Source organism: Rattus norvegicus, chromosome 2, assembly GCF_021556685.1.
Source record: "Rattus norvegicus strain SHRSP/BbbUtx chromosome 2, alternate assembly SHRSP_T2T, whole genome shotgun sequence".
In the NCBI taxonomy this organism is placed as follows: Eukaryota; Metazoa; Chordata; class Mammalia; order Rodentia; family Muridae; genus Rattus; species Rattus norvegicus.
In genome coordinates this window covers 87,079,784-87,204,079 of record NC_141535.1, presented here as the reverse complement: position 1 = coordinate 87,204,079, position 124,296 = coordinate 87,079,784, and the positions used below count along the sequence as shown (strand labels likewise).

General features: G+C 39.2%; 1 protein-coding gene across 2 annotated transcripts; it reads right to left on the bottom strand.

Moving 5' to 3' along the window:
- Positions 1 to 58,424: 58,424 nt before the first annotated feature.
- Positions 58,425 to 121,971, bottom strand: LOC148006665 (signal-regulatory protein beta-2-like). 2 transcript variants are annotated; one of them, XR_015674313.1, is made up of 6 exons: positions 121,865 to 121,971; positions 75,819 to 76,175; positions 74,100 to 74,456; positions 65,375 to 65,488; positions 64,068 to 64,199; positions 58,425 to 60,484 (listed from the first exon to the last, which is right to left on the bottom strand). XR_015674313.1 is itself a non-coding variant. In XM_087640145.1 (5 exons), coding segments are annotated over exons 1-5 (903 nt in total). In that variant the 5' UTR covers positions 121,938 to 121,971; the 3' UTR covers positions 64,004 to 64,197. The 2 variants fall into 2 exon arrangements, 1 of the variants encoding a protein (XP_087496271.1); XM_087640145.1 differs by lacking the exon at positions 58,425 to 60,484 and having other exon boundaries at positions 64,004 to 64,199.
- Between the last annotated feature and the right edge of the window lie 2,325 nt (positions 121,972 to 124,296).

Here is a 124,296-nt window from a genome sequence, read left to right as displayed (position 1 = left end):
TGAAATCTTTGCAATGATGAACTGTAATTTGGATTGTAAACCCAATAAGCACGGGATCTCTTAAATTGTTTTTGCCAGGGTATTCAGTCTTATCGTTTTGATTTCTTCTAGATAGCAAATGGGAAATCATTAGTAAGTATATGCATAATGGAGTATGAAAGTATATACTGCAACGAATATTGAATAGACTGCTTTTTGAGACAGGGAGGACATACTGACACAATGAAGTTATAGTCTGTTTTAGATAGAAATGAGATTTCAATTCTTACTACATGCCAACTGGAAGTAGGGAAAGAGAAGTATAAGTACCTTCATCAATATCAGATATGTGTGTAGGAAAATGAGCAGGAGAGCTAAGCCTCAATATCCAATTTCTTTCCTGAAATCCAGGTATAAGATTTATGTGCCAAATAAGACAATCCTCTGCTACATATCCAACTGGAGCCATTTATCCCCTCGTGTGTACCTTTTAGTTGGTGTTTTAGTCCCTGATTATCAGGCATCAATTACAGGGGAGTCACTTGGTCTGGTGGAGGTTCAATGACCTAGCATAAGAGAATGCTAGGGGACTGAATTGGGAGTAGGTAGGTGGGTGGTTGGGTAGGGGAGCTCCTCATAGAGGCAGGAGGAGTGAGGGTGGGATAGAGATTTTTTTGCAGAGGGGAAACTGAGTAGGGGGATAACCTTTGAAATGTAAATAAATAAAATGATCAAATAAAAATAAATAAATAAAAATAAATAAATACATAAATAAATAAATAATAGCTCTTTGCTTTGGTGTTTCAGTGTGTGCAAATGTTAATCTTGGCTTTGAAATTAACAGCTGAAAACAGGAACCTCAATTGAGCAATTTCTTACTCTATGCTGCCTCATGGGTGACACAACCATGACTAGTAAAATGTGGCAAGAGCCATGAAGCCAGCACATCTGTTTGACAAAGTCCAGCAAAGCTGAGCCAAATGCTTTTTTAGACACTGTGATTTTTTTCACCTTGAGTTTCTGAACTCTGTTTCATTTTTCCTAAGGTAAAATACTTCTAGTTGTATATAATGTTGTTGTGCTGAAAGCATATGAAAATTAACAGACATGCCAGAACTTTAAAAACATTTATTTAGACAAATTAGGAACTGTCCATGAATCTTTTTTTGCCTTACATTATTTCTTTTTTTTATATTTCTTTTTTTTTTAAATTTATTTAATACTTAATAATAATTCTTTGGTTTCCGGGCAAACATCCCCCTCCCCCTCCTCTTCCTTATGGGTGTTCCCCTCCCACTCCCCTAATTGCCCTTCTCCCCCCAACAGTCTACTTCACTGGAGGTTCAGTCTTAGCAGGACCCAGGGCTTCCACTTCCACTGGTGCTCTTACTAGGATATTCATTGCTACCTATGAGGTCAGAGTCCAGGGTCAGTCCATGTATAGTCTTTAGGTAGTGGCTTAGCCCCTGGAAGCTCTGGTTGCTTGACATTGTTGTACATATGGGGTCTCGAGCCCCTTCAAGCTCTTCCAGTTCTTTCTCTGATTCCTTGAACGGGGGTCCTATTCTCAGTTCAGTGGTTTGCTGCTGGCATTCGCCTCTGTATTTGCTGTATTCTGGCGGTGTCTCTCAGGAGCGATCTACATCCGGCTCCTGTCGGTCTGCACTTCTTTGCTTCATCCATCTTGTCTAATTGGGTGGCTGTATATGTATGGGCCACATGTGGGGCAGGCCCTGAACGGGTGTTCCTTCAGTCTCTGTTTTAATCTTTGCCTCTCTCTTCCCTGCCAAGGGTATTCTTGTTCCCCTTTTAGAGAAGGAGTGAAGCATTTACATTTTGATCATCCATCTTGAGTTTCATTTGTCCTAGGCATCTAGGGTAATTCAAGCATTTGGGCTAATAGCCACTTATCAGTGAGTGCATACCATGTATGTCTTTCTGTGATTGGGTTAGCTCACTCAGGATGATATTTTCCAGTTCCAACCATTTGCCTACGAATTTCATAAAGCCGTTGTTTTTGATAGCTGAGTAATATTACATTGTGTAGATGTACCACATTTTCTGTATCCATTCCTCTGTTGAAGGGCATCTGGGTTCTTTCCAGCTTCTGGCTATTATAAATAAGGCTGCGATGAACATAGTGGAGCACGTGACTTTTTTATATGTTGGGGCATCTTTTGGGTATATGCCCAAGAGAGGTATAGCTGGATCCTCAGGCAGTTCAATGTCCAATTTTCTGAGGAACCTCCAGACTGATTTCCAGAATGGTTGTACCAGTTTGCAATCCCACCAACAATGGAGGAGTGTTCCTCTTTCTCCACATCCTCGCCAGCATCTGCTGTCACCTGAGTTTTTGATCTTAGCCAATCGCACTGGTGTGAGGTGAAATCTCAGGGTTGTTTTGATTTGCATTTCCCTTATGACTAAAGATGTTGAACATTTCTTTAGGTGTTTCTCAGCCATTCGGCATTCCTCAGCTGTGAATTCTTTGTTTAGCTCTGAACCCCATTTTTTAATAGGGTTATTTGTTTCCCTGCGGTCTAACTTCTTGAGTTCTTTGTATATTTTGGAAATAAGGCCTCTATCTGTTGTAGGATTGGTAAAGATCTTTTCCCAATCTGTTGGTTGCCATTTTGTCCTAACCACAGTGTCCTTTGCCTTACAGAAGCTTTGCAGTTTTATGAGATCCCATTTGTCGATTCTTGATCTTAGAGCATAAGCCATTGGTGTTTTGTTCAGGAAATTTTTTCCAGTGCCCATGGGTTCCAGATGCTTCCCTAGTTTTTCTTCTATTAGTTTGAGTGTGTCTGGTTTGATGTGGAGGTCCTTGATCCACTTGGACTTAAGCTTTGTACAGGGTGATAAGGATGGATCGATCTGCATTCTTCTACATGTTGCCCTCCAGTTGAACCAGCACCATTTGCTGAAAATACTATCTTTTTTCCATTGGATGGTTTTGGCTCCTTTGTCAAAAATCAAGTGACCATAGGTGTGTGGGTTCATTTCTGGGTCTTCAATTCTATTCCATTGGTCTATCTGTCTGTCTCTGTACCAATACCATGCAGTTTTTATCACTATTGCTCTGTAATACTGCTTGAGTTCAGGGATAGTGATTCCCCCTGAAGTCCTTTTATTGTTGAGGATAGCTTTAGCTATCCTGGGTTTTTTGTTATTCCAGATGAATTTGCAAATTGTTCTGTCTAACTCTTTGAAGAATTGGATTGGTATTTTGATGGGGATTGCATTGAATCTGTAGATTGCTTTTGGTAAATGGCCATTTTTACCATATTACTCCTGCCAATCCATGAGCATGGGAGATCTTTCCATCTTCTGAGGTCTTCTTCAATTTCTTTCCTCAGTGTCTTGAAGTTCTTATTGTACAGATCTTTTACTTGCTTGGTTAAAGTCACACCGAGGTACTTTATATTATTTGGGTCTATTATGAAGGGTGTCGTTTCCCTAATTTCTTTCTCGGCTTGTTTCTCTTTTGTATAGAGGAAGGCAACTGATTTATTTGAGTTAATTTTATACCCAGCCACTTTGCTGAAGTTGTTTATCAGCTTTAGTAGTTCTCTGGTGGAACTTTTGGGATCACTTAAATATACTATCATGTCATCTGCAAATAGTGATATTTTGACCTCTTCTTTTCCGATCTGTATCCCTTTGATCTCCTTTTGTTGTCTGATTGCTCTGGCTAGAACTTCAAGAACTATATTGAATAAGTAGGGAGAGAGTGGGCAGCCTTGTCTAGTCCCTGATTTTAGTGGGATTGCTTCAAGTTTCTCTCCATTTAGTTTAATGTTAGCAACTGGTTTGCTGTATATGGCTTTTACTATGTTTAGGTATGGGCCTTGAATTCCTATTCTTTCCAGGACTTTTATCATGAAGGGGTGTTGAATTTTGTCAAATGCTTTCTCAGCATCTAATGAAATGATCATGTGGTTCTGTTCTTTCAGTTTGTTTATATAATGGATCACGTTGATGGTTTTCCGTATATTAAACCATCCCTGCATGCCTGGGATGAAGCCTACTTGATCATGGTGGATGATTGTTTTGATGTGCTCTTGAATTCGGTTTGCCAGAATTTTATTGAGTATTTTTGCGTAGATATTCATAAGGGAAATTGGTCTGAAGTTCTCTTTCTTTGTTGTGTCTTTGTGTGGTTTAGGTATAAGAGTAATTGTGGCTTCGTAGAAGGAATTCGGTAGGGCTCCATCTGTTTCAATTTTGTGGAATAGTTTGGATAATATTGGTATGAGGTCTTCTATGAAGGTTTGATAGAATTCTGCACTAAACCCGTCTGGACCTGGGCTCTTTTTGGTTGGGAGACCTTTAATGACTGCTTCTATTTCCTTAGGAGTTATGGGGTTGTTTAACTGGTTTATCTGTTCCTGATTTAACTTCGATACCTGGTATCTGTCTAGGAAATTGTCCATTTCCTGAAGATTTTCAAGTTTTGTTGAATATAGGTTTTTATAGTAAGATCTGATGATTTTTTGAATTTCCTCCGAATCTGTAGTTATGTCTCCCTTTTCATTTCTGATTTTGTTAATTTGGACACACTCTCTGTGTCCTCTCGTTAGTCTGGCTAAGGGTTTATCTATCTTGTTGATTTTCTCAAAGAACCAACTTTTGGTTCTGTTGATTCTTTCTATGGTCCTTTTTGTTTCTACTTGGTTGATTTCAGCTCTGAGTTTGATTATTTCCTGCCTTCTACTCCTCCTGGGTGTATTTGCTTCTTTTTGTTCTAGAGCTTTTAGGTGTGCTGTCAAGCTGCTGACATATGCTCTTTCCTGTTTCTTTCTGCATGCAGTCAGCGCTATGAGTTTTCCTCTTAGCACAGCTTTCATTGTGTCCCATAAGTTTGAGTATGTTGTATCTTCATTTTCATTAAATTCTAAAAAGTTTTTAATTTCTTTCTTTATTTCTTCCTTGACCAGGTTATCATTGAGTAGAGCATTGTTCAATTTCCACGTATATGTGGGCATTCTTCCCTTATTGTTATTGAAGACCAGTTTTAGGCCGTGGTGGTCCGATAGCACGCATGGGATTATTTCTATCTTTCTGTACCTGTTGAGGCCCGTTTTTTGACCAATTATATGGTCAATTTTGGAGAAAGTACCATGAGGAGCTGAGAAGAAGGTATATCCTTTTGCTTTAGGATAGAATGTTCTATAAATATCCGTTAAGTCCATTTGGCTCATGACTTCTCTTAGTCTGTCTACATCACTGTTTAATTTCTGTTTCCATGATCTGTCCATTGATGAGAGTGGGGTGTTGAAATCTCCCACTATTATTGTGTGAGGTGCAATGTGTGTTTTGAGCTTTAGTAAGGTTTCTTTTACATATGTAGGTGCCCTTGTATTTGGGGCATAGATATTTAGGATTGAGAGTTCATCTTGGTTGATTTTTCCTTTGATGAATATGAAGTGTCCTTCCTTATCTTTTTTGATGACTTTTAGTTGGAAATTGATTTTATTTGATATTAGAATGGCTACTCCAGCTTGCTTCTTCTGACCATTTGCTTGGAAAGTTGTTTTCCAGCCTTTCACTCTGAGGTAGTGTCTGTCTTTTTCTCTGAGGTGTGTTTCCTGTAGGCAGCAGAATGCAGGGTCCTCGTTGCGTATCCAGTTTGTTAATCTATGTCTTTTTATTGGGGAGTTGAGGCCATTGATATTGAGAGATATTAAGGAATAGTGATTATTGCTTCCCGTTATATTCATATTTGATGTGAGGTTATGTTTGTGTGCTTTCATTCTCTTTGTTTTGTTGCCAAGACGATTAGTTTCTTGCTTCTTCTAGGGTATAGCTTGCCTCCTTATGTTGGGCTTTACCATTTATTATCCTTTGTAGTGCTGGATTTGTAGAAAGATATTGTGTAAATTTGGTTTTGTCATGGAATATCTTGGTTTCTCCATCAATGTTAATTGAGAGTTTTGCTGGATACAGTAATCTGGGCTGGCATTTGTGTTCTCTTAGGGTCTGTATAACATCAGTCCAGGATCTTCTGGCCTTCATAGTTTCTGGCGAGAAGTCTGGTGTGATTCTGATAGGTCTCCCTTTATATGTTACTTGACCTTTTTCCCTTACTGCTTTTAATATTCTTTCTTTATTTTGTGCGTTTGGTGTTTTGACAATTATGTGACGGGAGGTGTTTCTTTTCTGGTCCAATCTATTTGGAGTTCTGTAGGCTTCCTGTATGTCTATGGGTATCTCTTTTTATAGGTTAGGGAAGTTTTCTTCTATGATTTTGTTGAAGATATTTACTGGTCCTTTGAGCTGGGAGTCTTCACTCTCTTCTATACCTATTATCCTTAGGTTTGATCTTCTCATTGAGTCCTGGATTTCCTGTATGTTTTGGACCAGTAGCTTTTTCTGCTTTACATTATCTTTGACAGTTGAGTCAATGATTTCTATGGAATCTTCTGCTCCTGAGATTCTCTCTTCCATCTCTTGTATTCTGTTGGTGAAGCTTGTATCTACAGCTCCTTGTCTCTTCTTTTGGTTTTCTATATCCAGGGTTGTTTCCATGTGTTCTTTCTTGATTGCTTCTATTTCCATTTTTAATTCCTTCAACTGTTTGATTGTGTTTTCGTGGAATTCTTTCAGGGATTTTTGCGATTCCTCTCTGTAGGCTTTTACTTGTTTATTAATGTTTTCCTGTGCTTCCCTAAGTGTGTTCAGGTCTTTCCTGAAGTCCTCCAGCATCATGATCAAATATGATTTTGAAACTAGATCTTGCTTTTCTGGTGTGTTTGGATATTCCATGTTTGTTTTGGTGGGAGAATTGGGCTCCGATGATGGCATGTAGTCTTGGTTTCTGTTGCTTGGGTTCCTGCGCTTGCCTCTCGCCATCAGATTATCTCTAGTGTTACTTTGTTCTGCTATTTCTGACAGTGGCTAGACTGTCCTATAAGCCTGTGTGTCAGGAGTGCTGTAGACCTGTTTTCCTCTCTTTCAGTCAGTTATGGGGATAGAGTGTTCTGCTTTCGGGCGTGTAGTTTTTCCTCTCTACAGGTCTTCAGCTGTTCCTGTGGGCCTGTGTCTTGAGTTCACCAGGCAGCTTTCTTGCAGCAGAAAATTTGGTCTTACCTGTGGTCCGGAGGCTCAGGTTTGCTCGTGGGGTGCTGTCCAGGGGCTCTCTGCAGCGGCAGCAACCAGGAAGACCTGTGCCGCCCCTTCCGGGAGCTTCAGTGCACCAGGGTTCCAGATGGTCTTTGGCTTTTTCCTCTGGCGTCCGAGATGTGTGTGCAGGGAGCAGTCTCTTCTGGTTTCCCAGGCCTGTCTGCCTCTCTGAAGGTTTAGCTCTCCCTCCCACGGGATTTGGGTGCAGAGAACTGTTTATCCGGTCTGTTCCTTCAGGTTCTGGCGGTGTCTCAGGCGCAGGGGTCCTGCCGCTCCTGGGCCCTCCCCCACGGGAGCCCAGAGGCCTTATACAGTTTCCTCTTGGGCCAGGGATGTGGGCAGGGGTGAGCAGTGTTGGTGGTCTCTTCCGCTCTGCAGCCTCAGGAGTGCCCACCTGACCAGGCGGTTGGGTCTCTCTCTCACCGGGTCTGGGAGCAGAGAGCTGCTGCGGGCCGGGATCCGCGGGTGTGGGACTTCCGGTAAACACAGAACGTGCCCGGTTCTAGAGAAATTCTGCTTCCGTGTGTCCCAAGCTCACCAGGCAGCTTTCTTGCAGCAGAAAATTTGGTCTTACCTGTGGTCCTGAGGCTCAAGTTCGCTCGTGGGGTGCTGCCCAGGGGCTCTCTGCAGCGGCAGCAACCAGGAAGACCTGTGCCGCCCCTTCCGGGAGCTTCAGTGCACCAGGGTTCCAGATGGTCTTTGGCTTTTTCCTCTGGCGTCCGAGATGTGTGTGCAGGGAGCAGTCTCTTCTGGTTTCCCAGGCCTGTCTGCCTCTCTGAAGGTTTAGCTCTCCCTCCTACGGGATTTGGGTGCAGAGAACTGTTTATCCGGTCTGTTTCCTTCAGGGTCCGGCGGTGTCTGTGGCAGGGGTCCTGCCGCTCCTGGGCCCTCCCCCACGGGAGCCCAGAGGCCTTATACAGTTTCCTCTTGGGCCAGGGATGTGGGCAGGGGTGAGCAGTGTTGGTGGTCTCTTCCGCTCTGCAGCCTCAGGAGTGCCCACCTGACCAGGCGGTTGGGTCTCTCTCTCACCGGGTCTGGGAGCAGAGAGCTGCTGCCTGCCTGATGCATTTATGTGTGCTACGGGCAGTCAGAAGATTTTTTTCGGAATACCTGGAACTGGAATTTCAGACAGTTTGAAGTGTTATATATATTGGGGAAAGAAACAAGGTGCTCCCAAAGAATCCCCAGTGTTCTTGAGGAGATATATTCCACCCAGATTTTCTAGTTTGAAATGGTTTCCATTCGGAAACAGTTTTAGCCACTACGGGGTAAGTAGTGACTTAAGGAATGGAATTTTTATCCAGTTGGTAGAATTAGCTTTAGGGAAAGATAAAATGGCTCTCCAATTCAAACTGATAAAGCTTGAGTCCATAGCCAAATAACCAACAGAACACAGATTGAGCAAGTTTTAGTCATATAATAGAACATATTCAATCATATATAAAATAGAAGTATGAAGTGAAGAATTTGAGAAGGCATCAAAGGAGAAAAAGGAAAGGGAATGTTGTTTACTATATTTTAATCAAAAATGTGTAAAACTAAACTTAAATTTAAAAAGGGAATAGATAGATGTGTCAGAAGTTAAAGCAGTGGGTGAGTTCCCTTTCCAGAACATGTATGGTATCTAAAAATCCAGTTGCTGGGATTTTCTGGCATCTTCTGGCCTATGTGGGTACTGTGCACAGAGATATGCAGACAAACATCCATATAACTTAAATAAAAATACAGTGTAAAATATGAAAAAGAATAAAATTCACTATAGTGATGAAAGGGTTCTGAGAGTAACAGCAGCCAGGACTAGTTAAAATGTATTCATTTTGGTCCCGCACAGAAGCAACTCTGGCCTTCCCCTGAGTCAGCCTGCTCAGAGGCAAAATATTCCTTATTCTGAGGATAGCTTAGCATTGTCAATCACCAACAAACAATGTCTACAATGCTAATAGGTGACTTTTCCTAGATGTTTTCTGTATATGTACTCTGTCTTTTGTACTGGTGAGAATTGTGGCACTGATACATCTATCTAAACACACTACTTTCACAGTGTCATTTACTTTTTAGGAATCTACCTGCCTGACTCCATTTTAAATACAAGAGTAATTATTCTTTATTTTAAAAAATAATTTTTCATTTACTATAAGAGCTGAGTTAATGTTTTGATATCAATTTCCTGGAGCCAGACTTGCACCAATTCTTGATTTTCACTCGTTTTGAGGGCATCCTGACCCTTCCTGATGCCCTCCCCAATTGCATAGATAATATAAGGTGGTATTTGTTGTTTCAGATTTTTCTGTAATTTCTTGTTGCTCCTTTTATGTCACTTTTGTTAACCTGCTTTGCAACTATTTGAAAGTTTACTCCTTACAGTGTGCCTAAGAAATGAATTTGGGGTTGTTCTCTTAAAAAAGAGAAGTTGTAAGGCAGTCACTGGATACTTTTTGACAGTACTTCAGTAAAATCATGCTGTCTTCAAATTTGAGTCAAAATTGTGGTAATAGACTCATTCTTCTTGGTGGGATTAACACTTCCTTTTCAAGTAAGATCTTCTAGTACAAGATAAACATGCCAGAGACATTTATTTCTATCCTTTATCCTTTACATAACTGCCTAACAAAAGTGTCCATAAAAGACAGCCTCTCTGAGTATTCAAGTTACAAAGGAGCTTATACTTTCCATTATGATTCATTTTTCCAGAGACTGAGCTGAATTGCTTGAAGAAAACTTCTATAGGAATGAAGCCACGATCAACGCTTCTCCTGGGAAAAAGTTCTATCACTGTGTTTGTGGTCTTATCCATGCTTTCTGTCAGGATTGTTTGTACCCCTGCCTACCAGGATATTGTAGTTGAAGTTCAACTGATCTCAACATGAAGGTCAGAACAATTTTTTTTTCCTGAATTCTTTCTTTAATTGTGGGCTCTCTTCCACCCATGGGATAGCAGAATCACTCCATTGCAAACAGTGTAGCATGCAGTTCTAAGTCCTCTGCAGATCTGTGAAAGGTCTATGCCTGGGCCAAAAACCAGCCCCTGGAAAGAGTGTACAGGGTACTTTGAATATCCCTCAGCCCTAAGGGAAGATACTCTTGTCACTCAGTGCTTCCAGCCAGTCAGGACCTCAGGTAGACCACCAGGGAGAAGGTGAGGTGGGCTCTTCTGCAAGCCTTGCTTCAGGCCTGATTCAGAAGCTGAGTAGCTGATCAACTTCTGTGTCTGGTTCATTCATGGAGAAGCTTGGAAGCCTGGATTTGGTGAAATGGTGAGTGAGAGGCCATGATCTTGGGAAGAGTGGGTTGATCCTGAGCCCCTCCTGGGACTGAGTAGGAGGTGGTGGCCAGAAGTATCTTCCTGTGAGGTCTGTTGTGGTATTTACAACTTCTAGGCCCGAAGTGGTGGCCTCTGAATAACTTGACTCTGGGCTTTATGTCTACAGAGCATTTGAAACAGGGGCTATGTGTACAAAAAGGATCATTGTGGTCAGTTTCACCATGCGTTTTGTTCATCAGAGGACAGCAGTAGGCAAACGTAGAAAGTCCTAGTTTTTGTACCTCCATTAGATTTCTTGCATGTTGTATTGAGTGGTGTAGGAATAAGATCCATTTGGAATTCATTTGCTGGAGCTAGTACATAGAATCTCTAAGTTGGATTGCACTCCATGATTAAGCTGTGATTAAGAAGAGTAGAATAGTCTTTGCCAGTGCTTTGGAGATATTCAGTCACACAAAGAAAAATTTAGCTAATGGGGGGCTTCCTGTACAACATCTGCAAAATTCATAGTATGTTAACCAGACCTGTTAAATATTACATGCTAGGATACACATTTGTTCACTACAATTGTCTAGACATTTGGATCCATACCATAAGAAAGGAGACAACTCTACCAAATCCCATATTAAAAGGCAGGTGCCTAAGAAGTTGCTCAAAAAAAATATTATGGTCACAACCAAAATCAAGGCCTAGTGTGCCATAAAGGTCCAGTTTTTTTTTCCTTGAGAAAACCATAGTTCTGTCATATGGGTAGTAAGACCTCAGGTGACAAGAAGTAAAAAATGAAAAATATTTTTGGGTTGAGAGCTGTCCTGATCAAGCAAGGCCTTTCCCTGAAGTTCTCTGATATAGATGGAACCTAGCATTTTTCTCAACCCAGGAATTTGCTTGGCAGATCAAGTAATAGCCTAGATCTAGGGTAGAATTTGAGAGCATGCTTGATGACTCTGTGGTAGAAAATAAATGAAGCTCCTTCAAAACCAAGGATTTGCTTGATAGAGTTGGTCATGATCTGGTGCCAGGGCATTTGGAGAATATTTTATTTTGTTCCTGAGAGTCCAACTCTTCCTACCACATGGGGTTCAGGTTATCAGTTCCAATGCCACTGTGTGCTTCCTGATAATGTTCCCCTTAGGCAGCACTGTTTGTTTAGCCTCCTCCTGTGTTTATATTATTGTATGTTGGTTTGTGCTGTCTTCATATAAGGCACTCATTTCCATTCACATCCTCCCAGGAAGTAATATACAAGATGCTAGTCATATGAATCTTGTGTGACTTAGACATAGGCAGTGTAAGACTTCACCACCCCAGCTTTTTTATTTTTTTCCTTCTATTTTCCCAAACTTTCTCATCCCCTTCTGCAGGACACTGTCATTGAAAACTAATCTGCTCTTGAAGCATGCTTGTATACATAATAAATCCTCTGGAATTATCTTTATTGTATCCATCTTCCATCTGCCTAAGGAGTTAGACTTTTGGTCTCCTTTCCCTTTCCCTAGTGTTGAGTGTTTAACCTGGGGCCTCCCTCTGCTTAAATGGGATGCAAAATCTGATGTAGGCCAATTTTCCTCTTAGCAATAGCCAGAACTGGATGCGTGATATTCTTCAAGAATATTTTCTTGATTAATGTCTTAAGTTTTTGGAGTTCTTTTTCCCTGGGATTGCATAGTAATTCTAGAATAGGTATACCTCCAACCTTCTATACAATATTTCTGAGGCTATCTCTCTTAATGTTGCTTGAGGTGGCCTTGATACAAGTGTGTAACTGCACAGGATAATTGCCTAGCTTTCTACATGTTTAAAATTAAAATTACTAAATACTTAAAGGATTTAGTACAGTCATCATGTTTTAAAATCACCAATTTCAGTCAGACAGTTAACTGAAAATTGCAGTAACAGGAAAAGGATTTGTGTGTTGAGTGTGGCCGCTGCTTTCAGAGTGGAATATGTGAAACAATTATTGTGTGCACTGCACAGTGGAAGTGGCTACTCACTGACTGTACCTGTGTGTGTCAGGTTACAAACCTAACATTGTGCATGGAGGCAAGGTCAATGGGAATCTTATTAATGACATTCTGTCTACTAAGGAAGAATCTTGTCTTTTTCCAAGTCCATATAGTGAAGCATTTCTTAATGTTTTTATTATATTTACATTTTAAAAACATGACTTACTGCTATTGCTTTGAATGTTTCTTTTCTTTAAATGCATCACTGCTCAAATCTGTCAGTTTCTACTTCAATTTTTCTTGGTCATTAAAAATGTTATTTTATTTTTATTTATATCTGTAAATGTCAATGTTTCTCACACTCCAGGCTTGTTGCTATGTGATCGCAAATTGCTTTGAACACCAAATCCTGCATCTGCTGCCTAGTGCTAGGAAGAGAGTTCTTTGACGCCTTCCTTGCTGAGTCTTGACTGGTCAGTGAAAAGCAAAAAAAGGACCAGTGAATGAGTATCTTCTGACTTCTTAGGCTTTAGTTGGGGAATTAAAAATTAAGAGTGAACTGTGTTACGAACACAGTTTAGGGACCTAATTCAAAACACGTGTAGTCAAAACAAGAGTTCCTATGACTTGAAAACGTAACCAGAAATGCTCTGGGAGATGAGAATAATTTCTAAGGTACAATTTTTCCAGAGAGGATAGAACTAGGAAGATCTGTATTGTCTGAGTTATTTGATTTCAGTGCACTCAATCAGGGAGATGCAACTGTTCTTTGGCCTAGCTTAGTACATATTGAGAATTATAGATAATAAGATATTTTAACAGGCCTACCAATCAGAAATATCAGTGGAATATAGCTTCTGTGTTCTTTCCAGTATATTCTCCTCTGGTGATGCTGTAGAAAATTGGGCAGGTAAATTCCATTCATACAATGGTGAGCATGGGGAACACTTTCTCCAGATTAGGGGAGCAGGATAACTGAGCTGTAGGAGCTTCTTAGTTGGGGATAGACTGTTAACCAGACTGCGTACTTGTTGGTCCATGTGCCCACCTGGGTAGTGGCTCTTCCCTTCCAAGCTTTCTTGATTGTGCATTCCCTGGGGAGAAGGAAGCTCTCCAGACCAGCTATGGGATGATATGGTGCTTTTACCCTCACTATCCTGTGTGCACACACAGGCATTGTTTTTTGTAGTTGGTGAGAAGATAAAATGTAGAAATGAAGGTCTGTTTTTAGAAGTTTTGAATGTTGCATTCTACTTCCTAATTTTCCCTTTGAATTTTACAAAGTGTTTAGACCTAGTAGGAAAGTCATCATAAGGATCATCTTTCAGAAATACTTGGTTAAAATCTTAGGGCTAGAGAAATGGAGTAATCATTAAGAGCACTTGATGCTCTTCCAGAAGAACACAGCTCAGTTCCCAGGACCCATAACATGTGGATCACAACTGCTTGTAACTCCACCTCTAGGGGATCTCATTACTTACATTACTTGGTATACTTACACACTCATGTGAGCACTGGCATATGCATGAATGCATGTGTGCACACGTACACACACACACACAAACACACACACACACATCAAATACAGAGATACATATTCATAAATAAAAATAGGAGTTAAATGCTTGGTGGGGACCCATGCCTTTAAGCCAAGAACTCTGGAGGAAGTGGCAGGTGGATCTCTGTGTTCAAGACCACCTTTTTTTCAAAAACCACATAAAGGAATAAAAGTGAAAACAAAAATTCTTTTAGTTTTCCACGATTCAGGGATATTTAATTCCAGGGGAAAGGGAAGTTTGTGAGCTGCAGAGGTTTCTCAGGTGTGCATTGGGTTGAATGGATGGAAAAAGCTGATTCTACATCTTGTATTGTAGATCATGTGGCATGAAACACACGTTATTCTTCCATGTAATTTTGCCTGTGGAATTTAGTGAATTTCCATTTACCTGAGTCCCGAAGGTTCTACATTGCCATAGTAGACCTTTTTGCACGTGAACTCTAGAGCATGGAACTCTCTGGAAGAAATATCAGTAGCTGGTAGGTCAAAAAGACAGCAGTTTAGGAGTAACTTTGAGTTAATTTTGTGTGAGTTGTGAAGCCTGTCTATAATTTATTTTTATTTATTATTATACAATATTTTAGGCTCCCCTTCGTCCTCTTCTTTCACCCCACACACCCTTTCTCCCTCATGGCAATTGCTCCTAGATTTCATTTCAGTAAAAGCAAGCCTCTTAGTGATGTCAACTGAACAATGCATAACAAGATGTAATAAAATTAGGTATAAACTATTATATGAAGCCTAGACAAGCTAACCCATTAGGGAGGAAAAGGTCCTAGAGCAGGTAAAAGAGCCAAAGACACTCCTACCTTTACTTTTATGATTTCCACACAACCCAAAGCCTGTATGCAAAGGGCCTAGTGCAGACCCATGTAGGATCCATGATTGTTGCTTCCCTCTCTGAGCTCCTATGAGCCCTTTTCATTGATTCAGTGGGCCTTATTCTCACTATGTCCTTGAATATCTGAGTCTAATAATCCTTCCTCCTCCAATTTCTCAGGGTTCTTTAAGTTACCATTAATGCCTAGTACTAGATATCTGCATCTGTTCCCAGGAGCTGTTGGAAGAAGTCTTTCTGATGAGTATTGAGCTAGTTAACATATAGTTTAGCAGAATATCATTAGGATTCACTCTACTGACTTACTCAATATGATCTTTTCTGGTTCCGGATCCTGTATTTCTAGGAGACTTTACTAGTGTCATCATGATAGCATTCAGTAAGTTTCTACTGCATTAGTATTCTGCTTTCCCCTTAACCCCCAGCTATCCCCATACTCACTACTCATACTCTCCCTTTCTGCCTCTTTCCCCTACCTCATCTATCCTGGTCCCATCCCACACAGCACCCCCCACACACACCTTTTCTCCACACAAAAATTCAATTCTATTTCTATTCCCAGGGAGATCCTTGCCATCCTACCTAGAGCACTTCTTTTTCTCAGCCTCTCTGGGTTAACAGAATGTTTTATGATTATCTTTCGCCTAAAGGATAGTATGTTCAAGTAAGGGAGTGCAAACAGTGCTTTTCTTTCTTGTTCTGAGTTACACTCTCAGGGTGATTTTTATGTGTGTGTGATTCCATGCAAATATCAAGTTTCTGTTTTTTTCTAACAGGTGAGTCTTACTCCACTGCTTAAATGTATACCACATTTTAATTATACATTCTTTATTTGAGGTATTATCTAGGTTGTTTCCAGTTTATGGCTATTATGAATAATGATGCTGTGAATATAATAGAACCAGTGTCCTTTAAATAAAATGTAGCATTATTTGGCTTTATGCTCAAGAGTGAAATAGCTGGATTTTGAGGAACCAGCATAATTATTTCAACAGTGGTTGTAGAATTTGTTCTTCCATCAAGAGTAGACAGGTGCTCCATATCCTTGTTTTGTCATTTATTTTGTTGATCTTAGCCATTGTGACATGTTTATAATGGATTCTGAATATAATTTTGATTTTCATTTCACTGAAGAATAAAGTTGGTGTATATGTCATTAAATGTTCTTTGGTGATTTGAGATTCCTGTACTGAGAACTCTGCTTAGGTATGTACCCGACTTTAAATTGGATTGTTTGGTTTGTTGGTGTTTAATGTATTGTGTTCTTTATATATTTCAGATACTAGCCCTCTATTCGACGTGGACTTGATAAAAATCTTTTCCTTTTTTTTCCAGCAGACATGGTATTCTTTGACCTACAAAAACAATTTAGTATCATGAGTTTCAATTTATTTACTTTTCAATAAATTTTTACTTTTATTTACTTTATGCATTCATGATCATTATTCTGTTTAGGAATTGTGTCATATGTCAGTGTGTTCAAGGCTGTCTCCTCTTTACTCTCTATGAGTTTCAGTGTGTCTGGGTTTATACTGAGGTCTTTGGTCTGGAGTGGAAGGTCCCTCTAATTAATTGATTGAATAATAAATATGAAAAGAAGCCAATCTCTTGGCAAGGAGGAGGCAGACCTTCAGGGTCCGAGAGAGGAAGAGTGAATACTGGCAAAGAGCAGGCATTTTGGTGTGGCAAAGGGAAAGCAAGTGAAATCTAGATCAGGGACTATTAGATCTGGTGGTAGATTTGGATTCTGCCACCACCATTGGAAGATAGACTTGTCGGTGAGTTTAGGATGATACTTTATGCACCCAGTTGTTGTGTTATCTTTAGGTTCTAAACTAGGATTAAAACTAATGGTGGTTTCCATTTTCAATGACTCAGGTGAGACGAAGGAAGAGAACGTCGCTGATATGGTATCCAGCAAGGCTTTCGTATGCAAGACTGGGCAAGAACTGAGCTCCAGGATATAGCTGAGTGCTGGATGTCAAGGGTGCATCCCCAGCTAGCCACAGAAACTTAGGAGTGGAGAGTGATTTGTCATCATCTGGCTGTGGGGAGAGGGAGCTGTCTCACAGCTCTGCAGAGGCAGACCTAGTGTTTGTGGCAGAGGCATTGGCGAGGAAAAGCATGCAGGCTTGGTCTCAGGCTTTTCACCGGGCTGAAAACAGACAAAGACTGCCAAGTGCCTAGCCAGCAACAGTATGGATTGCTTTTTAATATTTATAGGCAACATTCATCCAATTGGACTTAAACTCTACGGCAGGATGATGAATATTCATCTACTTGTGTTCTACTTGCATGTTTCTAGTTAGAGTAGTATACTATGTATTGACAATACTTTTCTTTTGTTATAGAGTCTTTCTACTTTATCAAAAATCAAATATCAATAGGTGTGTTCTTTGATACTGAGTATTTGATTTAATTCTACTAATTAGTATGGTTAATTTATGCTAAGGCCTTGATATTTTTACTTTTAAACCTCTGTAGTACACCTTGATATCAGGAATGTCAATACATTCAAAAGTTCTATCATCATTCAGGTTTGATCTTAGCTCTCATGGTTTTGTTTTGTTTTCAATATGAAATTAAATATTGTCCTATCAAGGCCTGAAAGAATTGTGTTGGAATTTGGTGTGGATTGCATTGATACTGTAGATTGCTTTTGGTGTTAAGGCCAGTCTTACTATGTTAATTCTATCCACTGTTGAGCATGGGAGATCTTTTCATGTTCTGCTAATATTCAAATTATTTTTTAAAGACTTGAAGTTCTTGTCATAGGACCCTTAGACTTGGGTAGTTACAGTTAACTATTTGGGGCTATTGTAAACTGTGTTGTTTCCCTCATGTCCTACTGAGCTAATTTGTTACTCATTTATGGGAGAACTACCAAACTTGTTTTTGAGTTAATTTTTATCTAAACATTTTGCTGATGGAATTTATCAATTAGAGATTTCCTGAAAAACATTTTGGTATCACTTATTTTCAGTACTATATCATGTGCAAATCATAGTACTTTATTCACTTTCCAATTTGCATTCCTTTGATCTCTTTCAGTTTCTTATTTTTCTAGTTAGAACTTCAAGTACTGCATTGCATCGATATGGTCAGAGTGGACAAGCTTGTCTTCTTTCCGATTTTAGTGGAACTGATTTGAGTTTCTCTCTATTTAATTTGTTATTGATTATAAGCTTGGTGTACATTTCCCCTTTCCTAACTTTTCCAATACATTTATTTTGGATTGTTTTATCATGTCAAAACCTTCTTTCCATCTTATGAGTTTCTAATGTGTATGTTTTTTTTTTACTTCTGTCCGTTTGTACTGTGTTCTAAATTGACAGATTTTCATATGTTTTATGATCCCTGAATCTCCTGGAAGGAGCTTATTTGATCATGGTAGATGGTCCTTTTGACTTTTCTTCAACTTGGTTTGAAAATATTTTATTGACCATGTTTGAATCTATATTCAAGAGTGAAGATGGTCTATAATTCTCTTTCCTTGTATGGTTTGCAGCTCACTATGTCTCTGGCTTCATAAAATTAATTTGGCAATAATCTCTCTGTTTATTTTTTTGTTAAATAATTTAAGGAGTGTTGGTAAATAGGTATTCCTTGAATTACTATTAGAGTTCTGCACTAAAACAATCTGAAGGTGTAGTAATTTATTTGAATAATTTTAATAACTTTTTTATAGAGGCTGTATATCCTTTGAATTTTTGTATCACAATTTCAATTTCTAACTGGTATTTTTTGACAACTGTCCATTTCTATTAGAATCTTTAATTATATGCTATACATATATTTTTTATTTAGACATGATTATTCTTTGGATTTTCTCAGTGTCTGTTGTTCTGTAGGTTTTTATTTTAATTTATGATTTTGTTCATTAGCTTACTCTCTATGTCTTTAAGTTAGTTTGCAAAAGGTCTTCTGTGTCATCTTAATTTTTGTAATGAACCAACTCTGCTGCATTCACTCTTTTTACTGTTGACTTTATTTCTATTTCATTATTTTTGCACTCAGTTTAATTATTTTTATAGTATATTTTATGGATGGAGAATGCAAATGCAATGGTTTGGGTAAGTTTTCTAGTGTGCCATGAGTTTTAATAGCTGGGTCCCTAAAGTAGATTTACTAGAATAACTGTGAGACCTTTAAGTGGACAGAGTGGGAAGGACTGAGCTTGTTTGGCACATGACTTTCATGTGTACTGTGGATTCCTGATCCATTTTCTTCTCTGTTTGTAATATTGCTGTGGTCATTCTTTGCTTTTGCATTACATCCCTACTGCAATTAATCTGCCTTTGCCTATGACTAATATTAAATGGACTAATGAGAGATCATATGTTATAAAACTAGAAACTGTAAAACTATAAAGTCATGAAAGTATAAAACTTCTCTTCAGAAATTTTATTCCTGATAATTTGGATGGTAGGAAGATGTCAATCATAGATTCTACACTTTGATTTTCACGTCATGTTTTCTAATCCATGGAACCAGGTTAATGTAGGATTTGGGGAGATGATATAATACTAGCAGGTATCATTAGGAATAGGTCATTTGAAATAGGCCTCCGATGGCAAAACTTAGGAAACATCTATTTTTGTTTCTCTCTGAACAATACTCATCATTAAATAAGCAACTTCTATCTACCATCTACTCCTATAGAATGAGATCCAGCACAGCAGCTCTGCAAAAGTGGCAGTCAACTCTGCACTATGTCCCTAAAGTTGATTGCCATCTCTATGCAGATACTCTAATCTGAGTCAAATCTACATGGCTCAAAAATGACTTATTCCTTTCCATCTCATAAACACCATGTAGAATGCATTAAGAAAGCACTTTATAACTCTGCCTTACATTGGTATGTATTCTATGTATGTCTTAGATCATAAACTAAAAGACACAAAGACCTTCAAAGTCCCTTAATAATAATGACTAGAGCTATGGTTCAATTTTAGATAGTCTGACTGAAGTCATGGCTTCAATATAACTCTTCTCAGATACATTGATCTCTCCTATGAGCTTTCTCCAGTTCTATCATGGGATAATGTGGAGAGAGGACTGAGGGAGAATTTGTTTTTCTTCTCCTGGACTTCTTCAGCTTTCTTTCTATGTGAAAAATGCTTTCTTTCACAAGGCTCTCTATACATAGAAACTGAGTTTCTGAGAAGTTCCACATAATCATTAATTTAAAATTCAGTGAAATGATTAATGTTATACAGAGCAATTCATATATAATGAAATATATATATAGTATACTCATTATGAACCAGGAGCTGTTGTATGAACATGTGTGTTATTGGTGGGTAGAAGAAACTGTATAGCTGCCTTTATGTAAAAGGACTTTTGAGCAAAGATTAAATGAAGGTCCAATTTTCTTGATTTCTTTATATATTTTGGAAATTAACCCATGTCAGATGTATAGTTGGTGAAACTCTTCATATTATGTAGGCTGCTACTTTGTCCTATTGATGACATTATTTTTGTCTTCAAAAATCTTTTAGTTTTATGAGGTCCCATTTAGTGGTTCTTAACCTTAATGCCCGCCTAATCATTGGAATGTTTTGGAAAATATATTCTATGCCAATTAATTCAAGAGTATTCCCCTATTTCTGTCTATCAGATTCCGCATTTCTTGTATTGCTTTGTTTTTGTTTGTTTTTTTTTTGTTGATATTATTTTACTTATATTTCAAATGGTATCCCCCTTCCCTTTTTCCCAGACATAAGCCCCTTATCCTATCTCCCTTCCCTTCTTCTATAAGGTGTTCCCCTCACTATCCACCCCACATCCCACCCCCATGACATTCCAGTTCCTGTCAGCATGCACTTCTTAGCTTCATCAATCTTATCTAGTTCGGTGGATATTTCTCTCTCTCTCTCTCTCTCTCTCTCTCTCTCTCTCTCTCTCTCTCTCTCTCTCTCTCTCAAATCTCCAGGGTATGAATGGCCATTCTTCAGTCTCTGCTAAAAACTTTGCCTCCAAATGCCCTCCTATGGATATTTTTGTTCTCTTTTTAGAAAGGAGTGAAGCACCTGCATTTTGATCATCCTCATTCTTGAGCTACATGCAATCTGTGGATTGCAGCTTGAGTAATTTGAGCTTTTGGGCTAATATCCACTTATCAGTGAATGCATGCCATATTGGTTTTTCTGTGATTGGGTTACCTCATTCAGGATGATATTTTCTAGTTCAATACATTTCCCTATGAATTTCACGTAGTCATTATTTTTGATAGCTGAGTAGTACTCATTGTGTGGATATACTACAATTTCTGTTTCCATTCCTCTGTTGCAGGGCATCTGGGTTATTTCCAGCTTCTGGTTACTATAAATAAGGCTGCTATGAACACAGTGGAGCATTCGTCTTTGTTGACTGTTGTACCCTCTTTTAGGTATATGTCCAGGAGAGGTATAGCTGTGTCCTCAGGTAGCAGAATGCCCAATTTTCTGAGGAACCTCCAGACTGATTTCCAGAGAGGCTGTACCAGTTTACCATCCCATCAACAATGGAGGAGTGTTCTTCTTTCTCCACATCCTCCACAGCATCTGCTATCACCTGAGTTTTTTATCTTAACCATTCTGACTGGTGTGATGTGGAAACTCAAGGTTATTTTGATATGCATTTCCATGATGGCTAAGGATGTTGAACATTTGTTTAGGTACTTTGCAGCCATTCAGTATTCCTCAGTTGACAATTCCTTAGTTCTGAACCTCATTTTTTAATAGGTCTATTTTTCTCTCTGGCGTCTAACTTCTTGAGTCCTATGTATATTTTGGATATTAATCCTCTATCAGATATAGGACTGGTAAAGATCTTTTCCCATTCTGATGGTTGCCATTTTGTCTTAATGACAGTGTCCTTTGTATCACAGCAGCTTTGCAGTTTTATGAAGTCTTATTTATTGATTCTTGATCTTAAAGCATAAGCCATTGGTGTTCAGGAAAATTTCCCCAGTACCCATATAATTGAGACACTTCCCACTTTTTCTTCTGCTAGTTTGAATGTATCTGGTTTAATGTGGAGGTCCTTGATTCATTTGGAGTTGAGCTTTGTGCAGGGCAATAAGAATGGATCAATTGCACTCTTCTACATGCTGACCTCCAGTTAATCCATCACCATTTGTTGAAAATGTTATCTTTTTCCCACTGGATGATTTTATCTCCTATGTCAAAGATGAAGTATCGAGAGGTGTGTGGGCTCATTTCTGGATTTCAATTCTGTTGCACTTATGTACCTGTCTGTCTCTGTACCAATATCATACAGTTTTATTTTTTATTTCTATTGCTCCTTAATCCTGCGTGAGGTCAGGGGTGATGATTAGTCGAGAAATTCTTTTTTTTCTTTTATTAACTTGAGTATTTCTTATATACATTTCGAGTGTTATTCCCTTTCCCGGTTTCCGGGCAAACATTCCCCTCCCCCATCCCCTTCCTTATGGGTGTTCCCCTCCCAACCCTCCCCCGATTGCCGCCCTCCCCCCCATAGTCTAGTTCACTGGGGGTTCAGTCTTAGCAGGACCCAGGGCTTCCCCTTCCACTGGTGCTCTTACTAGGATATTCATTGCTACCTATGGGGTCAGAGTCCAGGGTCAGTCCATGTATAGTCTTTAGGTAGTGGCTTAGTCCCTGGAAGCTCTGGTTGCTTGACATTGTTGTACATATGGGGTCTCGAGCCCCTTCAAGCTCTTCCAGTTCTTTCTCTGATTCCTCAACAGGGGACCTATTCTCAGTTCAGTGGTTTGCTGCTGGCATTCGCCTCTGTATTTGCTGTATTCTGGCTGTGTCTCTCAGGAGCGATCTACATCCAGCTCCTGTCGGTCTGCACTTCTTTGCTTCATCCCTCTTGTCTAATTGGGTGGCTGTATATGTATGGGCCACATGTGGGGCAGGCTCTGAATGGGTGTTCCTTCAGTCTCTGTTTTAATCTTTGCCTCTCCCTTCCCTGCCAAGGGTATTCTTTTTCCTCATTTAGAGAAGGAGTGAAGCATTCACATTTTGATCATCCGTCTTGAGTTTCGTTTGTTCTAGGGATCTAGGGTAATTCAAGCATTTGGGCTAATAGCCACTTATCAATGAGTGCATACCATGTATGTCTTTCTGTGATTGGGTTAGCTCACTCAGGATGATATTTTCCAGTTCCAACCATTTGCCTATGAATTTCATAAACTCGTTTTTTTTTTATTTATTAACTTGAGTATTTCTTATATACATTTCAAGTGTTATTCCCTTTCCCGGTTTCCGGACAAACATCCCTATCCCCCCTCACCTTCCTTACGGGTGTTCCCCTCCCAACCCTCCCCCCATTGCCGCCCTCCCCCATAGTCTAGTTCACTGGGGGTTCAGTCTTAGCAGGACCCAGGGCTTCCCCTTCAACTGGTGCTCTTACTAGGATATTCATTGCTACCTATGGGGTCAGAGTCCAGGGTCAGTCCATGTATAGTCTTTAGGTAGTGGCTTAGTCCCTGGAAGCTCTGGTTGCTTGACATTGTTGTACTTTTGGGGTCTCGAGCACCTTCAAGCTCTTCCAGTTCTTTCTCTGATTCCTTCAACGGGGGACCTATTCTCAGTTCAGTGGTTTGCTGCTGGCATTCACCTCTGTATTTGGTGTATTCTGGCTGTGTCTCTCAGGAGCGATCTACATCCGGCTCCTGTTGGTCTGCACTTCTTTGCTTCATCCCTCTTGTCTAATTGGGTGGCTGTATATGTATGGGCCACATGTGGGGCAGGCTCTGAATGGGTGTTCCTTTAGTCTCTGTTTTAATCTTTGCCTCTCCCTTCCCTGCCAAGGGTATTCTTTTTCCTCATTTAAAGAAGGAGTGAAGCGTTCACATTTTGATCATCCGTCTTGAGTTTCATTTGTTCTAGGGATCTAGGGTAATTCAAGCATTTGGGCTAATAGCCACTTATCAATGAGTGCATACCATGTATGTCTTTCTGTGATTGGGTTAGCTCACTCAGGATGATATTTTCCAGTTCCAACCATTTGCCTACGAATTTCATAAACTCGTTGTTTTTGATAGCTGAGTAATATTCCATTGTGTAGATGTACCACATTTTCTGTATCCATTCCTCTGTTGAAGGGGATCTGGGTTCTTTCCAGTTTCTGGCTATTATAAATAAGGCTGCGATGAACATAGTGTAGCACGTGTCTCTTTTGTATGTTGAGGAATCTTTTGGGTATATGCCCAAGAGAGGTATAGCTGGATCCTCAGGCAGTTCAATGTCCAATTTTCTGAGGAACCTCCTGACTGATTTCCAGAATGGTTTTACCAGTCTGCAATCCCACGAACAATGGAGGAGTGTTCCTCTTTCTCCGCATCCTCGCCAGCATCTGCTGTCACCTGAGTTTTTGATCTTAGCCAATCTCACTGGTGTGAGGTGAAATCTCAGGGTTGTTTTGATTTGCATTTCCCTTGTGACTAAAGATGTTGAACATTTCTTTAGGTGTTTCTCAGCCATTCGGCATTCCTCAGCTGTGAATTCTTTGTTTAGCTCCAAACCCCATTTTTTCATAGGGTTATTTGTTTCCCTGCGGTCTAACTTCTTGAGTTCTTTGTATATTTTGGATATAAGGCCTCTATCTGTTGTAGGATTGGTAAAGATCTTTTCCCAATCTGTTGGTTGCCATTTTGTCCTAACCACAGTGTCCTTTGCCTTACAGAAGATTTGCAGTTTTATGAGATCCCACTTGTCAATTCTTGATCTTAGAGCGTAAGCCATTGGTGCTTTGTTCAGGAAATTTTTTCCAGTGCCCATGTGTTCCAGATGCTTCCCTAGTTTTTCTTCTATTAGTTTGAGTGTGTCTGGTTTGATGTGGAGGTCCTTGATCCACTTGGACTTAAGCTTTGTACAGGGTGATAAGCCTGGATAGATCTGCATTCTTCTACATGTTGCCCTCCAGTTGAACCAGCACCATTTGCTGAAAATGCTATCTTTTTTCCATTGGATGGTTTTGGCTCCTTTGTCAAAAATCAAGTGACCATAGGTGTGTGGGTTCATTTCTGGGTCTTCAATTCTATTCCATTGGTCTATCTGTCTGTCTCTGTACCAATACCATGCAGTTTTTATCACTATTGCTCTGTAATACTGCTTGAGTTCAGGGATAGTGATTCCCCCTGAAGTCCTTTTATTGTTGAGGATAGCTTTAGCTATCCTGGGTTTTTTGTTATTCCAGATGAATTTGCAAATTGTTCTGTCTAACTCTTTGAAGAATTCGATTGGTATTTTGATGGGGATTGCATTGAATCTGTAGATTGCTTTTGGTAAAATGGCCATTTTTACTATATTAATCCTGCCAATCCATGAGCATGGGAGATCTTTCCATCTTCTGAGGTCTTCTTCAATTTCTTTCCTCAGTGTCTTGAAGTTCTTATTGTACAGATCTTTTACTTGCTTGGTTAAAGTCACACCGAGGTACTTTATATTATTTGGGTCTATTATGAAGGGTGTCGTTTCCCTAATTTCTTTCTCGGCTTGTTTCTCTTTTGTATAGAGGAAGGCAACTGATTTATTTGAGTTAATTTTATACCCAGCCACTTTGCTGAAGTTGTTTATCAGCTTTAGTAGTTCTCTGGTGGAACTTTTGGGATCACTTAAATATACTATCATATCATCTGCAAAGAGTGATATTTTGACCTCTTCTTTTCCGATCTGTATCCCCTTGATCTGTTTTGTTGTCTGATTGCTCTGGCTAGAACTTCAAGAACTATATTGAATAAGTAGGGAGAGAGTGCGCAGCCTTGTCTAGTAAGGATTGTAGTGGGATTGCTTCCATTTAGTTTAATGTTAGCAACTGGTTTGCTGTATATGGCTTTTACTATGATTAGGTATGGGCCTTGAATTCCTATTCTTTCCAGGACTTTTATCATGAAGGGGTGTTGAATTTTGTCAAATGCTTTCTCAGCATCTAATGAAATGATTATGTGGTTCTGTTCTTTCAGTTTGTTTATATAATGGATCACGTGGTGGTTTTCCGTATATTAAACCATCCCTGCATGCCTGGGATGAAGCCTACTTGTTCATGGTGGATGATTCTTTTGATGTGCTCTTGAATTCGGCTTGCCAGAATTTTGTTGAGTATTTTTGCGTCAATATTCATAAGGGAAATTGGTCTGAAGTTCTCTTTCTTTGTTGTGTCTTTGTGTGGTTTAGGTATAAGAGTAATTGTGGCTTCGTTGAAGGTATTCGGTAGTGATCCATCTGTTTCAATTTTGTGGAATAGTTTGGATAATATTGGTATGAGGTCTTCTATAAAGGTTTGATAGAAATCTGCACTAAACCCGTATGCAACTGAGCTCTTTTTGGTTGGGAGACCTTTAATGACTTCTACTATTTCCTTAGGAGTTATGGGGTTGTTTAACTGGTTTATCTGTTCCTGATTTAACTTCGATACCTGGTATCTGTCTAGGAAATTGTCCATTTCCTGAAGATTTTCAAGTTTTGTTGAATATAGGTTTTTATAGTAAGATCTGATGATTTTTTGAATTTCCTCTGAATCTGTAGTTATGTCTCCCTTTTCATTTCTGATTTTGTTAATTTGGACGCACTCTCTGTGTCCTCTCGTTAGTCTGGCTAAGGGTTTATCTATCTTGTTGATTTTCTCAAAGAACCAACTTTTGGTTCTGTTGATTCTTTCTATGGTCCTTTTTATTTCTACTTGGTTGATTGCAGCTCTGAGATTGATTATTTCCTGCCTTCTACTCCTCCTGGGTGTATTTGCTTCTTTTTGTTCTAGAGCTTTTAGGTGTGCTGTCAAGCTGCTGACATATGCTCTTTCCTGTTTCTTTCTGCAGGCACTCAGAGGTATGAGTTTTCCTGTTAGCACAGCTTTCATTGTGTCCCATAAGTTTGGGTATGTTGTACCTTCATTTTCATTAAATTCTAAAAAGTTTTTAATTTCTTTCTTTATTTCTTCCTTGACCAGGTTATCATTGAGTAGAGCATTGTTCAATTTCCATGTATATATGGGCATTCTTCCCTTATTGTTATTGAAGACCAGTTTTAGGCCGTGGTGGTCCGATAGCACGCATGGGATTATTTCTATCTTTCTGTACCTATTGAGGCCCGTTTTTTGACCATTTATATGGTCAATTTTGGAGAAAGTACCATGAGAAGCTGAGAAGAAGGTATATCCTTTTGCTTTAGGATAGAATGTTCTATAAATATCCGTTAAGTCCATTTGGCTCATGACTTCTCTTAGTCCGTCGACATCACTGTTTAATTTCTGTTTCCATGATCTGTCCATTGATGAGAGTGGGGTGTTGAAATCTCCCACTATTATTGTGTGAGGTGCAATGTGTCTTTTGAGGTTTAGTAAGGTTTCTTTTACGTATGTAGGTGCCCTTGTATTTGGGGCATAGATATTTAGGATTGAGAGTTCATCTTGGTGGATTTTTCCTTTGATGAATATGAAGTGTCCTTCCTTATCTTTTTTGATGACTTTTAGTTGAAAAATGATTTTATTTATATTAGAATGGCTACTCCAGCTTGCTTCTTCTGACCATTTGCTTGGAAAGTTGTTTTCCAGCCTTTCACTCTGAGGTAGTGTCTGTCTTTGTTTCTGAGGTGTGTTTCCTGTAGGCAGCAGAATGCAAGGTCCTCGTTCCATATCCAGTTTGTTAATCTATTTCTTTTTATTGGGGAGTTGAGGCCATTGATGTTGAGAGATATTAAGGAATAGTGATTATTGCTTCCCGTTATATTCATATTTGGATGTGAGGTTATGTTTGTGTGCTTTCACTCTCTTTGTTTTGTTGCCAAGACGATTAGTTTCTTGCTTCTTCTAGGGTATAGCTTGCCTCCTTATGTTGGGCTTTACCATTTATTATCTTTTGTAGTGCTGGATTTGTAGAAAAATATTGTGTAAATTTGGTTTTGTCATGGAATATCTTGGTTTCTCCATCTATGTTAATTGAGAGTTTTGCAGGATACAGTAACCCGGGCTGGCATTTGTGTTCTCTTAGGGTCTGTATGATATCAGTCCAGGATCTTCTGGCCTTCATAGTTTCTGGCGAGAAGTCTGGTGTGATTCTGATAGGTCTGCCTTTATATGTTACTTGACCTTTTTCCCTTACTGCTTTTAATATTCTTTCTTTATTTTGTGCGTTTGGTGTTTTGACAATTATGTGACGGGAGGTGTTTCTTTTCTGGTCCAATCTATTTGGAGTTCTATAGGCTTCTTGTATGTCTATGGGTATCTCTTTTTTTAGGTTAGGGAAGTTTTCTTCTATGATTTTGTTGAAGATATTTACTGGTCCTTTGAGCTGGGAGTCTTCACTCTCTTCTATACCTATTATCCTTAGGTTTGATCTTCTCATTGAGTCCTGGATTTCCTGTATGTTTTGGACCAGTAGCTTTTTCCGCTTTACATTATCTTTGATAGTTGAGTCAATGATTTCTATGGAATCTTCTGCTCCTGAGATTCTCTCTTCCATCTCTTGTATTCTGTTGGTGAAGCTTGTATCTACAGGTCCTTGTCTCTTCTTTTGGTTTTCTATATCCAGGGTTGTTTCCATGTGTTCTTTCTTGATTGCTTCTATTTCCATTTTTAATTCCTTCAACTGTTTGATTGTGTTTTCGTGTAATTCTTTCAGGGATTTTTGCGATTCTTTCAGGGATTTTTGCGATTCCTCTCTGTAGGCTTCTACTTGTTTATTAATGTTTTCCTGTGTTTCCCTAAGGGAGTTCTTCACGTCTTTCTTGAAGTCCTCCAGCATCATGATCAAATATGATTTTGAAACTAGATCTTGCTTTTCTGGTGTGTTTGGATATTCCATGTTTGTTTTGGTGGGAGAATTGGGCTCCGATGATGCCATGTAGTCTTGGTTTCTGTTGCTTGTGTTCCTGCGCTTGCCTCTCTCCATCAGATTATCTCTAGTGTTACTTTGTTCTGCTATTTCTGACAGTGGCTAGACTGTCCTATAAGCCTGTGTGTCAGGAGTGCTGTAGACCTGTTTTCCTCTCTTTCAGTCAGTTATGGGGACAGAGTGTTCTGCTTTCGGGCGTGTAGTTTTACCTCTCTACAGGTCTTCAGCTGTTCCTGTGGGCCTGTGTCTTGAGTTCCCCAGGCAGCTTTCTTGCAGCAGAAAAGTTGGTCTTATCTGTGTTCCCGAGGCTCAAGTTCTCTCGTGGGGTGCTGCCCAGGGGCTCTCTGCAGCGGCAGCAACCAGGAAGATATGTTCCACCCTTTCAGGGACCTTCAGTGCACCAGGGTTCCAGATGGCCTTTGGTGTTTTCCTCTGGCGTCCGAGATGTGTGTGCAGAGAGTAGTTTCTTCTGGTTTCCCAGGCTTGTCTGCCTCTCTGAAGGTTTAGCTCTCCCTCCCACGGGATTTGGGTTCAGAATACTGTTTATCCGGTCTGTTTCCTTCAGTTTCTGGCGGTGTCTCAGGCAGGGGTCCTGCCGTTTCTGAGCCCTCCCCCACGGGAGCCCAGAGGCCTTATACAGTTTCCTCTTGGGCCAGGGATGTGGGCAGGGGTGGGCAGTGTTGGTGGTCTCTTCTGCTCTGCAGCCTCAGGAGTGCCCACCTGACCAGGCGGTTGGGTCTCTCTCTCACGGGGTCTGGGGAGAAATTCTTTTATTGTTGAGGATACTCTTTGCTATCCTGTGTGATTTTTTGGTTGTTATTCCAAATGAATTTGCAAATTGCTCTCTCTACCTCTATGAAGAATTGAGTTGGAATTTTGATCGGGATTGCATTGAGTCTGTTGATTGCTTTTGGCAAAGTGACCATTTTCATTATATTAATCCTGCCAATTCATGAACATGGGATATCTTTCCATCTTCTTGGATCTTGAAGTTCTTTCTTCATAGACTTGAAGTTCCAATCATACAGATATTTCACTTGCTTGGTTAAAGTCACACTGAATAAGTAGTGGGAAAGTGGGCAAATTTTTATACTCCCTGATTTTAAGTGGGATTTCTTCAAATTTCTCTCCAATTAGTTTGATGTTAGCTACTGGTTTGTTGTATGTTGCTTTTACTATGTTTATGTATGGACCTCAAATATTTTCTCACCATCTAATGAAGTGATCATGTGATTTTTTACCATTGAGTTTGTTTGTATAGTGGATTATGTTGATGGATTTCTGTATATAGAACCTGTGCTGCATACCTGGGATTAAGCCTACTTGATCATGATGGATGATCATTTTGATGTGTTTTAGGAATCGGTTTGCAAGAATTTTATTGAGTAGTTTTGCGTCAATATTCATGAGGGCAATTGTTCTGAAGTTGTCGTTCTTTGTTGAGTCTTTTTGTGGTTTAGATATAAGAGTGACTGTGGCTTCATAGAAGGAATTTGGTAGTGTTCTGTCTGTTTCTATTTTGTGGAATAGTATTCGTAGGAGGTCTTGTATGAAGGTCTGAGAATTCTCCACTAAACCTATCTGGTCCTGGGGTCTTTTTGGTTGGGAGACTTTTAATAACTGCTTCTATTTCTTTAGGAGTTAATGGCTTGTTTAGATTGTTTACCTGTTCCTGATTTAAATTTGGCACATGGGACTTGTTTAGAAAATTGTCCATTTCCTCTAGATTTTCCAGTTTTGTTGAATATAGGCTTTTGTAGTAGGATCTGATGATTTTTTTAATTTCCCGAGATTCTGTTGTTATGTCTGCTTTTTCATTTCTGATTTTGTTAATTTGGAAATATTCTCTGTGCCATCTGATTAGTCTAGCTAAGGGTTTATCTATCTTGTTGATTTTCTCAAAGAACCAGATCCTTACTTTGTTGATTTGTATGGTCCTTTTTCTTTCTACTTGGTTGATTTCAGCTCTGAGTTTGATTATTTCTTGTTTTCTACTCCTATTCAGTGTATTTGCTTCTTTTTGTTCTAGAACTTTGGGTTTGGTGACAAGCTGCTGATGTATGCTTTCTCTTATTTCTTTTTGCAAAGACTCTGAGCTATGAGTTTTCCGCTTAGCACCACTTTCATTGTGTCACATAACTTTGGGTCTGCTGTATATTCATTTTCATTAAATATACGAAGTCTTTAATTCCTTTCTTTATTTCTTTTTTGACACAATCATCATTGAGTAGAGCATTGTTCAACTTCTATGTACATGTGGGATTTCTGTCATTATTGTTATTATTGAAGCCTTAGTCTGCCGTGATATGATAGGATGCATGGGATTATTTCTATCTTCTTGTATTTGTTGAAGCCTGTTTTGTGATCGGTTATCTGGTCAATTTTGGAGAAGGTACCATGAGGTGCTGAGAAGAAGGTATATTCTTTTCTCATAGGATAAAATGTTCTATAGATATCTGCAGTTCTATAGAAATTGTTTAGTTTCAGTTTCCATGATCTGTCCATTGTTGAGAGTGGAGTGTTGAAGTTTCCCTGTTTATCAAATGGTAGACCTCAGATTTGTTTATTCTTCTTAACATTTTATTTTTCTTTCATTGATTATTAACTATTCTTGTTTAGTTTGCTTATCCTGCTAAAGTCTTTGGAAAAGTGAGTGTATTTTAGGGACACTATTTGTGTCACTATGGAAAATTGATCATAGGCTTTCATTTTTACATTGTTATCTGCTTTGAACTTTCCCCCTTCTAAACGTATTTCTGGTACAGAGAGAGGGGCTAGCTACTACTTATTTAAGTAAATGGGTCTGCCAATTATCAGCTAATGGCTTGTCATCTGACCCCAACTTAAAACATCATTGTGCCAAACTTTTCTTTGCTACTGTTTACTTGGGCCTCAGAATCCATTATTTAATTAATTAGTTTTCTTATTTATAAGCAAATGCAGCCCAGTAAAATTAAATATACAAAGGTCCAGGACTTTGTTTGAATATTTGTTATTGATTGTATTAGTGAATTTCTTTTAAAAAAAACTTATAACATCTTTTTAGTTTTCAAGTACAGCCTCCTTTTATTGTTAGATGTAGGAGTTCATGCACCTATGCCACAAAGTCCAGTCATGCGTGTGCGTGCATGCATGTCTGTCTGTGTGTGTGTGTGTGTGTGTGTGTGTGTGTGTGTGTTTGTGTGTGTGTTTGTACATACACAACAAGGCGTTCCTTCCTGGAATGTGGTCCCAGTCCAATTCACCAGCCACAGGGCTGGGTCCTGGATGAATCTATGATGCCTGTAAGTCACCAGTGTGGTTCAGTGTGGTGGTTACATGCCTGTTAGTTTTTACATGGTGGCAATGGGAGAGTAAAAGCTAATGAGGAAAGAGGTGATCTTGGAGAGAGTCATGGAAGTCACGGGCAGGCATCCAAGAAGAGCAGCATCAGGCTTACCAACATAGTAATCAGGCAATGTTTATGTTCTGAACCTAACAACCAAAATACTTGGATAAAATATTTTACCCACTTCGTGTGACGGTAAGCTCACTCGTGATTGATTGTGCCCAGTAGGGTTTGCCTCTGTGTAAATGGGCAGTCTATTGATTTTTTTTTAAAGAGAAAATGGGTGAACACATTAATTTATTTTTTACACTACATTTCCTTTTAGGGATTTTTTTTCCCCCTCTTCCCTCCAAAAATATGGAGTGAGTCAGGGTGTTAATTTGTTTTGCTCTGGTAAATTCTATCTCATTTTAGAGATGGTTTTCAGTGTGGTGACAGTTCTTAACAGGTTGGTTGTGATGTCCTTTAACCATTTACTCCTTAATAGTCCTTTACCATGGCTGAGATAAGTAACCAAGCATAGTGTCATCAGGATTGAGACTCAAAGATGTCCAGTTAATTAGAATATACATGCTTTGTGGAGCTACCGAAGTGGACACTCCATGCTATGTCATGGTGCAGAAATATGTCTAGGTGGGATATCTAGGTGGGATACACTTTGGCAATAATGATGGCTTGCAGTGTGCTGCAATGCTTGGGAATCAAACAGAAATGGAGAATTTGAGGTTTGAACTTTTTCCTGAAGCATTCGTTTTCTATAATGCACAGGTTTTCTCTTTCTTTCTTTCTTTCTTTCTTTCTTTCTTTCTTTCTTTCTTTCTTTCTCTTCCTTCCTTCCTTCCTTCCTTCCTTCCTTCCTTCTCTCTCTCTCTCTCTCTCTCTCTCTCTCTCTTTCTCTCTCTCTCTCTCTTTCTTTCAGCAAGTATATAAAGTCACGGATTTCCTCATGGCACTTGCATACACATGTGTCCTTATGCTTTGTTTCCCATCACCCCCTCCACCAAAGCTTAGCATTTCTAGGTTAATGTTGCCTACCTCATATGCCCATGAAACCTTTTAATGGGTAATCGTGGCATTTCTGAATAAAGTGACTTCAACATATGATCCACAGGGCCACCACTTGTCAGAAAAGTGCCACTGGTCCTGAAAGCCCATGTCTATAGGGAGGAGTCTATTACAGATTTCACGCATGGCAATTTCTGTACCGGCTCCTGTAATGGGCAGGAGCTCTGTTCTGAGTTCTCTTGTGGCTGGGTTAATTCAGGTAACTCATTTGTGGAACCCAGTTTCAAAGGTTTTCCTAGGAGAACACTGGTCAAATTAACCTTGAGAGGCCTTTGCTTGTAATAGATCTACCCAATCTAAAGTCCCTCTACTCACTTCTGTTCTTTCACCTTTACTGTTTTGCTTTCAGATCAACTGTACAGCTGGGAATTTTATAAATGCTGTGTCCACCTTCCCCAAGTTCAGAGAGAGTAATATAATACATCATGTCCTCAATAAACATTCATTAAGGAAGTAAGCAGATAAGTGAATACACATTTTGAGCTGAGAGCAACAAATGTCTATGTACTTTGAGATTGGATTCTGATTCTCTAAGGACAGATTTTTTTAATTAATTAATTTATTTATTCAGTAACTTGCTACATCAAATGTCATTGAGTTCCAGGATGGAAAACGAAGATGTTATTAGTCAATTAGATGCAGGAATGCCTTCTTTACCTTTGGGACAAGTAAGGCTGAGGATGCAAATCAGGGGATTCAGAGCTCAGGACTTCTCTATTTGGGATCTTTCCTGGTTCTCTTTCCCACTTCGCACTTTCCTTGAGATTATTACTGTAGCATTTCCCACATCTGCTGCTGTAGAGGCCAGAGAGAACAGAATCAGCCCCTAAAGCTTTGCCCAAGCTCCGGCCTCGGCCACGCGCGCAGCGTCCCCGCCGCGCAGTCACCTGAGTGGCCAGTGCCCCGCAGCGTCGCGCCCGCGCACGGGTGGCCCGCACCTTCTAAGCCAGCGGCACAGAGCCCAGGCATCCCTGCCTTACGCCACTCCAGGACACAGGTGGGACCCTCTTCCAGTCCTCAACCCTTGGCGCGGGGCCATCCAAGGCTGTGCAGGACGCAGGACATTCGGGGACCGGGCCGCAGACTGGGGCCGTACCTGCAGAGGGCCACGTAACTTCTCCAGGCCTCCAGCTACTTTGGAAACTGCCTGGGGCTGCGCCATCAACCCCTTAAGTCCCGGAGGCGGAAAGAGGGTGGGTTGGCTTGAAAGACACAAGGGAAAAATGTGTTGTAGGGCGGGTTAAGTTTCCCACCCTCTTTCCCCTTCCGAGCAAATTAAAAGCAAAACAAATAGAAAAGCCAGCCTTCCAGTCAACCAAAGCCCCAAGGCGAGCCCTAGTCGGATCACTCCTTTAAAAGGATTTGCAGTGGTGAGGAAAAAACCAGACCCGACCGAGGAATCGTTCTGCGAATCCAGGTATGTTGACGCCATCTAAGACACTGGGTATCTAGGTGCGACGCTACTTGTGAACTCCTGCCTGTAGAGGAGTTCTTCGGAGGGGACTGAAGGGTCTATGAGTATCCAGACAATGACGCAAGCGCAGCGACAGCGCTGCGGACACGGAGCCATAGCACCTGAGTTCTGCTGTAGTTTCAAATTTATCTTCAGGGGTGTGTGCTTAGCCTAACCTCCATGGGTTTCTTCGTCTATCATATTTAGAGGGTTGGATTCATTTAATTTCTGAGGGCTTTTTAATAATACCTCAGGTGTATCCCATATTAAAAATGTAGACTTCTGTAATTGCCAATCTTGCTAATTTCATGAAACTAAAAGACTCCATTGGTGTTGGGGTTGGGGTTCTTATGTGCCTTAACAGTCTGTTTTCAGGATTCTCCAGGCAATAGTGGTAGAGAAATCATTGTATTTGTAAAGAACTTGGAAATATATAGTTTATACCAGAATAGATCACCCGGCTCTCAAAGAATCAGGTTACCTTTAAACCAGTGTCTGCAACATTGAAACACTGAGAAGAAATAGGAAGAAAGAAAGAAGTACCTAAATTACATAAATAACTTGTGGCTTTAACATAGTACTTTTTTTGTATTGTATACTTGGAAGAAAAAAAATGTAGAAAGCCAAAAATTGTAGGTTTCTCATCAATTACTGTGTGGCACTTGTGGCTTTTTAGCATAAAGTTGTGCGCAGAATGTTTAAAAAGTGGTTTTCCAGACCACTTCAGAGTTTCTCTGAAATGAATCTCAATAACAGAGATGACAACTTCAGATAGGTTTTATAATCTTGGAATGAATCCCAGAAAATAGCAGAGGTTAACTAAACAGATCAACCAGAAATTAGGAATACACACACACACACACACACACACACACACACACACACACACACCGTTCTATAACGTGGCAGTGTACTTTTTGCTTCATTTTTGAGAAAACAGAACACCTTGACTCATATACGTGGGCACAAAATGAGACAGTAGCTTTTTTTTCCCCACATACAAATATTTTACTGTTAATATTTTTTAAATTATTTGGGATTTAGTCACTGCCAGTTAGGCTAGGTGTAGAGGCATTTCTAGCTACTTCTGTTGGCTATGGTCTAAAATGAAATAATATCTTACCACCCACAAATGCTTTGTGTGCAATCTGAGAGAGCAATATGAGTTTGAAATACTCCTTTGTGAACAGATTTTAACTTATTTTCAGTACTTTTTCTGTCTTTTGGCTGGAAATTGTCTTTCTCACAGTACCTAGTGAAGCAGAGGGTCATCTCCTTTGAAATTCGAGCAGAGTGAAGTGGATTCCTTGCTGATTAGGCTGGGAGTCTTAGAGCCCAGATACCCTGCTGGTGCATGCTTGAAAAACAATGGGAACACTGCAGGCATCTGATGCTTAGATCCAGGCCAGCTCATTCACAGCTCTGGGAGCAGTGGAGGTTGGCAGGGACCCTTTCCTCTTTTGCAATGTGGGGCTTTACTCTCCCACGAATTTATCGAGGAAACAACAGTCATTGCTTCACACTTAGATCACTAATATTGGACCAAATGGTTTGTGTTTGTGAAATGGGAGGTCTTGGAAATAAGACCTAAACATATCCAGAAGAAAAAAAAAAAGTGAAAATAAATGAATTTTTTTTTTTGGCAGACACTGTATTGCATTTTTTTTTTTATCCTTAGAGGCAAACACTCATACTAAAATATGTCCCGTGGAGTCAAAAATGAAGAAAAGGCTTATTTATGCTCAGTTTAAATTCTTAAGATTTTGTGATTTACAAATTCCAATTTTAATTAAATTAGAAAAGTGCAAATGTTCACCTACTGGCCAGACTTTGTACATACATGCTTTTGGGGTTTCTATTTAAATTTGATCTTTTATAGTTTAGAATATTCCTTCTGAAGCACACACACCCACCCACACCCACTACCACCAAACAAACAGTATCAGCAAAGGCTGACCTCAGATTCACTTTGTTGTTGACGATGACCTTGGATTTCTCATGCTCTGCTGCCTGGGTGCTGGGATTACAGGTCTGGACCACCTGGTGTATGGGGTGCTGGGAATCGAACCCAGGGCTTCCTAGGCAAGCACTCTTAAGGAGTGAATGACACCTGCAGCTCTTTTAAGTGATTTTGCAGATGCAATAGTGATACTATCTGTTGTCTTTTCACACTCCTGATCTTAGTCTTTAACATTTTTAACATTTAGACCCTGACAAATATAGCGAGAGATGCACACAGTGAAATTATTGTCTGGTAAACCATATAGCATATCATTGCAATGGGCAATTGTAAGACAAATGCTTTTCTACTCATTGTTTAAGAAAGACAACCTGAGGATACTCAGACTTGTTCTTCCTTACCACAAGCCTTGTTTTGCGTATTTTAAAAGAAGCAATTACATGAATGTTGAATGTATCTTTTTGTAGATTATTTAGGTTATATATTGTGTCTGTGATATTGTTATTTCCTTCTCTTCCATTCAAATCAAAATATTATTAATGAGCTGGTTATATTCTCTTTTTTTACTTTTTTTTCTCTTTAAACTCATTCCTATCCAACATTAGTTTTGAATACTCTGCCCAAGTTCTTCAAGGTCTAGGGAGCTATCAGGTCTGTGATGACATCAGCTTTGCCATGTGGTCTGAGTGTTCATTCCATTTCACCTACTAACAGCCTTGTCCCGGCTGTCCCATCTTTTACCTGATACCCAGGACAGCATGGTAAGCTTCCCAAGTTTCTTTTTCCCAGGCTCCACCCTTCTTCCACTCTGGTGGTCCCCTCTTCAGAGTCTTTGCTCTGTTCTCCCTCTACTCTTGAAAATCCCTTGTGACCCACTGTGTACTGAGGACTTAGGCCATGACAGTTCATGTCTTGGCTTCCTGTTCTGAGCCTCAGACCTCTTTTCCCAGCTTCCTGCTTAGTATTTTCTCTTGACCATCTAGTAGGCATTCTATAACTATACATCCTACTTCAATGTATTCTAAATAGAATCTTCACGATAAACTGTCTCTCTCATCTTCATCTTTGAAATTAGTTAGGCCCTTAAAGTGGGGAGTCATTGTTGATCCTTTATATTCTACCAGAGCTCATATGTATCTACATATATGTGAAGGTAAATCTTTGCACTATTTTTAAAATAAATCCAGACCACAATCTCTTCTATAACTTCAGTGGCCATTACAGTCTACCCTTACTTTTGTATTATTCCAAGGATCTATTTATTAATTTGTTCGTGTCCTTTTTTTCCTCTTTAATCTATTCTTTAACAAGTTTTCCTTTTAAAATATATGTGAGGGGGCAGGAGAGATGGCTCAGCAGTTAAGATACTTGCTGGTCCTCCAGAGGAGTGTGATTCAGTTCCCAGCACCCATATTGGGCAGCTCACAATCACCCAACTCTTAATTCTAGGGGCCTCTAATACCCTCTTTTGGTTTCTATGGGTGTGCACACACATGTGCACAAACATATACACTTATGAAGAAATAATAAAAAAATTAAAAAAAATAAAATCTATGTGTTAATGGGTAGGGTACTTTGTGTGTGTGTAGATGTACCATGTGTATCTCTGGTGCCCATGGAGGCCTGAAGAGAGTGTCAGATTCACTGCAACTATAGTTGTGAGCTTTCATGTGGGAAATGCTGGGAAATCAAATCAAACATGAGTTCTGTGGAAGAGCTAACCATTGAACCATCTCTACAGCCCCTAAACTTAAAAATCCTAGTAAAACACACATCAGATCACGACCCTTTTCTGCTCCGAATACTCTGATGGCTTTCCAGTTCTTACGTTGTCAAAGCCCAAATCTTTGTCATAATTATGAGCCCCTATGTGCTCTCATCCTTCCTCTTCCTATCTCTTCCTCCTCCTGGGCTTTCCCTGAGTGTATCAGCAACCATCTTTGTACTTTAGTTTCTTCTGCTTGGAGTGCTCATCTCTGGAATATCTGCGTAGTTTGCTCTGTTACACACATATCCCTTAAGTCTTTGTTCAAATGTCTCCAGGCAATAGTTGAACTTGCCTGGCTTCTTACTTTGCAATGTATATATTTCGTGTTTCTTTCCTTTGCTTTTTTTCCTCCATAGCATTTATTCATGCTCTAACATGCTGTGTGCATGCTTCTCAGTTTCATTACCACTAGAATGAGAACTTCACAAGGGCCCACATTTTAATTTTGTGTGTGTGTTTCATTCAGTGTTAACTCTAGGACTTAGGAGTAGCATGTCAGAATTGTTCAGGATTATTGTTTGTTTGTTTTTGTTTTTTTCCTATTGACTGACTGGCTATTTTCATTGACAGAAATCCAGTGGTTCTCATCCTTCCTAACCCTGCACCTTTTTAATGCAGTTCCTTCTGTTGTGGTGACGCCCCTCCCTCACCATAAAGTTATTTTGTTGCTACTTTAAAAATGTAATTTTGCTACTGTTATGAATCATAAGCTAAATATCTGATGTACAGGATATGTGGTATGTGACACTCCCCCAGGGATCATGACCCACATGTGGAGAACGACTGCAATAGATGAAGGTGTTCGTTACTTTTGAGATTATATGGTCAAATATATGACAGATATAACTAAAGGTAGGGAAATCCTAATTTAGATCAAGTTTTGAGAGGATTTGGGTCTAAGTCTCTTGTTTCCGGTCAGTGCAACAGACCAGCATGTAGGCTAGAGGGTGTGGAGAAAGACAACTGTTCTTATCACAGTGGTCTGGAAGCAGCTAAGATAGTACCCCCTGTAGGGCCCAATCCCAGTGACCCACTTCCCTGAGTGAGATGACTCCTCCCCTGAAACCTTCAGAACGTCCTGTCCTATGGAAGTGTAGAACGAGGGTTCAAATCAGTCGCTTGAGATTCACACTGTAAAAGGACTAGAGTAAGTTTAAAGTAGAATCTCAATATGGATACTTAGTTTCTTTTCCTTTACGGATCCCCCCCCCCCATTATTCCCTTTCATAGTGTTGCTGTAACAGAATGCCACAGTTGAAGAATTTATAAAGAAGAGAACATAAAGAATATTCAGCTCCAGGATTCTGGAGGTAGAAAATCCAACAGCAAAAGGCCACACGTACGGGACATTTCTTGATACATTATAATCTGACATTATTGCAAACAAGCATGAGACAGAGGCCAAGAAAGCCAAACACAACCCAAATCAAACCACTCCAGCAACAGTCTTAACTTGCATGTGACCTTATCAGTTCTTGTTAAGCCTTAACCTTCTAATAATGCTCTACCGTAGGCTGAGCTTCCAACATGTGTGCTTTGAGGAACGTATTTGAACAATGGAAGCTGACAATACGGAAGACTACAAGAATTTCAGTACATGGTGCAAAATAATTTTTTTTTTCTGGAGCTGAGGACCAAACCCAGAGCCTTGCGCTTGCTAGGCAAGTGCTCTACCACTGAGCTAAATCCCCAACCCTGCAAAATATGCCCGCTAACATATGCCTTTACTAATCTCAGCACTTGTAGGAGGATTTCTGAGTTTGAGGCCAGTCTGGACTACACAGGGAGTTCCAGGCCAGCCAGAGCTGCATACTGAGACCCTAAGTTTCACCATGTGTGGTAATAAGTGTGGTAATTATTCATACTAAATACTAGCCAATACAGAGATTCTCAGGAGCTTCTATAATGACGTTATAATTGGCTTTAAAAAATGTGAAGTCATGTTTAAGAACAGCTGTTACCAAATGTCTGTCTCATGAAGGCTAGGACAACTTAGTTTTTCCCAGAATTATATTTCCTCATTTTGCTTTGACTGACAGCTGTGATTTGAGTGTCTAAACTATGGAAATTAAGAAACTATAAACAGGAGATAATCGAACAATTGTATGCTGTATCCACCAACAGAATTTCCAAGCCAAGCTGGTCAGTGTCTAGGAGATGAAAAAGGATAAATCATGCACATACATAGTTATGGTGTTTGTGTGTGCATGTAAGAGAAGGATGGCGAGAAAGAGACAAGAGATAGAACTAGATAGCATGTGACCACTGACTCATTTGAAACAGAAAACCCACTGGCACCTACATAAATATTCATTAATTGTAATTGCTATTGTATTTATAAGGTACAATCTTTAAAACCATACATATTAATTATATTAGACCTATGTGGGAGGAGGATAAGAACTTGGGTTTTAGAACAGTGTCACTGGTCATGGGTGTGACTAAGGGAAAGACTTTTGCATAGAACTAATAGAAGGTAGAGACTAGTCTTAAAAGTCAGTGCTTGGGGCTCATGGCTTCCTAATCTTTTGATAACACATTCCTAACTTACAAATCAGTTCTTCCATAGGGTTTCCTATTGTCTCTTACTGCTACACATGCCTGATCTCTGCCATCTCCCTGTACTGACAGTGGGCTTCGCATCCCTCCATGTTCTTTAGGGAAAGGGCAAGCAAATAGTCACTTTTGGGCAATTTGCAAATTTTAAGTAAATATAGTATGATTCACTCTTTCTAAATAGTTGAGTTCTTTAAATACTGTATGCCATAGACTTTTAAGATAATGACCATTTTTATGTGATTAAGATACCTATTACTTAACTATAATTTTTTTGTTTAAAACTCTAGCTCTATACTTACTGAAATAATTCAGTTAGAATATTTTTTTATTAACTTGAGTATTTCTTATATAGATTTCAAGTGTTATTCCCTTTCCCGGTTTCCGGGCAAACATCCCCCTCCCCCCTCCCCTTCCTTATGGGTGTTCCCCTCCCAACCCTCCCCCCATTGCCGCCCTCCCCCCATAGTCTAGTTCACTGGGGCTTCAGTCTTAGCAGGACCCAGGGCTTCCCCTTCCACTGGTGCTCTTACTAGGATATTCATTGCTACCTATGGGGTCAGAGTCCAGGGTCAGTCCATGTATAGTCTTTAGGTAGTGGCTTAGTCCCTGGAAGCTCTGGTTGCTTGACATTGTTGTACTTTTGGGGTCTGGAGCACCTTCAAGCTCTTCCAGTTGTTTCTCTGATTCCTTCAATGGGGGACCTATTCTCAGTTCAGTGGTTTGCTGCTGGCATTCGCCTCTGTCTTTGCTGTATTCTGGCTGTGTCTCTCAGGAGCGATCTACATCCGGCTCCTGTTGGTCTGCACTTCTTTGCTTCATCCATCTTGTCTAATTGGGTGGCTGTATATGTATGGGCCACATGTGGGGCAGGCTCTGAATGGGTGTTCCTTAAGTCTCTGTTTTAATCTTTGCCTCTCCCTTCCCTGCCAAGGGTATTCTTTTTCCTCATTTAAAGAAGGAGTGAAGCATTCACATTTTGATCATCCGTCTTGAGTTTCGTTTGTTCTAGGGATCTAGGGTAATTCAAGCATTTGGGCTAATAGCCACTTATCAATGACTGCATACCATGTATGTCTTTCTGTGATTGGGTTAGCTCACTCAGGATGATATTTTCCAGTTCCAACCATTTGCCTACAAATTTCATAAACTCGTTGTTTTTGATAGCTGAGTAATATTCCATTGTGTAGATGTACCACATTTTCTGTATCCATTCCTCTGTTGAAGGGCATCTGGGTTCTTTCCAGTTTCTGGCTATTATAAATAAGGCTGCGATGAACATAGTGGAGCACGTGTCTCTTTTATATGTTGAGGCATCTTTTGGGTATATGCCCAAGAGAGGTATAGCTGGATCCTCAGGCAGTTCAATGTCCAATTTTCTGAGGAACCTCCATACTGATGTCCAGAATGGTTGTACCAGTCTGCAATCCCACCAACAATGGAGGAGTGTTCCTCTTTCTCCACATCCTCGCCAGCATCTGCTGTCACCTGAGTTTTTGATCTTAGCCATTCTCACTGGTGTGAGGTGAAATCTCAGGGTTGTTTTGATTTGCATTTCCCTTATGACTAAAGATGTTGAACATTTCTTTAGGTGTTTCTCAGCCATTCGGCATTCCTCAGCTGTGAATTCTTTGTTTAGCTCTGAACCCCATTTTTTAATAGGGTTATTTGTTTCCCTGCGGTCTAACTTCTTGAGTTCTTTGTATATTTTGGATATAAGGCCTCTATCTGTTGTAGGATTGGTAAAGATCTTTTCCCAATCTGTTGGTTGCCATTTTGTCCTAACCACAGTGTCCTTTGCCTTACAGAAGCTTTGCAGTTTTATGAGATCCCATTTGTCGATTCTTGATCTTAGAGCATAAGCCATTGGTGTTTTGTTCAGGAAATTTTTTCCAGTGCCCATGGGTTCCAGATGCTTCCCTAGTTTTTCTTCTATTAGTTTGAGTGTGTCTGGTTTGATGTGGAGGTCCTTGATCCACTTGGACTTAAGCTTTGTACAGAATGATAAGCATGGAATGATATGTATTCTTCTACATACTGACTTCCAGTTGAACCAGCACCATTTGATGAAAATGCTATCTTTTTCCATTGGAAGGTTTAGACTCCTTTGTCAAAAATCAAGTGACCATAGGTGTGTTGGTTCATTTCTGGGTCTTCAATTCTATTCCACTGGTCTATCTGTCTGTCTCTGTGCCAATACCATGCAGGTTTTATCACTACTGCTTTGTAATACTGCTTGAGTTCAGGTATAGTGATTCTCCTGGAAGTCTTTTTATTGTTGAGGATAATTTTAGCTATCCTAGGTTTTTTGTTATTCCAGATGAATTTGCAAATTTTTCTGTCTAACTCTGAAGAATTGGATTGGTATTTTGATGGGGATTGCCTTGAATCTGTAGATCGCTTTTGGTAAAATAGCCATTTTTACTATATTAATCCTACCAATCCATGAGCATGGGAGATCTTTCCATCTTCTGCGGTCTTCTTCAATTTCTTTCTTCAGAGATGTGAAGTTCTTATCATAAAGATCTTTCACTTCTTTGTTTAAAGTAACAACGAGGTTTGTTTTTTTTTTTATTAACTTGAGTATTTCTTATTTATATTTCGAGTGTTATTCCCTTTCCTGTTTTCTGAGCAAGCATCCCCCTAATCCCTACCCCTCCCCTTTTTTATGGGTGTTCCCCTCCCATCCTTCCCCCATTGCCACCCTCCTCCCAACAATCTAGTTCACTGGGGGTTCACTCATAGCAGGACCCAGGGCTTCTCCTTCCACTGGTGCTCTTAATATGCTATTCATTGCTACCTATGAGGTCAGTGTCCAGAGTCAGTCTATGTATATAGTCTTTAGGTAGTGGCTTAGTCCCTGGAAGCTCTGGTTCCTTGGCATTGTTGATCATAAGGGTTCTCCAGCCCCTTCAAGCTCTTCCAGTTCTTCCTCTGATTCCTTCAACGGGGGTCCTATTCTCAGTTCAGTGGCTTGCTGCAGGCATTCGCCTCTGTATTGGCTCTATTCTGGCTGTGTCTCTCAGGAGCGATCTACATCCGGCTCCTGTTGGCCTGCACTTCTTTGCTTCATCCATCTTGTCTAATTGGATGCCTGTATATGTATGGGCCACATGTGGGGCAGGCTCTGTATGGGTGTTCCTTCTGCGTCTGTCCTAAACTTTGCCTCCGTATTCCCTGCCAAGGGTATTCTTGTTCCCTTTTTAAAGAAGGAGTGAAGCATTCACATTTTGATCATCCGTCTTGAGTTTCATTTGTTCTAGGCATCTAGGGTAATTCATGCATTTGGGCTAATAGCCACTTATCAATGAGTGCATACCATGTGTGTTTTTCTGTGATTCGGTTACCTCACTCAGGATGATATTTTCCTGTTCCAACCATTTTCCTACAAATTTCATAAAGTCATTGTTTTTGATAGCTGAGTAATATTCCATTGTGTAGATGTACCACAATTTCTGTATCCATTCCTCTGTTGAAGGGCATCTGGGTTCTTTCCAGCTTCTGACTATTATAAATAAGGCTGCAATGAACATAGTGGAGCACGTGTCTTTTTTATATGTTGGGGCATCTTTTGGGTACATGCCCAAGAGAGGTATAGCTGGATCCTCAGGCAGTTCAATGTCCAATTTTCTGAGGAACCTCCAGACTGATTTCCAGAATGGTTGTACCATTCTGCCATCCCACCAACAATGGAGGAGTGTTCCTCTTTCTCCACACCCCCAACAGTATTTGCTGTCACCTGAGTTTTTGATCTTAGCCATTCTCACTGGTGTGAGGTGAAATCTCAGGGTTGTTTTGATTTGCATTTCCCTTATGACTAAAGATGTTGAACATTTCTTTAGGTGTTTCTCAGCCATTCGGCATTCCTCAGTTGTGAATTCTTTGTTTAGCTCTGAATCCCATTTTTAATAGGGTTATTTGTCTCCCTGCAGGCTAACTTCTTGAGTTCTTTGTATATTTTTGGATATAAGGCCTCTATCTTTTGTAGGATTGGTAAAGATCTTTTCCCAATCTGTTTGTTGCCATTTTGTCCTAACCACAGTGTCCTTTGCCTTACAGAAGCTTTGCAGTTTTATGAGATCCCATTTGTCGATTCTTGATCTTAGAGTATAAGCCATTGGTGTTTTGTTCAGGACATTTTTTCCATTGCCCATGTGTTCCAGATGCTTCCCTTGTTTTTCTTCTATTAGTTTGAGTGTATCTGGTTTGATGTGGAGGTCCTTCATCCACTTGGACTTAAGCTTTGTACAGGGTGATAAGCATGGATTGATCTGCATTCTTCTACATGTTGACCTCCAGTTGAACCAGCACCATTTGCTGAAAATGCTATCTTTTTTCCATTGGATGGTTTTGGCTCCTTTGTCAAAATCAAGTGCCCACAGGTAACACCGAGTTATTTTATATTATTTGGGACTGTTATGAAGGGTGTCATTTCCCTAATTTCTTTCTCAGCCTGTTTCTCTTTTGTGTAGAGGAAGGCAACTGATTTATTTGAGTTAATTTCATGCCCAGTCACTGTACTGAAGGTGTTTATCAGGTTTAGTAGTTCTCTGATGGAACTTTTGGGATCACTTAAGTATACTATCATATCATATGCAAATAGTGATATTTTGACTTCTTCTTTTCCAATCTGTATCACTTTGATCTTTTTTGCTCTCTGATTGCTCTGGCTACAACTTCAAGAACTACAATGAATAAGTAGGGAGAGAGTGAGCAGCCTTCCCTAGTCCCTGATTTTAGTGGAATTGCTTCAAGTTTCTCTCCATTTAGTTTAATGTTAGCTACTGGTTTGTTTTATATGGCTTTTACTATGTTTTTGTATGGGCCTTGAATTCCTATTCTTTCCAGGACTTTTATCATGAAGGGGTGTTGAATTTTTTCAAATGCTTTCTCATGATCTAATGAAATTATTATGTAGTTTTGGTCTTTCAATTTGTTTATATAATGGATTACATTGATGGTTTTCTACATATTAAACCATCCCTGCATGCCTGGGAGGAAGCCTAATTGAGCATGGTGGATGATTGTTTTGATGTTTGGATGTTTCGGTTTGTCAGAATTTTATTGAGTATTTTGCGTCAATATTCATAAGGGAAATTGGTCTGAAGTTCTCTTTCTTTGTTGGGTCTTGGTGTGGTTTATGTATAAGAGTAATTGTGGCTTCATAGAAGGATTTCGGAAGTGCTCCATCTGTTTCAATTTTGTGGAATAGTTTGGATAGTATTTGTATGAGGACTTCTATGAAGGTCTGATAGAATTCTGCACTGAATCAGTCTGTGGTGTTTTTGGTTGGGAGACCTTTAATGACTGCTTCTATTTTGATAGGATTTATGGGATATTTTAAATGGTTCATCTGTTCCTGATTTAACTTTGGTACCTGGTATCTGTCTCAGAAATTGTCCATTTTCTGAAGATTTTCAAGTTTTGTTGAATATAGGATTTTGTAGTAGGATATGATGTTTTTTTAATTTTCTCTGATTCTGTAGTTATGTCTCCCTTTTCATTTCTGATTTTGTTAATTTGGGCACACTCTCAGTGTCCTCTCATTAGTCTGGCTAAGGGTTTATCTATCTTGTTGATTTTCTCAAAGCACCAACTTTTGGTTCTGTTGATTCTTTGTATGGTCCTTTTTGATTCTACTTGGTTGATTTCAGCTCTGAGTTTGATTATTTCCTGCCTTCTACTCCTCCTGTGTGTATTTGCTTCATTTTGTTCTAGAGCTTTTAGGTGTGCTGTCAAGCTGTTGATACATGCTCTCTCCTGTTTCTTTCTGCAGGCACTCAGAACTATGAGTTTTCCTCTTAGCACAGCTTTCATTGTGTCCCATAAGTTTGGGTATGTTGTACCTTTATTTTCATTAAATTCTAAGAAGTCTTTAATTTCTTTCTTTATTTCTTCCTTGACCAAGTTATCATTGAGTATAGCATTGTTTAACTTCAATGTAGAAGTGGAGGTCCTTCCCCTATTGTTATTGAAGACCAGCTTTAGTACGTGGTGGTCTGATAGGATGCATGGCGTTATTTCTATCTTTCTGCATCTGTTGAGGCCTATTTTATGACCAAGTATTTGGTCAATTTGGGAGAAAGTAGCATTAGGTGGTGAGAAGAATCCTTCTGCTTTAGGATAGAATGTTCTATAAATATCTGTTAAATCCATTTGGCTCATGACTTCTCTTAGTCTTTCTATGTCTGTGTTTTATTACTGTTTCCATGATCTGTCCATTGAGGAGAATGGGGTGTTGAAATCTCCTACTATTATTGTGTGAGGTGCAATGTGTGCTTTGAGCTTTAGTAAGGTTTCTTTTATGTATGCAGTTGCCCTTGTATTTGGAGCATAGATATTTACGATTGAAAGTTCATCTTGGTGGATTTTTCCTTTGATGAATATGAAGTGTCCTTCCTTATCTTTTTGATGACTTTTAGTTGAAAATCAATTTTATTTGATATTAGAATGGCTACTCCAGCTTGCTTCTTCAGACCATTTCCTTGAAAAGTTGTTTTCCAGCCTTTCACTCTGAGGTCGTGTCTGTTTTTGTCTCTGAGTTGTGTTTCCTGTAGGCAGTAGAGTTCTGGGTCCTCATTGCGTATCCAGCTTATTAATCTATGTCTTTTTATTGGGGAGTTGAGACCATTGATATTTAGAGCTATTATGGAATAGTGATAATTGCTTCTTGCTATATTCTTATTTGGATGTGAGATTATATTTGTGTGCTTTTCTGCTCTTTTTTTATTTCCAAGAAGATTAATTTCTTGCTTTTTCTAGGGAGTAGCTTGCCTCCTTATGTTGGCTTTACCATTTATTATCTTTTGTAGCACTGGATTCGTAGAAAGATATTGTGTAAATTTGGTTTTGTCATGGAATATTTTGGTTTCTCCATCTATGTTAATTGAATTTTGCAGGATACAGTAACCTGGACTGGCATTTGTGTTCTATTAGTGTTGGTATGACATCTGTCCAGGATCTTCTGGCTTTAATAGTCTCTGGTCAGAAGTATGGTGTGGTTCTGATAGGTCTGCCTTTACATGTTACTTGACCATTTTCCCTTACTGCTTTTAATATTCTTTCTTTATTTTGTGCATTTTGTGTTTTGACTATTATGTGACAGGAGGAGTTTCTTTTCTGGTCCAATCTATTTGAAGTTCTGTAGGCTTCTTGTATGTTTATGGGCATCTCTTTCTTTAGGTTAGGGATGTTTTCTTCTATGATTTTGTTGAAGATATTTACTGGTCCTTTGATCTGGAAGTCTTCACTCTCTTCTATATCTATTATCCTTAGTTTTGATCTTCTTATTGAGTCCCAGATTTCCTGTATGTTTTGGACCAGTAGCTTTTTCCAGTTTTCATTATCTTTGTCCCTTATGTCGATGATTTCTAGGGAATCTTCTGCTCCTGAGATTCTCTCTTCTATCTCTTGTATTCTGTTGGTGATGCTTGTATCTACAGCTCCTTGACTCTTCCTTTGGTTTTCTATATCCAGGGTTGTTTCCCTCTGTCCTTTCTTTATTTCTTCTACTTCCATTTTTAATTCCTTCACCTGTTTGACTGTGTTTTCCTGGAATTTGGAATTCTTTCAGGGATTTTTGTGATTCTCCTCTATAGGCTTCTACCTGTTCATTTATGTTTTCCTGCATTCCTCTAAGGGAGTTCTTCATGTCTGTCTTGAAGTCCTCCAACATCATGATCAAATATGATTTCAAATCTAGGTCTTGCCTTTCAGGTATGTTTGGATATTCAGTGTTTGCTTTGGTGGGAGAATTGTGCTCAGATGATGCCATGTAGTCTTGGTTTCTCTTTCTTGTGTTCCTGTGCTTGCCTCTCACCATCAGGTTGTCTCTTGTGTTACCCTTTTCTGCTATTTCTGACAGTGGCTAGACATTCCTGTAGGCCTGTGTGTCAGGAGTGCTATAGACCTGTTTTCCTGTTTTCTTTCAGCCAGGTATGGGAACAGAGTGTTGTTCTTTTGCTTATGTATTCTTTCCTCTCTACTGGTCTTCAACTGTTCCTGTGGGCCTGTGTCCTGTGTCCACCATGCAGGATGCTTGGAGCAGAAAACTTGGTCTTACCTGTGGTCTCCCAGCTCACGTTGCTCATGGCGGACTTCTTTTGAGCTCTCAGTGATGGAGGCAACCAGGAGGGCCTGGGCTGCCTTTTTCTTGGGCCCCCATGCACCGGGGTCGCAGATGGGGTTAGGTATTTTCCTCTGGAGTCAGAAATGTGGGCAGAGTGTAGTCTCTTCTGGTTTCCCAGGCGTGTCTGCCTCCCACCCACCAGATTTGGGTGCCTTGTGTTTTCTTTATTGTTTCCATTCTACTTTCAGTCCTCCTTCCCACCTTCATCTGATCTGCTGAGCCTGAACCATACAGGTAAAGCCTGACACTATTCCCGATGCTAAGGTGAACTTACAGACAGGAGCCTATCATGGCTGCACCCTAAAACGCTCAATGAACAGCTGAAAGTGTCAGCCCTTCAACCCACCACTTCAGCTGGATCCCAGTTTGTGCCATTCATTGGACTTCCTTTTCCTCAGGCTCTTCTCCATTTTTATCCCTGCAGTTTTTTTAGACAGGACCAATTCTGGATTCGAGTTTTTGACTGCGGGATGGCAACCGCATCCCTCCACTTATGCTCACACTTTCTACTTTCAGGGTTTGCATAGTTTTATTTTTTCACATATTTATTTATATTTTCATGTGTATCTTTAAGGTGTTTATTTTTTCCTGTTTATAAACCTCTATCTGACTGTATCTTCCTATATTTCTTTAAGAGATTTATTCATTTCCTCTTTAAAGGCTACTATAATCCTTATAAGATTGAATTTATGTCATTTTCTTATGCTTCCTTCTTTTTTTTTTGTTTAGTATATCCAGGTATATCTGTAAAAGGATAGCTATGCTGTGAAGATATCGTACTACCATAGCTTTTGTTGATTATGTTCCTTCTTTCATGGACATTTATCTATTTAGATGGCTTTTGTTTCTAGATATTTCTGTTGTAGTAGGTATTGGGAGGGATTTAATCTTGATGGTCCTGATGTGACAGGCCTCTGTTGGGTATCCTTGTTGATGGTTCCAAAGCTGCATGACTTGCATGATTCAGGAGGGGCAGATATGATAAACACAAACAGAAAAGTTTCAGTAGGTATACCAGAGCCCCACTTGGGTTAGCAGACTGTCTTGGACAGCTTGGCATATCCAAAAGGAAACCTGTATGGGAGAAGGGAAACCAATCTGCATAATTCAGAATGTGGAAGCCTGATGAAGGTTGAGGGGGAAGGATGTTGCAGGAGAATGGAGGTCCTCATTAGATAGCAAGTTTCTCAAAGTACCTTGGCTTGGTATAAGGGACTCTAATTCTAATTGATTTAACACACTCACATAAATACAATGATACCATTGTAAAAGAAATGCCACAGAAAATGAAAACCAAGCAGATACTGGATGAAGCATGATAATTCCCAACATAAAACGAATCAATCAGAATCATGTCAAGTTCCCAGTGTCTACATGATTCATTTTCCCATATGTGCTACATCCCTCTGTTAAGAGGCTCAAGTGAAAAAACTGTGATCAGATGTATGTTGAGCATGAGAAAGTAACAATATTTTATCACAAACTTGAGAAACCTGAGGGTTTTCATCAGGATGAGGACTAACTGATGTTTCCTGTAGGGGCCTCTATGAAAGAGATGAAGCTAATTAAACCTGAGAAATCAGTTTCTATCTTTGCAGAAAGTCAGCCACTATGATCTCTCTCTTCCTGCTCCCTGTGTCAGCAGTGGTTTAAAGTTACAGAAATTTGTCAGCACATAATATATAGTTTTCAAGTTAGCACATAATATATAGAGTCACAAATATGTCAGAATGCCAAAAAGAGAAAACCTGGACTTTTCCATCCTTATTAATAATGTCATGCCTGCTGATTCTGGCACTTACTACTGGTGAAGTTCCAAAGAGACAAAGCAGTCACTGACAAAGAGATTCAGTCTGTGGTAGGCAACAAATTGATTGTCCATGGAAAGTACTTTATTGTCCTTCTGATCCTTGATATCTCCACCAGTTCAAAGCAGTTTATAAAATTCTGAGCAACAAGTAAGAATCAAGTGTTAAAGTTACCTTCATGTTCATAGGGTAGCTTAATCCCATCTCTGAATCAAGGAAGATCAGAACAGCAGAAGAGATTCTATTTACTAGAAGTGTCATATGTGATTCCAGGCTAGCTTCTTGCTGTCTTGTAAGAAACAGCATATCCACTTATGGGCCTGATGCATAAAAGATTTTACAATTTCTTGAACTCAACTAGCTTTTCCATTCATCATCAGCTCCCCATATTTTCACGATATTCTCACACTCAGATGCTTATATTTAATAGTAATGGGAAAGCTATCCCAATGTCAGTCATATGAATATTCTCACTTGATATTAGAAGTTACAATCTGTTCATATGTGGGGAAAGGTGCAATACAATCCAGAAAGTAGAGATATACTACTTCAGATTTCAGGTCAAGAATGTTTCATTTTAGTTTCACAGTGAATAAGCTCATAAAGCCACAATTCTGACTTTAAGGCACATGGGTTCTGGAGGATGCATGCATCATTTGAGGGTGAGGTAGTTTATAAATATGTTATTATTTTCCAAATAGAAGCAAGTGTTCTTTCAATATTTCAAATAGAGACAGACAAAGAGAATAACTTCATCTTACTCTACAGTTGTTATAAATAAATATAAATAAATGTCATCAGGTAATATAGTATATAGGCAACTCCAACCAGCAAATGGCTCAGTTAAGATACATTCCATAGAATTCCACTGATATGCAACTACATATTGCATATACTATGAAATAAAAGTCTCTTGATGGCAATGTATGTGGAAGGAAGAGAGTAAAATAGCAATGTGTTATGTGTAATATTCCTGCATCCTTTTTGTCCTACAATTGTGCTATAGAGGAAGGGTCATTTCTTCCCTGAAGTTCATAGTGGATACCTGACATGGGAGCAGGATAGAAAGAAGTAGGAATTGATTATAGCACCCTGTCTCATAGACTAACACAGCATACATGCTATTCTTCCTTTTGCAGGGGACCCTAGACCAGCAACATCCTGTCTATGGTTATATGGAACAGAAATTCGTCCTAAAATGCTTCGTGATAGCTCCTTAGAGATGAAGAGAAAGAATCAGTAGTAGGGTTAGAGAAGAAAGGGTTATATGAAAGCAAGAGCAACAGAAAAAACTTCTGAAAGAAAGTTGGGAAGAGGAGACAGAGTCTTTCAGCCTCAACAATTCTCATCTGTGGTATGGGGGTGATGATCATACATAATCTAGAGGGAAAGCCTGACTCCTCTCTAAATTACTTGACACACCAGCATTTCCAACATGTTGTGACATCATGGTTATGAAACTTTAGATATCTCACTGAACTTGAACTTTCAGGTTTCCCTTATGTAGATTGTGTATTCTTGAATCTGCTTCTCTAGGGTACCCAGAGAATTGTTGAGAATGAAATTAGGAATCCATGGGTGAAAAACTTTGTTCTCTGTTTCCATTTGTGTGATGATGACAGCCAACGTCTCTGATTAATTTTATGGACACATCTAGATTGCAATGTCATTGTCATTACATGGCATCAGTAGTTCTGTGGTCGGCAGGAGAGAAGGGTGTGACAAAGTGACTGGTTAACCATACTGGCACTGCTACTCTCTGACAGGTTCCTGGGACAATTATCCACATAGGGTCCTCACATGATATCCTTTCAGTACTACTATAGATTGGTTATACTGTAAGGGTGAAGTTTATTTTACACTTAGGGAAACTTCTGGCTTGTAGGAAAAATTTCATCACTATGTTATTCAGAGTCCATGTGATCTTGGACTTCTCACTTTCCTGTTCCAGGGTTTAGTTATCAGTGAATTTCACTAGGGGAAATGTTGATGGCTCTCCACCTATTTACTTTTTTTGCTTTGTCATTCCCTGGGAAACTGAGTAAACTCCTATACCCTTTAATTGGTTTGATATGGATTTTGACATCTGAAATACCTAATGACTCCTGAGTTTTCCAATATATAGCTTGTGTTTGTCTCAGATCTATTTTGTGAAGCAGCAACAAATATTTGTGATATTTTCCACTGATAGAGTTATTATCTGACATCAATGGCTGTGTTATACAACCCCTTGTGCTTCAGAATAATGTGGCTCAACCTGCTACACACAAACCACTAATTACTAAGTAATGTGCCAGGGACACCTTTAAGGGAGGAAACCCATGATTCTTAGGTTCAATGAAGACAGCCAGATCAACTTAATTTTCTGTCAACGATGTTGCTGATGGTACCTGGAAGAGAATGGGGGACAAGAGACGCGAAGAAGGACACCAAGACAAGAGTCTGATCAAGGCAACAATTTTATTTTTCCTCAAGGCTGAATTTATATCATAACAGGGGTAACAGGGAGGGGGAAGTAAGAAACATTTATGCAGGCTAAGGACACAATATTTGTGTGGTCAGGGAATCGGCTGATGTTGACAGGATGTCAAAAAGGTCACAGATTTTAAATCTATTAGTCAACATGATGTTGGTTTTTCAGAAAGGATACAGATTGTCACATTGGGCATCTTGACGTCAGATGTATTTCTCAGCAAGGTCAGAGCTTTATCATATTATTTTCATTTTGACCACCAGATTTGTATTAGTCTTCTGCAGCTGGCTGGGGATTTTCCATGAACCCAGTCATACTTAATTCTAACCATAATTATAACATTAATAATGGAGGGTTTCAAGGGCATCGGTCCCAACAATTTTCAGGGATCAACTTTCTTATATTGCACATGACTGCATTAGAACAACTTTTGGGAACAGCAATTTATATTTCACTAAGAACTCTACCTCATTGATGCAATGTGACCTTCTATCTTCTCAAAGACATCTGTTCTCCATAATTGGCCCCTATGTAGTAAGTGCATGTGGTCCTGAGTGTACTGTAAAGGTTCCTGGCTAAGTTAAAGAGAGGATCAATAAGAAGACAGGGAAGGATGAGAGAGTATGGGGGCTTCTATTCTGTAGGTAGCTTTTACATGGTAAGGGGAGGTACAATCTAGGTTGACACCATACTTTTAATGTATAGCTTTACTGCAGCCAATAATGGCAAAGCTGTCAAATGCATGATTGCAAATCTACCAACAACTGCAGTAATAAGTGTAGTTTCTAAGCGCTTGTAATTCATGAGATTATATCATCATTTTCATCTTTTTATATTGGGGGTTTTACTTAGGACTTATGGAGTGGCATATTAATGCCATTAGCCATAGATTTAAATTAACCACCTTCAGAAGGTTAGAAGAGTTTTACTCTTTAGCCTGTGCAGCTTGTTCACCCACAGGAATTCTGATCTCAATCCCAACAAAGGTTTAGTCATTATAACCTGTGCAGTAAAAACTGCCTGGACCACTGCTCCCTTTACTTACATGAGGAGGCCTGCAGGGCCACAGGGGCATCTACCTTCAACCAATCTCAATGTATTCACTAATTTCTAGGTAAACCCTGGGTACAACTAGCAGAAATAAGCAATATCCTGCTCCCTGAGATCCATTCCCCTCCACCACAAAAAGTCCTACTGACATCAGAAATACCCAACCAACACCAGGGACAACCAGATGGTTAAAGGACAACTTAAGAACACAGTCAACATGAGCCATGTCAATATGATACAACCAGAGTACAGGTATTCTGTCACAGCAAGTCTTGGAAATACTAACACATCCATAGAACAAGAAAATAACCTTATTCAATCATACAGAGATTATAAAGAACTTTAGAGTAAATAATTCCATTAAAGAAATAAAGGAAAACACAATCAAGCATATGAAGGAAATGAATGTAAGTGATTAAGGCCTGATAATGGAAATAGAAGTAATAAAGAAAACACAAACTGAGGAAATCCTAGAGATGGAGGACCTAGGAAATTGAGCAGAAACTACAGATCCAAGTACCACAATTAAAATACAAATAGAAGAGAGAATCTCAGGCATAGAATGCATAATTGAAGAAATCAATACATCATTCAAAGAAAAATAAGAAGTCTAAAAATTGATAACAAAAAATGCAAGAAATCTTGAGCACTATGAAAAGACCAAAACTAAGAAAAGAAATAGACAAAGGAAAAGATTCCCAGCTACAAGGACCAGACATTATTTTAAACTAAATTATAAAGAAAATTTCCCCAACCTAAAGAATGATACGGTTACATAAATAGAAGAAACTTAGAACACCAAATAGATGGCAAGAAAAGAAAAAAGTCCTGTCACGTAATACCCAAAACAGTAAATGTAGAGAACCAATAAAAATACTAAAATATGCAATGGTAAAATGTCATTAAAATATAAAGACAATCAGCTGCTGGTAGAGTCTCTCAGAGAACAGGCAAGCTAGGTTCCTCTCTGTAAGCACAACATAGTGTCATTAATAGTGTTAGAATTTGGTGCCTGTTCATGGGGTGGATCCAAAGTTGGATTGGGCACTGGTAACCATTTCTCCAGCTTCAGCTCCATTTTGTCTATTACACAGGAACAATTTTATGTTGAAGTTTTTGAAGGTGAGTTGGTTTCTTCATCCCTCCAGTGAGTTCTGTCTCTAAACCTAGGATGTGGTTCCATCTCCCCACTGTTGAGAAATTGGCTAAGGTCATCCCCATTGAGTCCTGGGATACTCCCACACTCAAGATCTCTGGGATTTTTCTAGAGGTTCTCCCCTGCCTCTCACCTTCATATTTCCATTCATTCTCCTGTCTCTCTGGGCTTCTTTCTTATCTCCCACACACCTGATTCTGACTCCCTCCAGGCCTCCTTCACATGCACTTCACACCTTATCTTCTCTCCCACCCCATTCTCTCCCTCTATTTCTTAAGATTGTTTTCTTTTCTGTATTAAATGGGACTGAAACATCCTCTCTTGGGCCTTCTTTCATGTTTAACATCCTTTTGTCTATGTGGTATATCATAGGTATATTGTACTTTTGGGTTAATATACATTTAGCAGTGAGTACATACTATGCATATCTTTCTGGGTTTTCTTTACCTCACTCAGGTTATTCTCCAGCTCCATTCATTTCCCTGCAAAATTCATGATTTGCTTCTTTTAAATAGCTTAATAATATTCCATTGTATAAATAAACCATATTTTCTGAATCCATTCTTCAGTTGAGGGACATCATTATTTCCACCTTCTGGCCATTAAAAATAAGGCTCCAATGAAGATAGAAGAGGATGTGTCTTTATAGTATGTATGGTGGAGCATCTTTTGTGTATATGCTCAGGAGTGGAATAGCTAGGACTTCAGGTAGAACTATTAATGATTTTCTGATAAAACTTTAGATGCATTTTCAGAATAATTGTGCTAGTTTTCAATCTACAATAATTAGAGGAGTTTTCCCCTTTCTCCATATCCTAGCCAGCATGGACTGTAAATTGAGTTTTTGATCTTATCCATTCTGAATTACATTACATGGAATCTAAGGTTTGTTTTGATTTGCATTTACCCAATGACTAAGGATGTTGACTGTTTCAAGTGGCCATTCAAGATTACTTTGTTGAGAATTCTGTTTCACTCTGTACCATATTTTATCAGGATCAAAGGCTAATCCTCCCATTGATGCCAGATAAGGCCATCATCTGCTACATATGCAGCATGGATCACTCGATGTGCAGTCTTCTATTGGTGGTTTAGTCCCTGGGAGTTCTGGGAGTTCTGGTTGGTTGATAGTGTTGTTTTCCTATGGGGTTGCAAACATCCTCAGATCCTTCAGTCATTTTCTTTACCTAATTTCTCCTTTGGGGTTCACGAGCCCAGTCCAATAGTTTGTTATGAGCATGGGCCTCTGCATTTGTCAGACTCTGGCAGAGCCTCTAAGAAGACTGTTATATCAGGCTCCTGTCAGCAAGCACTTATTGGTATCAGCAATAGTGTCTATGTTTGGTGTCTGTATACATGATTGATCCCCAGATGGAGGATTCTCTAGATGGCTTTTCCTTCATTCTCTGCTCTATACTTTTTCCTAGTATTTCCTATAGAAAAGACCAATTCTAGGTTAAAAATTTGGAGATAGTGTGTGGCCCCAACCCTCAAGAAGAGGCCTTGTCTAACCTCTGGATATGGTCTCTACAGTATCCACCTCCCCTTTGTGGGGTATTTTAGTTAATGTCATCTACGTTGGTTCCTGGGAGACTCGCACTTTCCTGGCATCTGTAACTTTCTGGTGGCTACCCCCAGGTCCCCTCACCCATTGCTGTACACCACTATTCAGTTTCCTAACCACCTGTATATCATCCCAATCTTCTGCCAAACCTGATGTAGTTTCCACTATTCCTTCCATGTCCCTTTCACCCTCATTTCTGCCTTCTAAGAAGGACTGAGACATGCACACTTTTGTCTTCTTTCTTCTTGAGCTTCATATGATCTGTGAGTTGTAACATGGGAATTTGGAGCTTCTGCCTAATATTCACTTATCAGTGAGTATGTATTATGTGTGTTCTTTTGTGAATGGGTTATCTCATTAAGGATAATATTTTCTAGTTTCATCCATTTACCTAAGAATTTCATGATGTCATTGTTTTTAATAGCTGAGTAATAGTCTATTGTGTAAATGTACCACATTTTCTGAATTAATTCCTCTGTTGAGGGACATCTGGATTGTTTCAAGAATCTGGCTATTACAAATAAGTCTGCTAAGAACATAGCAAAACTGGTGTCCTTGTTATATGTTGAAACAACTTTTGTGTATATGCCCAGGAGTAGTGGAGTTGGTTCCTCAGGTAGTACTATGTCAAATATTCTGAGGAACTTCCAGACTGAGTTCCAAAATGGTTGTCCCAGCTTGCAATACCACCAGCAATAGAAGAGTGTTCCTATTTCTCCAAATCCTTGACATCATGTGATGTCACCTGAGTTTTTATCTTAACCAATTTGATTGGTTGGAGGTAGAATCACAGATCATTTTAATTTGCATTTCCCTGATGACTAAGGATGTTGAACATTTCTTTACGTGCTTCTCAGCCATGTGAGATTTCTCAGTTGAGAATTATTTGTTTAGGTTTGTACCCCATTTAAAATAGATTCGGTCCCCTGGAGTATAATTTCTTAAGTTCTTTGCATATAAGGGATATTAGCCATTTATTGGACCTAGGGTTGTTAAAGATCTTTTCCCAATTTCTTGGTTGCCATTTTATCAATTGACAGGTCTTTTGCCTTACATAAGCTTTGCAGTTTTATGAGGTCCCATTTGTCCATTGTTGATCTTAGTGAAAAAGCCAGTGGTGTTCGATTCATGAAATTTTCCCATGTGCCTATGTGTTCAAGACTCTTCCTCACTTTTTTTTCTATTAGATTGATTGTAACTGGTTATATGTAGAAGTTCTTGATCCTCTTGGATTGAGCTTTGTAAAAGGAGATACGGTAAGTGTAGATCTATTTGTGGTCTTCTATACACTGACCTCCAGTTGAACCAGCACCAAATGTCAAAAATGCTATCTTTTTTCCACCAGATGACTTTGACTTCTTTGTCAAAGATCAAGTGATCATAGGAATGTGGGTTCAACTATGGGCCTTCGATTCTATTCCATTGATCTTTCTACCTGTCTCTGTACCAATACCATTCAGTATTTGTCACTATTGCTCTGTAATTCAGATTCAGGTTAGGAATGGCGATTCCCCCAGTTCTTTTATTGTTGAGAAGAGTATTCGTATCCTGCCTTTTTTGGTTATTCCAAATGAATACAGAAATTGCTCTTTCCAATTCTTTTCATAAGTTTGAATATATTTTTAATTTTTTTATGTATTAGTAATGGTCATCTAGTCACAAGACTTATATATCAAAGGGATTTATTGTGATGAATTATAGTCTGTAGTCCAACTAGCCCAACAATGAGCAATCTAGTAGTTGCTCAGTTCCAAGTGGTTAGTTGTTTAAGCTGTTACTCTGTAGAAATAGGTACCAATAGATGTGCTGGCAATTAAGTGCAAGCAGTCAAAGAATAAATCTTTCTTTTTCCAATGTAAGACAACAGAAGAAGGTGTGACCTAGTTTAATAGTATTTACCACCACTTCTGGATCTAGAACTTGCTTTATCCCAGGTTGACCTTGAATTTAGAGATGCCTTTGTCTCAATTTCCTAGGACTAAAATACTGAACAACTTTGCCTGGGCCCTAAACTTTTGACAACCCTTATTCCTCAAGATCTCCATGTCAAGATCTAGGGAAGAAACTGATGTCTTCCAGCCTAAAGTTCTGAATCACAGGTGTGCCCTCCAAGTCTAGATTGTAGATCACTCCAGATAGAGTAAAGTTGAAAACTGGGAATAGCCATTACAATCCACCCCTTGAAAACTTGACACAAATCATTTCTCATGTCTAAACAAAACAATGACTAAGTCATAAATACACTAATGTGATATAACTGTTCCTCATATAAGCACAAATGTATATGCTAATGTAGGATAGGCAATGTCACTTGGAACAATCTTTTAGATCTCAATTTAAATACTGATTGATGTGAAAAAATTTGAAGAAAGCACAAATATCTATACAAATATATTCTTAGCAAAATATAATATAAAAAATACAATCCACTTTTCTGCAACTAGTCACGTGGCCTTAAATGGTATTTATATCTTCCTTTCTCTACTACCTTTTCTGTATTTCCTAAACTCTCTGCAAGAACCTGAGCAGGTCTTGGCTTTTTTCCTTGACTTTTTATTTTCATGTGGCTGTGCCCTTTGTCATCCTGCTTGAATTTAGACTGCTGTAGCTTCCATTGACGTTAATCACAGAACATGGTAGTAATAAGAGGTGCCCTAAAGAATCCCCTGCACTCCAGACATAATCTTTGTTACCTCCATTGTGGAGAGGCAATCCAATTTCTTCCTAGTAATCAGAATCTATCATCCCTCCGAACACTGTTATTCCTTTCTTAATGCCCTGTTGGTTCAAGGGCATTAGAAGCCCAAAATAACCAAGAAGAAGTCATAGCTTCTAGTTCAATGGAATGTTTGTTGTGGCTCCTTAGAAGAGCAATCCCTATCCTGGAACCATAACTTCTAGGCCAGCAGTACCTAGGGCTGTGAGAACAGGAAACAAAAGCTTTTCTATAGGGTCACTAATACTGATAGTGAGTGGAACTATTTCCTTTTCTACCTTGTGATTCCTGAACCTGTGGATTCTGACTATGGAAGAAATTATACTGGATGCTGATTCAAAGCATATATGTTCTTCTGAAGAACTCTGCCCTAGTTCTCCATGCTGGTGCCACCTCACTGGCACTGTAACTGTGTCTACAAGAGGCCATTCCATCTTTCTATCAGACTAGCTGCTTCATAATGATGGGGAATATTGTAGGTAAGACCAGTGGATTCTATTATCTGTAGCCCACTAATATACTTCTCTGGCTGTGAAATGAGTTAATTGGTCAGAAACAATACTGTGTAGAATAATGTGATGGTGGATAAGGCATTCTATAAGACTATTGATGGTGGTTTTGACAGAATTATTACATGCAGAAAGGCAAATCCATAACCAGAGTAACTATCTACTCAAGTAAGAAAAAGAAAACATTGTCCATTCCATGGAGGAAGTGGTCAATTATAGTCAACCTGCCACGAGGATGCTGGCTGTTCATTCAAGAAATGGTGTCATACCTGGGATTCAGTGATGGTCTCTGCTGTTGGCACATCTGGAATTCAGTAGTAGCTATAGCCAGGCCAGCCTTGGTGAGTGGTAGTCTATGTTGTTGAGCCCAAGCATAATCCCCATCTCAGCCATCATATCCTCTTGGTTCATGTGTCCATTGTACAGTAACAGGGATGCCTGGGAAAAGAGATTGAGTGTCCACAGAAGGACATTGTATCCACTTGATTATTGAAGTCCTGAGCTGAAGTCACCTTTTGGTGAACATTTATATGGAACACAGGATCTTCACATACTTTGCTCATTTGGAGAGATCTCTCTATATACTTCCTTTACAGATGTCTTTCTCAAGAATTTTCCAATCATGATCTTTCTACGGCCCTGGCCTTCTAGGCAATCCATTGGCTACAGCCCATGAGTCATTGATCAATTGTACATCTGGACATTTCTTATTCCAAACAGAGTTTAATGCCATTTGTACTGCCTGGAGTTCTGCCCACTGAAAGATTTCCCTTCACCCATATTGTTCAGGGTTGTCCCACAAATGGATTATAATGCTATTAGTGTCCATTTCTGGGTGGTAACTGCATAATGTGTAGACAGTCAATAAACCAGTTTGAAGGATTCTTATCTACAGTCAGCCAATCATAGGGAACACATCATGACACAATAGGTGTATACTTGCCAGAAGATGGCATTATAATGGGAGTATAAACTATAGACATTTGAAAAACATCTTCATGTAACTTGCTTTTGCCATCAGAACCTGCTTGGCCTGGTAGCATATATGCCACTTCCATTAGATAATAGACTAATGTTCATATCTTACTTTATGACTTTAAAGGACTGATAATACCCAGTTCAGAGAAGATCAGGTCACATGGTAAATTGGTGTCCTGTTGTCAAATGTCCAGTTTTCACTAAGGTACAATAGCAGGCCAAGAGTTGTTTTTCAAAGGGAAAATAATTATCTGCAGATGATGGTAGAAATTTGTTCCAAAATCCCTAAGGTGTCTTCTGTGATTCACCTACAGGAGCTTGCCAGAAGCTCCAAAGAGCTGCTCTCTCCACCACTGATCTCTCAAGTTCCATCGGGTGTGCTTTATCTTTTGGTCCAAGTGGTAGAGCACCGTGGACCTATTGCTGTCTACAGAATCCAGATAGACCCACATTGTGCTTCTTTCTTAGTACTTGGAGGGACCAGGTGAAATAACTCATCTTTCACCTTAGAAGCAATAACTCTGCATGTCCCACACCTCTGGACTCCTAGGAATTTCACTAAGGTAGACAGTCCTTAAATTTTGGTTGAATTTATTTCCCAGCCTCTAACATATGTGTTACCAGTGAGTCAAAAATGGTTGCTACCTCCAGCTTACTTGGTCCAATCAGTATTATGTCATCAATATAGTTTACCAATGTGAAATTTTGTGAAAGAGAGAATCAATCAATATCTCTTCTAACTAAGTTATGACCCAGGGGCATGAAAGTTAATATATCCTTGAGGGAAAACTATAAAAGTATACTGCTGGCCTTGTCAAATGAAAGCAAATTGCTTCTGGGATACCTTATGGATAGGCACTAAGAAGAAGCCATTAGATAGATTTTGGGCCTGTATATTGGAGGCTTTCCAAGAAGATCTCTGGCCTGGCCAGGTGCTAGGGTTCAGGTGAAGGGGAGAGAACATGAGCAGGGTGGGGAAATTGCTTCCTTACTGCCTCCATTGCTAAAGCCGTCTCCACATCTTCTGCTGATGCTTCTGTTGCTGCAAGATGCTGCATAGGTCACTCTGCACTGCGTTGGTCCAGGCTGAGCCAGAAGAGGCTGACTAGGCTAGTGACTAGTCTAGGGGAGATTCTGGCAACATTTCAGGAGAGCAGATCTCTTTCCCGAGCAGCAGTGTTAGAACACTTATGGCAGAAGCTCTCAAATGATGGCAGAGTAACTCTCTCACACTTTATTCCTTCTGGATATGATTCGTATATACAATTTTGGGGTGGATCAGGATCTGACAGTAGTTGTTTATATTGGCTGCATCTGAGAGCTTGGGGATATCTTATCCACATACAGAGGGCTTGGGGTGCTGCCCTTACATGACTGATGGCCACAAACCTCTCTACAGGATATGTGTTGGTCTGTAACTACATGATAGGGTCCTGGTTTCAGGAGCAGGCAAGGCAGGAGACCCTTCAGAGTCCCTGCGGTTTCAAAGATTAGCTCAAATTTACCAGGCTTCCTCTTACAACTCACTGCCCCACAGTAGATCAATAACTACATACCAGGTATCAGGAGATATGTTAATTTGCTCAAGTAACAAAACTACATTTGGCACATCAGCAGCAGTCAGTGTTACTACCTGAGTTTGGTTTCAAAATACAACTGTCATTCTCCATGTTTTCTGCATTGTCCAGATAAGAGAGTTAAAAGGAAATGTGGTGGGAACCACCACCCCTTCTTTTTTTAAGTCCTTGATGATGGGAGTAACTTCTCAAATTCCCCCATGCATAAGATACTGTTTTTGTTTATTTGGCACAGGCAACTATAAAGATTCCCATTTAACGTTTACAAACATAATAGCCCACACTCCACAAGTCAGGAAACAAATATGAGGATTCTGCCAAATTCTAAGTATATCTATTCCAATTAAACATTCTGTAACTGGGGAAACGACCACAGGATATGTTTAAAGATTTATTGGATCTAGTGCGAATCAAACATCAGCCAAAACTCCATTAATTACCATGCCTCCAAACACCCTATTTTACCTGGAAGGTATCAATGTTTCTTGGACTCTCCTAGGACTGGGGTAAATTTAGAATGAGTATCCAATAAACCCTAGGACATCTCATTATTTCCTTTGCCTATTGTACAGTTACCCTTGTAAAAGTCCATAAGTCTCTCTTGTGAAGAAGAGGAGAATGGCTAACAACAAACCTTTTAGGTGTCTCATCAAGATCCTTCCTCAAGGGAACGTGGACACACATAAATTGAAGAGGTTCTCAGTCTGCAAATTGTCTCAAATATGAAAATTTATTCACTCCCCAAGATTACCTTCTTCCATGATCCAATGAAGCCTTTTTTTTATTTATTTGAGATTTTTTTGTGTGTATACAGATCAAACAAATATGCAGTAGGCTTCCTATCTTTTTCATGCCTGGATATATCATGATTAATTAGCCAGTACTAAAGGTCCATTTAAGTTGTGCTGTTACAAATTTTACTTTTCTTATGGGCTAGGTCAATATGAACATTGCTTTGTTTAAACTGTCCATTTTATTAACTATGATCACGTTGTCTCTGGTGATTCATTGCTACCACTTACCCCTTGATTCCCCAGGGTCTAATTAAACCCACTGAATTTAATTTATCCAATCCAGCAGTATCGACAATGGTAAGGTCTGGACAAGGAAAAGCATAAGAAAACAAATTTTTCAAATGTCCTCATGTCCCACTCACCAGTTTGTGTCTTATAATATTTACGAAGATTCTTCTGGGCCTTACCATTGTGGAAGATTAGATTTTACATAACATACCCACTCTATCTTTACAATTCCCCTGACCCTTAAAATACCCCTCATCAACATTAAGCCATGGAATATCAAGTATCTCTAACTCCTTTTCAATAGTTATGCCCTCCGATTTTGGATTGTAGTTCTTTCCAGATATAGTCAAATTGACAACCAATGGAGAGACACTACCATGTACATATTTAAATTATTTTAATAATGAAAATAAAGATATCTACAATACAACTTAAAATGCACACCATTAGAGTTCTGGGACAATGATACATATGCAGAAGAACAACCGGAAAATTTGAGTTCAAGTGGTCCTAATTGTGTCCTTATGTGCAGTTCTTCAGTGGCTTCTCATCAGCATCAATTTCCATGCTGAATCTCTACAAGAAAAGTGATAACAGATATTTAGGCTTCAGTGTGTTGGAGGATAAAAGAGAAAGGTATGGAAAATAAATTCTGGCTGGATGATTCTTTCATTCTTTACAACTTATCTTACTGCTATAGTGTCCCAGATTCAGCTTTTCTCCTAGCACTCCTCCCCTGAGTGAATAACATGCCAAGTGTCAACAAAGTGACATTTAGTCTAGCTCCTAAATCATTCAGTCTTCTGAGTCTATTCTCCATGATCACAGACAGGGCAACTCAGAAGCAATCATTTTTACCTGCCATCTGAAATGTCTAAATTTTGGTACATAATCTAGATTGATATTTCCCATACACTCATTTTCTTTTACTGAAATCACCTGAAATATGAATTTTGAGGCCAATACACAAGATCCTACTACTGGACCAAGTATGATCACATCTTCTAGGCTACACTGGGCATCTCTTTAGATCCTGAACTGAACGATTCTATAATATGAACAGAATTTCTGGGACATTAGGATTTCTCAAAGTGTATCATGAGATTCTTTTCTTTCTTTCTTTCTTTCTTTCTTTCTTTCTTTCTTTCTTTCTTTCTTTCTTTTTTTTCTTTTCTTTTTTCTTTTTTTTTTTTTTTTTTTTTGAGCTGGGGAACGAACCTAGGGCCTTGCGCTTGCTAGGCAAGTGTGTCTACCGCTGAGCTAAATCCCCAACCCGTATCATGAGATTCTTGAGGAGGCTATATGTCTTAACATTGTGTGATGAATGTAATGGCCATCTTACTCATTGCGCCCCTCCTATGGATTCCACAGACTAACATCTATCTGGTGTTTCAAATACAAAACTTTCCCTATATATCAGGTAGGGTATTGATTCTTATTCTCAGTTAGCAGTGCTTGTTGGAAGATTTAGGTGGTGCACTATTGCTAAAGGAGGTACATCACAGATACTGAACTTTGAGAGTAAATGTTTTTTACACTTCCAATTTGTTCAATCTTGTCATGCTTTATGCTTAAGAATGGGAGCACTCCGCTATGTCTCTTGGTTGCCACTACTCCTGCATGATGTACTCATAAGATACTAAGATAGCAAGTGGCCAAATAAACCCTTTCATCTGTAAACTATTTTAGTCATGGAGTTTTGTCACAGTAACAGAAATTTAACTAATATATCTTTATCCCCCCTAACTTACATTCAGGCATTTTGCATCTGTGCCTGTAAATGAGAGTGACAGCAGTTACCAGCAGTAGTTTGTATCCAAGGAGTGCAGCTGCAAGGATTTTAGCAATGGCTGATGTCTTCAGTTCTGAAAATCAAGGAATAGGAGAAACCATTGAAAAATCACATTAGTGGTCTCTTCTTGGGCCATTGGTTAACTTGTAAGCCTAACAAAGCTCTAAGGACTTTGACTCTGTTTTCTTTCCCCATGAAATTCACTAGTTTAACTTAGAAAACATGATAAAGAGGGTGTCTACATTTAGAAGAATGAAAATATATGTTTATTTATCAACCTGCACAAACACCAAGTTCAAGTGGAACAAAAACCAAAAAATAAGACTGGATCCAATAATTCTCATAGAAAAGAAACTGGGAAATAACCTTAAACACATAGGTACTGAAAGTAATTTACTAAACAGAATACCAATGGCTCAGGCTCTAAGACCAACAATTGATAAATGGGACTTCATAAAACTATGAATATCTGTAAGAAAAATGACACTAGTATTAGGACAAAACAGCAGCCAAAATACTGAGACAGGATCGTCAACAAACCTATATCTAACAGAGAGGTAATATTCAAAATTTACAAAGAACTCAAGGAGGTAGTCAACAAGAAACTAAATAACCTAATTAAAAAATGTTTATAGAGTTAAACAGAGAATTCTCAACATAGGATTCTGGAATGGTCAAGTCATTAAAGTAATGTTCAAAATCCTTAGTCATGAGGCAAGTACAAATCAAAAAAACTCCGAGGTTCCATCTTACAACCATCAGAATAGATAAGAAAAATCTCAAGAGATAGCATATGCTGGCAAGAATGGGGAGCAACAAGAACACTTTTTAATTTCTAGTGTGAGTGCAAATTTGTATAACCACTTTCAAAATCCATTTGGTAGTTTTTCAGAAAATGGGAAACAGTTCTATCTTAAGACCCAGCTATAGCACTCTTGTGCAAATACCCAAAAGATGCTGCAACATACCACAAAGACACCTGATTTACTATGTTCATAGCAGCTTTATTTATAATAGCCCCAAACAGGAAACAATGTAGATATCACTTAACTGTAGAATGGATTAAAATAAACATGGTAAATCTGAACAATGGATTACTATTAAGCTATGAAAACAATGACATCATAAATTTTGCAGGCAAATGGTTGGAACTTGAGAATGTCATCCTGAGTGAGGTAACCTAGTCCCAAAAAGACAGGTGTGGTATGTACTCACTTATAATTGGATATTAGTTATAAAGTACAGGCACCATGATATATTCCACAGTCACAGAGATGCTGAAGAAGCAGGAAGGCACTATCAAGAATGTGAGAATTTCACTTAGAAGGGTGAATAAAATAGGCATAAGAGACAAATGAGGGGAGAGATTTGGGAATGTGGAAATTGGGGGGAGGTATAAGGGCTTCAGAATTAGGTGTGGAAAGGATTAGAGAGATGGCTAGTTGGCCCTGAAAATTATTGGAAATCTGAATTTGATAGGGGTAGGCACATAGAAAGGTCTGTATGATGAGACAGACACTTGGAATAATGGAAGCACTCAAGAATCAAGGGTTGATTTTACTTGGGACTTACTATATTTGGGGTATGGAACCTGAAGGGGCCATCATCTGTAGCCAGACAGAGGCAAACAGTAACCCCAGGGAGCAATAGAGCCACCAACCCACACGCAAAACTTCTGATCCAAAACACTTCATGTCTACAAGAGATACAGGAATTGGGGAATGGAATAGATACTAAGGTAATGGCCATCCAATAAGTGGTCCAGGTTGAGACACATCCCATGAATAAGCATCAGTCCTTAACCCTAATAATGATACACTCATGTTTACAGACAGGAGCATGTAGTCCTCTTAGAGACTCCACTCAGACACTGACTGAGACAGATACAGACACCCACAGTGATGGAGTCTGAGGATTTCTATAAAAGAATAGTAGGGAAGAGTGTGGACCTGAAGGTGTTGGGAACGTCAACAGAAAACAACATAGTCAACTAACCTGGGCCTTTGGGGTTCTCAGAGTCTGAACCACTAACAAAAGGACATACAGTGATGGATGTAGGCCTCCCTGTACATAAATAGCAGTTGTGCAGCTTGGCTTTCATGTGGGTCCCTCACTACTGAAACAGGAACTATACCAAAAGCTTTTGTCTGAACATGGGATATGTTCTTCTAGCTTCGTTGCCTTGTCTGGATACAGTGGAAGAGGAACAGCATAGCATCACATGAACGCAATGTGTCTCATTGGTGGAGAATTACCAGAAGGACCCCACTTGCTTAGAGGAGAAGAGGAGGGTTGTGGGGGAAGGATTGTCAGAGGAGGTGACTAAGAGGTTAGTGGCAAGTGGGATGTAAAGTGAATAAGTAAAAAAGAAAGAAAATATAGGTATATATTTCTCCATTGTCCCAATGTCATGTCTCCCACATATAGCACTATATTTTATCAACAAAATTTTACAGAAAGTAGATGAAACTTTAAACTGAACCTTTTACAAGTGTGATTGAATCTTTAGAACGTGAATGAGTTCTGGCACATTGCAGATCCAAAGCAAATTTTTCTGGATCATATTTGTCCCTCCTAATAGCCATATATTGCCTTACTTTGTCCCTGACCAAACAGCTTTGTGACAATTTAGGTGAATCATCTGGAGTATACAAGCAGACTACTAGTTTTTCTGTGCAATGTATTAACTTAACAGATTATTAGTTTCAACCAACCTAAATATTTAGGGCTTCATCAGTTAGTATCTGAAGTCTCAACCAGGTTTCTCTGCTATTTGGTAACCCACCCCTTCCAGGTTTTCACCAATTAATTTTTAAAAGGAGTCTTGTTTTATAACCTTCTTCTATTTCTAAAAAAAGTTACAAACTGCTTCCACAAATGGCTGCGTTCCACACCAAAATCTGTGTTCCTGTGACCTGGTAATTGATAGTTGGATCAAGAATGAAATATTTATTGTCGTCATTGAGGAGAGAATTATAGTTCTATCTCAACTGTTAAATGCTTGTTTTTAGGATCCTGTGAGTCAGCGAATACAGTTTCCACAATTCTGGGAGAACTGGTCCCTAGGGAGGATTACAGAGTTAGTGTGATCCAGAGATGCTCCTAATTGGTGGTACTTCAGATGATCCTTGCCCCAAAATGGTTTAAGTCTTTCAAGTACTCAGGAAGAGATGTGAACTGGATGTACACATGAAAGAGATGGTAAATAGGAAGAGAGTTAAAAGGCTGCCTTGCATAGATATAAGCATCTTGGAAAATTACAGGTATGAGGGAATGAAAGAACTCTGGTGAAGTATAAATCATCCTGATGGGAACACTTGCTGGAATACAAGCAAGAAATGTATGAAAATTTCATATATAACAGTTCATATTACAGAGTAATGGTGATCAAAAACTTCATGGTATTGGTACAAAGAAATATATCTACCTGAAGAACCAGCTACATCACTCTTGGGCATTGAGGGAATAAAATGGAAGGTCTACAAATAAAACCACACACTTATGGACACATCATCTTTGACAAAAATGCCAAAAATATACAATAGAAAAATGAAAGCATTTTCACTAAATGGTGGTGGTTTAACTGGCAGTCGCTATGTAGAAAAATGAAAATAGATCCATGTTTGTCACCTTGACAAATAGCCCGAGTTGAAGCGCAGCAAGTGCCGCATAAAACCAGACACACAGAATCTAATTGAAGAGAAAGTGAGAAAGAGCCTTGAAATCATTGGCACAAAGGGAAATTTCCTAAGCAGCACTGCAATGGCGCTTGCTCTAAGATCAAGAATTGATAAATGGGACCTCATGGAACTGAGAAGCTTCTGAAAGGCAAAGAACATACTCAACAGGACCAATCAGCAACCTACAGATTGGGAAAAATCTTCACTAACCTTACATCTGATCGAAGGCTAATGTCCAAAATATATAAAGAACTCAAGAAGCTAAACACTAAAAACAAACAACCCCATAAAAATGGGGTAAATAATTAAACAGAGAGTTTGCAACAGAGGAATATTGAACGGCTGATGCACAGTTGATGTTCAAAGTCTTCAGTCATCAGAGAAATGCAAATCAAAATGAACCTGAGATTTCACCTTTCACCAATCAAAATGGGTAAGATCAAAGCCTCAGGTGACAGCATGTGTTGACAAGGATGTGTAGAAGAGGAAATCTCTTCCATTGTTGGTGGGACTGACGACTGGTACAACCACTCTGTAAATGAACCTGGAGATTCCTCAAAAATTAGAAATATATCTACCTGAAGAACCAGCTACATTACTCTTGGGCATATACCCAAAAGATCCCCCACATGGCACAGGGGACTGTGTTCTACTATTTCATGGTAGCTTTGTTTGTGATAGCCAGAAGCTGGAAACAACACAGATGTCCCATAACAGAAGAATAGATACAGAAAATGTGGTTCATTTACACAATGGAATCCATCTCAGCTATTAAGAACAAGGACATCTGGAGTTTTGAAGGCAAATGGATGGAAGTAGAAAATATTATCCAGAGTGAGGTAACTCTGACACAAAAAGACATGTAGATATATACTCACTAATAAGTAGATATTAGCTGAAATAGTAAAGAATACCCAGGATACAATTCACAGAACTCAATATTAACAAGCTGAAGGGCCCAAGTGAAGATGCCTCAATCCCACTTGGGAGTGAAAAGAAAGCAATCACAGGAGGGAGAGACTTGTGTGGGAGAGAGGCAGGGAGGGAAAGAGGGGAATATTATAAGAGGGGGAAACAGTACTGAAGCCGGATGGCCAGCAGAAAGAATGGAAACAGGCAACCTCAGGAAGCAGGCGGTAGGGGGACCCTTCAGAATGTACCCAAGACCTGGGAAGTGGGAGAATTTCTGGACTCAAAGGGAGGATCCTTAAATGAAATATCCTATATTGGGGAGAGGGAACTTCTAGAGTCCACCGTCAGCAGAAAGACTGGGCATCAAGTGAGGGATGGGATTGCCATCCCAAAGTAAAAAATTATGACCCTGAATTGTTCCTGTCTAAAAGGGACAAAAATGGAGAAGAAACTGAGGGAAAGGAGATCTAGTGACAGACCACAATTATGTTTCATCTCAAGGAGGCTTCAAGGCCTGGCAATATTATTGATGCTGTGGTGTGCTGACAGACAGGAACCTAGCATGGGTGTCCTCTGAGAGGCCAAACAAGCAGCTGAACGGGTCAGATGCAGATACTTATACCCATCTAATGGACCAAAGCTTGAAACTCCTGTAGTTGAATTAGGAATGGCTGGAAGAATCTGAGGAGGAGGGCAACCCTATAGGAAGACCAGCAGTCTCAACTAACAGAACCCCTGAGGTCTCTTAGAACTGAGCTCCCAATCAGGCAGAATATACTAGCTGATATGAAGTCCCCAACACATATACAGCAGAGGACAACCTGGTCTGGCTTCACTGAAAGAAGAGATACTTAATCCTTGAGGGATTTGAGGCCCCATGGAATGGGGAGGTTTGGTGGGGTGGGGATGGATGGGTACATGCTATTGGAGACAGGTGAGGAGGAATGGGATGAGGAACAGTCAGAGTGTAGACAAGGAGGTGTATAATGACTGGACTGTAAAAACAGATAATAATAATAATAATAATAATAATAATAATAATAATAATAATAATAATGATGATGATGATGATGATGATGATAATGACAACAATGGAAACAGCCCTTAGCCTAGAAAGGAGAAAATGAAGGTAGTATTTCCTGGCTAATTATTTACACAAAAATTCTCCTTACCATTGCCCTTGTTACTATTCTTAGGATCACATGTTTATACATTTTTTTTGCCATTCCTATGCAGGAAAAGCCACTCAGAAACAATAATGTATGTTTCTGGAACTACTACCATGAAAATCCCACCTAAGGAGCAGAATCATCTAGACTCTGGCATCCTCCTTTTTCTTCGTGATCCACTCACTAAGTTCCCTAGTGGCTTTCACAATATAATCACTTCTTCCAGTGGGTCTAATTATATAGAGCAGATGACCATGAGATGAAAAAAACACAGGCCTGTTGTTGACCTTCTGTATCATTGATTTCTGAGTAAAGGGGAGAAATTTTTGGCACTAGAAATTGTTCTAATGCAGGTGCATGCAATATAGGAAAATTCACCCTGAGATTAGAATCGAGGAAGGCTGTATTGTTTCAACATTAGGGAAGATAATTCTACTCACTGAAAGATGTTTCTACCACATTACATAGGTTCTAGGGGGTTGTGTACATCAACCTTGATCTTCTGAAGCATGAGGGGTTGTCATGTCTCAACATGGTATCCTCACAGCTCTCAAGAAAATAATCCCAAATATCTACTGCTTCCTCAAATCATGTATATGATATTTCAGTGCCAAGACCCATATCAGAACTCGGAAAGGAAAATGGATCTTGGATTTCTCTGTTTCCAACGAAATTCCAAAATTAGCCAGATAAAGACCTGCCAACCATATCCTAAGTTCATGTCAATAAACCAGAAGCCAATAGAGAGAAAATGGAATGTCCAAGAGCACATGACCCAAGAGTAGCATAGTTACAATGATGAAACATTTCCTAACAGTCAGCAGTTTATCTAAGTATGATGGATGCCTTTACTCCTTCAATAGAGCAAGTCTATATTCTAGAAGTTTTATCTGGGAGAAAGTACCCTGTTTTGAACATCTTGTCCTGGATACATGCCAAAGAGTAGCAGTGCTGGGATGCATATCCTGGCATTTAGATTCAACCTTCTTTTGTAAAGACCACTGTAATCCTGATGCTCCTAATGATCTTGACTCTAGTATCCAAGAATATGTGAATTGTTTTACTTATTTTCTCAAGGAACACCTACCATCGACCATGGTTGTAATTATCACAAAAGAGAAAACTGAGCATTATAAAGAGGTAAGATTTCTCACCCCATGGCCTTCTTTCTCTGGGTAGTCATAAGTATCTCAAAATGGGTCCACATATCCTCATTCTACAGGAGGAAAACTAAGGGTCAGTTCAATGAGTTCTCCAAGGTTTCACAGCCATGATATACCTACCACCTCTGTTTTGGCATGCTGTTGTGTTGGGTGATATACAGAGGCCCAGGATTTCCTTCTGAAGAATCTGTGACCATCACCACATTACAGATGATGATACCAAGGCTGAAACAAAAACTGTCTTTTATTCTTTACTGTATCACAGGGGTCATTTCCTGTGATTTCACATTCATTTCCGAAAAGAAAGCTGCTGTTCTCCACTGAAATCAACTCACTTACATTGCTCTGTTTCTACTCTAAGAATCCAATGTGAGGAATTCTATGCTAGATCCCTGTTCCAGGTAGCACTAGACAGAAAGATGTCTTTGCTTCAGAGGACCCAGATTCCTGTACATCCCAATTTATGTCTTATTCACATTTCTAATACTGGAAACAATTGATAACTTTCTTCTGTTGTTACAGCTCAGAGAATAAGATATGTAGGAAGAAAAGCATCTGTAATATGTTATACTATGAGGCCAAGGTTGTAGTCAACATTTGCTTCTTTGTTACCTTTTCACATATCAGGTCCTTCTGTCAATTTCAGAGTCTTTTCTAAAGGGAAGAATTGGCCTCACTTTTATAGAATTTTATAGAGAAAATGACATAATAAAGGTATAGCATATAGCAATTGCTATTTGTTACCCCCAATCTGCTAGCATTAAGAGCATCCTTATAACAAATGACATGACAGATAAAAAGCTAGTATCACTGGAAAGCTATGGACTACATCTTACCTCAGTCACTTGCTGATTGGGCTTTCCTATACGTTACATTTTCAAAAATTCCAGTGTCCTGGTTGAAGGTTGAATATGTATGAATTCATGGTGAACCAATTCTCCTTGACTATCTTCAATGCAGGGTTGTGAGAAGATTTGCTACACCACACTCAAATGTGGAAATGGTAACATCCTTAAAAACTAATTCACTCTCAAATGCCACAGCCCTCGTATAGAGCAGACATGTTTCTTTATATCCATGGTGGGGAATATAAAGTAGGTCCACTCTGGTCCTATGTAGCTGTTAACTACTAATGACTAACTACTGTTTAAGCAGCCAAAAATCAAAACAATAGCAATAGAGATTTATTCAATTCCCTACTGCTATGCAACAAGTCTGTTGATTTTTAAACACAGAATAATCAAGAAGGTTTGAGGATGTTTTAGAAGTTATAAGCACCAATCCAGTATAGTTAGAGAGAAAGAAGGCTGGAGACATGTAGGACAGTCATGTATTTCATGGATTTTTTACAGCCACTAGTGTGAGTTAATCTGAGAAATATGTTTTGTGGGGCAGGAAAACAAATGTATGAATTTATGTCCATTTCCCAGAAGGGAAAACCTCTAACACATAGCAACATAACATGTCCTCTCTTCTCAGCTTTCTTGTCCCAGAGATGGAGTAACGTGAATCTATGTATATTGGGGTCCCTTCTACATGTGTTTTGTTTGTTTGTTTTTGTTTTTTTTTTTTGAGCTGGGACCGAACCCAGGGCTTTGCGCTTCCTAGGTAAGCGCTCTACCACTGAGATAAATCCCCAGCCCCTGTTTTGTTTTTTGTTTTGTTGTTGTTTTTTTTTTTTTTTTGCTGTTCATAGAGTATTGAACACTATTTCAACCTGTAGGAGAAATCAAGGATAAAAATGAAAATGTGGTACTTACCAAATACTAGCAACTCAGTGCCACCTCCAGACTGAATCTCAATGTCAGGCTCTACTATTCCTTTCTGGAACTTCACACAGTAGTAGGTACCTGCATCAGCAGGTGTGACATTACTGATGTGGATGGAAAAGTCCAGGTTGTTTCTCTTTGTAGCATCTGAAGCATTTGTTACTCTGGGGAAATGTTCTCCAATGAAATTATATATCATGTGTCTACTGTGTTCTACACCCCTGAACCACCTGATGGGCCCCAGAGGGATGACAGATGTCACTGTGCAATTCAGAGTGACTGATCCTCCAACATCAACAGAAACTGATTTGTCAGGCTGAATCACCTTCAGCTCTTTCATATCTGCTCCTGCAGAAAAACATCAATTAGTGCTCATCCTGGTTGAAAGCCACAGGCTCCTCAAGTGTATGAGAAACAACCTTACTCACGAGAACTCAGCATGAACATTAATATAGTTCTTCTAATATGGGTGTTTTAATATAAGAATACAGTACAGAAAAGGAAATTAAATAACAGAGAAACTTGGAACTTTGTAAGATTTTGATTGAAGTCCTAGTTTTGTTTGGAATTATTATGCTTCATCAAAATCTGATTCTGATTCATTTTCTGTGAAAGTAGCCTAGGGAAATTCTGTTATAATACTGTTGGGTGTGATTATGCCACTCTTTTATACCAATGAGAAATGAACATAAGTGCTTAAGTATAATGAGGAATGCATTTGATTACAAGATTCCTATGATGATATTTATGTTATCTGGTAGAGTGACCATGTCATAGATAGATCCTAATAAAAATGCATCCCAATTGAGTATTAAAACCTCCAGCCAGAACAGGTAAGAGCCTCATCTGCTCTATTAACCCTTGTACATTCCCACTTCCTTGATTTAGAGCCCAAAGGCACAAGCTCATTTCATCCAACACAAAACTACAATTCCTAACCCACTTCCTTGTCCCACCCCTCAACCCCAGATTCACTATTCAGGCAAACTTTCACTGTTCAAGTGCTGGCCATACCATTCACAAATGGAAAGAGCCCTACCTAGAGTGTGCCTGTCTCACTTTCTTGGTTTGGAAACCATTATCCAAGACCCTGACACCTTCCCCTACACACTGCCCCTGCCTAATTCCATGTACCTTTCCCTATTTGGGCAGAGATCTACTACTTATATGCAGGGCATACAATCCCAAACAGATAAGATGACCCTCTACAATCTAAATCCTTTTTCTCCCTCCTTTCAGAGTTAAATGACCAAAACTTCTAACATGTTTTTGGATGGTTTGCCTTGAGGAGCTTTGCCCTATCCATTTATTGAAATGCAGATATCGGTTGTCTATATGTATGTATATAAGTATACATATGCATATAAGCATGTGTAAATGCATGTGGAGCTGAATGTGGCACATAGTGGGGTCCAGTCAGAGTATGGATATATATATATATATATATATATATATATATATATATATATATATATATATATATTTGTCTGTGTGTGTGTCTGTGTCTGTGTGTGTGTGTGTGTGTCTGTGTGTCTGTGTCTGTGTGTCTGTATCCACATTTGCAGGTATAAAACATTTTAGTTCATTTTTTTCTTTCTTTCTGGCTAACAAAGTGTTAACAAGCTTCACCAGAGAGGTTTCTGCCTGCCTGAACACAGTTGCAACCTGCAGGAAAATATCAAGAATGAAAGGGAAAAATGTAGTACTTACCAAATACAAACAACTTAGTGCCGCCTCCAGACATGAGCTCAATGTCAGGCTCTACTGTTCCTTTCTGGAACTTCACACAGAAGTAGGTAGCTGCATCTTCAAGCGTAATATTACTGATGCAGATAGAAAAGTCCATGTTTTTTCTCTTTACAGTATCTGTAACATTTTTTATTCTGGGGAAATGTTCTCCGGTGAAACTATACACCAGTTTTCTACTGTGTCCTACACCCCTGAACCACTTTATTGGCCCCACAGGGGTGAAAGATGTCACTGTGCAATTCAGAATGACTGACCCTCCTTCATAAACAGAAACTGATTTCTGAGGCTGGATCACCTTCAGCATTTTCACATCTGCTCCTGCAAAAAAAAAATCAGTTAGTGCTGATCCTGATGAAAAACCAGGCTCCTCAAGTGTATGAGGAAATAAAAAATAAAAACCCTTATGCACTAGAACTCAGCAGGATATTAGCATAGTTCTTCTAACATGAGCTTTTTAATACAAGAATATAATAAAGAAGGGAAAATTGAATAACAAAGATAATTGGAACTTGACAGTGTAGGGAGCTGTGACATGCCATGCCTCAAAGATGGCGCTGGTTCTGCCTTCCACCCTCCCAAGGGTGAGTGCTCCTCGTAGTAAACAAGTCCTTATTTGGCTATGCCTGCCTGACCTCCTAGCTTCTGCATAGTGACAGCCTATCTGCATGACCCAGGTGGCTTGCTAGGATTGGCCAGCGCTAGCTATTTAAGTGTGGTGCGGGGGCTCCAAGGGGACAGAAAATTGTATCAAGATTCCTGAGTAAACTGCTTGAAGAAGATCTCCTCTGGTCGTGTCTTCTTTGTTGGTCGAGGTTGGGTGCGACAAGTGGTGGCCCGTACGGAGATACTGAGATCAGAACTTCTTGCAGTCAGGGCAGCACTGGAAAGTTCCCAAGGTAAGGTGGGACCATAAGGACCTCGGAAAATTAGCAGCTATAAAGTCTCAGGGTAGTGAGCAAGTAAAGTTCGTGGTAGCAGCGAACCGAAAGTAGCAAGATGCGCGGTGAATTTAACCATAGCAGCATAGAAAGTTTTTGTCATGGGGACCTCACAGTCTCGTCCAATTTTTCTGGCTCTTCAAGAGCTGTTTGAGCGAAAGAAACTAAAAATAAAAAGGAGCACCATGGAGAGATTTCTGAGCGAATGCGATGTCATTGCACCCTGGTTCGCAGTCTCTGGTAATCTTACTGGGCAAGTTGGGAAAAATTAGGGAAAGACATTGATTTTGCCTGAAATGGGATTCTAAGACCTGGGGTCCATCCAGTGTGGCACTTAGTGTGTAGTTGCCTTGAGGATCAAAAATGTTGTCAGGCCACTATAGAGAAGGGGCAATCTGCCCTAGAAATGCTTCAAGAGGAGAGGTCAGAAAAGCAGGGAAGAGCAAAGGAGACAGACTCAGAAAAGACAGATAGAGAGGAGGAAACAGATGAAACCGATTCAGAAGAAGAGTTACAAGAGTTGATAGATCAAATTCGGAAACAGTCTATAAGGAATAGACAGAAGAAGAAAAGGAAAAAGCCTAAAATGGCGGAGGAACCTCCTGGGCCATTCCCCTCAGCTCCTCCTCCTTGCAATGTTGTAGAGGGAGTAAGTAGAGTTTCGGGTAGTACATTCTGCCCAGAAGTGTGGAAGGCAGTCTGCACAGAGCTGCATTTGGCCTATCCTGTTTATGTGGATGCTAATCAACAAAGGTATCATGAGCCTTTAGACTTTAACATGACCAAGTCCCTGGCGGAATCAGTCAGGACAAATGGCATTACGGCCTCATTTACCATAGCTCAGGTTGAGGCCTTACACAGATTTTGCTTTACTCCTAATGATTGGACCAACATGGCTCAAGCGTGCCTCAGCCCAGGGCAGTATCTAGATTGGAGAGCTTGTTAGGGCAAGGACGTTTTGCTAATCAGCAGACAGGTTTCCTTGGGGAAGTTTATTCACAGATAAATGAAGTTAAATTATTAGAGGGTAAGGGTTTGTTTATTGCCCCCGAAAAGGTACAAAATGGCAATCTTGTTACTTATTTAGGAGCAAAAGTAAGTACTTACACCATTATCCCCCAGAAGGTTAAATTGAGGAAAGATAAGCTTAAGACTCTTAATGATTTTCAAAAGCTACTAGGAGATATTAATTGGGTCAGATGTTATTTAAAATTACCAAATTATGAATTAAAACCATTGTATAATACTTTAGTTGGGGATTCGGCCTTGAATTCTCCTAGACAATTGACTGATGAAGCAAGGGAAGCTTTAAAGAAGGTTGAAAAAGGATTACAAGGCACAATTTTACATCGATGGAAGGAGGGTGCAGACATTGTGCTATGCATTCTAGCCACCTAAATGCAGCCCACAGTATTGTTGTGTCAAGATGGCACTCTGCTTTGGGTTTATCCCAGAGCTTCTTCAGCTAGATCAGTAGAGTATTATCCTACAGCAGTTGCACGATTAGCCCTGAATGGGATCCAACAGTGCATACAAATTTTTGGTGTTTCCCCAACCTCGATCATAGTGCCCTATACAGGTCAGCAGATGAAGATCTTGTGTGGCACTGTGGATGATTGGGCCATATTACGCTGTGGATTCCATGGAGAGATAGATAATCATTATCCAAAACACCTTTTGCTATCCTTCCTTAAGGAACGTTCTGTGATCTTTCCTAAGGTTACCTCCAGTGTACCTATACAGGGGGCACCAAACAGTTTTACAGATGGATCCAAAAAATGGCTATGGAGCCTATGTGGTTGACCATCAAGAGCCAATTTTGTGTCAATATCAGCCTGGCTCTCCTCAAGTAATTGAACTCAAAATTGTGCTGGAAGTGTTTAAAAATTTTTCTTTTGCCTTTAATTTGCTCTCTGATTCATCATATGTTGTTAATGCAGTGAAGATATTAGAAGTGGCTGGCCCTATTAAAATTAGCAGCACGGTATGCCAGCTGCTGAGGGAACTTCAGGAATTGATCTGGAAAACAGGTCACAAGTATTTTGTCCAACATATTAGAGCTCATACAGGTTTGCCTTGTCCTCTAAGTAAGGGAAATGATCTTGTGGATAGATGTACCCGAATGGGGTTTATCTTCTTAAGATCATCATTGGATCAAGCCCGACAGTTTCATCAACAATTTCATGTGCCTACTAAAACCTTACAGCAGAAGTTTCATCTGTCTCGAGCAGATGCTCGACAGATAGTTTTAGGATGTCAACAGTGTGTCACTTTCCATCATCCCCCTAGTGTGGGGGTTAATCCCAGGGGCTTACTGCCTTTAAAGATTTGGCAAATGGATGTAACTCACATATCTGGATTTGGGACTCTAAAATACATTCATGTTTCTGTGAATATTTGTTCAGGTGTCATTCATGCTACCCCTATGAGTGGGGAAAAGGCACACAATGTTATTGGACACTGCCTAGAAGCCTGGGCTGCTTGGGGAAAGCCTCAACACTTAAAAACTGATAATGGCCCAGCATATACTGCCCAATCTTTCAAATCCTTTTGTAAACAGATGGATGTGCAGTTGAGCCATGGCCTGCCTTATAATCCCCAAGGACAAGGTATTGTTGAGCGAGCTCATCGTACATTAAAGGAACGCCTAATTAAACAAAAAGGGGGAATAGGCCATGTCAGAACTCCTAAAGAACAGATATCCTTAGCCCTTTTTACTCTTAATTTTTTAATTTTGGATGATGATGGCCTTTCTGCCGCTGACCGACATCAGTGTCGGGTGGGCACATTGAAAGGTTATGTGAAATGGAAAGATGTGATCACTGGCTTATGGCATGGGCCAGATCCCGTGTTGGCATGGGCGAGAGGGTCTGTTTGTGTGTTTCCTCAGGACCGGCAAGATCCGTTGTGGGTCCCTGAAAGATTGACCAGGAGGTGAACAAGAATGAAGATCCTGCTGTTGCTGACACTTCTTGGTGTGACCCAAGTGCTGGTCCAAATGGAGCCTCGGTGGGGGATACTATCGGTGTTCCCGAGACTCATGCTGATACGTCATGACCTTTAAGCCCACTCCTCTAATTTGTCTAAACAGTTATCAAGTTATCTTTTAGGTAATTGGACAGGAGAATTTGATTTCTTAATGGATCAGCTACGTGTAGCAATCGTGATAGTGAAGTCCACACGTGCAGTTGCTAGACTGGCTACAGGATTGTCATCTTGGATTGCTGCTGCTATGACTTATCTGAGGAAGTGGGCAAGTATGGGAGTCCTAGCTGGACTCTTGCTGCTGGTCTCCCTAGTGAGCTTGTGGTGTCTCTGTAGGATGAGGTTTGTTCAGAGGCAGCACACGGCTATGGTGATACAGGCATTTGCAGCCATTGAAGCAGGACAGTCCCCTCAAGCCTGGCTTACAGTCATTCAGAAGACCCAGTTGCACCTCACCCCTGAGTATGTGTGAGTGACCCTGCCCAGTGACGGGCAACTTCCCTTCTACCTAAGGCATGGAACCTTGTGGGCAATGAGGTGTCCTGAGACGGGTTAAATGAAGGGATGATCCTAAGACGGGGGTGGGGGGGTGGGGGGGTGGCCACTCTCAGCGGTGCCTTTGCCTGCTTGGTTAATTAAAAAAAATGGGGAACTGTAGGGAGCTGCAATGTGCCATGCCTCAAAGATGGCTCTGGTTTCTGCCTTCCAGCCTCCCAAGGGTGAGCGCTCCTCGTAGTAAACAATTCCTTTTTTTTTTTTAAAGATTTATTCATTTATTATATATAAGTACACTGTAGCTGTCTTCAGATACACCAGAAGAGGGCATTGGATCTCCTTACAGATGGTTATGAGCCACCATGTGGTTGCTGGGAATTCAACTCAGGACCTCTGGAAGAGTAGTCGGGTGCTCTTAACCGCTGAGCCATCTCTCCAGCCCTAAACAATTCCTTATTTGGCTATGCCTGCCTGGCCTGCTAGCTTCTGCATAGTGACAGCCTATCTGCATGACCCAGGTGGCTTGCTAGGATTGGCCAGCGCTAGATATTTAAGTGTGGTGCGGGGGCTCCCTGGGGTCAGGAGATTGTATCAAGGTTCCTGAATAAACTGCTTGAACAAGATCTTCTCTGGTCTTCCTTGCTGTTCGAGGTTGGGAGCGACATGGCAGTATTCTAATATTCTGATTGAGCGCCTAATTTTGTATGGTATTATCATGCTTCATTCAGTATTTGTTTTTGTTTCATTTTCTTTGAAATTGGCCTAGGGAAATTCTGTTACAATAGTGTTGGGTGCAATTGTGTAACTGTTTTACACCGATGACACGTGGATATAAGTGCTTAAGTATAATGAGGTATACATTTGATTACAAAATTTTTATGATGGTGTTTGTTTTATCACGTACAGTGATCTTGCCATGAAATGTCTATGCATCCTAATTAAGAAATAAAACCATCAGCCAGAAAATGCAATGGCCTCATCTATTGTCTGAACCCCTCCATTCTCACTTCCTTAATATAGAGCCCAAAGAAACAATCTTTTCACACTGAACACAAATCTGTACCTTTCATCGCACTTTATTTTCCTCCGAATTCACTATTCAGGTGAACATTCACTATTCAAGTGTTGGCCATACCATTAAAAATTGGCAAGAGCCCTACCTACAGTCTGATCTTCCTACTTCATTGGTTTATAAGTCATTACCCAAGCCCCTGATACCTTCCACTACACACTGCCCCTACCTAATTCAGTGTACTTTCCCCTATTTGGGCACAGAATCATTGCTCATGTGCAGAGCACACAGTCCCAAAACAGGTAAGATCCCCATCTGCAATTGAAACCCTTGTATTCCCTCTTTTCAGAACTAAATGACTGAAAATTCTAACATGCTGTTGGATGGAATGCATTGAAGAGTTGTGCTCTGTCCATTCATCCATCCACTCAAATGTTTATATCTGTTTGTCTATATGTACATGTGAAGGTATATTTATGCATGTAAACATTTCTGAGTGCTTATAGAGATGATTGTGCCTGTATAAAGCATTATAATTCATTTTCCTTCCTCCAATATGGCTCACAATGTGTTAACAAGTCTCGACACAGAGGCTTCTGGCTACCTGGACAGAATAGAGAATAATAGCAGTAACATTTTCACTCAATTCCTTGCAGTTACAGACCAGGTATTAATCTCCCATGTTAGTAATTTTTAAATACTGAATAAGCAAGAAATATTTTTAGGAATTAGTGTAGAAATTATAAGCAACAATCCAGTATAGTTACAGAAATAGAAGGCCAGAGGCCATAAGTATTCAAAGCTACCTCTACATCTAACGATGTGTCTCACTTCAAATCATTTCAAAGTGAGCTGGCTCCTGGAACCAACACATATCTATACTTCCACACCACCACATAGTTCCACACTTCTGTTATTGATGTAGATATTCATTGTCCAGGTGAAGATCATGAAACCAGAAGAGGTAAGAAATATACTTGCTGTATTAAACCTCCTATATTCTCAGTTTGAAAGTCATGACACAAGCCACTGACACTTCCTGCTGTCCATTTGCCCTTTCTATACACCTTCCCCTAATAGAACAGACAATGAATGAGTGCAGGCCACAGTAGGAAGACAAGATATGATCCCACCTGCTATCTGAACACACCAACAAATTCTGTCTAGAGTAAAGAGACCTCAGTTTCTGATACATCATTTACTACCTGCTCCTTGTTGCCATACCCCACACATTCATAGATTGATAATGTAAACTTCCCTAACCTAAAGAGAGAGATATCCATAAATACACAAGAAGCGTACATAACTCCAAATATATTGTACCAGAAAAGAAATTCCTCCCATCATATAATAGTCAAAGCACCAAAATGCACAAAACAAAACAAAACAAAACAAAACAAAACAAAAATGAATGTTAAAAGCAGTAAGGGGGGTTGGGGATTTAGCTCAGTGGTAGAGCGCTTGCCTAGGAAGCGCAAGGCACTGGGTTCGGTCCCCAGCTCCGAAAAAAAGAACCAAAAAAAAAAAAAGCAGTAAGGGGAAAAGGTCAAGTAACATATAAAGGCAGATCTATCAGAATTATACCAGATTTCTCACCAGTGCCTATTAAAGACAAAAGATCTTTGGTAAACGTCATACAGACCCCAAGAGAAAAATATCCAGCCAGGTTATGATATCCAGCAAAACTCTCAATTAACATAGATGGAAAAACCAAGATATTGAAGAACAACATCAAATTTACACAATATCTTTCCACAAATCCAGCCCTACAAAGAATAAGACATGGAAAACTCTAAACAAGGAAGGAAACTACACCCGAGAAAAAGCAAGAAAGGACTCTCCTTGAAACAAAACCAAGAGAAGAGAGACACACAAACATAATTCCACCTCTAAAAAAGAAAATAACAGGAAATGACAACTACTATTCCTTAATATCTCTTAATACCAATGTATTCAATTCCCCAATATAGAAATATAGACTAACAGAATGGATACAAAAAGAGGACCCAGCATTTTGCTGTATACAAAAATCATACCTCAGTGACAAAGACAGACACTACCTCAGAGAAAAAGGCTGGAAAACAACTTTCCAAGCAAATGACCCAAAGAAACAAGCTGGAGTTGTAATTCTAATATCAAATAAAATTGATTTTCAGCCAAGAGTCATTAAAAAGGATAAGGAAGGACACTTCATATTCATTAAAGGAAAAATCCATCAAGGTGAACTCTCAATCCTGAATATCTATGCCCCAAATGCAAGGGCACCTACATTCATAAAAGAAACCCTACTAAAGTTCAAAGCATATGTTGTACTTCACAAGTAAGAGAGGGAGATTTCAACACTCCACTATCATCAATGGACAGATCATCAAAACAGAAACTAAACAGGGACACAATGAAATTATGAGAAGTTATGAACTAAATGGATTTAACCGACACACACACACACACACACACACACACACACACACACACACACACGAACATTTCATCCTAAAAATAATACCTTCTTATTAGCAGCACATGGCACCTTTTCCAAAATTGACCATATTATTGTTCACAAAACAGGCCTCAACAGATACAAGAAGATTGAAATAGTCCCATGCACTCTATACGATCATCACAGAGTAAGATTGGTCCTCAATATCAACAAAATCAACAGGAAGCCCACATACACAGAGAAGTTAAACAATGATCTACTCAATCATGACGTGGTCTAGGAAGAAATAAAGAATGAAATTAAAGATGTCTTAGGATTTTATGAAAATGAGGCATAACATACCTAAATTTATGGTAAACAATGAAAGCAGTGCTAAGAGGAATACTCATAGCTCTGAGTGCCTCCAAAAAGAAATTGGAGAGCTTGCAGCTTGATACTACCTGCTTGACAGCATACCTAAACCAAACCAAAAGAAACAATTACACCCAAGAAGAATAGACAGCAGAAAATAATCCAACTTGGCTGAAGTGATCCAAAATGAAACTGATGGAGTTACACAAAGAATCAGCGAAACCATGAGCTGGTTCTTTGAGAAAAACAATGAAATAGATAAACCCTTACCCAGAATTAACAGAAGGTAAGAGAGTGTATCCAAATTAAAAAAGAAGAGGAAATGAAAAGGGAGATATGACAACAGAATCTGAGGAAAAACTTTTTTTTTAAAAAGCCATTAGATCCGAATACATTCAACAAAACCGGAAAAATTAAATGCAATGCACAATTTTCTAGACAGATTGTAGATAGCAAATTTAAATCAGGATCAGAGAAAGTATCTAAACAGTCCCATAACTTCTATAACAATGGAAGCATTTATTAAAATCTCCCAACCAAAAAAAAAAGCTAAGGACCAGATGGGCTTAGTAGAGATTTCTATCAGGTCTTCCTAGAAGACCTAATACCAATACTGTATAAATTATTCCACAAAATAGAAACCCAGGGAATAGTACCACATTCCTTCTAGGAAGCCACAATTATGCTTATACCTAAACAACAAAAAGACCCAACAAAGAAAGAGAACTTCAGAAAAATTTCACTTAAGAATATCAACGCGAAAGTACTCACAAAATTCTCACAAACTGAATCCTAGAACTCATCAAGATGAACATCCAACATGATCAAGTAAGCTTCATCCCAGGGATGGAGGGAGGGTTTAACAAACGGAAAAATCTGCTATGTAAAAAAAAAACTCATAGGAAAAAAAAAAACATGATCATCTCATTAGATGTGAAAAAGCATTTAACAAAATTCAACACTCCTTCATGTTAAAAGTCTTGGAATGATCAGGAAAAAGCAATGCACAGCAACCCAGTAGCCAACATCAGACAAAACAGAGAGGAACTTGAATCAATCCCACTAAAATCAGAGAGTAGACAAGGCTGCCCAATCTCTCCCTACTCATTCAATATATTACTTGAAGTCCTAGACAGAGCAACCAGACAATGAAAGGGGGCCAAAGGGATCCAAATTGGAAAGGGAAAAGTTGGAATATCACTATTTGCAGATGATATGATAATATAATTAGGTGACTCCATGTATTTCACAGGAGAATTCCTAAACCTGATAAACAACTTCAGCAAAGTGGCTGGATCTAAAATTAACTCAAACAAATCAGTAGCTTTACTCTACTTAAAGTATAAACGGGATAGACAGAAATTATGGAAATGACCCCCTCCACAATAGTCACAAATAACATAAAATACCTCAGTATGACTTGAGCCAAGCAAGTGAAAGATCTGTATAACAACAACTTCATGTCTCTGAAGAAAGATATTGAAGAAGATCTCAGAAGACATAAAAATCTCCCATCCTCATGCATTGGCAGGATTAATATAGCAAAAATGGCCATTTGCCAATAGCCATCTACAGAATCAGTGCAATTTCCATCAAAATTCCAAGGCAATTTTTTCATAGAGTTAGAAAGACCAATTGTAAATTCATTTGGAATAACAGAAAAAAATAAACAAAATATTGAAAACTATCTTCAACAGTAAAAGAACTTCTTGGGGAATCACTATCCCTGACCTGAAGCTATATTACAAAGCAATAGTGATAAAAACTGTATGGTATTGGTATACAGACTCACAGGTAGATATATGAGATAAAATTTAAGACTCAGAAATGAACCCACACACCTATGCAAACTTGAATTTTGACAAAGGAGGTAAAATCACCCATTGGAAAAAGTGTATCATTTTCAGAAAATGGTGCTGGTTCAACTGGAGTTCAGCAATAGAATGCACATCAATCTATTCACATCACCCGAAACAAAGCTCAAGTTCAAGTGGATCAAAAACCTCCGCATAAAACCAGCTACACTCAAAGTAATAGAATGAGAAGTAGGAAAGACCTTCGAACACATGGGCATTGAGAGAAATTTCCTTAAATGAATTCCAATGCCTTCTGCTCTATGATCAAGAATTGACTAGTGGACCTCATAAAATTTGCAAAGCTTCTTTAAGGCAAGACGTATGGTCACTAGGACAAAGGGGCAACCCAGAAAGTAGTAAAAGAACTTTACCAATCCTATATCCCAGAGAGGGTTAATATCTAATATAAACAAGAACCCAAGAAGCTAAACTCCAGAGAGAAAAATAATCCTATTAAAAAGTGGAATACACAGCTAAACAAAGAATTCTCAGCTGAGGAATATTTAATGGCTGAAAAATATCTAAAGAAATGTCCAATAACTGTAGTAAGCCGGGAAATGCAAATCAAAACAACCCTGAGATTCCACTTCACAGGAGTCAGAATTGCTAAGATCAAAAACTCATGTGACAACAGTTGTTAGCAAGGATTTGGAGAAAGCAGAACATTCCTCCATTGTTTGTGGAATTGCAAGCTGGTAAAATGACTCTGGAAGTAAGTCTGGAAGTTTCTCAGAAAATCGGATGTAGTATTACTGGAGGACCGAGGAGTACTACTACTACTGGGTATATACCCAAATGATGTTCCAACATATAACAAGGACATATGCTCCACTATGTTCACAACATCCTTAATTATAATAGCCAGTAGCTGGAAAGAACCCAGATGCCCTTCAAAGATGCCTTTCAATACAGATGCTGTATCAATAGATACAGAAAATGTGGTACATCTTCACAAAGGAATACTACTCAGCCGTCAAAAACAATGACTTCAAGAAATTCATAGGAAAATGGATGGAACTATGAAATAACATTCCTAGTGATGTAACCCAAACACAAAAACCACACATGGTATGCACTCACTGGTAAGTGGGTATTAGTCCAAAAGGTGAAATTACCCAAGAAAATACAATCAAAAAACCACATGAAACTCAAGAAGAACAACAAAAGGACAGATGCTTTAATCATTCTTAAAAGGGGGAACAAAATATTTATAGGAGGAGATATGGAGACAAAGTTTGGAGCAGAGACAAAGGAATTCAGGGCCTGCCTCACCTGGGGATCCAGCCCATGTACATACAGCCGTCAAACCCAGACAATATTGCTGATGCCAAGAAGTGCATGCTGACAGGAGCCTGATATAACTGTCTCCTGAGAGTCTCTGCTACAGCATGACAAATACAGAGGCAAACGCTAGCAGCAAACCACTGAACTGAGCATGGGGTCCCCAGTTAGGGTAAGAATTGAAGGAGCTGAAGGGGCTTGCAATCCCATAATAAAAATAATACCAACAAATCAGAGCTTCCTGGAACTGAACCACTACCCAAAGAATACAAATGAATATACCCATGACTCCAGTTGCATATGTAGCAGATGATGGCCTTTTTGGGCACCAGTGGGAGGACAATCCCTTGGCCCTGCCAAGGCAGAACCCCCGAGTTTAGGGGAATGTCAGGGTGAGGGGGCTGAAAGGGGTGGGTAGTTGTGGAGTGCAAAACCATCATAGAAGGAGGAGGAGGTTAGATGGCATAGCAGTTTTTGGTTAGGAACCCAGGAAAGGGAATAACATTTGAAATATAAATAAATAAATAAATAAATAAATAAATAAATAAATAAATAAATAAATAAATAATATCCAATAAAATTTTTCAAAATGATCATAGGCCCTGAGCAATCTGCTTCCCTGGTGGACCTCAATTCTCCTTCTACCTCTCCCCCTACCTTCATAAGAAATGCAGGTCCTGAACTGTAAAGGTAACTTCCCTTTCCCCTTCAGCTTCCCTGTTCACCAAGCCCTCTGGTCCAAGACAAGCTATGCTAAGAAGCTGATATCTCAGGGGAACATTACTCTACTGCTACCTCTCCCCCGACCTTCTCCAGAGCTGTGGGTCATGAACCATACAGTTAAGCTTCCCTTTCCCCACCAATCTTGCCTACTTTCTGAACCACTTGGGCTACCCCAAATTGCCCTGAGCAGCCTGCTGTCCCAGGGGACCTCTATTCTTCTGTCTTCCCCCTACCTTCTTCAGATCTGAGACTTTTGAACATATAGATTAGTTTCACTCCCCCCCCCCCACCCATCTTCCCTTATCTCTGAGCCCTCTGCACCAAGCCTAATCTTCTTGAGCAGCCTGCCAGGTGAGGAGGACAATTCATTCCCACCAGTTGTACTCTTTCATCAGACCTCTGAGGAATACATGTAAGATTCCTTTAAAACATTCATCTCTCCTGATATTTTGGCCCTCCAAGCCAAGCTCCAGTGAGAAGTCTACTGGGCCAGGAGGACCTCTATACTTCTGTGACTTCTCTGGCCATATTCATCACTCCTGCAGTTCCTGTACAATATAAACCTGCAGGTCCAGAATCATACAGCTAAAGTATATCCATTAGAGGCCTTTCCCATCAGGACCATTGATGTTCATGCCCTTCCTAACACCTTCTACAATAAGAACAACCAGGATTCAAACCATCCAGATGAGCACAGAACTTTTAAATAACACAGTCAACAAAAGCCAGGGCAATATGGCACTTCCAAAGCACAGATCCACAGCAAGTTCTGGATATCATAACACAAATATAACCCAAGAAAATGACCTTAAATCTAATATTATAAAGATGATCAAAGCCTTAAAAGAGGAGATGGATAGACACAGGACAGAAATACAGAAAATATAATCAAATAGAGCTCTTTAAAGAAGGAACAAATAAATTCCTTTAAAACATACACAAAATGCAATTAAACAGGTGAAGAAAATTTTATAAAATGCTGTGCAAGACCTGAAAGTATAAATAGAAGGAACAAAGACAATACAAACTGAGGTAAACTGGGAAAATAAAACTGAGGTAAGGGAACAGGAGCAACAGGTGTAAGCATAATCAATAGAATAAAAATGATGGAAGAATCTCAGAGGTAAAATGTACAAGATATTAAAGCATCAGTCATAGAAAATGTTAAATGAAAATTTTCCTGAGAGAAAACATCCAGCAAATTTGGAATACAATAAAAAAACTAATTTAAGAATAATAGGATTAGAAGAAGATGAAGAGTCCCAGACCTAATGCCCAAAAATATTCTCAAAAAAATCATACAAGAAAAAATTTCCCTAACCTAAGGAACATATAAGAAGCTTATAGAACACAAATTAGACTGAATCCCCCTGGCACATAATAATCAAAACACATAATCTATAGAAAAAAGAAAGAATATTAAAAGCGGCAAGAGAAAAGGATTGGGTAATATACAAAGGCAGGCCTATCAGAATTATGAATTACACCTGAATTCTCAACAGAAACCCTGAAAGCTAAAAGGGCCTGGACAGATATTTTACAACTGCTAAAAACTACATATACAAATCTAGACTACAATATCCAGCAAAATTCTCAATCATCATAGATGGAGCAAACAAGATAAATCATGGCAAATCAAAATTCAAAAATATCTGTGCACAAATCCAGTATCCAAATAAACAAAATCAGAAATAAAACTGTATATATACCATCAGACAGTAGAGAAATTCTAAGAATTGTTCAGTTTCACTTCAAAAGCCTATATTCCACAAAATTGGAAAACCTTAATGAAAGGATTTTTTTTTTCTAGACAGATACTACTCAAAAAATATAAATCAAGATGAGGCAAAGTATTTAAAAAATAATATAGCCCCTAAAGAGATATAAGAATTCATCAAATGTCTCCCACCCTCTCCCCAAACAGTCCAGGGTCATGTGATTTTACTGCAGAATTTAACCAGAATTTGAAAGAAGTCTTAATAGCAATACTCTTCAAACTGTTCCACAAAATAGAAACAGAAGGAAAACTGCAAAGCTCATTTCTTGAGGCCAGAGTTTCCCTTATACCTAAACCACACAAAAACTCAACAAAGAGAACGTCAGGCTGATTTCTCTTATGAATATTGATGAAAAATATTCAAGAAAGTAATTGCAAACCAAAACCATGAACATATCAAAGACATCGTCCATCAAGGTCATGTAAGCTTCATCCCTGAGAAGGGATACAGGGATGGATCAAGATATGAAAATCCATTATCTTACCCCACCAAACTAAAAAAAAAAAAACTGAAAGAAAAAAGTCAAATGATTGTTTCATTAGGTGGTGAAAAGCCTTTGATAAAATCAAACACCCCTTCATGTTAAAGGTATTAGAGAGAGCAGGCATTCAGGACACATACCTAAACATAATCAAATGAATATGCAGCAAGTCAATAGTCAAATCAAATTAAATGTAAAGAAAATTAAAGTAATTCCACTAAATCAAGGGACAGCACAAGGGTGCCACTCTCTCCCTATCTGTTCACTCTAGGACTTGCACTTCTAGCTAAAGCAATATAAAAACTAAAGAAGAACAGGGAGGTATAAATTGAAAAGGAAGAAGTTATAGTATCACTATTTGCAGATGATATGATAGTATACCTAAGCAACCCCGAATTTACTACTAGGAAATCCTGCAGCTGATAAACTGGCAGGATACAAAATTAACTCAAAGAAATCACTGTCCTTCATTTGCACAACTGATAAATGGGCTAAGAATTAAATTACAAAAACAACACCCTTTACAATAATCATGAATAATATAAAATATCCTTAAGTAATTCTATGGAGCAAGTGAAAAATCTGCAAGTCCTGTACTTTAAGTCTCTGAACAAAGTAAGTGAAGAAGATATTAGAAGATGGAAGGATCCCACATACCCATGAATAGGTAGGAGTAATGTATTGAGAATGTCCATTTTAATAAAAACAATATACAGACTCATTGCAGACTTCATCAAAATTCCAATACAGTTTTGAAAAAAAAACATGAAAGAGCAACTTACCTTCATATATTAAAACAAAAGAAAACAAACAACTGAGCAGACCAAAACTATGATGACAAAAGCATTCCTAAAAAAAGAAAAAAAAGAAAAAAGAAAAAAGAAAAAAGAACTTTTGTAGAAATCAGCATGCCTGAACTCAAGCTTTACTACATAGAATTAGTGATTAAAAAATCTGCATAGTACTGATAAAGAAAGAAATATTTTGGTGACAGCAAATGCTGGCAAGGATGTGGAGAAAGAGGAACACTCCTCCATTGTTGGTGGGATTGCAGACTGGTACAACCATTCTGGAAATCAGTCTGGAGGTTCCTCAGAAAATTGGACATTGAACTACCTGAGGATCCAGCTATACCTCTCTTGGGCATATACCCAAAAGATGCCCCAACATATAAAAAACCACGTGCTTCCCTATGTTCATAGCAGCCTTATTTATAATAGCCAGAAGCTGGAAAGAACCCAGATGCCCTTCAACAGAAGAATGGATACAGAAAATGTGGTACATCTACACAATGGAATATTACTCAGCTATCAAAAACAATGACTTTATGAAATTCATAGGCAAATGGTTGGAACTGGAAAATATCATCCTAAGTGAGGTATCCCAATCACAGCAAAACACACATGGTATGCACACATTGATAAGTGGCTATTAGCCCAAATGCTTGAATTACCCTAGATGCCTAGAACAAATGAAACTCAAGACGGATGATCAAAATGTGAATGCTTCACTCCTTCTTTAAAAGGGGAACAAGAATACCCTTGGCAGGGAATAGAGAGGCAAAGATTAAAACAGACACAGAAGCAACACCCATTCAGAGCCTACCCCACATGTGGCCCATACATATACAGCCATCCAATTAGACAAGATGGATGAAGCAAAGAAGTGTAGGCCGACAGGAGCTGGATGTAGATCTCTCCTGAGAGACACAGCCAGAATACAGCAAATACAGAGGCGAATGCCAGCAGCAAACCATTGAACTGAGAACAGGACCCCCGTTCAAGGAATCAGAGAAAGAACTGGAAGAGCTTGAAGGGGCTCGAGACCCCATATGAACAACAATGCCAAGCAACCAGAGCTTCCAGGGACTAAGCCACTACCCAAAGACTATACATGGAGTGACCCTGGACTCTGACCTCATAGGTAGCAATGAATAGCCTAGTAAGATCACCAGTGGAAGGGGAAGCCCTTGGTCCTGCTAAGACTGAACTCCCAGTGATGATTGTTGGTGGGAGGGCAGCAATGGGGGGAGGATGGGGAAAGGAACACCCATATTGAAGGTAGGGGGGTTAGGGGAATGTTGGCCTGGAAACCGGGAAAGGGAATAACATTCGAAATGTAAATAAGAAATACTCAAGTTAATAAAAAAGAAAATAAACTTAACCTTGAAGAAAAAAAAAGTAAGCTGAGCAAGCCAGGGGAAGCAAGCCAGTAAGTATCATCCCTCCATAGAGAGCCTCTGCATCAGCTCCTGCTTCCTGACCTGCTTGAGTTCCAGTCCTAACTTCCTTTGGTGATGAACAGCAATGTGGAAGTGAAAGCTGAATAAACCCTTTCCTCCCCTGCCCCCCACCCCAAAAAAGAAAGAAAAAATATTTTGACCAATGCAATAGAATAAAGGCCCTGAAATAAACATACACACTTACGGATATTTCATTTTGACCATATGTGTGTTGGATCATTTCTGGGTCTTCAATTCTATTCCATTGACCTACCTCCCTGTCTCTGTACCAATATCATACAGTTTTTATCACTATTCCTGCATAATAAAGCTTGAGGTCAGGGATGGTGATTCCGCCAGAAGTTCTTTTATTGTTAAGGATAGTTTTTGATATCCTTGTTTTCTTGTTATTCCAAATAAATTTGTAAATTACTCTTTCTAACTCTATGAAGAATTGAGTTGTAATTTTGATGGGGATTGCATTGAATCTGTAAATTGCTTTTGGTAAGATGGCCATTTTTACTATATTAATCCTACCAATCCAAGTTCATGAACATGGGATATATTTCCATCTTCTGAGATCTTCAATTTCTTTCTTCACAGGCTTGAAGTACTTGTCATATAGATATTAACTTGCCTGGTTAGAGTCCCATTGAGGTATTTTATATTATTTCTGACTAATGTGAATTTACCTAATTTCTTCCTCAGCTTGTTTATCCCTTGAGTGGAGACATGCTACTGACTTATTTGAGTTAATTTTATATTCAGCCACTTGGTGGAAGTTGTCTATAAGGTTTAGAAGTTCTCTGGTAGAACTTTAGGGGCCATGAAATTGTACTATCATATCATCTACAAACAGTGATATTTCAACTTTTTCCTCTTCAATTTGCATTCCTTTGACCTCCTTTTGTTGTCTGATTTCTCTGGCTAGGAATTCAAGCATTATACTGAATAAGTAGGGAGAGAGTGGGTAGCCTTGTCTAGTCGCTGATTTTAGTGGGATTGCTTCAAGTTTCTTTCTATTTAGTTTGAGGTTGGCTACTAGTTTTCTGTACATTGTTTTTACTATGTTTAGGGATGGACCTGGAATTTATGATCTTTCCAAGACTTTGATCATGAAGAGGTGTTGAATTTTGTCAAATACTTTCTTGGACTCTATGGAAATGATCATGTTTTTTTTCTATGACTTTTTTTATATAGCGGATTGCATTAATGGATTTCCACAAACAGAACCATCCGTTCATCCCTGGGATGAAGACTATTTGATAATGAAGAATGAGCATTTTGATGTGTTCTTGGATTCAGTTTGTGAGAATTTTATTGAGTAATTTTGCATCAGTATGCATAAAAGAAATTGGTTTGAAGTTTTCTTTCTTTGTTAGATCTTTTTGTCATTTAGGTATAGGTATAATTGGGGCTTCAGAGAAGAAATTGGGTGTCATTCCTTCTGTTTCAATTTGTGGAATAGTTTGTACAGTATTGGTATCAGGTCTTCTAGAAAGGTCTGGTAGAATTCTCCACTACACCCATCTGGTCCTAGGCTTTTTTGCTTGGTAGACTTTTAATGACTGCTTCTGTTTCTTTAATAGTTATGGGACTGTTTTTCTGATCCTGATTAACTTTGGTACCTGGTATCTGTCTAATAAATTTCCATTTCATCCAGATTTTCTAGTTCTATTGAGTATAGGCTTTTTTAGTAGTACAGAGACATAGAGATGCAGTTCCCAGACTGGATCAAGTAAGGACTGGTAACAGGTGCAAGTAGGTACTGAAATGCTGTCCTTGAGAAGAAAGTGTTTTTCTCACTTGGCCTTAAACTATGTTCTTCTGTGTCCTGTTTCTGTAGAAGCAACTCTCATGCTCTCTTTCTTATAGCAAGTGTTTTTTGATAATAGGGAGAGGACTGATTTGTTATATAAAAATTTTAAGAAGAAGACTTTGTTTAGTCTTATTTCCTTGTTTAGTCTTGCCTCATTTGTTCATGGTATCATGGGGAAAATGATCTTAAAGTATCTTGCCAAAATGGAAATTGAGGTAATTCATATTCATATCTATATAAGGATTAATAAATCTTGCTGCTGCATGCAGTTGCTTCTGCCTTTACTCTGGGTCCTCTGTGTCCAAGTTATTTGTGAAGGTACCCAGGGTCCCCAAAGTACTAGATGTTGACATGGTAGGCTCTGATAATATTTTGTATTTCCTCGGTTTCTATTAGGTCTCCATTTTCATTTCTGATTTTGTTGATTTGTATACTCTCTATGTCACCTCTGGTTAGTCTGGCTAAGAGTTAATCTATCTTATTGTTTATTACAAAGGACAAGCTTCTATTTTCTTTGTATAGATCTTTTTGTTTCTCCTTGGTTGATTTCAGCCCTGAGCTTGATTCTTTCCTGCTGTATATGCCTCCTGGGTATATTTGTTTCTTGCTGTTGTAGAACTTTTTGGTGTGCTTTCGCGATACTTGTGTAGGCTCTATCCAATTACATTTTGAAGGCACTCAAGGTATGAGTTTTCCTCTTAGCACTGCTTTTCTTGTGTCCCATAAATTTGGGTTTGTTGTGCCTTCATTTTTATTGAATTATTATAACTCTTTAATTTCTTTCTTTATTTTTTTCCTAGTCCAAATTATCGTTACAGAGAGCATTATTCAGCTTCGGTGTGTATGTGGGTTTTCTGTCATTTTTATTGTTATTGTCTTGGAAAATTTTCTCCAGCCTTTTACTCTGAGGTAGTGTCTGTCTTTGTCACTCAGGTGTGTTTCCTGTATGCAGCAAAATATTGGGTCCTGTTTATGTATCCAGTCTCTTAGTCTACGTTTTATTTTTATTGGGGGATTAATTCTATTGATGTTGAGAGATATTAAGGACCAATGATTGTTGTTTCCTTTTGTATCATTTTGTTCTGTTGTCGTTTTTGTTGGAAGTGAAATTATGTTTCTGTGGTTATCTTCCCTTGGGTTAGTTGAAAGAAGATTACATTCTTCCTTTTCATAGGGTGTAGCTTCCCCACTTGTGTTGGAGTTTTCCATCTATTATCCTTTGTAGGGCTGGATGGTGGAAAGATATTGTGTAAATTTGGTTTCTTCATGGAGTATCTTGGTTTCCTCATCTATGTTCATGGAAAATTTTGCTGGTTATAGTAGCCTAGGCTGGCATTTCTGTTCTCTTAGGGTTTGTATAACATATTTCCATGATCTTCTAGCTTACACAGTCTCTGTGTAGAAGTCTGGTGTAATTCTGATAGGTCTACCTTTATATATATGTATGTTACACTTGAGTTTTTCCCTTGCTACTTTTCTTATTCTTTCTTGGTTTTGTGCATTTGGTGCTGTGACTAATATGTGAAAGAAGGAATTGCTTTTCTGGTCCAATCTATTTGGAGTTCTGTCAGCTTCTTGTATGCCTATAGGCATCTTGTTCTTTAGGTAGGGAAATTTTCTTCTATAATTTTGTTGAAGGTGCATTCTGACCCTTTATGTTGGTATCTTAATTAAGGTCTTATTGCTGTGAACAGACATCATGACCAATGTAAGTTGTGTAAAAGACAAAATTTAATTGGAGCTGGCTAACAGGTTCAGAGTTTTACTCCATTATTATTAAGGTGGGAGCACAGTAGCATGGCAGCATCCAGGCTGCCATGGTGCAGGAAGAGGTGAGTTCTGTATCTTCACCCCAAAGGAAGCCGGGAACAGACTCAGCATCCTATGAGCAGCAAGAAAGATGGTCTTCAAGCCTACCCCCACAGTCACACACTTCTTCCAACAAGGGCACAGCTTCTAGTAGTGCTACTCCCTGGGCCAAGAATATGCAAACCATCACAGCTAAGAATCTTCACTCTCTTTTATACCTATTATTCTTTGGTTTGTTCTTATTGTGACCTGGATTTCCTGTATGTTTGTGGTTAGGAGCTTTTTGCGTTTTTCATTTTCTTTGACTGCTGTGTCAGTGTTTTCTATGGTATCTTCTGCCCCTAAGATTCTGTCTTCTATCTTTTGTATTCTGTTGGTAATGCTTGTGTCTTTCATATCTCTTTTCAAATCTCTTTCATAGGTTTTCTATCTCGAGAGTTGTCTCCCTTTGCGATTCCTTTATTGTTTCTATATCCATTCTAAGATCCTGAGTGGTTTGTTTCAATTCCTTCACTTTTTAAATTGTTTTTTGTGTTTTCTTTTTAAGAGTTCCTACCAGTTTACCTGTTTTGTCCTGTATTTCTTTAAAGTAGTTATTTACGTCTTTCTTAACATACTTCAACTTCATTATGAGCTGATATTTTAAATCAAAATCTTGCTTGTCCAGTGTGTAGAAGTATCCAGGGCTTATTGTGGTGAGGGAGCAGAGTTATGATGATCCCATGTGTCCTTGGTTTCTGTCCCTTAGTTTCTTGCCCTTGCTTCTCGCCATCTACTTAACTCTGGTGTTAACTGTTCTTGCTGTCTCTCACATTGACTTTCCCCTCTTATAATCCTGTGTGCCCATACTACTGGAAGACAAGCTCTCTCTCCATGAGATCTGGGTACAGATAGCTATAGTACAGGGTCAACTCAGGGAGCTGGCAGAAACATGAAGTATCCTGCCCCAGATTCCTCCTGGATTCCTGTGTTCTGTGAGCTCCAGACACATTTCTCTTGGGCCAGTAATATGAGCAGAAATGCTGGTCTCACCTGTGCTCTCAGGTGTCTTAGCATTTCTGAGGAACTAGCTTTCTCCTAGTGAGATCTGGGTAAAGAGGGCTGTGGCACAGGGTCAGCTCCAGGCTCAGGCAGCAACTGAATGCAGACATTTGATTTTATATAAAGAAGCTGAAATCAATGAACAATGAAAGAATCTTAAACAAATAGTGCTAGTCTATCTGGGTGTCTGCATTGAGACAAATGAAATAGATCTATTTCTATCACCCTGCACAAAACTTAAGTACAAGTGGATGAAGGACATCAACTTAAAACCAGATACCTTAAACGTGTAGATGAGAAATTGGGAAAGACCCACGAATGCACTGGTAGAGGGGACAATTTTCTGAATGGAAGACTAATGTCTCAGCTCTAATACCAACAATTGATAATTGGGACCTAATGAAACTTCCAGGTTCTGTAAAGCAAAAGACACTGTCGATAAGACAAAACAGCAGCCTATAGATTAGGAAAGGATCTTAATTCACCCTACATCTGACACAGGGCTTATATCCAAAATTTACAAAGAACCCAAGAAGGTGGACACCAACAACCCAAATAACCCAACTTAAAAAATTGGGTGAAGTACTAAACAGTGAATTCTCAACAGAGAAATCTCGAATTGATGAGACATACTTAATGTAATTTTAGATGTTCTTAGTCATCCTGGAAATACAAACCAAAATATTGAAAAACTTCAAGAAATAGCACAAGCTGTCAAGGATGTCTAGCAAGAAGAACACTCCTTCACTGTTAGTGGACTGAAAATTTGTACAACTATTATGGAAATAGATTTGGTGGCTTCTTAGACAACTGGAAATAGTTGTACCTCAAAACCCAGCTATATTGGTCCAGTGCATATACCCAAAAGATGTTCCACCATCCCACAAAGACACTTGTTACATTCATCAAAACTGCATTCATTAAAGCCAGAAACTGAAAACAATTTTGATGATCCTAAAATAAAGAATAAATAGGCAGTCCAGACACCGCCCAGATCTGAAGGGACCCGGTCAAGAGCTCCCTACACCCAAATTCCGTGGGAGGGAGAGCTAAACCTTCAGAGGCGCAGACATACCTGGAAAGCCAGAAGAGACTACACTGTGCCCACATTTCTGACTCTAGAGGAAACATCTAAAGCCATCTGGGATACCTGTACACAGGGGCCCGAGAAAAGGAGGGGCAGTCCCTTCTGGTTACCTCCCTCACAGAGAGCTCAAACACAGCCCCCCAGGAGCAACTTCAGGCCTGGGACCAGAGGTTAGACCAACTTTTCTGCTCCAAGTGACCTGCCTCGTGGACTCAGGGCACACAGAGGCAAATTTCCTCTGGAACCAGACACTTCAAGTATTTAGCTGAAGCCTGAACCTCAATGGATCCCGGCCCATAGCTCCCTGCTCCCAAACCCGCTGGGAGAGAGAGCTCACAGACCAGACAGGTGGGTACTCCTGAGACTGCAGGGCAGGAGAGGCTGCCAATACTGCCCACCCTTACCCACATACCTAGCCCAAGGGGAAACTGTATAGGGCCTCTGGGAACAGGAAGATAGGGGCATTCAAACAGCAGGTCCAATGCAGTCCAGAGAGCCCCCGAATCTGAAGGGACCCAGTCAACAGCTCCTTGTACCAAAATCCCGAGGGAGGGAGAGCTAAACCTTCAGAGGGGCAGTCATGCCTAGTAAGCCAGAAGAGACTACACTCTGCCCACATTTCTGACTCTAGAGGAAACACCTAAAGCCATCTGGGACACCAGTGCAGGGACCAGAGAAAAGATGGGGCAAGCCCTTCTGGTTGCTAACCTCACAGAGATTGAAACACAGGCCCCAAGGAGCAACTTCAGGCCTGAGACCAGAGGTAAGACCAATGATTCTGCTCCAAATTACCTGCCTGGTGAACTCAGGACACACACCCACAGCAACAGCTGAAAACCAGTAGACAGGAAAGATTATACACCTGAAAGCAGAACACTCTGTTTCCATAACTGGCTGAAAGAAAACAGGAAAGCAGGTCTACACCTCCCCTGACACACAGACCTATAGGACGGTCTAGCCACTATCAGAAATAGCAGAACAATGTAACACCAGAGACAATCTGATGGTGAGAGGCAAACACAGGAACCCAAGCAACATAAACCAAGACTACATGGCATCATCAGAGCCCAATTCTCCCACCAAAGTGAACACTGAACATCCAAACACACCAGAAAAGCAAGATCTATATTTAAAAACACATTTGATCATGATGCTGGAGGACTTCAAGAAAGACAAAAAGATCACCCTTAGAGAAATGCAGAAAAACATAAATAAACAAGTAGAAGCCTATAGAGAGGAATCACAAAAATCCCTGAAAGAATTCCAGGAAAACACAGTCAAACAGGTGAAGGAATTAAAATGGAAATAGAAGCAATAAAGAAAGCACAAAGGGATACAAACCTGGATATAGATAATCAAAGGAAGAGACAAGGAGCCGTAGATACAAGCATCACCAACAGAATAGAAGAGATAGAAGAGAGAATCTCAGGAGCAGAAGATTCCATAGAAATCATCGACACAATTGTCAAAGATAATGTAAAAGGGAAAGATACTGGCCCAAAACATAAAGGAAATCCAGGAATAAATGAGAAGATCAAAGTTAAGTATAATAGGTATAGAAGAGAGTGAAGACTCCCAACTCAAGGGACCAGTAAACATCTTCAACTAAATCATAGAAGAAAACTTCACTAACCTAAAGAGTGAGATGCCTATAAACATAAGAGAAGCCTACAAAACTCCAAATAGATTGAACCAGAAAAGAAACTCCTCTCGTCACATAATAGTCAAAACGCGAAATGCACAAAACAGAGAAAGAATATTAAAAGCAGTAAAAGAAAAAGTTCAAGTAACATATAAAGGCAGACATATCAGAATTACACCAGACTTCTCACCAGAGTATGAAAGCCAGAAGATCCAGGACAGATGTCATACAGACCCTAAGAGAACACAGATGCCAGCCCAGGTTTCTCTAACCAGTAAAACTCTCAATTAACATCGATGGAGAAACAAGATATTCCATGAGTATACCAAATTTACACAATATCTTTCTACAAATCCAGCCCTACAAAGGATAATAAATGGTAAAACATAAGGAGGCAAGCTACACCCTAGAAAAGCAAGAAACTAATCATCTTGCAAAAACCAAAGAGAAGAAAAGCACACAAACATAATTTCACATCCCAATATGAATATAACAGGAAGCAACAATCTCTATTCCTTAATATCTCTCAACATGAATGGACTAAAATCCCCAATAAAAAGACATAGATTAACAAACTAGATGTGCAATGATGACGCTGCATTCTGCTGCCTGCAGGAAACACACCTCAGAGACAAAGACACACACTACCTCAGAGTGAAACGCTAGAAAACAACTTTCCAAGCAAATGGTCTGAAGAAACAATCTGGAGTAGTCATTCTAATATCGAATAAAATCAATTTTCAACTAAAAGTCATTGAAAAAGATATTCATCAAAGGAAAAATCCACCGAGATGAACTCGCAATCCTAAATATCTATGCTCCAAATACAAGGGCACCTACATACATAAAAGCAATCTTACTAAAGCTCAAAGCATACATTGTACCTCACACAATGATAGTAGGAGATTTCAACACCCTACTCTCATCAATGGACAGTTCATGGAAACAGAAATTAAACAGAGACATAGACAGACTAAGAGAAGTCATGAACCAAATGGACTTAACAGATATTTATAGAACATTCTATCCTAAAAAAAAAGGATATAACTTCTTCTCACCACCTCATGGTACTTTCTCCAAAAGTGACCATAAAATTGCTCATAAAAGAGGCCTTAATAGAAACAGAAAGGAAGAAATAATCCCATGTATCCTATCAAACCACCATGGGCTAAAGGTGGTCTTCAACAAGTATAAAGGAAAAACGCCCACATATACATGGAAGTTGAACAATGCTCTACTCAATTATAACGTGGTCAAGGAAGAAATAAAGAAAGAAATTAAAGACTTCTTAGAATTTAATGAAAATGAAGGTACAACATACCCAAACTTATGGGAACCAATGACAGATATGCTAAGAGGAAAACTCAAAGCTCTGTGAGCCTGCAGAAAGAAACAGGAGAGAACATATATTAGCAGCTTGACAGCACACCTAAAATCTATAGAAAAAAAGAAGCAAATTCACCCAGGAGGAGTAGAAGGCAGGAAATAATCAAACTCAGAGCTGAAATCCACCAAGTAGAAACAAAAACGACAGTAGAAAGAATCAATGGAACCAAAAGTTGGTTCTTTGAGAAAATCAACAAGATAGATAAACTCTTAGCCAGACTAACCAGAGGTCACAGAAAGTTTGTCAAAATTAACAAAATTAAAAATGAAAAGGTAGACAAAACTACAGAAACAGAAGAAATTCAAAAAATCATCAGATCCTACTACAAAATGGTCTATATTCAACAAAACTTGAAAATTTGCATTAAATGGACAATTTCCTAGACAGATACCAGGTACCGAAGTTAAATCAGGAACGGATAAATCATTTAAACAACCCCATAACTCCTAAAACAAAATTAGAAGCAGTCATTTAAGGTCTCCCCACCAAAAAGAGCCCAGGTCTAGATGGGTTCAGTGCAGAATTCTGTCAGACCTTCATAGAAGACATACGAATACTATCCAAACAATTCCACAAAAATGAAATAGATGGAGGACTACCAAATTCCTTCTATGAAGCCACAATTACTCTTATACCAAACCATACAATGACCCAACAAAGAAAGAAAACTTCAGACTTATTTCCCTTATGAATATTGACACAAAAATACTCAATAAAATTCTGGCAAATCAAATGCAAGAGCACATCAAAACAATCATCCACCATGATCAAGTAGGCTTCATCCCAGGCATGCAGGGATGGTTTAATATACAGAAAACCATCAACGTGATCCATTATGTAAACAAACAAAAAGAACAAAACCACATGATCATTGCATTAGATGCTGAGAAAGCATTTGACAAAATTCAACACCCCTTCATGATAAAAGTCCTGGAAAGAATAGGAATTCAAGGCCCATACCTAAACATAGTAAAAGCCATATACAGCAAACCAGTCACTAACATTAAACTAAATGGAGAGAAACATGAAGCAATCCCACTAAAATCAGGGACTAGACAAGGCTACCCACTCTCTCCCTACTTATTCAATGTAGTTCTTGAATTTCTAGCCAGAGCAATCAGACAACAAAAGGAGATTAAAGGATACAGATTGGAAAAGAAGAAGTCAAAATATCACTATTTGCAGATGATATGATAGTTTGTTTAAGTGATCCCAAAAGTTCCACCTGAAGACTTCTAAACCTGATAAACAAGTACAGCAAAATGACTGGGTATAAAATAAAATAAAATAAATCAGTAGCCTTCCTCTACACAAAAGAGAAACCAGCCGAGAAAGAAATTAGGGAAACGACACACTTCATAATAGTCCCAAATGATATAAAATACCTCGGTGTGACTTTAACCAAGCAAGTAAAAGATCTGTATGATAAGAACTTCAAGCCCCTGAAGAAAGAAATTGAAGAAGACCTCAGAAGATGGAAAGAACTCCCATGCTCATGTATTGGCAGGATTAATATAGTAAAAAGGGCCATTTTACTAAAAGCAATCTACAGATTCAAGGCAATCCCCATCAAAATACCAATCGAATTATTCAGAGAGTTAGACAGAACAATTTGCAAATTCATCTGGAATAACAAAAAACCCAGGATAGCTAAAACTATCCTCAACAGTTAAAGGAATTCTGGGGGAATCACTATCCCTGAACTCATGCAGTATTGCAGAGCAACAGTTAGAAAAACTGTATGGTATTGGTACAGAGACAGACAGATAGACCAGTCGAATAGAATTGAAGACCCAGAAATGAACCTAAACACCTATGGTCACTTAATTTTTGACAAAGGAGCCAAAACCATCCAATGGAAAAAAGATCGCATTTTCAGCAAATGGTGATGGTTCAACTGGAGGTTGCATGTAGAAGAATGCAGATTGATCCATGCTTATCACCCTGTACAAAGCATAAGTCCAAGTGGATCAAGGACCTCACATCAAAGCAGATACACTCAAACTTATAGAAGAAAAATCAGGAAGCATTTTGAACACATGGGCACTGGAGAAATTTTCCTGGACAAAACATCAATGGCTTATGCTCTAAAATCAACAATTGACAAATGGGATCTCATAAAACTGCAAAGCTTCTGTAAGGCAAAGGACACTGTTGTTAGGACAAAATGACAACCAACAGATTGGGAAAAGATCTTTATGAATCCTAAAACTGAGAGGGGGCTTATACCCAAAATATACAATGAAGTCAAGAAGGTAGACTGCAGGGAGACAAATAATCCTATTAAAAATGGGGTTCAGAGTTAAACAAAGAATTCACAGCTGAGGAATGCATAATGCCTGACAAACACCTAAAGAAAGTTCAACATGTTTAGTCATAAGGGAAATGCAAATCAAACACCCTGAAATTCAACCTCACACCAGTGAGAATGGCTAAGATCAAAAACTCAGGTGACAGCAAATGCTGGCAAGGATGTGGAGAAAGAGGGACACTCCTCCATTGTTGGTGGGATTGCAGACTGGTACAACCATTCTGGAAATCAGTCTAGAGTTTCCTCAGAAAATTGGACATTGAACTAAGTACCAGAGGACCCAGCTATACCTCTTTTGGGCATATAACCAAAAGATTCCCCAACATATAATAAAGACACCTGCTCCACTATGTTCATAGCAGCCTAATTTATAAGAGCCAGAAGTTGGAAAGAACCCAGATGCCCTTCAACAGGAATGGATACCGAAAATGTGCTATATCTACACAAAGGAATATTACTCAGCTATCAAAAACAAGTACTTTATGAAATTCATAGGCAAATGCATGGAACTGGAAAATATCATCCTGAGTGAGGTAACCCAATCACAGAAAAACACACATGATATGCGATCATAGATAAGTGGATACTAGCCAAAATGCTCGAATTACCCTAGATGCACAGAACACATGAAACTCAAGAAAGATGACCAAAATGTGAATGCTTCACTCCTTCTTTAAAAGGGGAACAAGAATACCCTTGGGAGGGAATAGGGAGGCAAAGTTTAGAACAGAGGCAGAAGGAACACCCATTCGGAGCATTCCCCACATGTGGCCAATACATATGCAGCCACTAAACTACATAAGATGGGTGAAGCAAAGATGGGCATGCTGACAGGAACTGGATGTAGATCTCCCCTGAGAGACACAGCCAGAATACAGCAAATACGTAAGTGAAGGCCATCATTAAACCACTGAACTGAGAACGGGACAGCCGTTGAAGGAATCTTAGAAAGGACTGAAAGAGCTTGAAGGAGCTTTTGCCCCTGTATGAACAACAATGCCAACCAACCAGAGCTTCGAGGGACTAAGTCACTACCCAAAGACTATACATGGACTGACCCTGGGCTCCAACCTCATAGGTAGCAATGAATAGCCTACTAAGAGCACGAGTTGGAAGGGGAAACCCTTGGTCCTGCCAAGACTGAACCCCCAGTGAACGTGATTGTTGGAGGAAGGGCAGTAATAGGGGGTGGATGGGTAGGGGAACACCCATAGAGAAGGGGAGGGGGAGGGTTTATGGTTGTGTTGGGCCGGGGACAGTAAGGGAAATAACAATTGAAATGTAAATAAGAAATACTCAAATTAATAAAGAAGAAAAAAGAAAAAAATAGAAAACGATCTTAAAATCATCTTTATGAAAATTATAAGTGTCCTTAAGGAGAAAATGAATGGCCGAAATGGGATGGAAAAAAAAACGAAAAAAAATAATCTTATTGTGGAAACCCAAACATCGAAATACAAACATAATATGTATTGTATTATAAGTGGACTTTATCTGAAAAATAATTTATAATCATGCTACAATCCAAAGACCCAGACAGACTAAGTAGAAAGAAAGACTCAAAGGGTGACACATGAATCTCCCAGGTTGGGTAAACAGAATAAATTTGAGAGAAATGGGAGTAGGGGTTCATGGCATGAGTATGGGAACAGGAGGGATATGGCGGCTGAAGAAAAAGGGATATTGGGAGAAAGACTGGAATGGAGTTAAGCATTTGAGGGATGAGGTAGAAACATATGAATGGAAATACCCAGGAATCAGGGAGGGAGAACTGAGCCAAGATTACTAGCAAGGGGGGATATAGATCCTAAACTGGCCATCACATATATGATGTAATTTAGATTTTATGATTGAATAATCTGATCCAAAAAAGGAAATAAGAACTTTGTTTAAATTTACCTATCAAATATATTATAATGTATATTCATATCATTTTATATATAATTTTTTCCAATAATTTATTTTTTATTCACTCTACATCCTGTTTGCAGCTCCCCCTCTTCTTCCCCCACTCCCACCCTTTCAAATCTCTGCCCCAATTACCCCCTCCCTTCTCCTCAGAGAAGGTGCCTTCCTTGGGTACCAGCCCACCCTGGGACATCTATTTACTCCCAGAGGCATTAAACACAACTTCTGCCACTAAGGCCCAACCAGGCTGTACAGGTAGGGGAAGGGGATCCAGTGGCAGTCAACAGACACAGAGACAGCCCCTACTCCAATTGTTATAAGACCCTCATGAAGACCAAGCTGCATATCTGCTACATATGTCATACTAGGTCCAGCCCCTAAATGCTCTTTGGTTGATGGTTCAATCACTGTGAGCTCCCATGGGCACTGGTTAGTTGACTCTGTAGGTCTTGTGATGTTCTTGTCCTCTCGGCTTCATTTAATTCTATCTCCATCTCTTCCACAAGACTCCCTGAATTTCCCCTGATACTTGCTGTGGATCCTAGAATCTGCTTCCATCTGCTGTGGAATGAAGCCTCTCAGGAGACAGTTATGCTAGACTCCTACCTGCAAGCATGTGGAGTATCATTAATAGTGTCAGGGGTTGGCTCTCTCCCATAGGATGGGTCTCAAGTTGGGGCAGTCATTGGTTGGCTGTTCCCTCAGTCTCTGCTCCATCTTTATCTCTGTATATCTTATAGACAGGACAAATTTTAGGTTAAAGATTTTGTGGGTGGATTGTTTGTCCCTCCTTCTATTGGAAGTCCTGTAGGCTTTAAGAGTTAGCTACTTCAGTCTCTATATCCCCTGCTGGTAGTAATCTCAGCTAGGGTCACCCCATAGACTTCCTGTAGCTTCCCCTATCCAGGCCTCCAGCAAGTCCGAGACATGCCCCCCAACAATTTCCATTCTCACTCCCAACCCTCTTCCAACCTCTTCCCCAACACCTGATCATTATCCCCATTCCCCTATTCACCCCTCTCCCACCCAATTTCCTCTCTTCATCTACTTCCAGTGGCTATTTTGTTTCGGCTTCTGAGTGAGATACATGAGCCCTCCTTTGGGCCCTCCTTATTACTCAGTTTCTTTGGGTCTGTAGATTATAGCATAGTTGTCCTGTATTTTATGGCTAATGTCCACTTATAAGTGAGTACACAGCATATGTGTCTTCCCGAGTCTGGGATACCTCACTCAGGATGATATTCTCAAGTTCCATCCATTTGCCTGCAAATTTCATGATGTCTTTGTTCTTAATAGCTGAATAGAATTCCATTTAAATGTTCTACATTTTCTTTATCCATTCTTAAGTTGAGGGACATCTGGGTTGTGTCCAGTTTCGGGCTATTATGAATTAAGTTGCTGCAAACATAATTAAGCAAGTATCCCTGTAGAATCATGGAGCATCTCTTGGATATATGCCCAGAGATATAGCTGGCTCCTGGGGTAGACCTATTCCCAATTTTCTGAGAAACCAACAAATTGATTTCAAAAGTGGTTGCATAAGTTTGCACTCTCACCAGCAGAGAAGGAGTGCTCGCCTTGCTCTGTACCATCACCAGCATGTGCTGACACTTGAGTTTTTGATATTTGCCATTCTGATTGGTATGGGATGGAATCTCAGTGTCCTTTTGATTTCCATTTCCCTGATGATTAAGGATGTTGAACATTTCTTTTTTCTTTTCTTTTTTTTTTATTAACTTGAGTATTTATTTACATTTCTAGTGTTATTTCCTTTCCCGGTTTCTGGGCCAACATCCCCCTAACCCCCCCTCTCCCCTTCTTTATGGGTGTTTCCCTCCTCATCCTCCCCCCATTGCCGCCCTCCCCCCAACAATCATGTTCACTGGGGGTTCAATCTTAGCAGGACCAAGTGCTTCCCCTTCCACTGGTGATCTTACTAGGCTATTCATTGCTACCTATGAGGTCAGAGTCCAGGGTCAGTCCATGTAGAGAAAGACTGGAATTGGGGGAGGCATTTGAGGGATAAGGCAGAAACATATTAATGGAAATGCCCAGAAATCAGAGAGGGGGAACTTAGCCAAGATTAGTAGCAAGGGGGGATATAGATACTAAACTGGCCATCACATATATGATATAATTAAGGTTTTATGATTGAGTAATGTTATCCAAAAAGGAAATACGAACTTCGTTTATATTTACCCATCAAATATAATATATTTTCATATCATTTTATATATAATATAATATGCCCTCTGGAACTCTCTGGCCCCTGAATTATATTAATATCAACTTTGATATAATAGCTTCCTATAAAGATAGTGGCTTTACAAAACAGGCATTTAATATTTTATCCTGTGTTTCAGAAGTTCAAATTCAGTGAGTCAAGGCAATGAACAAGGGGTGACATATCCCCAGTGTCCAGGACACTCAGACTCTGTCCTTGTGGTTTCCTAGGTGTACTCTCCTGTCTTTGTCTTCCCATCACTGCACCATTTTCTCAGTAACTCTGACTCTCATGACTCTGACAGTCCTGACCTCTTCTTGCCTGGACTTTGATGATTTGGAAAGACTGTACTGTACTGCATTCACTGTACTATACTACCTGACCAAAATGATACAATCCTCATTAAAATATGAAAAGAGCAAAGGGAAAGTATGGAAAAGCAGTAAAGAAAATGGTGTCTGAATAGCAAAATAAGAAAACAAAACGGAGAGAACCTGTAAGCAGGAACAAAACGGTGTTGGAAAGTCAAGATGTGTGGTAAGTTAAATATTCAATTTACAAAGTATAGAGAAGGATTTGATCTTTTATGAAAAAATACAAATATAGAATTGGTTACAATACCATTACTTAGAAGTTTAGGGAAAATGGTCAAAAGTAGGGAAAATAATTTGGATTGTGGGCATATTATTTATAAAATATTGTCTCAAATCTTTCTATTTTGAAAAAATAGAAATATAAATCTAACATTGTAAACTAATTCACCTGATATAAACTCAGAGAGAATCACACTAACACACATTATAATACAACTGCACAACAGCACACTACTAATCAAAGGCTGAAAGCAAAAACGAACATGATTCATCTCTTTCAAGATCCTGCAAGGTAATATATACACAACTCATTCAGAAATGATGGCATTCAGTTCAGTGAAATTGTGTGTTCATCAAATAGAGGAAATGCATCCAGAATTTAAATAAAAATATGGATTCTACATACAACACTAAGGAATCACTCTCAGCTCATTATGATGATACCTGCATTGCAGGGAATGCTAGTGAGCTTCCTTTGGCCAAAATAAAAGATTCATAGAGCATAGTAGTGAAAGACAATATAACTTTTGGCTGTATAATGGTTTCTAAATTTTGATAGAGTATGCTGAGTCCAGAGTTTCCACTTTGTTTTTGGGTAATGCTGTCTCTAATCTTCCACCTTGGTGGCATCCAAAAACCTTAGATCAGGTCTACATCAGTAGCTGATGAGAAGCATGAGGGATAACCTCAGCCTATATAGTCACTATTATGCCTATTATTGTTATATCTGATGGAGAAACTCAGCTTCCCTACATAATTGAAGCCAAAAGCAAAAGGAATTTTGAGATGTTAAAACTTTATCTAATAAACTAATGCCAGTTCTAGTATACATGGACATACTATTAGGTTGCTAACTGATGAGACACTAACATATTGTGTAAGCCTATGCAGCAATTTTTATTTTGGCGTAAGTTTTTACACAGAAACTAATATTGTCAAAATTCTATAATTTTTTCCAATTGAAAATACCAAAACAATATACCAAATTTATAGCCTAAAATATTTGTGTCAAAATAGCATAGACATCAAAAAGTCTTATTAGCTTCTGGACTAAGATAACATAAAACAACAAACGTTAGAAGGAAACAAATCTTAAAATTTTATTAACTTATAATAAAGAAAAACAATGTTACAACTTAAAATTTTATTTAGCACTGTAATTTATAATGTGGAACACAGAGTAGAAAACCAGTATTAAAGCTTGTTTTCTAGTAGATCTAGAAATAATGTATGTGTGATATCGATGCCTCTGCAATATTTGTATTAGCATAGATTCACTATCATAATGAATAACCAAAAATACAACAATGTTTTTATTAGATGGTAGATTTAATTCTATAAGGATACAATGGTAAATATGGGAAATTCTGAATATCAATGACATGTGCCCAGGACCCACCTCATCTAACACAAAGAACTTTATAAAACACTGACCAGCAGCACTTTCAGGCCCCAATTATTGAAATTAAAGAACTCATCAAGGGAGGGTCTATAACATTGCCTATCTGGGATGAAGGTACTGAAAACTAAACTAAGTATTTAGATATCTGTGCAATTTCATTTACAAAGGGGATTTGAGAATCTCAACTAATTTTGTTTGCATGGATGTGCGCAATCATAGGTAGTGGAACTATCCAGTTATTACAGTTTACCTGGTACAAGGGGACTAACTGGAATCTTTACAACAACTATGCTTGGTACAATGCCCTTCACCTTCACTCTTCCATGCCCAAAGCCCAGGCTGCAGTGCTCTTGTACTGTCCAAACTAGTGAATTGCTTCTGACTTGATGCTGGTTGGGTTGTTGAAGGTCAGATAAATCTTCAGGTCCTCCATTCTGAGTGCACAGAAATCTCAGGATACTAGCACAGGGGTTTCTGGGTCACTGTCCAACCTTGGCAGAAGAACATTGACAAGAACATTCAAGGCCCCAGAATAGTAAAAGAAAATAAACCAAATTTCCCATGAGAATGACATTTTCAAGAAAGCTGTTTGCATATGATGATGAAGAGTTCAGCTAAAGAAAATCATCTAGTCTCTCCTCTCTTCACACAAAAGCTCATGGGATTGATCAAAGTTTCTGGGAAGAGTGATTGCTAATCTCATGACCTCTGTCAGACAGATTCATTCCAAAATACAGCTCTAAACATTGCAATTAGTGTTGGTGAATCTGATTCTCTTTTTCTGTATTTGTGTCTGTGTGAAAAGAACATTAACTTGAGTCATTTTTCCACATGATGTAGGAGTGCTTCCCACAATATCACATGCAAATGTCATAACATTAAATTGTAATTTTTCAGTTAGTTTTCTGAGTCATGACACTTTCAACTGACATCGTATGATCTGCACAGAGACATAGAGCTAGGTACAGTTTATTAAACTATGTCTAGCTCTAGATACAGATGGGAATCTGGATATAATAATTGATTGCTGAATTAGCTTTTAGTTCAATTGAAAAATAACTGGAAATAGAAATTCAAGTGAATTAGTATTTCCTCTGGCTCATTGTTTCAGAGTTAAGCATTCTGATGACTGACTGTTCCATTTTAGATAGAACCTGATCATAATGATGATGTGTGATAGAAAAAAAAAATGTTGCTTATCTCATACTGGCAGAAAATGCTTAGTGAGAAGAATAAATGTGGGCTACGTCTTGCATTCAAAAACATGTCATTTTTACCTTCTATCCTCTTAAACCTTACATTCTAAAATCTCAATCGTTGTAACAGTTTAAAAGTTTTCAACACAAAAAGATTTGACATATTTGAAACTCAAAGCATGATAATTTTGCTAAACCTCTTCCTAGGACTGAAGCAATTTTATAAAATAATTCAACCTATAAGGGCAGAAGTTGTGGTACATATCACAGTTTAGAATTTTTAATTTGCTATCAGTCCTGTTTGCCCTGGTGCCTGGAGGAAGACAGATACTTGTGTGAGAGAGACATTAGTCAAGCAACGTGTGGCTGGAAAATACTCCATAAAAAGAACACAGCACCCAGAAGTGCAGACATCCTGAGACCGCAGAACAGATAGCCACTTCTGCACACCTTCGCCCACATCCCTGGTCCAAGGGGAAACTGCACAGTGCCTCTGGATACAGGAATAGAGGAACAGACAGCTGCCAGTACCTGTGGTTTTGATCTGTGCCCAGGACCGAACTGAACCAGCCAAACAGCTGCCTGAAACCAAATCCCCTGAGGGACAGAGCTGGATCCTCAGAAGTGTGGACACTCATGAGAAGTCAAAGGAAACTACCATCTGCCCACATTCCAAACCCAAGAGGGAATCACCTAGGGCCAACTATGCCCTCTGGGTGCAAGGAGCTAGGAGCAATCAGATGCAAGTATTTTCTGATTATTTCTCATGCCCAGAGCTGGAAGACAGTCACCAGGTACACGTACACAACTGAAATCAGAGCACCTGCTCTCAGAAAATGCTGAAAGGAAACAGGAAAACAATTCTACAGGAGTCCTGACACAGAGGCCTATAGGAGGGTCAAGTGACTCTCAGAAAAAGCAAGACAAGCAAACACCAGAGGCAAGCCAATGGCTACAGGCAAGTGCAGGAACCTAAACAACAGAAACGACGACTACTTGGCATCATCAGAGCCCAGGTCTCCCACCAAAGAAACTACTGGATATTCAAACACACCAGAAAAACAAAATCCAGATGTAAAATCACATTTTATGATAATAATGGAGGACTTTAAGAAAGACATAAAGAACCCCCTTAAAGAAATGCAGGAAAACACAAGTAAACAAGTAGAAGCCCTTAAAGAGGAAACACAAAAATTCCTGAAAGAACTACAGGAAAAAACAACAAAACATGTGAAGGAATTGAACAAAACTGTTCAGGATTTAAAAATGGAAATTGAAACAACAAAGAAAGCACAAAGAGAGACAACCCTGGATATAGAAAACCTAAGGAAAAGACAAGGAGTCATAGACACAAGCATCACAAACCGAATACAAGAGACAGGAGAGAGAATGCCAGGGGCAGAAGATACCATAGAAAATGTTGACACAACTGTCAAAAATAATGTAAAATGCAAAAAGCTCATAGCCCAAAATATCAAAGAAATCCAGCACAAAATGAGAAGTTCAAACCTAAAAATAGTAGGTATAGAAAAAAGTGAAGACTCCCAACTTAAAGGGCCAGTAAATATATTCAACAAAATTCTAGAAGAAAACTTTCCTAACCTAAAGTAAGAGATGCCCATAAGTATACAAGAAACCTACCTCCAAATAGATTGGACAAGAAAAGAAATTCATCCCTTCAAATAATAGTCAAAGCACCAAATGCACAAAACAAATAAAGAATATTAAAAGCAGTAAAGGGAAAAGGTCAAGTGACATATAAAGGCAGACCTATAAGAATTACACTAGCTTGGGGGTTGGGGATTTGGCTCAGTGGTAGAGCGCTTGCCTAGGAAGCGCAAGGCCCTGGGTTCGGTCCCCATCTCCGAAAAAAAAAAAAAAAGAACCAAGAATTACACTAGCCTTCTCACAGAGACTATGAAACCCAGAAGATCCTGGAGAGATGTCATACAGACCCTAATAAAACACAAATATCAGCCCAAGCTACTGTATCCAGGAAAACTCTCAATTAACGTAGATGAAGATACCAAGATATGCCATCACAAAACCAAATTTAAACAATATCTTCAAATCCAGCCATACCAAGTATAATGGATGGAAAACTTCAACACAAGGAGAGAAACTAAAGAAAGCAATAGTAAAATCTTTTTGTAATGAAACCAAAAGAGAGACACAAATATAATTCCACCTTTAACAACAAAAATAACATGAAGCAACAATCACTATTCCTTACTATCTCTCAACATCAATGGACACAATTCCCCAATAAAAAGACATAGACTAACAGATTGGCTATGTAAAGAGGACCCAGCATTTCGCTGCATTAAGGAAACACACCTCAGTGACAAAGACAGTAACTGCCTCAGAGTAAATGGCTGGAAAACAACTTTCCAAGGAAATGGCCCAAAGAAACAAGCTAGAGTCACCAATCTAATATTGAATAAAATAGACTTCTAACCAAAAGTCACTAAAAAATAAGGAAGAAAGCTTCATATCCATCAAAAGAAACATCCAACAGGAAGAATTCTCAATCCTAAATATCTATACTCCAAATGCAAGGGCACCTACATTCATGAAAGAAACCTTACTAAAACCCAAAGCACACACTGCAACTCTCACAATAATAATAGGAGATTTCAACACCCATCTCTGATCAATGGACAGATCATGGAAACAGAAATTAAACAGAGACATGAAGAGACTAACGGAAGTTATGAACCAAATGAATTTAACAGGTATTTATAGAACAATCCATCCTAAAACAAAAGGATATATCTTCTTCTCAGCACCTCCTGGTACCTTCTTCAAAATTGACTATGTTATCAGCCACAAAGCAGGCTTCCACAGATACAGGAGCTAGAAATATTCCCATGCATCCTATCAGATCATCACAGACTATTAATAGTCTTTAATAAAAACAATAATGAGAAGAAATCCCACATGTACATGGAAGGTGACCAACACTCTACTGAATGACAAATTGGTCAAGGAAGATATAAAGAAAGAAATTAAAGACTTCTTAGAATTTAATGGAAATGAAGATACAACATGCCCAAAATTATGGGACACGATGAAAGTGGTGCTAAGAGAAAAACTCATAGCTCTGAGTGTCTGCAAAAAGGAACAAGAGAGAGCATATGTCAGCAGCTTGACAGTGCACCTGAAAGCTATAGAACAAAAAGAAATAAATAAACAAAAGAGGAGTAGAATTGAGGAAATAATGAACCTCAGTGCTGGAGTCAACCAAGTAGAAACAAGAAGAACTATACAAATAATCAACAAAATCAGGAACTGGTTCTTTGAGTAAACAAACAAGATAGATAAACACTTAGCCACACTCACCAGAGATTACAGAGAGTATATCCAAATTAACAAAATGAGAAATGAAAATGGAGACATAACAACAGAATCTGAGGACATTAAAAAATCGTCAGATCCTAATACAAACATTATATTCAACAAGACTGAACAATCTGAAAGAAATGGACAATTTTCTGGGTACCACAGTTAAATCAAGAATGAATAAACCATCTGAACAACCCCATAACTGCTAAAGATATAGAAGCAGTTATTAAAATTTCCCAAACAAAAAGAGCTCAGGACCAGATGGGTTTAATGCAGAATTCTATCATACCTTCATAGAAGACCTCATACAAATAATGTCCAAATAATTCCACAAAAGTGAAGCAGACAGAGCACTTCCAAATTTCTTCTAGAAAGCTACAATTGCTCATAAACTGAAACCACACAAAGACCCAACAAAGAAAGAGAACTTCAGACCAATTTCCCTTATGAATATTGACCCAAACTACTCAAGAAAATTCTTGCAAACTGAAACCAAGACATAAAAATGATCATACTTCATGATCAAGTAGCCTTCGTCCCAGATCCCAGGGATGCAGGGATGGTTTAATATAGGGAAATTCATCATCATACTCCACTACAAAAACAAGCTCAAAGATAAGAACCACATGATCACTTCATTAGATGCTGAGAAATCATTTGACACAATTCAACAGCCATTCATGAGAAAAGACCTGGAAAGATCAGGAAATAAAGGTGCTTTCTAAACATTGTAAAAGCAGTATATAGCAAACCAGTAGCTAACATCAAATTAAATGGAGAGAAATTTGAAGCATTTTCACTAAAATCAGGGATTAGATAAGTATGCCTCCCCTCACCCTACTTATTAATATAGTAAGCAACGTCCTAGCAAGAGCAATCAGAAAATGAAAGGAGGTCAAAGGGATTTAAATTGGAAGGGAAGAAATCAAATTATCACTCCTTGCAGAAGATATGATAGCATACATACGTGACCCCCAAAGTAGCATCAGAGAACTACTTAACCTGATAAACAACTTCAGCCAAGTGTCAGGGTATAAAATTAACTCAAACAAAACAGTAGCCTTCTCTACTCAAGGGATAAACAGGCTGAGAAAGAAAATAGGGAAATGACACCCTTCACAATAGTATCAAATAATGTAAAATATCTAGGAGTGACTTTAAGCATGCAAGTGAAAGATGTGTGTGAAAAGAACTCCAAGTTTCTGAAAAAAGAAATTGGGGAAGATCTCAGAAGATGAAAAGATCTCCCATGCTTTTGGATTGCCAGGATTAATATATTAAAAATGTCCATTTGCCAAAGCAATGTACAGATTCAATGCAATCTCTATCAAAATTCCTACTCAATTCTTTTTAGAGATAGAAAGAGCAATCCACAAATTCATTTGGAATAAAAAAAACAAGATAGCAAAAACTGTACTCAACAATAAGAGAACTTCTGGGGGAATCACCATCTCTGACCTCAAACAGTATTATAGAGCAATAGTTATAAAAACTGTATGGTATTGGTACAGAGACAGGTAGATAGATCACTGGAACAGAATTGAAGACCCAGAAATGAACTCACACACCTATGGTCACTTGATATTCGACAGAGCAGCTAAAATCACTCAATGGAAAAAAGATAGCATTCTTAACAAATGTTGCTGGTTGAACTAGAGGATAGCATGGAGAAGAATGTAAATCAATCCATTCTTATCACCCTGTACGGAGCTTATGTCCATGTGGATCAAGGACCTCCATATCAAGCCAGATACACTCAAACTAACAGAAGAAAAGTTGCGGAAGTGTCTCAAATGTATGGTCACTGAGGAAAACTTCCTGAAAAAAAAAAACAATGACTGATGCGCTAAGATCAAGAAACAACAAGTGGGACCTCAAAAAACTGCAAAGCTTCTGTAAGATAAAAGACACTGTCATCAGGACAAAATGGCAACCAACAGATTGGGAAAAGATCTTTACCAACCTACATCTGATCCAAAATATACAAAGAGCTTAAGAAGGTATACTGCAGAGAGCCAAATAACCCTACTAAAAATGGGAGTACAGAGCTAAACAAAACATTCTCAGCTGAGAATTATTGAATGGCCAAAAAGCACCTAAAGGATCAACATCCTTAGTCATCAGGGAAATGCAAATCAAAACAACACTGAGATTCCACCTCATAGCAATCAGAATGGCTGAGATAAAAAAAAAAAAAAAAAAAAAAAAAACCTCAGGTGACAGCAGATACTGGCGAGGATGTGGAGAAAGAGGAACACTCCTCCATTGTTGTTGGGATTACAAACTGGAATCAGTCTGGAGGTTCCTCAGAAAATGGACATTCCACTACCTGAGGGCTCAGCTATACCACTCCTTGGCAGTTACCCAAAAGATACGCCAACATACAACAAAGACACATGCTCCACTATGTTCATAGCAGGCTTATTTACAGTAGCCAAAGCTGGCAAAAACGCAGATACCCTTCAACATAGGAATGGATTCAAAAAATGTGGTACATCTACAAAATAGAGTACTACTCGGCTATCAAAAACAATGACTTCATGAAATTCATAGGCAAATGGAATGAACTAGAAAATATCATGAATGTGGTAACCCAATCACAGAAAAACACACTTGGTATGCACTCATTTAAAAGTGGATATTAGCCCAAAGACTTGAATTACCCAACGTGCAATACACAAATCACAGGAATCTCAAGAAGGATGACCAAAATGCAGATGCCCCCACTCATTCTTGAAATGGAAAAGAAAATTATCCATAGGAGGAGATAATAGAAGCAAAGTTCAGAGCAGCGACTGAAGGAATGACCATTTAGAGCCTGACCTACATGTGGCCCATATACCTAAACTAGGGAAGATTGATGAAGCTAGAAAATGCATGCTGAAAAGGACCAGATATAGATCTCTCCTGAGAGACACATGCAGAGTATGTCCGAAACTGAGGTCAATGGTAGCAGCAAATCACTGAACTGAGAAAAGGACCCTGTCTAGGGGAATTAGTGAAAGGATTGAAAGAAATGACGGGGCTTGCAACCCCGTAAGAACAACAATGCCAACCAATCAGACCTTCCAGGGACAAAACAACTACTGAAAGACTATACATGGACTGACTCAGGGCTCCAACTGCTTATGTAGCAGAGAATAGGCTTGTTGGGGCACCAGTGCAAGGGGAAGCCCTTGGCTCTACCAACGATGGATTCCCCAGTGCAGAGGAATGTCAGGGAGTGTGGTAAGGGAAGTGTGGGGGGGCACCCTTATGTGTGAGGCAGTAGGGATGCAGGTTTATGGACAGGGAACTGGGAAAGGGAATACCATTTGAAATGTAAGGAAATAAATATGTCTAAGAACAATTTCTTAAAAAAAACACAGCAGCAATGTACAATCTTCTTCACTGAGATATTGTTTCTCATTCTTCACATTTCTATTGGTATAGTCCTTGTTCAGGTAAGATATAGACTGAGCAAGTTGTATTTAAAAATATAGCAACAAACAGATAACTATGAGCTGTGTGTTTGTGTGTGTGTGTGTGTGTGTATGTGTGTGTGTGTGTGTGTGTGTGTGTGTGTGTTTGGGTGGGTGGGTGGATGGAGAGGCAAAGAGAGAGAAAGAAGAGAGAGAGAAGAGAGAGAGAGAAAGAGGGAGTGGCTTAAAAGATATCATGGATTTTCAAAAGAACAAAGATATTATGTAACTATTAGTTTCAGAAGCCATAAAAAGCAGAGAACTTCACGTAGTTCAAAAACCGTCATTGGGACTTAACCCTTTCTTTAGTATTAGGTCCAGTGATTGTGAAATGAGGAAATTTTGAAACCAAGACTTCTACGAGGTTAGATGGCATAGCAACTCAACCAAAGTAGAGCATGGGGACTGCTTTCAATTTTGTGGAGTAGTTTGAAGAGTATTGGTATTAGGTCTTCTTTGAAGGTCTGAGAGAATGCTGCAATATAACCATCTGATTCTGATTTTGGTGCAAAAAATTCCCAACTCAGTTCTTCAGAAAGATAAAAAGAGCAATTCTTAAATTCTTCTGGAAAACCACAAACCAAGGATTGCAAAATCTATTCTCAACAACAAGAGAACTTCAAGGGGAATCACCATCCCTGACCTCAAGATGTACTACATAGCAATAGTGATAAAAAACAGCATGGTATTGGTATAGAAACAGATAGATAAATAAAGTAAATTGAAGACCCGGAATTAAACCCACATACCTATATTCACCTGATCTTTGACAAAGAAGTCAAAGTATCCAAGGGGAAAAAGACAGCATATTCAACAAATGGTGCTGGCAGACACTGTATCACCAACCAGGCCGCATACACCAGCTGAGATGAGGTCCCCAACACATATACAACAGAGGACTCCCCAGTCTGGGTTTAGTCAGAGAAGATGCACCTAATCCTCAAGAGACTGGAGGCCCCAGGAAGTATAGAGTTCTGCTAGGGTGGTGGGGAGGCGGCGAGGGGACATCCTTGTGAAGACAGGGGCACGGAGGGAGTAAGGGTGGAGGTATGGGATGTGCAACACTCTGAGGGTGGACAGAAAGGGGAATAAAATCTGAAGGATAAAAACAAATACAAAATTAAAAAAGAAGTAAGCAAATTGATCAATTCTATTCTCCTGTAAAAAGTTCAAGTACAAGTAGATCAAGAACCTCAACATAAAGCCAAATACACTGAACCTAATAGAAAAGAAAGTGGGAAAGTGCCTTGAACACATGAGCATAGGGCAAATTTTCCTAAAGAAAATATCAATGGCTTAGGCTCTAAGACCAATGATTGACAAATGGGATCTCACAAAATTGAAATGCTTCTGTAAGGCAAGAGACACCGTCCATAGGACAAAAACAATAACTTGCCAATTCAAAAACAACCTTTACTAAACTACATGCAATATAGGGCTAATATCCAAAATATACAAAGGACTCAAAAGGTATGCAGAGAACAAAATAATACTATTAAAAAACGGGGTACAGAGGTAAACAAAGAATTCTCAACTGAGAAATGTCAAATGGCTGAGGCAGACAAAGCAGTGTTCAACATCCCTAGTCATCAGGGAAATGCAAATAAAAATGACCCTGAGATGCTACCTCACAGCAGTCAGAATGGATAAGATCTAAAAGTCAACTCCAAAGGTCCACCACTGGGGACCCTATGCTCAGTATAATGGTTGGCTTCAAGCATCCACGTCTATATATCAGGATCTGGCAAAGCCACTCAAGGGATAGCTATATAAGGTCAATGTCAGCTTGCACTTCTTTGCATCTGCAATAGTGTGTGAGTCTGATTACTATATATTGGATGGATCCCCAGGTTGGGCAGTCTCTGGATGGTCTTTCCTTCAGGCTCTTCTCTACATGTTGTCTCCGTATTTCCTGCTGTGAATATTTTGTTTCTCCTTCTAAGAGGGATTGAAGCATTCATACTTTGGTCTTCTTCTTGAACTTCATGTAGTCTATGAATTTGTGCTAATAGGAAGAACAACAATATCAACCAAGCCGACCTCCCAGAGCTCCCAGGGTCTAAACCACCAACCAAAGAGTACAAGTTGAGTGAACTCATGGCTCCAAATGCATATGTAGCATAGAAAGGCCTTGGAGGGCATCAGTGGGAGGAGAGGCAGTTGGTCCTGTGAAGTCTTGATGTCCCAGTATAGGAGAATGCCAGTGCAGGTAGCCTGGAGGTAGTTGATGGGAGGGTGGGGGAGCGCCATCAAAAAAGCAAGGTGAGGGGTAATGGGATATGGGGTTTCTGGAGGGAAAACTGGGAAAGTGATAATATTCAAAATGCAAATAAAAATATACAATAAAAGAAAAGAAAAAATCTTAGGGTGACAGCAGATGATGTGAGGCTATAAAGAAAGAGGAACACCTTCCATTCCTGGTGGAATTATAAGCTGGTACAACAGCTCTGGAAATCAGTGTGGTGTTTCCTCAGAAAATTGAACATAGTGCTACCAGAGGACCCAGCTATACAACTCTTGGGTAAATACCCAAAAGATGTTTCAACATATAAGAAGGACACATGTTCCACTATGTTCTTATCAGTCTTATTTATAATAGCCAGAAGCTGGAAACAACTCAGATGTCCCTCAGCAGAGGAAGGAATACAGAAAATATGGTACATTTATAAAACAGTACTATTCAGCTACTAAAAACAATGACTTCATGAAAGTCGCAGGCAAATGGATGGGACTAGAAAATATCATTCTAAAAGAGGTAACCATGTTGCAGAATAACATAAATGGTATGCACTCATATAAGTGAATTTTGGGCAAAAAGCTAGGAATACCCATGATACAACTCACACACTATATGGAGCTCAAAAAAAGGAATACCCAAGAGTGTATTTTTCAGTCCTAGTGAGAAGGGAAAAGAAAATTATCTGGGGAGATAGAGAGAGGATGGAAGGGGCCTGGAGCAGAAAGAGGAGGAAAAATTGGGACAGGATCAGGTGTGGGAAGAGATGGGGAGAGAAATACAGAGGTTCAAGAAATTGAAAGGACATGGGGATGAAGAACTGTTGGGTAGTCTCTGGAAAGGCCGAGATTCCAGTTAAACAAGAGGCTCCCAGAACACAATGGAGATAGCATAAGCTGAAATACCCAACAATGGAGAGAACCTGAAGAGACCAGATTTAGGGGTTCACCATAGCCCCAGATTTAGGGATGAAGTCACCCAACCATCTCAAAAATATTAACACAGAATTGTTCCCGTCTAAAGGGAATGCAGGGACAAAGAATGGAGCAGAGACTGAAGGAAAGGATATCCAGAGACTGCCCCACCTACTGATCCATCCCATCTGCAGCCATCAAACCCAGACACTATTGTTGATGCCAAGAAGTGCAAGCTGTAGGGACATGATATAGCTGTCCCCTTAGAGGCTCTGCTTGGGCCTGACCAATACAGATGCAGAGCTCACAACCAACCATTTGATCAAGAGACCACAATGGAGTAGTTAGAGGAATGACTAAAAAGCTGAAGGGGTTTGAAACCCCATAAGAAGAAAAGCAGTATCAACAAACGAATGCCCCATCCCCCAGAGATCCCAAAGATTAACCACTATCCAAACAATACACAGGAGGGACCCATGGCTCCAGCTGCTTATTTTGCAGAGGATTGCCTTATCTGACATTTATGGGAGGGGAGCCCTTTGATCCTGTAGAGGCTTGATGCTCCAGTGTAGGGGAATGATAGTGCAGTGAGGTGGGAGTGAATGGGTGGGTGGGTGAGGGAGCACCATCATAGAAACATAGGGATGGGACTGGGTTAGGGGTTTTTCAGAAGGGAAAGTGGGAAGGGGGATCACATTTATAATGGAAATGAATAAAATAAATTTTAAAAAAGGAAAAAGAAAAGAAAAACCCGATAACATATAGGAACCATGTAGAATATTACTAACCCCATTTGGCACAAATAGAAGAAACTAAAGCTCACTGGAGAGGGTCTAGAAGACCAGGGATGTGTGGTAAACTGTCATGGATGAATCATTTATACTCTATTTATCAAAGCTATAACTTCACAACCCAGTTTAGGCAGTGCTCAGAATTTCAGATCTATTATGTGAGAGACTATTCTGATCTTCTCTGCTGTGACAGTTCAGGTAACTAACTGGAGTCCTTTACTTTCAATGGTAAGAGTAGCTCAGAGACAGCGGGACGAGTCTATTCTTGGGCCATGCTTACCTTTAAGTTCCAGAAGCAGGACCAAGAGCAGTGCACTGTGAAGAATGTTGGCCCAGGTATCTAGGAGAAGCATGGTTGGGGTTAAGAAACCTCTTGTGATCAGAATCAGTTCTCATGAGTTCCCAGTTTCTTATACATAGAGAAAGGAAGTACTGTAACTTAGTATGCATAAGGTCACGTCAGTGTTTCGTGAGAACAGGAACTATACTGCGTATTTTGAAATAGATACTCAGTGTTGCATGCAGCTGCAAGGAAGACTTTCATATTTATCAGTTGTTTTTAGAGGGACTTAGATGTGCCTAACATAATCCCTTCTCTTTTCCTTGACTCATAGCTGGAGTCATACTGTCTCAAGTATCTTGTCCTGTTAACACACCGGTTAGAATCCAGTACAAAATACTCTTTCCCAAACACCTAAGATCCTAGATGTTGTTGATTTGTGTCAAATTCTTTCCAAGTGCCACATAAAAGTTGTGAGTTGGGGTTGGGGATTTAGCTCAGTGGTAGAGCGCTTGCCTAGCAAGCACAAGACCCTGGGTTCGGTCCCCAACTCGGAAAAAAAAGAAAAAGGAAAAAAAGTTGTCAGTTGAGCCCATAAAATATTCATAAGAGCAACCCAATGCTGACCTAAACCAGCTGTTCTCTTGGAATGATCCTTTATATATTCCTTCATGATACCACAGTAAATGTAGTCCAGTTGAAACTTAGGAGTCTTTTTGCCTACACAAGCAAGTAAAATATGTTATAATTAGTATTAATTGTGAACTTCTCGTGGGTAAAAGAAGCCACAGAGGACATCTGTGAGAAATTGTTGAAGTGTGACTGTATCTTAGCCCAACTGTGAGGGATTGTCTTTAGTTAACTGTTTGGGAAAACTCATCTTAATTTTGTGCATAGTATTGTCCTACAAAGTACATTGAAGTATAAAATGGAGAGAGACAGTTGAATACTAGCATACTTGTATTAATTTACTGGTCTCAGCTATTGACTATAGACATAATGTAACACCCTGCTTCAGTAGGTTGCCACCTTGAAATCTTTGCAAAGATGTACTGTAATTTGCATTGTAAACCCAATAAACCCGTGATCTCTTGCCTTGGCCTTTGCCAGTGTATTCAGTCTTACCATGTTGATTTCTTCTAGATAGCAAATGGGAAATCTTTAGTAAGTATATGACTAATGGCATATAAAAGTATATATGCAACTGATATTGAATAGACTGCTTTTTGAGACTGGGAGGACATACTGACACAGTGAATTTATATTCTATTATAGATAGAAATAAGATTTCAGTTATTTCTACATGCAGACAGGAAGTAGGGAAAGAGAAGTATAATTACCTTCAACAATATCAGATATTTGTGTAGGAAAATGAGCAGTAGAGCTAAGCCTCAAGATCCAATTTCTTTCCTGAAATCCAGTTATAAGAACTATTTGCCAGATAAGGCAATCCTCTGGTACATATCCATTTATCCCCCCGCCAGTGTACCTTTTAGTTGATGGTTTAGTCCTTGCTTATCAGGCATCAATTACAGGGAAACCCTTGGTCTTGTGGCGGTTCAATGACCTAGCATAAGAGAATGGTAGGACACTGAACTAGAGGTGGGTTGGTGGGTGGGTAGGTAGGGGAGCCCCTCATAGAGGCAGGGGGAGAGAGGGTGGGATAGAGATTTTGCAGAGGGGAAACTGAGTAGGGGGATAACATTTGAGATGCAAATAAATAAAATAATCAAATAAAAATAAATAAATAAATAAATAAATAAATAAATAAATAAATAAATAAATAAATAAATAAAGACTCTTTGCTTTGGTGTTTCAGTGTGTGTAAATGTTAATCTTGGCTTTGAAATCAACAGCTGAAAACAGGAACCTCAATTGAGCAATTTCTTACTCTATGCTACCTCACAGGTGACACAGCCATGATTAGTAAAATGTGGCAAGAGACATGAAGTCAGCACATCTGTTTGAAAAAGTCCAAATGCTTTTTTGAGCCAAATGCTTTTTTGGCCATTGTGATTTCTTTTGCCTTGGGTTTCTGAATTCTGTTTCATTTTTCCTAAGGTAAAATACTTCTAGTTGAGTGTAATGTTGTTGTGATGGAAGCATATGAAAGTTAACAGACACATCAGAACTTTGAAAACATTTTATTAGATACCTTAGGAATTGTCCAGGAATCTTTGTCCAATATCATAATGTCATAAACTATGCAAATGAGGAATGGAAATGTACTTGCATGGTTGAATTTGGTACTCCTGTGCCTTTGGTATTTATATTGAGAGAAAAATACATCCAAATGGTAAGAGGTTTACATTTGTAGTCATGTGTAACATAACCCCTGTCAATCATGGCTCATAGTAACTCAAGCACAGACTTGAACACTCTTTATGTGAAAGGGAAAACAGGGTTCATTATGGTGTATAGTTAGAGTATTT

Coding starts and splice junctions, on each gene's coding strand:
- LOC148006665 (XM_087640145.1), bottom strand. CDS start 121,937: ATGCTTCTCCTAGATACCTGGGCCAACATTCTTCACAGTGCACTGCTC. Junction 76,176..121,864: donor CCTGCTTCTGGAACTTAAAG/GTAAGCATGGCC, acceptor TTTTTTTTGCAG/GAGCAGATGTGAAAATGCTG. Junction 74,457..75,818: donor CACTAAGTTGTTTGTATTTG/GTAAGTACTACA, acceptor GTTTTTCTGCAG/GAGCAGATATGAAAGAGCTG.